The sequence below is a fragment of the Rhinoraja longicauda genome, chromosome 7, assembly GCF_053455715.1.
Source record: "Rhinoraja longicauda isolate Sanriku21f chromosome 7, sRhiLon1.1, whole genome shotgun sequence".
NCBI lineage: Eukaryota > Metazoa > Chordata > Chondrichthyes > Rajiformes > Arhynchobatidae > Rhinoraja > Rhinoraja longicauda.
The window spans coordinates 67,813,249-67,957,427 of record NC_135959.1 but is presented as its reverse complement, the minus strand read 5'-3'; the positions used below and the strand labels follow the sequence as shown (position 1 = coordinate 67,957,427).

Genomic DNA, 144,179 nt, shown 5'->3' with positions numbered 1-144,179 from the left:
TAAATACCTGAGAGGTGGGTGCCAAACCTCAGTGTTAATTGGGTCTCTGTGGGAGTTAAACTTTACTAACTGGGTAATAACTGGGTAGTGTTGTGCAATTTCCCAGGAGGAAGCTTATAGGGACAGGAAAAGATTTATTTCAATTCTATTAATTTTCAATTCTTCTATTATTTTTAAAGCTGTGACCTCCTCCACAACTCTGGGACTCCAGCTTTGAATGAACCTTCCATTTGTACTGTGATAATGATAGGGATTACCATACTGTAGTTGTAACACAAAAGCATGGAGACACAATGAGGCCAGTTGTGCACTCTTCAACTGATTAAAGCCAATTGGTAGCTGGGCTGCTCTAGAACTCGACTTTGTGACATGGGCAATAAAAGTGTCAGAACCAATCACACTGTTAAAGACTACATTTTTATATTCTCCGGCAGTATAGTGTAACTCCTAGAAGCAGGGAAGGTAGTGGTGTGAAATAGTCGATAAACAAAATGAGAGAGTGTGCTGTTGCTGACAAACATACACAGATAGATTTTACTTGATCCTTAACCCAGTCTCCAAATAACGTGTTCTTTTTAAAACTCATTGTCCACTTCACCCACTGGTTAGAGTCATTCCCACACCGAGGCTGTATGGCTAAAACCATGCCATGGATCCTAGTTGAAGAAATATTACTTAGGTGGGGCAATGGAAGAGGCCCTGCAACAGCCTGGGGCATGCCTGGATCGGGGGAGCTCCAGTACATCCAGCTTGAGGATGGACTTTGGCCGTTTTGTAAATGGTGCCAAAATATAGTGACTTGTGCATGTGTGAGCTATGCAAAAAGAATTTCACGGTTGCAGTGTTTGTGTGATAATAAAGAACAATTGGACATTGAACCATTAATTGGTTTTCCAACTTATCCATCTGTAACCACCACTACTGCCAATCTGCCTGCTGTCATGAGGATATTAAGGTGGTGGATGGTCACAGGTTAGTGTTGACCCGATGAAAATATAACCTTTGCTCCCCATTGCCATCACATTCAGATGATGCCTAATTTATTGGGTTGGACATCCAACATGATGCTCTACACCTATAAAGAATGATTTCAATATCTGTGAATGTCACAGTTATTTGGAAAAGGGCTAAAAGACCACATAGAACCTGAAGAGGATTTGTAGAGATAGTGGGATCAGGATATGCAGCAGGGATATCCACAGTTCATATAATAGATGTATCAGGACTTAGTGAACCAATAGAACAGCTGAGAGAGAAGATACAGAAGGGGCAGTAACGGGATTTAAAGATACTGAAACAACCAATTAAGGCAGGGGAGGAAGCTAGAATTTCTTAAAGAAGTTAAAATACTCAAGCTACATGAGGGTCAATAAATAGAATGATAGGAAGAGTGAGTAAGGTTTCTCAGGGAGAGCACAGGGAACAGGTGTCTGGTGTCTATTCCAATGGCCGATGTACCAGGTACAGGTGGCATTCTGCAGTTAATCAACTACCGAGTGTCCACTTGGATATCGACAAAACTGAGGCAGTGGAGTGGGAATATGCAACCTGCATCCTGTGATCGCTGACTAGATCTAGTCAAGTGGATCAGGAATTCCAGGACAATCGGGTACCATATGTTATAGGAATTGCTCTCCAAGTACCATACCAGCTGAATCATATGACTTGTTTCCTCAATATGTAAACCGGGAGCTTGGATAATGGTTCACAATGCTCTAGAGCATGTTGCAATAATTGACAGAGCCAAGAGCATCAGTTTGGATGCATATCATCAACGAGGGATTCACTGGGTCTGCCCAGAAAGATAATCAATTTGGAGACCAAAACTGCACACAATACTCCAGGTTTGGTCTCACCAGGGCCCTGTACAACTGCAGAAGGCTCTCTTTGCTCCTATACTCCTCATCTCCACCAAGTCAATCTCCACCACCACACACTCTACACTGACAAACTGCATCACTGAAATAAAATCTTGGCTTCAATCAAATTTCCTCAAACTCAACTGCAACAAATCTGAAATCAACATCATTGGTCCAAAAACGCTCACCAAATCCACCCAAAACTTCATCCTCAATATTGATGGTCTCCCAGTATCCACCTCCCCTCACATCCGGAATCTTGGAATCATCTTTGATCAAACCCTCTCCTTCGACAAACACATCAAACACATCACAAAGACAGCCTTCTTCCACCTCAAAAACATTGCCCGTCTCCGTCCATCCCTCTCCTCCACAGCTGCAGAAACCCTCATCCACGCCTTCATCACCTCCCGTCTGGACTACTGCAACAGCCTCCTCTATGGCGCACCCTCAAAAATCATCAGTAAACTTCAATACATTCAAAACTCCGCTGCCCGTCTACTCACCCACACCCCGATCCGTGACCATATCACCCCCGTCCTTTACAAACTCCACTGGCTCCCCATCCCCCAGAGAATCCAGTACAAAATCCTCCTCATGACCTACAAAGCCCTCCATAACCTGGCCCCATCCTACCTGACTGACCTCCTCCACAGGCACACTCCCACCTGCACCCTCCGCTCTGCTGCTGCCAATCTCCTATCCCCCCCATCCGGACCAAACTCAGATCCTGGGGGGACAGGGCTTTCTCCATCACTGCTCCCACCCTATGGAACTCACTACCCCAAACCGTCAGAGACTCCTCCTCATTCACCACATTCAAAACATCACTGAAGTCTCACCTGTTCAGTACTGCCTTCAACCACTGAAGGTCACCTCACCTTCTGTCTCCTTTCTCTGTTCGTTTACTTATTTATCTAATTATTCACTTCCCTATGTTCTTTAAATCCCTGTAAAGCGTCTTTGAGTGTATGAAAAGCGCTATATAAATGTAATACATTATTATTATTATTATTATTATACGCAACTCCTCTTGTTATGAAGGACAGCATGCCATTAGCTTTCTTCACTGCCTGCTGCACCTGCATGCTTACTTTCAGTGACTGATGTACAAGAACATCCAGATCTCGTTGTTCTTCCCCTTTTCCTAACTTGACACCATTCAGATAATAAGCTGCCTTGCTGTTCTTGCTACCAAAGTGGATAACCTCACATTTATCCACATTAAACTGCATCTGCCATGCATCTGCCCACTCGCCCAGCCTGTCCAATTTACCCTGCATCCTTATAGCATCCTCTTCACAGTTCACACTGCTACCCAGCTTTGTGTCATCTGCAAATTTGCTAATGTCACTTTTAACCCCTTCATCTGAATCATTAATGTATCTTGCAAATAGCTGCAGTCCCAGCACCAAGCTTTGCTGTACCCCACTAGTCACTGCCTACCATTCTGAAAGGGATTCGTTAATCCCTACTCTTTGTTTCCTATCTGCCGACCAATTTTCTATGTCAGTACCCTACCCCATTACCATGTGTTCTAATTTTGCCTACTAATCTCCTATGAGGGTCTGTCCAACACCATTTCCTGCCTAATGTGAATTTCCTTCAATTCCTCCGTCACCCTTGGTCCTCTGGCCACTAATACATCTGGGAGTTTGTTTATGTCTTCCTTAGTGAAGACCGATCCAAAGTACCTGTTCAACTCGTCTGCCCTTTCCTTGTTCCCCATAATGAATTCACCTGTTTCTGTCTGCAAGGGAGCCACATTTGTCTTAAGTAATTTTCTGCTTTTCACATACCTAAAGAAGCTTTTACTATCCTCCTTTATATTCTTGGCTAGCTTACCTTTGTACCTCAACTTTTCTCCCTTTATTTCCTTTTTAGTTATCTTTTGTTGTTCTTTAAAAGTCACCTAATCCTCTGGCTTCCCGCTCATTTTTGCTATGTTATACTTCTCTTTTATTTTTATACTCTCCTTGAATTCCCTTGTCAGCCACGGTCGCCTCTTACTCCCCTTAGAATCTTTCTTCCTCTTTGGAATGAACTGATCCTGCACCTTCTGTATTATTCCCAGAAATACCTGCCATTATTGTTCCACTGTCATCCTTGCTAGGGTCTCTTTCCAGTCAACTTTGGCCAGCTCCTCCCTTATGCCTCCACAGTTCCCTTTACTCAACAGTAATACTGACACTTCCAATTTTCCCTTCTCCCTCTCAAATTGTAGATTAAAACTTATCATACCTGCCTTGGGCAGAACTGTTCACAAACCAAGCTGTGATACAACCCGACAGTATGCTTTTTTATGGTACACTTGTAGACGTTTGTAAGAGTCATTGGAGATGTGCCAAATTTCTTGAGAAAGTAGAGATGTTGGTGTGCTTTGTAAATGTAAAAGGTTTTTGGGGAGTCATGAGGTGAGGTCTTAAGCCTTTCAAGTGACATTTCTAACTGGATTTGGCTGAAAACTGGCTTCTCTGATGTGGAGACATTTAAAAGGCACTTGGACAGGTACATGAATAGGAAAGGTTTGGAGGGATATAGGTTAGGCAAAGGCAAGTGGAACTAGCTCGTAGTAACTTAGTCGCATGGACGAGTTGTGCTAATGGCCCACTTCCGTACTGTATAGCTCAATGACAATGTCCAGGAGAAAAATTATCAAATTCAATCTGCTTAACATTTTCAAAAATAGACTTTTCTCCGTCTCATTTAATTTATTTATTCACTATCTTCACCTGAACCAACATTAAAATTAGCTCTAAGTTGCTCTCATTACTTCTTCCTCTGTTAATTTTTTCATCCAGATGTCTTGAGTTAAGATGACATGCAGGTCACAGATACACTGTTGCCCCTGTGAGCTTTTTTTTTTCAGGTTGTGCTCTCAGAGGGTACTTCTGAAATCTGAATCTGTTGAGAGTGTCCCTCTTCTGCAAAATATTCTCCGATGTGCTTCATGAACCAAAGATTAAACACAAATTCTGAGACGTAAGCCACCATTTACATTTTTGTAACAGGAAACTCAAAGGCATTCTGACCCCAGAGGTTAGCTCAGGTGAATGTGAAATTATTTAAATACCTGAGAGGTGGGCGCCAAACCTCAGTGTTAATTGGGTCTCTGTGGGAGTTAAACTTTACTAACTGGGTAATAACTGGGTAATGTTGTGCAATTTCCCAGGAGGAAGCTTATAGGGACAGGAAATGATTTATTTCAATTCTATTAGTTTTCAATTCTTCTATTATTTTTTAATGTTTTTAGATCATTATTACATCTGATAACCTAATAAAACTAAATTAAACGTCATTATAACAAGGTATCATCGCATTAATAATTTTTAAACATATCCTCTCTAATCTGTCTCGGAATCATAAAGCCATAGACATTCATAGTGTTGTATCGGACAGAAATGGGCTCTTTGGCCTAGCTCTTCCACACTGACATTGACGACTATCTACACTAATCTAGTTTCTCTAAAACTAGAGAATCATTCTGTCAGAACTAGAGAGTGGTCCTGAGATGCTTTTTGCCTCGTTGGACACCTTTGTACGATTTTTAATCAGATTTTACTAGACTTTATCTTGCAGTAAACATTATTCCCTTTATCATGCATCTGTGCACTGTGGATGTAATCACGTATTATCTTTCTGATGACTGGTTAGCACACAACAAAAGCTTTTCACTATTCCTTGGCACACGTGACAATAAATCAAACCACACTAGAGCAAACAAAAGTAAATATCACCAGCAACTTGTCCTGGACAATCTATATCAAAGCAACGGCCAAGGAAACACACCAATGACTCTACTTCGTTAGAAGGCTTCAGAAGTTCAGCATGTCCCCAAGAACTCTCACAAACTTCTGCAGATGACCCCATAGAAAGCATTTTATTGGGATGCATCGCAGCATGGTTTGGGAATAGCACTATCCAAGACTGTAAGAAATTACAGAGAATGGCGGATGCAGCCCAGACCATCACACACACCAACCTCCCTTCCATTGACTCCATCATTGACTCCATCACACTGCCTCAGTAAAGCCACTTGCATAATCAAGGATGAGTCTCACCCAAGACGCTCTCCCATCAGGCAAGAGGTACAGAAGTGTGAAAACATATTCCTGTCAACAACTAAACAGCGGTCCTGTTCTACTATCTACCCCATTGGAGACCCTCGGACGATCTTTAATTGGACCTTACTGGACTTTATCTTGCACTAAAGGTTATTCCCTTTATTACTTATCTCAACACTGTAGATGGCTCGATTGTAATCATGTGTAGCCTTTCCGTTGAATGGTTAGCATGCAATAAAACGTTTTTCACTGTAACTCCATACATGTCCATAAAGTCAACTAACTAAATGAGAGGAGAAGGATTGAAAAGGGACATGAAGGACACCATTTTCACACAAAGGGTGTTGTGCATATAGAATCTGACAGAGTAAGTGATAGAGGCAGGTATAATTACGACATTTAAAAGGCACTTGGACAGGTACATGAATAGGAAAGATTTGGAGGGATATAGGTTAGGCAAGGTAAGTGGAACTAGCTCTTAGTAAACGTCGGCATGGACGAGTTGTGCTGAAGGGCCCACTTCCATGCTGTATAGCTCAATGACAATAACTCCAGGAGAAAAATTATCAAATTCAAAATGCTTAACCTTTTCAAAAATAGACTTTTCTCCGTCTCATTTGATTTATTTATTCACTATCTTCACCTGACCCAACATTAAAATCAGCTCTAAGTTGCGCTCATTACTTCTTCCTCTGTTAATTTTTCCATCCAGATGTCTTGAGTTAAGATGACATGCAGGTCACAGATACACTGTTGCCCCTGTGAGCATTTTTTTTCAGGTTGTGCTCTCAGAGGGCACTTCTGAAACCTGAATCTGTTGAGAGTGTCCCTCTTCTGCAAAATATTCTCAGATGTGCTCCATGAACCAAAGATTAAACACAAATTCTGAGACATAAGCCACCATTTACATTTTTGAATCAGGAAACTCCAAGGCATTCTGACCCCAGAGGTTAGCTCAGGTGAATATGAAATTATTTAAATACCTGAGAGGTGGGTGTCAAACCTCAGTGTTAATTGGGTCTCTGTGGGAGTTAAACTTTACTAACTGGGTAATAACTGGTTAGTGTTGTGGAATTTCCCAGGAGGAAGCTTATAGGGACGGGAAAAGATTTATTTCAATTCTATTAGTTTTCAATTCTTCTATTATTTTTAAAGCTGTGACCTCCTCCTCAACTCTGGGACTCCAGCTTTGAATGAACCTTCCATTTGTACTGTGATAATGATAGGGATTACCATACTGTAGTTGTAACACAAAAGCATGGAGCCACAATGAGGCCAGTTGTGCACTCTTCAACTGATTAAAGCCAATTGGTAGCTGGGCTGATCTAGAACTCGACTTTGTGACATGGGCAATAAAAGTGTCAGAACCAATCACACTGTTAAAGACTACAGTTTTATATTCTCCGGCAGTATAGTGTACTCCTAGAAGCAGGGAAGGTAGTGGTGTGAAATAGTCGATAAACAAAATGAGAGAGTGTGCTGTTGCTGACAAACATACACAGATAGATTTTACTTGATCCTTAACCCAGTCTCCAAATAACGTGTTCTTTTTAATACTCATTGTCCATTTCACCCACTGGTTAGAGTCATTCCCACACCGAGGCTGTATGGCTAAAACCATGCCATGGATCCTAGTTGAAGAAATATTACTTAGGTGGGGCAATGGAGGAGGCCCTGCAACAGCCTGGGGCATGCCTGGATCGGGGGAGCTCCAGTACATCCAGCTTGAGGATGGACTTTGGCCGTTTTGTAAATGGTGCCAAAATATAGTGACTTGTGCATGTGTGAGCTATGCAAAAAGAATTTCACGGTTGCAGTGTTTGTGTGATAATAAAAAACAATTGGACATTGAACCATTAATTGGGTTTCAAACTTATCCATCTGTAACCACCACTACTGCCAATCTGCCTGCTGTCATGAGGATATTAAGGTGGTGGATGGTCACAGGTTAGTGTTGACCCGATGAAAATATAACCTTTGCTCCCCATTGCCATCACATTCAGATGATGCCTAATTTATTGGGTTGGACATCCAACATGATGCTCTACACCTATAAAGAATGATTTCAATATCTGTGAATGTCACAGTTATTTGGAAAAGGGCTAAAAGACCACATAGAACCTGAAGAGGATTTGTAGAGATAGTGGGATCAGGATATGCAGCAGGGATATCCACAGTTCATATAATAGATGTATCAGGACTTAGTGAACCAATAGAACAGCTGAGAGAGGAGATACAGAAGGGGCAGTAACGGGATTTAAAGATACTGAAACAACCAATTAAGGCAGGGGAGGAAGCTAGAATTTCTTAAAGAAGTTAAAATACTCAAGCTACCTGAGGGTCAATAAATAGAATGATAGGAAGAGTGAGTAAGGTTTCTCAGGGAGAGCATAGGGAACAGTTGTCTGGTGTCTATTCCAATGGCCGATGTACCAGGTACAGGTGGCATTCTGCAGTTAATCAACTACCGAGTATCCACTTGGATATCGACAAAACTGAGGCAGTGGAGTGGGAATATGCAACCTGCATCCTGTGATCGCTGACTAGATCTAGTCAAGTGGATCAGGAATTCCAGGACAATCGGGTACCATATGTTATAGGAATTGCTCTCCATGTACCATACCAGCTGAATCATATGACTTGTTTCCTCAATATGTAAACTGGGAGCTTGGATAATGGTTCACAATGCTCTAGAGCATGTTGCAATAATTGATAGAGCCAAGAGCATCAGTTTGGATGCATATCATCAAGGAGGGATTCACTGGGTCTGCCCAGAAAGATAATCAATTTGGAGACCAAAACTGCACACAATACTCCAGGTTTGGTCTCACCAGGGCCCTGTACAACTGCAGAAGGCTCTCTTTGCTCCTATACTCCTCATCTCCACCAAGTCAATCTCCACCACCACACACTCTACACTGACAAACTGCATCACTGAAATAAAATCTTGGCTTCAATCAAATTTCCTCAAACTCAACTGCAACAAATCTGAAATCATCATCATTGGTCCAAAAACGCTCACCAAATCCACCCACAACTTCATCCTCAATATTGATGGTCTCCCAGTATCCACCTCCCCTCACATCCGGAATCTTGGAATCATCTTTGATCAAACCCTCTCCTTCGACAAACACATCAAACACATCACAAAGACAGCCTTCTTCCACCTCAAAAACATTGCCCGTCTCCGTCCATCCCTCTCCTCCACAGCTGCAGAAACCCTCATCCACGCCTTCATCACCTCCCGTCTGGACTACTGCAACAGCCTCCTCTATGGCGCACCCTCAAAAATCATCAGTAAACTTCAATACATTCAAAACTCCGCTGCCCGTCTACTCACCCACACCCCGATCCGTGACCATATCACCCCCGTCCTTTACAAACTCCACTGGCTCCCCATCCCCCAGAGAATCCAGTACAAAATCCTCCTCATGACCTACAAAGCCCTCCATAACCTGGCCCCATCCTACCTGACTGACCTCCTCCACAGGCACACTCCCACCTGCACCCTCCGCTCTGCTGCTGCCAATCTCCTATCCCCCCCATCCGGACCAAACTCAGATCCTGGGGGGACAGGGCTTTCTCCATCGCTGCTCCCACCCTATGGAACTCACTACCCCAAACCGTCAGAGACTCCTCCTCACTCACCACATTCAAAACATCACTGAAGTCTCACCTGTTCAGTACTGCCTTCAACCACTGAAGGTCACCTCACCTTCTGTCTCCTTTCTCTGTTTGTTTACTTATTTATCTAATTATTCACTTCCCTATGTTCTTTAAATCCCTGTAAAGCGTCTTTGAGTGTATGAAAAGCGCTATATAAATGTAATACATTATTATTATTATTATACTCAACTCCTCTTGTTATGAAGGACAGCATGCCATTAGCTTTCTTCACTGCCTGCTGCACCTGCATGCTTACTTTCAGTGACTGATGTACAAGAACATCCAGATCTCGTTGTTCTTCCCCTTTTCCTAACTTGACACCATTCAGATAATAAGCTGCCTTGCTGTTCTTGCTACCAAAGTGGATAACCTCACATTTATCCACATTAAACTGCATCTCCCATGCATCTGCCCACTCGCCCAGCCTGTCCAATTTACCCTGCATCCTCATAGCATCCTCTTCACAGTTCACACTGCTACCCAGCTTTGTGTCATCTGCAAATTTGCTAATGTCACTTTTAACCCCTTCATCTGAATCATTAATGTATCTTGCAAATAGCTGCAGTCCCAGCACCAAGCTTTGCTGTACCCCACTAGTCACTGCCTACCATTCTGAAAGGGATTCGTTAATCCCTACTCTTTGTTTCCTATCTGCCAACCAATTTTCTATGTCAGTACCCTACCCCCATTACCATGTGTTCTAATTTTGCCTACTAATCGCCTATGAGGGTCTGTCCAACACCATTTCCTACCTAATGTGAATTTCCTTCAATTCCTCCGTTACCCTAGGTCCTCTGGCCACTAATACATCTGGGAGTTTGTTTATGTCTTCCTTAGTGAAGACCGATCCAAAGTACCTGTTCAACTCGTCTGCCCTTTCCTTGTTCCCCATAATGAATTCACCTGTTTCTGTCTGCAAGGGACCCACATTTGTCTTAAGTAATTTTCTGCTTTTCACATACCTAAAGAAGCTTTTACTATCCTCCTTTATATTCTTGGCTAGCTTACCTTTGTACCTCAACTTTTCTCCCTTTATTGCCTTTTTAGTTATCTTTTGTTGTTCTTTAAAAGTTACCCAATCCTCCGGCTTCCCGCCCATTTTTGCTATGTTATACTTCTCGTTTATTTTTATACTCTCCTTGAATTCCCTTGTCAGCCACGGTCGCCTCTTACTCCCCTTAGAATCTTTCTTCCTCTTTGGAATGAACTGATCCTGCACCTTCTGTATTATTCCCAGAAATACCTGCCATTATTGTTCCACTGTCATCCTTGCTAGGGTCTCTTTCCAGTCAACTTTGGCCAGCTCCTCCCTTATGCCTCCACAGTTCCCTTTACTCAACAGTAATACTGACACTTCCAATTTTCCCTTCTCCCTCTCAAATTGTAGATTAAAACTTATCATACCTGCCTTGGGCAGAACTGTTCACAAACCAAGCTGTGATACAACCCGACAGTATGCTTTTTTATGGTACACTTGTAGACGTTTGTAAGAGTCATTGGAGATGTGCCAAATTTCTTGAGAAAGTAGAGATGTTGGTGTGCTTTGTAAATGTAAAAGGTTTTTGGGGAGTCATGAGGTGAGGTCTTAAGCCTTTCAAGTGACATTTCTAACTGGATTTGGCTGAAAACTGGCTTCTCTGATGTGGAGACATTTAAAAGGCACTTGGACAGGTACATGAATAGGAAAGGTTTGGAGGGATATAGGTTAGGCAAAGGCAAGTGGAACTAGCTCGTAGTAACTTAGTCGCATGGACGAGTTGTGCTGAAGGGCCCACTTCTGTACTGTATAGCTCAATGACAGGAGAAAAATTATCAAATTCAATCTGCTTAACATTTTCAAAAATAGACTTTTCTCCGTCTCATTTAATTTATTTATTCACCTGACCCAACATTAAAATTAGCTCTAAGTTGCTCTCATTACTTCTTCCTCTGTTAATTTTTGTCATCCAGATATTTGAGTTAAGATGACATGCAGGTCACAGATACACTGTTGCCCCTGTGAGCTTTTTTTTTCAGGTTGTGCTCCCAGAGGGTACTTCTGAAATCTGAATCTGTTGAGAGAGTCCCTCTTCTGCAAAATATTCTCCGATGTGCTCCATGAACCAAAGATTAAACACAAATTCTGAGACGTAAGCCACCATTTACATTTTTGTAACAGGAAACTCAAAGGCATTCTGACCCCAGAGGTTAGCTCAGGTGAATGTGAAATTATTTAAATACCTGAGAGGTGGGTGCCAAACCTCAGTGTTAATTGGGTCTCCGTGGGAGTTAAACTTTACTAACTGGGTAATAACTAGGTAATGTTGTGCAATTTCCCAGGAGGAAGCTTATAGGGACAGGAAAAGATTTATTTCAATTCTATTAGTTTTCAATTCTTCTATTATTTTTTAAATGTTTTTAGATTATAATTACATCTGATAACCTAATAAAACTAAATTAAACGTCATTATAACAAGGTATCATCGCATTAATAATTTTTAAACATATCCTCTCTAATCTGTCTCAGAATCATAGAGCCATAGACATATTCACCACAATATTCAACCTCTCCTTGGCAAAGTCCGTGGTCCCTGCATGCTTCAAAAGATCCATCATTGTACTGGTGCCAAAGAATGCCTCTCCAGCGTGTTTAAATGACTACCGACCGGTGGCCCTCACCTCGGTTGTCATGAAATGCTTTGAGAGGCTAGTCAAGAAGCACATCTGCGCTCTCCTTCCTCGCAACATGGACCCACTACAGTTCGCATACCGTCCGAACAGGTCCACGGATGATGCGGTCTCCCAGGTTCTATACACCGCTCTCTCTCATCTGGACAGCCAGGGGGGCTATGTGAGGATGCTGTTCATTGACTTTAGTTCAGCATTCAACACAATAGTCCCCAGCAGACTGGTTGAGAAGCTGCTGGAACTGGGGCTTAGCACCCCTCTGTGTGCCTGGGTCCTGGACTTTCTCACTGCCAGGCCCCAAGTGGTCAGGATGGGGGAACACACATCTAGCTCCCTCACCCTGAACATAGGATCCCCCCAGGGCTGCGTCCTTAGCCTCCTACTGTACTCCCTGTACACACATGACTGTGGGGCCAGGTTCAGCTCAAACTCCATCATCAAGTTTGCTGATGACACTGTGGTGGTGGGCCGGATCTCCAACAACGATGAGAAGGCCTACCGGGAGGAGGTGGCTGATCTGGCACTCTGGTGTCAGGACAATAGCCTCCTCTTGAATGTCACTAAAACAAAGGAGCTGATTGTGGACTTCAGAAGGGCTAAACATCCAAGGACGTACACGCCACTGGAGATAAATGGGTCTATTGTGGATAGGGTGAGCAGTTTTAAATACTTGGGAGTCCGCATCGCAGAGGATCTGACGTGGGCAACGCACATTGCCGCACTGGTGGCTAAGCAGCGCCTTTACCACCTTAGACAACTGAGGAAATTCAGAGTGTCTCTGAGGATCCTTCATTGCTTCTACTCTGGGGCTGTAGAGAGCATCCTGTCCGGCAACATTACAGTCTGGTTTGGGAACAGCTCTGCCCAGGACAGGATGGCCCCTGCAGAACGCACCATGGGAACTACACTCGTCCCCCTGCAGGACCTATACATCAGGAGGTGCAGATCCAGAGCAAGCAAGATCATGAGGGACCCCTGCCACCCCAGTAACGGACTGTTCCAGATGCTACGATCAGGCAAACGCCTCCGCTGTCACGCTGTGAAAACGGAGAGGATGAGACGGAGCTTCTTCCCACAGGTCATCAGGACTGTCAACTTTTATAACCCCAGAGACTAAATTTTTGTCGACACTAATAGTAACTTATTAACTTTATTCATATGCTGTAACTGTAATTCTTTTTGTGCACAACCCGCAGGCATTGCCACTTTCATTTCACTGCACATCGTGTATGTGTATGTGACAAATAAATTTGACTTGACTCATAGTGTTGTATCGGACAGAAATGGGCTCTTTGGCCTAGCTCTTCCACACTGACATTGACGACTATCTACACAAATCCTAGTATGGTGGAAGAACAAAAACTGAGCTGCACCTGGATGCTTACATTCAGTGACTGATGTACAAGAGCATCCAGAGCTCGGTGTTCTTCCCCTTTTCCTAACTTGACACCATTCAGATAATAATCTGCCTTCCTGTTCTTGCCAACAAATTGGATAACCTCACATTTATCCACATTAAACTGCATCTGCCATGCATCTGCCCACTCGCCCAGCCTGTCCAAGTTACCCTGCATCCTCATAGCATCCTCTTCACAGTTCACTCTGCTACCCAGCTTTGTGTCATCTGCAAATTTGCTAATGTCACTTTTAATCCCTTCATCTGAATCATTAATGTATATTGCAAATAGCTGCGGTCCCAGCACCAAGCCTTGCTGTACCCCACTAGTCACTGCCTACCATTCTGAAAGGGACCTGTTATTCCCTACACTTTGTTCCCTGTCTGCCAACCAATTGTCTATGTCCGTATCCTACCCCCATTACCATGTGTTCTAATTTGGAGTCTGGTGTACATTTTCAAGCATCTACACCTTCTGCCAGACAGGAGCAGAAAGACGAAGGAATGACCGAGATGGGACGTCTTTGATTATGTTAGCTCCTTTTCCAAGGTGGCACGAATTGCAAATGCAGTCAGTGGTGAGGAGTCTTGTCTATGTGTTGGACTGGGCTACATCTACAACTCTCTGCATTTTTTGGGACTGACTTGGGCAGAGCAGTCCCAAAAACAAGCTGTGATGCATCCCAACAATATACTTTCTATGGTGCATCTGTTTAAGTTGTAAGAGTCACTGGAGAGGTTGAATTTCTTCAGTCTCCTCAGGAAGTAGAGGTGTGGGTGTGCTTTCTTGGCTGTCGCAACGTGGTTCATCCATGACAGATCATTTGTAATATTTACGCTAAGGAACTTGAAGCTCTCATCCATTTCCATTTCCATACTATTGATGCCGATTGAAGCATGCACTCCATCATGCTTCCTGATCAATAACTCAATCATCTTGCTGACATTGAGGGGGGAGGGTATTGTCCTGGGCATCATGCCAGTAAGTTCACTATCTCCTTCCAGCATTCTGCCTCGTTATTGTTTGTGAACCGGCCCACCAGAATGGTGTTATCTGCAAACTTGTAGATGGAATTAGAGTCGAATTTGGCCATACGGTTGTGAGTGTATGGGGAATAAAGTAGGGGACTGAGAATGCAACCTTGCGGATCACCAGTGTTGAGAATTATTGTGGATAAGTTGTTGTCACCTATCCTCACTGCTTGTGATCTGTGAGTCAGAAAGTCAAGGATCCAGTGGCAGACAGGAGTACTGATTTCTGGGTCCAGGAATTTGGAGATGTGTTTAAATGGGATGATGGCGTTGAAGGCGGATCTATAGTTGATAATTAAGAGGTCTCTGGTGCTGTGAGGCAGCAACTCTACCAGCTGCCCCAGTGTCCTTTCACTTTCCATTATCATCTACCTACGACACAGATCTCTTTCGCACCTGGAGAAGCCTGGTAGCACTGTGAGAATCATGTTCTTTGATTTCTCCAGTGCATTCAATACCATCCAGCCTGGGCTTCTGGGGGCAAGTGGGAGCATGCAGGAGTGGATCACCACCTCACATCCTGGATTCTGGATTACCTCACCAACCCACCACAGTATGTGAGGACAAAGGACTATGTTTCGGACAGGGTGGTCTGCAGCACAGGGCTTCCGCAGGGAACAGTGCTAGCTCCTGTCCTGTTCACACTGTGGACTTCAGGCACAGCTCAGCAAACTGCTATCTACAGAAGTTCTCTGACGATTCTGCCATCCTTGGCCTCATCACAGACGATGATGACAGGGCGTACAAAGAACTGACCAGGGACTTTGTGGACTGGTGCCAGCGGAACTGCCTCCAGATCAACGCGGGGAAAACCAGGGAGATGGTGGTGGATTTCCGCAGACGCAGCCATGTCCCCCCGACACCGGTGAACATCCAGGGAATGGACATCGGGAGGGTGGACTCTTATAAGTACCTGGGTGCTTACCTTAACAATAAACTTGACTGAACCGAAAATATCAATGCACTGTCCAAAAAGGGCCAGAGCAGACTTTACCTGCAGAGGAGACTCAGGTACTTTGAAGTGCAGGGGGCACTCCTAAGGACCTTCTACAACACTGTGATGGCATCGGCCATTTTCTATGGGGTGGTCTGCTGGAGCAGCAGCATCTCAGCAGCGGAGGGGAAGAGACTTGACAAGCTGGTCAGGAAGGCCAGCTCTGTCTTGGGTTGCCCCCTTGACTCAGTACAGGCAGTGGGAGAGAGGAGGATGATGGCAAAGATAACATCGCTGCTGGACAACGCCTCCCACCCCATGCAGGACACTGTCACTGCACTGAGTAGCTCCTTCAGTGACAGACTCCTTCACCCCAAGTGTGTGAAGGAGAGATATAGGAGGTCCTTCCTTTCCGCTGCTGTGAGACTGTACAACCAACGCTACTCCCCACAGACCAGTCAACAGACCAGTCAAGGGTAACAGTTATAAAAAACACTGTAAATGATGACAATTATCCTTATCTTTATTTTTATTTATAATGAATGTCTCTTGCTATCCATTTTGCTGCTGTTTACAGAAACACTGCAAGTTTCCCCGGTGTGGGACAAATAAAGGAATATATTATTATTATTATTATTATTATTAAAACCAATTTTCTTTGGTATTCGCCCACTGTGTGAACAACCATTTTCTATTGGAATGCTGCCCACAGCTAAATTGGTCTGAGCCCCTCTGGTTGTGATCCACCCAGGCTTATCTTACATTTACCGGCATCAGATGCACATCCAGTGATTTCCTGCACTGCAGTTAATGAGATCCTGATTCTCAACTGAAATCGGAAATTACAAGTGTGAGCTTCAAAATGGCTTTTTCACTCATAAGGAACAAACACACACAGCAATTGCACAGAGTGACACAATTTGGAGTGTCCCAGTGATGTTCCCTGTTACCAGAGTACACCTATGAAACATGCAGTGTTCATCTTGATGCAGTAATATTTATTTTCTTCCTTCTGACTCCCTATTCTGGTTTAACTACTGGTAAACTGGCATTAGGATAACCTGAGGAAGACTTACAAAACAAATTGCACATTTCAATATACAACATCCTTTCAACAAACTTCTCTTGACATGAGTATACAGGAAATTGAAGAAGACCAACTAAACACAATCTTCTTCCCCATTAACTCAATTGTTTTTCTGATGTGATTTTCTAGAACCCGAGATTTCTTTCAGTCCCCAACAGAGACCTTATCTTTGTATTCCCATGCCCATAGCTCAACAGGTTCCGGGCCCGCCATGCTATAGAGCTCCTCTTCCTTCGCTACCGTCTCCTGGCCATTTTCTCGGGTAAAGAGTTGTCACTTCCCAGTGACGACCACTTCTACCATCTCCAACATTCCTCCTCCTTGTTTTGCCCTTCGAGCCTGCTATGCCCTACATCAAGATCAACATCTATGTCCTTGCCATTTCTCTGCACTGTCCACACATCGATTCCCTCATGTCCAGAAATCTATCCATCTCTATTTTGAATTAACTCAACAACAGAGCCTCCACTGTTCTCTCAGAGGAAAATCCCAAAGATTCACCATATTCTCAGTCTTAAATTGTTTATTGCAAGACTATGACCTGTGGTTCTAGATTCTCAGTCAGAGGAGACAAATCTAAATTATTCTGCGATGAGAATTGATTCACTTTTACTGTGGTTCCGTGAATTCTGTGAACGGCAAATCCACCAAATTCCTTGGTGCAACCAGAGTTTTTTAAACTGTCAACCCCAAATAGTCAGGAATGCATTTGCCTTTGCTTCATCCTCAGTGTCATGGGCTAAGAACCCCAGTTCATATTTTCCACTTAAGATTGTTTCCACAAATTATGGTACCTGCCCAATTGTTGGCATTTTAATCCTCTGCTATTCTTGTAGAAGTTTAATTGAAATAATGACATAGCTACTGCTCAGGCGTTCCAAAACAGTACACAGGATATTTGCTGTAACTGGTTGATGTTATTTAACCTATCACCATTGCAACATCCTTCATGATAATAATGTGAAGAGAGATATCTTTACAGTTTGGCTGTATGCCATCATCTTTGTTTGTCCGCTGCTGAATCCCTCGGCTGGCTGTCTGCTGACAAACTAGCATGACAACAGGCAAAGAGAATGAACACAGAAATTGCACAACTCAACAAACAACAGTCCCAACTGCGCTTCCTAGTGAAAATAGTTCTAAAGTCTTTCTAATCAGGGTTTTCATGAGTTGATTGTGGTTTTTTTGTATGTCACTTAGTTTGTCTGCAGAATGACTTGAAAGGATTCCAATGAGCATCTTCAAATTTTATGCAGTTATAACGTCTGTTCCTCATGGAGATTTTTGATTATTGTCAGATATAGAAACTTAACCTGTCTTCTCTTCCATTCACAACCCCTTAAACTGAAATTATGTTTGTTACATTATGTATGTATGTATGTATGTTCAGTCTTGGAAAATTCACTTAGTTTTGATGTTTTTCAGATTATTCAGGCATCTGATGCCAATTTGCATAAACCTTTGGGTCACAGCAAAGTATAAAGGTGGAATTCGACCAAGGATTTATCACTTCATCTGCTTCATTCTATCAGTGTGTGGCAGATGATTTAAGATCAGCTTCTTGTCCTAAGTGATTCCGTTTATCAGTGACATGCTGCAATCTAGCTGGAAGTATCATATCATATCATATCATATCATATCATATCATATATATACAGCCGGAAACAGGCCTTTTCGGCCCACCAAGTCCGCGCCGCCCAGCGATCCCCGTACATTAACACTATCCTACACCCACTAGGGACAATTTTTACATTTACCCAGCCAATTAACCTACATACCTGTACGTCTTTGGAGTGTGGGAGGAAACCGAAGATCTCGGAGAAAATCCACGCAGGTCACGGGGAGAACGTACAAACTCCTTACAGTGCAGCACCCGTAGTCAGGATCGAACCTGAGTCTCCGGCGCTGCATTCGCTGTAAAGCAGCAACTCTACCGCTGCGCTACCGTGCCGCCGTAACAGCATTGCGTTTCCTTTAGGAACTTTGATGTAATTTAGAACAAACAGGTTTTAAAGTCTAGGACACTAATGCTTCGCTTAGGAAATAGTGCAATAAAATAAAACGTTTTCTGCTAAAGCACATTTATTGGAGCACACTGACAGTGTAAAATGGAAGAGCATGGAATGATAAATGAAACCTGATCAAATTTGTGCCTTAGAGTTGAGAGACTATTAGAGAGAATATCTTCACGCAGCTAGAAAGATCCTACAAGTAAATTTTTATGTCAAAAAGAATTTCATATGGAACCTTTATAGTAGCAATTAGAGTGTGAGGTGCAGGATACTGAAGATATTGAATAAACTATTCATTCATTTTGAGGTTAGTACAATTTATATCTGTAAGCACTACTGAACCACCAGTGAAAGGCCTGAGATTGTTTTCATATATAAATAAGAAATGGCTCCATAGAGGTGCAATGGCTTTGTATTCCTAAAAAGTAAACCAATCCCACCAGTTGTTCGCAGGTAGTATAAAGGTAGAACTGCGCAGAAATTGCATCAGCTTCACCTTAGCTCTTGGCTTTATCCCAGGTGGAACAAACCAACCAACAAGCCATCTGTCCAATCTGTCTGGGATCTGCCTCAGATTTTATAATCATTGGAAAATAAATGCATGGTAGCTGTTTTGATTGTTCAATAGAGTGTTGTGTAGAACTTTCCTCACTAATATAATTTGCTGTCTACTTTCTGGAAGATTGCAGTAAATAAACTGGGCTACTTTAGTTTTACTAATATAGATGACAAAGGTAAATCGGGATAGAAACTTACGATCCATTAAATAGCAATGGGTGTGCAGGTCAAATGATCTGCAATCATTACTTGGGGTGTTTCTGTTGAATGTTCAGAGGATCTGTAAGATATTTTATTCCCTGTATTGTTGCAACACAGACAAGATAATGTATCTGGAAAATTGGACTTAACAGGTCATTAGGTATTTGAAAGTCTATAACTCATGCAAGCAAAATCCCTTTAGGACTTGGAGCATGTTTTTGAGCCATATTCCTTGATTCCCTCCATACCCACATACCTGTCCTGATGCATTTAAAACACTGTACCTGCCTCTGCTAGCTCTCAGACAGGTTATAGCAGATATCCACCACTCTGCCTGATAAACACTACCCCTCAGATTTGTTTAAATATTTCCGTTCTCACTCCAAACCTACTCCCTCCAGTTTTAAACTCCGCTATCCCTGAAATGGTGGTGGTTCTATCCCAGGCAAGGAAACTCGACCGGGGAGACCGAAGTCAGGAAGAGCCATAGTAGTCGGTGACTCCATTGTCCGAGGTACGGACAGTAGATTCTGTGGCGACAGGCGGGTGTCGAGGATGGGTTGTTGCCTCCCTGGTGCCAGGGTTCAAGACATCACGGAGCGGCTTCAGAACATCCTAGCGAGGGAAGGTGATCAACCGGAAGTAGTTGTGCACGTGGGCACGAACGACGTCGGGAGAAAGAGGAAGGAGATACTGCAGCGTGAGTTTAGGGAGTTAGGAAGAAGACTGAGAAGTAGGACGTCGAGGGTGGTTATCTCTGGACTGCTGCCTGTACCTCGTGCTGGTGAGGGCAGGAACAGAGAGATCGGGAATATGAATGTATGGCTGAGGGGCTGGTGCAGGGAGCAGGGATTTAGATTTCTGGACCACTGGGATCTCTTCTGGGGTAGGGGTGACCAGTACAAAAGGGACGGGTTACACCTTTACAGCAGGGGGAACATTCTGGCAGGCAGGTTTGCTAGTGCTACAAGCGTGGCTTTAAACTAAGTAGTGGGGGGAGGGGTTGACAAATTGGGAATATGGAGATGGAGTTAAAGGGGAAGCGAATACAGGAGAAACTGTAAAGGACTCTCGTATGAATGGGAAGGGAAGTTCTAGAAGGGATATGAGAGTAAGGTCAGGGCCAATTGTGACCGGTGTGAGAGGGGAGGTAAATACCGAAGTTAAAGTGTGGTATTTAAATGCGCGAAGTATAAGAAATAAAGTGGATGAGCTTGAGGCTGTTAGACATTGGCAAGTATGATGTTGTGGGAATCACTGAGACATGGCTAGAAGAGGACCAGGGCTGGGAGCTGAATATTCAGGGGTACACGACGTACAGAAAAAACAGGCAGGTGGGGAGAGGGGGCCGGGTAGCTCTGTTGGTAAGGAATGATATTCACTCCCTTGCAAGGAGTGACATAGAATCAGGAGATGAAGAATCAGTATGGATAGAGATGAGGAATTGTAAGGGTAAAAAGACCCTAATGGGAGTCATCTACAGGCCCCCAAACAGTAGCCTCGACATAGGGTGCAAGTTGAATCAGAGCTAAAATTGGCATGTCACAAATGTAATGCTACGGTGGTCATGGGAGATTTCAACATGCAGGTAGACTGGGAAAATCAGGCTGGTAATGGACCCCAGGAAAGAGAGTTTGTGGAGTGCCTCCGAGATGGATTCTTAGAACAGCTTGTACTGGAGCCTACCAGGGAGAAGGCAATTCTGGATTTAGTGTTATGTAATGAACCTGACCTGATAAGGGGACTCGAAGTAAATGAGCCATTAGGAGGCAGTGACCACAATATGATAAGTTTTACTCTACAAATGGAGAGGGAGAAAGGAAAATCGGAGGTGTCAGTATTACACTATTGCAAAGGGGATTACAGAGGCATGAGGCAGGAGTTGGCCAAAATTGACTGGAAGGAGGCCCTAGCAGGGAAGACTGTGGAACAGCAATGGCAGGTATTCCTGGGAATAATGCAGAAGTTGCAGGATCAATTTATCCCAAAGAGGAGGAAAGATTCTAAGGGGAGTAAGAGGCACCCGTGGCTGACAAGGGAAGTCAAGGACAACATAAAAATAAAAGGGAAGAAGTATAACATAGCAAAGAAGAGTGGGAAGCCAGAGGATTGGGACTCTTTTAAAGAGCAACAGAAGATAACTAAAAAGGCAATATGGGGAGAAAAGATGAGGTACGATGGTAAACTAGCCAATAATATAAAGGAGGATAGTAAAAGCTTTTTTAGGTATGTGAAGAGGAAAAAAATAGTCAAGGCAAATGTGGGTCCCTTGAAGACAGACGCAGGGGAATTTATTATGGGGAACAAGGAAATGGCAGAAGAGTTGAACCGGTACTTTGGATCTGTCTTCACTGAGGAGGATACAAACAATCTCCCAGATGTTCTAGTGGCCAGAGATCCTAGGGTGACAGAGGAACTGGAGGAAATCTACATTAGGCAGGAAAAAGTTTTGGGTAGACTAATGGGACTCAAGGCTGATAAATCCCCATTGCCTGATGGTCTGCATCCCAGGGTGCTTAAGGAGGTGGCTCTAGAAATTGTGGACGCATTAGTAATGATTTTCCAATGTTCTATAGATTCCGGGTCAGTTCCTGTAGATTGGAGGGTAGCTAATGTTATCCCACTTTTCAAGAAAGGAGGGAGAGAGAAAACGGGAAATTATAGACCAGTTAGTCTGACATCAGTGGTGGGGAAGATGCTGGAGTCAATTATAAAAGACAAAATTGCGGATCATTTGGATCGCAGTAGCAGGATCGTTCCGAGTCAGCATGGATTTACGAAGGGGAAATCGTGCTTGACTAATCTACTGGAATTTTTTGAGGATGTAACTAGAAAAATTGACAGGGGAGAGCCGGTGGATGTGGTGTACCTCGACTTTCAGAAAGCCTTCGACAAGGTCCCACATAGGAGATTGGTGGGCAAAATTAGAGCACATGGTATTGGAGGTAGGGTACTGACATGGATAGAAAGTTGGTTGACAGACAGAAAGCAAAGAGTGGGGATAAATGGGTCCCTTTCAGAATGGCAGGCTGTGACTAGTGGGGTACCGCAAGGCTCGGTGTTGGGACCGCAGCTATTTACAATATACATCAATGACTTGGATGAAGGGATTAAAAGTACCATTAGCAAATTTGCCGATGATACAAAGCTAGGTGGCAGTGTGAACTGTGAGGAAGATGCTATGAGGTTGCAGGGTTACTTGGACAGGTTGTGCGAGTGGGCGGATGCATGGCAGATGCAGTTTAATGTGGATAAGTGTGAGGTTATCCACTTTGGTGGTAAGAATAGGAAGGCAGATTATTATTTGAATGGTGTCAAGTTAGGAAAAGGGGACGTACAATGTGATCTGGGTGTCTTAGTGCATCAGTCACTGAAAGGAAGCATGCAGGTACAGCAGGCAGTGAAGAAAGCCAATGGAATGTTGGCATTCATAACAAGAGGAGTTGAGTATAGGAGCAAAGAGGTCCTTCTGCAGTTGTACAGGGCCCTAGTGAGACCGCACCTGGAGTACTGTGTGCAGTTTTGGTCTCCAAATTTGAGGAAGGATATTCTTGCTATTGAGGGCGTGCAGCGTAGGTTTACTAGGTTAATTCCCGGAATGGCGGGACTGTCATATGTTGAAAGACTGGAGCGACTAGGTTTGTATACACTGGAATTTAGAAGGATGAGAGGGGATCTTATCGAAACGTATAAGATTATTAAGGGGTTGGACATGTTAGAGGTAGGAAACATGTTCCCAATGTTGGGGGAGTCCAGAACCAGGGGCCACAGTTTAAGAATAAGGGGTAGGCCATTTAGAACAGAGATGAGGAAAAACTTTTTTAGTCAGAGAGTTGTGAATCTGTGGAATTCTCTGCCTCAGAGGGCAGTGGAGGCCAATTCTCTGAATACATTCAAGAGAGAGCTAGATAGAGCTCTTAAGGATAGCGGAGTCAGGGGGTATGGGGAGAAAGCAGGAACGGGGTACTGATTGAGAATGATCAGCCATGATCACATTGAATGGTGGTGCGTACAGGCTCGAAGGGCCGAATGGCCTCCTCCTGCACCTATTGTCTATTGTCTAAAAAAGATTGTGACTCACTTCCCTATTTATGCCACACGTAATGAAAAAATCCTCTTTGAGGACACCCCACAACCTCCTGTACACCAATGAGAACATCCCCAGGTTATCCAACCTCCTCTTCAAATAAAGCTCTCCATTCCAGGCAACATTGTGGTGAATCTCTTTTGCACTATTTCTATCTTTACCATATTCTTTTTAAAATGAGATGACCAGAACTGTACACAATAATCCAAGTGAGGCTTAAACCAATGAATTGTACAGATGCAATATGATGTCCTAACTCTTACACTCAATACCCTTGTCTCTGAGGGTAAGCACACTAAATGCGTCCTTCACTGACCTATCCACCTGCATTGCCATTTACAGGAAGCTCTGAACTTACACCCCGAGATCCCTCTGTATATCAAAGCTTCCAAGTCCCTTACATTTGCTATATCCAGTCAATTTTAGATTATCAAAAATGCATTATCTCACCTTTGTATTTAACTCACTCACACATTTGGCTGCATTAGGCCCATATGCCTCCAACCTGGCTGAAAGTAAGGTTCCTCATTGTGGCGAGACAATCAAGCTAAAGACAAGTACAACAGGTAGAGCAAACAAAAAAATGCTGATGTACAGAATATAGTGTTGCAGCAATATAGCGTTACAATTACAGAGAAAGTGCAGACAAGAAAGTGCAATGATTACCATAAGGTAGGTTGAGAAATTGGGACTATACCCTATGTTTAAGAGAGGACCATCCAGTAGTATTGCAAGTGTGGGGAATAAGCTATTCCCGCATCTGGTGGTAAGTACTTTCAAGCTTTTGTATTTTCTGCCTAATGGGAGAGGGGAGAAGTGGGAAGGAACAGGCTGTAAAAGGTCCTTGATTATGTTGGCTGCTTTCTCAAGGCAGCATGAAATGTAGATGTGGTGAACTTTTTGTGCTGGACTGGGATACATCCACAATTCAATGCAATTTCCTGGCATCTTGGGCATCTCATGTGGGTGTCTTTGTTATCCAAATGTTCTGTCATGAGTGTAAGGCCAGAAACATGGTATCAGTTGTGGATCTGTTGCAACAGTAGGCAAGTTGCAGTGGGTCAAGGCCTTCAAGGAGGCTGGAGTTAATCATGGACGTCAGAGCCACTGGACAGAAGTCATTAAAATTATGGTTTCAGTTTCAGTTTAGTTTATTGTCACATGTACTGAGGTACCGTGAAAAGCTTTTTGTTGCGTGCTAACCAGTCAGCGGAAAGACAATACATGATTACAATCAATCCATTTACAGTGTATAGATAATAAGGAAATAACATTTAGTGCAAGGTAAAGCCAGCAGAGTCCAGTCAAGGATAGTCCGAGGAACATCAGAGGTCGATCGTAGTTCAGCACTGCTCTCTAGTTGTGGTCGGATGATTCAGTTGCCTGATAACAGCTGGGAAGAAACTGTCCCTGAATCTATTGGTGCAAGTTTTCACACTTCTCTCCCTGATGGGAGAAGGGAGAAGAGGGAGTGGCCAGAGTGCGACTCGTGCTTGATTATGCTGCTGGCCTTCCCGAGACAGCGTGAGACATAAATGGAATGGACAGAAGGGAGGTTGAAGGGTAGAAGGGAAGGGAATAGAAAGCACGCACGTTTGCTTTTAATAGACAATAGACAATAGGTGCAGGAGTAGGCCATGCAGCCCTTCGAGCCAGCACCGACATTCAATCCGATCATGGCTGATCACTCTCAATCAGTACCCCGTTCCTGCCTTCTCCCCATACCCCCTCACTCTGCTATCCTTAAGAGCTCTATCCAGCTCTCTCTCTTGAAAGCATCCAACGAACTGGCCTCCACTGCCTTCTGAAGCAGAGAATTCCACACCTTCACCACTCTCTGACTGAAAAAGTTCTTCCTCATCTCCGTTCTAAATGGCCTACCCCTTATTCTTAAACTGTGGCCCCTTGTTCTGGACTCCCCCAACATTGGGAACATGTTTCCTGCCTCTAATGTGTCCAATCCCCTAATTATCTTTTATGTTTCAATAAGATCCCCCCTCATCCTTCTAAATTCCAGTGTATGCAAGCCCAATCGCTCCAGCCTTTCAACATACGACAGTCCCGCCATTCCGGGAATTAACCTAGTGAACCTAAGCTGCACACCCTCCACAGCAAGAATATCCTTCCTCAAATTTGGAGACCAAAACTGCACACAGTACTCCAGGTGCGGTCTCACCAGGGCCCGGTACAACTGTAGAAGGACCTCTTTGCTCCTATACTCAACTCCTCTTGTTACGAAGGCCAACATTCCATTGGCTTTCTTCACTGCCTGCTGTACCTGCATGCTTCCTTTCATTGACTGATGCACTGGGACACCCAGATCTCGTTGAACTCCCCCTCCTCCTAACTTGACACAATTCAGATAATAATCTGCCTTTCTATTCTTACTTCCAAAGTGAATAACCTCACACTTATCTACATTAAACTGCATCTGCCATGTATCCGCCCACTCACACAACCTGTCCAAGTCACCCTGCAGCCTTATTGCATCTTCCTCACAATTCACACTACCCCCCAGCTTAGTATCATCTGCAAATTTGCTAATGGTACTTTTAATCCCTTCGTCTAAGTCATTAATGTATATCGTAAATAGCTGGGGTCCCAGCACCGAACCTTGCGGTACCCCACTGGTCACTGCCTGCCATTCCGAAAGGGCCCCATTTATCCCCACTCTTTGCTTTCTGTCTGTCAACCAATTTTCTATCCATGTCAGTACCCTACCCCCAATACCATGTGCCCTAATTTTGCCCACTAATCTCCTATGTGGGACCTTGTCGAAGGCTTTCTGAAAGTCAAGGTACACCACATCCACTGACTCTCCCCTGTCAATTTTCCTAGTTACATCCTCAAAAAATTCCAGTAGATTTGTCAAGCATGATTTCCCCTTCGTAAATCCATGCTGACTCGGAATGATCCCGTTACTGCTATCCAAATGCTCAGCAATTTCGTCTTTTATAATTGACTCCAGCATCTTCCCCACCACTGATGTCAGACTAACTGGTCTATAATTACCCGTTTTCTCTCTCCCTCCTTTCTTAAAAAGTGGGATAACATTTGCTATCCTCCAATCCACAGGAACTGATCCTGAATCTATAGGACATTGAAAAATGATCTCCAATGCTTCCACTATTTCTAGAGCCACCTCCTTAAGTACCCTGGGATGCAGACCATCAGGCCCTGGGGATTTATCAGCCTTCAGTCCCATCAGTCTACCCAAAACCATTTCCTGCCTAATGTGGATTCCCTTCAGTTCCTCCATCACCCTAGGTTCTCCGGCCCCTAGAACATTTGGGAGATTGTGTGTATCTTCCTCAGTGAAGACAGATCCAAAGTAATGGTTTAACTCGTCTGCCATTTCTTTGTTCCCCATAATAAATTCCCCCGTTTCTGTCTTCAAGGGACCCACATTTGCCTTGACTATTTTTTTCTTCTTCACGTACCTAAAAAACTTTTGCTATCCTCCTTTATATTATTGGCTAGTTTACCCTCGTACCTCATCTTTTCTCCCCGTATTGCCTTTTTAGTTAACTTTTGTTGCTCTTTAAAAGAGTCCCAATCCTCTGTCTTCCCACTCTTCTTTGCTTTGTTATACTTCCTCTCCTTAATTTTTATGCTGTCCCTGACTTCCCTTGTCAGCCACAGGTGTCTCTTACTCCCCTTAGAGTCTTTCCACCTCTTTGGAATAAATTGATCCTGCAACCTCTGGGTAAATAATGATCTTCTTGAAGCAGATTAGAACCTCAGAATGGAATATGGAGAGGTTAAAGACGTGCGTCAATACTCCTGCCAGTTGGTTACACAGTTCCGGAGGATGCACCCAGGGGACAATTGTTTTCGGTGGGTTCACATCTGTGATAATGGCCATTGATACCGTCCCACCCGTGACTGTCAGGGTGGATAAAGCAATCCACTGACCTTCTGTTCAAAGTGAGCATAGAATGCATTAAACTTATGAGAGAGAGATATGGTGCTGCAGAGATATTGTCCAACTTCATTTTGTAGCCTGTTTTAGCATGCAAGCCTTGCCACAATCAACGGGTGCCTGTGTGGTTCGACTGGAACTCTATCTCAGTCTGAAATATCCCTTTGGCATCCTTGATGGTCTTGCAAAGATCATAAATAGATTTCTTGTATTGCTTGGGATCGTTTGACTTACATGCTACATACTAGCACTTCACCTGGGAATGGACCTCACAGTTCATCCATGGATTCTGGTTGGGGAATGTTGATATTGTCTTCTTTGACATGAATTGCTCCACACACTTATTGAAGAAGTCTGTGATAGCAGTGGCATACTCATTTTGGGTGGCCACAGAGTCCTTGAAGATGGACGAGTCCTCCGACTCAAAGCAGTTGCAAGAGATCTCATCTGTTTCCTCAGACCAATGTAGCCAGAACTGAGGGTCAAATGACACTCATTCTTATCTGATTCTGAAGCCATGTTGCTTGCACCACAGGGATCAACAGGGATGTTGCTTGCACAAGTCTACCAAAGCAGGCACTATATTGCCTTGGCAAGATATTTTGAGGTTTTGACTTTTTAATACCTTATATGGACATGGTCTTATTTCCTTTACTACCTTGTATGGGCACGATGTGAGTTGTGTCACATCATTCACTGATAAGATTAAGATATAACTAAACCGTTTTGTCCATTGTTTTCTAGAGTGAGACACGAGATGAGCTCTGTGGGTGTCTGAAGCCAACCAGTGCTGACCTCCCCACTATTGCCTGGTGTAATAAATTTACCATTTTACCACTATCTTTGTTGCATTGTTGTCTGTCTAGAAAAAATGAACTTTAACATTGGCGTAGTCGGCAGGATATCGCTGGTACCAACTTCAACGACTGAGTAAGAGGCTGCAATTTGGCCGGGACCTGGAGTGGAGTAAAAAGTGCACTATCGGATCCATTGAGTCTGAGCTTCCGAATGAGTTCCTGGGAACACTGTGGTCCCTCGTCTGAGGTCGATCTGGTTCCTGCCGAGAACCTTTAGACAGACAACATAGGTAAGACCTTATATTTTTGTTATATAAGGCGAGACATCACATGTGTTAATGGGAGAGAGTGAAATAAGATTGGTCAGGTCGGATGTTATCCGTGAAAGATTTCTTAATAAGATTGGTCAGGTCGGATGTTATTCGTGAAAGATTTCTTAAAAATGGGACAGGCTCTGGATAAGAGCGATGGGGGAGCTCCGGTACAATACATGTGTTATCTGTATCCGGAAAAACGTAAAGATTACCGACAATTGTCTACTTCATTAACAAAAAGATTGAGAAATGAAGCCTGGCCACTAAGGCGAACATGGAATGTGAAAAACTTAAGCGCTGAAAAAGGTCATAAACGACCTGGCATAGCGACCCTGTTTACAGAGGAGGACGAGGCCGAACAAGGGTGGTGTAGACCTCCGCCCTTTGCGCCCCCACTCCAGGGAGCCCAGGGTCTCTACCCTGTCTCACCCCAGGCTGCAGCACCTCCCCCAGTTAGAGAAAGAGAAGTCGAGTCAGAAGAAGACTGAGAAAGGGCCGAGAAATGTATGGAGGAAGGAGAAGTAATTGAGTCAAATGTTGCGGAGGGAGTTAAAATACATCCTCGAAAGACAGCAAAAAGAGTAATGCCAATCAGAGCTATGGTAAACCCCTGAGCCAGAGAAAACAGACAGCCAGACACCGTAAGGATATACATGGCTTGAAAACCACGACATGTTGGTAATAAGAGATAAGTATTCTCCTTGGCTGAATCCTTACTGGACCCCACTGAAGGGGCGTGCTGGAAAAACCTAATGGGACACAGAACCTCTGAGGTGTTACATGGAGCGACAGGCTTTTGAAGGATGCTACTAGGTAGAGACAGACAGAGCGAAACGCTGGGAACAGAAGAACAAAGAAACACTGTGAAAATGGTCACATGATGGACATCTGGTGAGAACAGAGCCGCAAGTAACCATGGCTGGGCAGAATGGCCCTTGAAGATAGTGTCTGGGAACGGTTATTTATTCAGCACTTGGATGAGTGACAACTCAAAATGATTGACTTTAGAGTTGTGAGAGGCTTTTTAGGGTTGGTTAACTTCTGCAGGCAATGGATTCCGGATGTGGCCTTATACACCAAGCAACTCTCCCCCCTGGCATCTGCAAATGCACCCTGAAAGTTTGCCCTAACGCCCGTGCAAGAAGAAGCATTCACCAAACTTAAGGCTGCCCTAGCGGCCGCCCCGCTATCGGCGGCCCACTCTACAACAGGCCTTTCCAACCGTATGTCAGTATTATCCAAAATTTGCTTATCCAATATCATGGTGATGTGTGACGCCTGGTTGTTTACTTCTCGGTCCGCCTGGACGCTGTTGCCCAGGGCTACCCTCCATGCACACAGATTTTACCAGGGCTACATGCAGCTGTTGCTGTGGCTTGCAATATTACCCTGCACCAACCGGTGGCAGTATACACCACTCAATGTGTTGCAGCCCTGCTTAACACAGGACAGACGAAATATTTGACTTAAGCCTGATTAGGCCGCTATGAAGTTACCCTCCTGAGCAACCCGTACCTTACCTTCTATCATTGCACCACCATTAATCCTTCAGCATTTCTTACAGAACCACCCGAACATCACGAAGAACCACTTCATGACTGTGCATTGGCAAATGAACTGTTAACCACAGTCCGACAGGATACTCCTTACAGGATATTCCTCTCAAACAGAAAGACTGCAATTGGTTTGTGGATGCATCGTCACTGATTGCCGAAAATGGACACCGAACCTCGGACTACGCAGATAACGGGGCCATAATAGAAGAAGAATTGGATAGAATAGAATAGAAGAATAGAAGAAGGCCGGTTCCAAAACGCTCTCTCCGCCCAGCAGGCAGAACTTTATGCTCTCACCAGGGCATGCATTCTGGGCCAACAAAAGACACTTAATATCTATACCGATTCTCATTATGCCTTCGGCATTGCCCACGATTTTGGAGCCCTCTGGCAGCATAGAGGCTTTTTAATGTCTTCCGGCACTCCGATTAAAAACTCCCTTTATGTGACCAATTTGTTACAGACTCTAACTCTCCCGTATCGATTAGCCATTATTAAATGTAATACACACACGGGAGGCTCAGATGAGGTTTCTGAAGGAAATGCCCCCGTCGACGCCACTGCCCGCATTTTGGCCTCCTACTCCCTTAATATTGTCCCCTCTGAACAAAGGGTTTTGACAAACAGAACGGTTCTGCCAGACATGGGTGAAGTTAAGTTAATGCAGGGAGACGCCTCTGCCGCTCAAAAAGATCTTTGGAAACATGAGGGCTGTGCCAGTGATTGGCTCACCCCTCTTGGACAAGTTTGTGTACCTGATGCATTTTTACCTCGACTGTTAACTTGCATACTCTCCCTTACTCATGCTGGAAAGGAGGGAATGGTAAGGATGACCAAAGAAACAGGGTGGCACCCGAAAATTCGGCAAGAGGCATTCAAGCAGGCCTCTGAGTGGGATATGCCAGAGGAGCAATCCTGGTAAGGCAAGAAAAGGTCCAAAGGGAGTCACTCCAATGCCATCCCGCCCTTTTGAATGCATACAGATAGATTTTTATTGAAATGCCACGTGCACAGTGTTATAAATATTGTTTAGTAATTGTTGATTTATTTAGTAGATGGATTGAAGCCTTGTCTACTACAAATAACACAGCAGAAACAAATGTTACGTTGCTGCTAAAAGAAATTATACCCCGCTTTGGTTTGCCAATCACTATCAGCTCCGACAATGGTCCTCACTTTATAGCCACTGTTAATAAGGAAATATGCCAGCATTTTAAAATCAAGCACCAATTTCACTGTGTTCACCATCCGCAGGATTCTGGTATCGTCGAAAGGGCAAATGGGACACTCAAGACCAAATTGACTAAGTTAATGGGAGAAATGGGGCAGAGCTGGATTAAGGTTCTTCCCCTCAGTCTTTTTTTTTATACATGATAAATTCGATTATACATGTATTGTTCTGTATTATCTCCCCACCCACAACCCTCCCCCCCACCCCCCAGTTAGAAAAAAGTGGAAAAAGGAGAAGAAAAGAAAGAAAAGAAAGAAGGAAAGAAGAACTGCCTGTTGTACCTGCACGCCAACTTTCAGTGACTAGTGTACAAGGACACCAGGTCACGCTGCACTTCCCCCTTACCTAACCTGACACCATTGAGATAATAATCTGCCTCCTTGTTTTTGCCGCCAAAGTGGATAACCTCACATTTATCTATATTATACTGCATCTGCCATGCATCTGCCCACTCACTCAACCTGTCCAAGTCACCCTGCAAACTCCTAACATCCTCTTCGCAGTTCACACTGCCACCCAGCTTTGTGCCATCTGCAAACTTGCTAGTTTTACTTCTAATTCCTTCATCCAAACCATTAATATATATGGTAAATGGTTACGGCCCCAGCACCGAGCCTTGCGGCACACCATTCGCCACTGCCTGCCATTCTGAAAAGGACCCGTTTACTCCTACTCTTTGCTTCCTGTCTGTCAACCGATTCTCTATCCATGTCAACACTCTACCCCCAAAACCATGTGCTCTAATTTTGCTCAACAATCTCCCGTGTGGAACCTTACCAAAGGCTTTCTTTTTATTTCAAATTTGTAGTGTTTTTCTTTTCTTTCGTTTTAGAGTTTTATTTGGCTCACCAGTGGACCCAGATGCATGGTTCAAAACATCTTTTCACAAGTATTGAAATGGATGAAAAAATATCAGGGCCTGAATTTTCCTGCATTTACTCCATTTCTATTGAGGGAGTTCTAATTTCTGCTATATGTAGCTACACCTATCTGGCAACAAATTACTTTCAAAGCTTTTAGTTGAGGCAATTTTGATACCAAAGAACCTCGTCATTTTTAATTGACCGGCATTTTAGAGGATGGGAAGTATTATTTTGAATGAAAGGATCATTGGGCAATGTCACTACTCGAATATAAAATGGACACACATAAACTTTTGGTAGAACATGATATCTGAAAGAATGTATTCCACTTTAAAAAATAGTGCATATTCTTAAACATATTTCCAATTTGATTGAAACTGCCAACTTTCCTAAATTGCCAACTCTCTGAGATACATATTAAACTAAAAAATGAACTCTTCCCTATCTCTAAATATAATACTGCGAGTGAAGCATTCATTCCATGCTTCCCACTTCTGTTATTGGTCACACATCCCATGCCTTCAAAGTTACAACATCGAAATGAAGGTGCAGAGTTATAACGCCTCCAGCTGCAAGATAACGGGTATGTCGGTGACCAAACCACAAGCAACGAAACAAAAATATTGCTCATACCCTGCACATTGGGCAATGGTACAATAATGTAAGACACCTAATCATCCCTATAAAACTCAGTCAGGACAGAAAGACTCAGTTCATTTCAAGACTCCGAGATCCTGAAGATGAAGTGCTTCAAGATCCCCGTTGTAATTGTGTTACTTCGTCTTGCGCTTAGTTTAAGTGCACCCCCCAACTCCGATACAGAACTATTGAACGAAAACGACTGGGATCAATGCCGGGTATAATCAGAGATATATACTAAACCAATGTTTATGTTCAGTGTATAAAACCAATAATCAATTTCAAATATAAAGCAGCGCAATGACAAACGTAATTTCCTCCGGGCGTTGAAGGTACCGTCGTACAGGCAACAATATGTATACATTATAAACTTTACCTGTTGTAAGTTGTGTTTCTTTCGTTGATCCAGAATTACCTCCAACGATTTTACAACATGACCGAATCCAAATGGAGAACGCCCGATTTCGGACATCATGATAAGATTAGAGAAATGCAACATTTCTTTGGTCTGCAAGTGACTGGGAGATTGAACCGCGACACTATGGAAGAGATGAAGAAAGAACGTTGTGGGGTCTCAGACTCGAGGCAGCTCAGAGGTTCTCGGTGGTCGCAGAGGAGAATCACCTACAGGTACATGCATGCATTCGCTGAGGCGGCGGGAACATTGGTCTTTCGTTATAAAGAGGAATCCAATTAAAAGTGATCCATGTGCTCGCTTCCTTCTTGTCTGACAGAATCGTAAATTACACGCCAGATCTGAACAGACGAGAGATAGACACCGCTATTGCCCTGGCCTTTAAAGTCTGGAGCGATGTTACTCCTCTGACCTTTGTCAGACTGAACGCAGGAGAAGCTGATATCATGATATTGTTCGCTGGAGGCCGTGAGTTCAGCCATTCAACAATTCCTGGCCATTTTTGCCATGGTGGACATGTACTATGTGTGTGACTTCTGTTCCACGTTCTCTGTTCCCAGGTCACGGGGACGGTTCCCCGTTCGATGGCCGAAGTGGGACTCTGGCTCATGCGTTTTTCCCTGGATCGGGCCTCGGTGGCGACGCTCACTTTGATGAAGCTAAAAGGTGGACGTTGTCCAGAGCCGGTAAATAAGTTATAAACTCGAAAGATTTAACTAGCTTTCTAAAAAAAACCGTGACCCCATATTTCATTTAATGACATAAAAAATGAAGAGGTTGTGGAATAAATTATTTTATAATGTCAATTATGGTGAAATGTTAGAAGTTAAACCCAATTGTGTTACTCACCTTAACAGGAATCAACTTGTTCCTTGTTGCGGCTCATGAATTTGGCCATTCACTCGGACTGGAGCACTCAAACGATAGATCTGCTCTTATGTTCCCCACCTATTCGTTCGTCAATACCAATGGGTATCGCCTCCCAGCCGACGATGTCAGACGAATCCAGGCCTTGTATGGTACACTGAAAATATTTAAAAAGTTTACTGTTCGTGATCCTTAAAATGTTTCCGTGCTTCACTTATTGGGGAAGAGCACAACGTCTTCAGAAAACCAAAATCCAGATTAAAATGAATTACTTAGAGAACTTCACATGCACCTTTCTAAATGTCTTTTAAATGTTGTTATTGCATCTGCCATTTCGGATAAAATCTTGCTATCGATTGGGTTCTGGACATACGTCCTTTCCTGGTAAAATGGTAACTTGGTCCTACCATCAGTCAGATTATTAACACGTTATCATTACAGATATTTCAGACCCAGACACAAAATCCCAAAGTTGCTCAGAATTCTGAACGAACCATGTAAAATGCAGCCCTTCCTCAGTGAATGCTGGCGATTCAATTTGAACGACATATACATTTCTTTCTAAAAGTGTCAGTGTAGATTACCATTTCGAAACCATTTACTTCGATCACCAGAATTTAAACGAAGTTAAAATGTTGCCCTGAGTGATGAACTTTGCAGAATACAATCATTCATTGAATTTTACAGTATTTGTTCCCTGTCCTTTAAAATTTGCAACAATGTTTTCTGGTTACAAAACGGAGAAGTTAGCATTATATTGTTGCTTTAACCATTAAGATGACATCATTCAATTTAAGATCAATTCTTGCTGCTAATCTACCACCTTAACATGAACAATATATTTTCTGTATTTTAGGAGCTCGTGAAGAACCAATACCAACACCACCAGAGCCAAAACCGACCAAACCTTCCGATAGATGCGATCCCCAAATGTCATTTGATGCTATTACCAGTGTACGTGGTGAACTCTGGTTCTTTAAAGAGGGGTATGGACGACATTTTTGTTTCTATTTTATGCTATGTATTCCATTGCAGATATTTTCAAACGTAGCAATCCCGCCACATTAGTGGATTAGTATATTCTGAAATATTATCTCACTATATGCTAGAAGGAACGGGTAGCATTTTATATTGCATGTCTAACCTCGACTGCGACCATTGGAATTGCTGGCAAGCCAACATGAGTAACTCATGGAAGAAGGTTAGGAATACTTTTTGTTATTTCTAATTCTGGTGGCATGATCTCACAGGTTGCTGTAATGATTAGCAGGAATGAATGCAGGGAGCCACGCAATTATGAAAGCCCAAAGATCTTTCATTTATTGCAAATGTGGCGTTTGATTTTCAAAGATAGTAACAGTAAAAAAAAGTACAGAAAACATTATTTTGCATCATAGGAAGTCTAATGTACAGTATATGTTAGATTTTTTAAATCAAGATGCTATACTAGATAGAGCTCTTAAGGATAGCGGAGTTAGGGGGTATGGGGAGAAGGCAGGAACGGGGTACTGATTAAGAATGATCAGCCATGATCACATTGAATGGCGGTGCTGGCTCGAAGGGCCGAATGGCCTCCTCCTGCACCTATTGTCTATTGTCTATAATGAAAACCTACAATTGAAGACTTATATCCACATTAATACAAAAAGGATGGCACAGTGGCACGGCAGGAGTTTAATCCTAATGTCAGGGAAATAATTGGAGGGGTGGAATTATGAGTTGATGTAGATTCAGTGAATTGAACAGTTTAATTCCATCTGGTAAGGAAAGATAGGTTAATAAAATACAGCAGCCCTTTTATTCAAATATTGATGAAATTGCTTTACTTTCATGGCTGATAAAAAGTTTTGTACATTCAATTACTCTTTACTCTAGAATAAGAATAATGCCTAAATGATCAAAGCAACCTTCTCTTGTTTAGAGCTGTGTGGCGAAAACAGCCTTCGCGCCCAGATGTGACATCAAATCAAATCAAGAATATTTTTCCAAACATTCAGTCAGTTGATGCTGCGGTTGAAATAAAGGATAGAAATTTTGTCGTTCTCTTCAAAGGTGCGTGAGTTTTCGATTATTGTAAAAGGGAACGCGCATAAATACAGAAGGATGAGAGGGGATCTGATAGAGACATATAAAATTATAAAAGGACTGGACATCTAGATGCAGGAAAAATGTTCCCAATGTTGGGGGAGTCCAGAACCAAGGGACACCGTCTTAGGATAAAGGGGAGGCCATTTAAAACTGAGGTGAGAAGGAACTTTTTCACTCAGAGAATTGTGAATTTGTGCAATTCTCTGCCACAGTGGAGGCCAAATCACTGGATGAATTTAAGAGAGAGTTAGATAAAGTTCTGGGGCTAGTGGAACCAAAGGATGTGGGGGGAAGTTGGGCATAGGTTACTGATTGTGGATGATCAGCCATGATCACAATGAATGGCGGTGCTGGCTCAAAGGGCAGAATGGCCTCCTCCTGCACCTATTGTCTATGTTTCTATGAGTTGGCAACTAACGACTGCGCATGGACGATTTTCCTTTCACTTTGTATAGTGGAACACTTAATGGCTTGAAGTGCTTTTGGAAAAGGGAGAGAGGCAAGTCTGGGTTCATCTTTTGACAGTCCACTAACAATATCAGAATTTAAGAAATATAAGCAAAAGTGGGGCGTTCGTTTATATGTCTGCTCTGCCAGTCATTAAAATCATCTCTAATCTTCAATCTCAATACCACTTCCCTGCACTAAATCAATATCCCTTGACACAATTAAAAATCATATTATGAGGCATTCCTATGGCAGACCATGGTCTATACAAATTATGGACAAAATACTAACACTTTGTATTTAATCAATTGAAGTGAAGTTTGCCTCCCCTGAGTTTTTGGATAATTAAAATGAAGTTGGTAATAGAAAACTGCAAATCCACAATTCTTAATTTTTGAGCAATCTTTGACTTTAATCCCATGTCTTAACTAAACTACTGTTAATATTTAACAGGATCACAGTACTGGTTAATTAGAGGAAACAGACTTTTATCACAGTTCCCAAGGAGCATCCGACGGATTGGATTTCCAAGATCTGTTACACATCTTGATGCTGCCCTGTATATCAAGGAGAGAAATAAAGCATTATTCTTTATTGGAGATAAGTATTGGAGGTATGTAGCAGTATTATTTTACAGTGTTTCACTGTGAAATTAAAAAAAATATTTTCAGAATCCCATCAGTCTAAGAACTCTAAATTTAAAAACAAAATGCAATGGCACTATCTACATTAATAGGTCTCTCTGACTCTTTAAGAGGATGCAGAAATGTATATTGTATATATTATGTAAGTAGTGCCAATTTCTACAACATGCTTGCAAGACACCTTGACTTTGACAACCACTTGAAATAACTGCATTTATTCTCTTTTTGTTTAGTTATAATCTGAGGAGAGGACGAATGGGAAGAGGCTACCCAAGAAGAATAAATGATGACTTTCCTGGAATAGGGAATAAAGTAGATTCAGCATTTGAAAACTCTGGTATGGAATGAAAATAGTGGATGGGCGAAATATTCAAAACTTACCAACGCATTTATGTGATTTGCATTTATGTTTGATTATTTAATGCTGTATTCATTCAAAGTTTTTTCCTTTTTTGTCTAGGCTTCCTCTATTTATCAAATGGACCAATACAATATGAATATGACTACAGAAATAAACAAGTTATCCGTGTTTTGAAAACATCCAGCTGGCTAAATTGTGATTAATTAACAATAAGTATTTGCCTTAAGAACTGCCTAACATTTAACAGAGCAGTTTACTCTTTCAAACCAGGCAAACTTTAAAATTGATTTTTGTTTGTTACGGAAAAGGTAATTGGGGTTTTAATAATTCACATTTCTGGGTACATATTTTTAAACATTTTTTCAAAAAGTCAGTGATGAATAATCTCGTTTTCTGATGTGAAATATTTAAAACCATAATTTTGAATGATAATAAAAAAAATATGGATTTAAACTGCTTAGAATGTATTTCACTGCAGTATTATTGTGCCTGATTTCCATCATTTAAATAACTTAATAAAGAGCTGCTTCATATCATTTGAAGTTTATTCAATTATTTGTGCAACAATTGTTCACAACGTGTAGTTTTCACAACCAGTGATCCGGTTTGATAAGTTTTATATCTTTATTACTTAAAAGTCTACTCCTTACTTTTCTAAATCATTTACAATTAAAGCAAAATTCTTGGATCAAGGGAGAAGAGAATGGAAAATCTTGAAGATTTGTGTTCTGTGTTTTAGTTTTCACTTTTCTGTACCATCACACATCAGTTTACTCAAGGACACTTTCAGCTAATTATCCAGCCATATTAATAATTTGGGGTGGAAACAAAATGATTTCAGTAGATATATATCAGGCACAATCTGAAGAAAAGTTTTTTAACATTTTATTTATTAAATAACATACACAAAAAGATTACATTTATATACTTTATAGACATGAAGAACTTTAGAAGTGTAGTTTCAATTGATATGTAGGAAGTACAGCGGTCCACTGGAGCACACCTAGTTCACAAAAACAGCAACATGATAATAACCAGATGATGCATTTTAATAATGTTCAAGTGTAATTTGGTCAGGCGATCCTGGGCGCAGATTTCCTCTGGGCCTTTTCACTAGTCCCCGATGTCCGCGGTAACGGCCATCGAACCTCCGCCAGCAGCGATGAGTCCGCCGCTCCACTGGCCGCCACCCCGCCCAACCCGACTGTCCAGGCCGTCGTCGCGGCCCCCGACCCTTATGCTGCAGTCCTGGTGTTGCATCTCGTGCGGTTGCAGAGGAAAGTGCCCGGGGTTGGGGTGGTTTGGGTAGGAAGGGACCAGATGATGGAGAAGGTGAGAACGAGGTGGAGGTCCAGAAACGGGAGGGAGAACTCACTGACTTCATACACTTCACCTCCAATTTCCATCCTGCCCTTAAATATACCTGGACTATCTCCGACATCTCCCTTCCATTTCTGGACCTCACCATCTCCATCACAGGAGACAGACTAGTGACGGACATTTACTATAAACCCACTGACTCACACAGCTATCTGGACTACATTTCTTCCCACCCGGTCCCCTGCAAAACGTCGATCCCCTACTCCCAATTCCTCCATCTACACCGCATCTGCGCCCGGGATGAGGTGTTTCACACTAGGGCTTCCGAGATGTCCTCGTTCTTCAGGAAACGGGGCTTCCCCTCCTCCATTATAGATGAGGCTCTCACTAGGGTCTCTTCTACATCCCGCAGCTCCGCTCTTGCTCCCCCTCCCCCCACTCGCAACAAGGACAGAATCCCACTCGTTCTCACCTTCCACCCCACCAGCCAGCGGATCCAACATATCATCCACCAACATTTCTGTCACCTACAACGGGACCCCACCACTGGCCATATCTTCCCATCCCCTCCCCTCTCTGCGTTCTGCAGAGACCGTTCCCTCCGTAACTCCCTGGTCCACTCCCTGGTTCCTACCCAAACCACCCCAACCCCAGCGCAGTCACCCAGTGGCCGAGGAAGTCCATAGTGGGAACTCCAAAGTGGCACTTGTCGATGTTAATGGCGAGGCTGTGCTCACTGAGCCGTTGGCAGAGCTGGCGAAGGTGCGCATAATGTTCCCTCCACGAGCGGCTAGCCACCAAGATGTCGTCCAGATACACAAACAGGAAAGGGAGGCCGCGGCATACCCCGTCCATGAGGCGTTGGAAAGCCTGCGCGGCGTTCTTAAGTCCAAAAGGCATCCACACAAATTCAAAAAGCCCGAAGGGCGTGATGGACCGGGATCTGATTATACCCCCGCGCCCAGTCCACCTTTGAGAAAACCGTGGCGCCTGCGAGATGGGAGTTGAAATCTTGAAGGTGGGGCACGGGATACTGAACGGCCGTGGTGGCATTGTTCAACTGCCGATAATCCCCACAAGGACGCTAGCCCCCGTTGGCTTTAGGGACCATGTGGAACTCTTCGAGAGGTTCGGCCCAGGGAGTGGCCCAATCCAGAGACCTGGAAAATGGAACGTAATGTGGGAAAATGTGAGCTGTCAAATTTGGCAGGGAAAACGAAAAATGCGCATATTGTCTAAGCTTTAAGAAGCATAGGAATCGGGGTGGCCTGATGAATGATGCACAAAAGATTAGTATTCAGGTACAGCAAGTAAACGAGGAAGGCTAACAGGATGCAAAAGGAAATTGAATAAAAGTAAGTGGTAGGTATGTAGAATGAGCAGCAAGAGGAGGCAGTTGAGGCAGGTACTATAATCTATATACTAAAACCCTCATTTGTTTGTTTGTTTGTTCCTAAACTACAGCCAAAATGGTACATAATAGAGCGGCAATTTTAGGCCCACCTTACTCACCGTTGTCCCTTTGGTGCTAATGGAAGAAGTTTCATTGAAATTGGTGTTATACTTTTAAAGTTATTCACATTTTAAAGTTTAAATCTGTCTCCGAGGGATGTAGAAGGAGGGAGGATAAGGGGGGTTGAGGGGGATGGAGTGGGGGGGAGTGGGGGGGGAGATGGAGGGAGGGGAGAGGGGGAAGAGAGGGGGAGGAGAGGGGGAGGGGAGGAGGGGGAGGGGTGGGAGGAGGGGGGAGGGGGAGGGTAGTGGGGGAGGAGAGGGTGCTGCACCAATGCAGGAGAAGTTTGGGTCCAACAGGTCCACTTGGTCTACTAGCATTTAAAATACATTTGGACAGGTACATGGATAGGAAATGTTTAGATGGATACGGACCAAATGTGGACAAATGGGACCAGCTTAGATGGGCATCTTGGTCGGCTTGGAAGAGTTAGGCGAAGTACCTGTTTTCGTGCTGCACAACTCTATCACTCCAGGTAAGTAATACTTCGGTTAACAGGGCATTGATGAGACCACTTTGGAAGTACTCCGTAAAGTATTATATCTGTTATTTCTGGAAGGATGTGAATGAATGCAAAATGGTTCAGAGATTGAATGCATTGATACTTATCAATGCATTGATAAGCTGTTATTTGAGGAAAGATTGGGATTTTTAGGGTTTTGACTGGAGGTCTTTGGGTCGTGAGGGTTCTTGACAGAGTGGATAGGAAAAGGGTGAGATGGAATCTAGAAACAAGGGTCATTTAAAAAAAAAATGCAGAAACTAAACAGAATTCATTGGCTCTGTGGGTGATGACTTGAGTGTTCTTCCTCAAAAAATGGGGGAGAAGTAGAGTCTTTAAAGATTTTTAAGACAGAGGTGCATAGATTCTTAATAAACAGGAGAGTAAAAAATTGCAGTGGTGGTTGTGTTTATGATATTGAGGCTACAATTAGATTCAGATCAGTCATGAACTTGTTGACTACAACAGGAGGCTCAAGAAGTCAAGAATTCTTGCTCTTTATTCATTACACTTGAATACTTAGTTGTGATCCAGATTGTATGTATCTTAAGATACTTATTAAAATATGATTATTGAAATATGATTATTGACAAGTTTAGGAAACAAAACAACTGATCAACTTATTAAAATGTAGTTACTATATTTTGAAAATTCTAATCATTACACATGCCTTGAATAGTTAATTTTTAGATTAATAGTTAATATCTTAGATTACATTTTATTAATCTTCTCCTTGCAGTATCTTCCACAAAATAGAGCAAAACAAAATTATTTAGGCACAGTCCAGCCATCCCATCACTTCAATCTTGCATCCTGCTGTACTTGCTCACAGTAGATCCACTTATGAGGTAAACGTTACCTGTTAACAAAACAAAATATTAAAACACAGCATATACCTCTCTGTGATTTTACATGGATTTAAATTGTAATTCTGGCAGTGCAGCAGAACATCCTGATAAAAGACAGATGTCAGATTCACATTAACTTTGGTTACCATCTGCCAGTTTAATAATTTGCCTGCTTGTACCAGACCAACGATTCCAAGAGGGCTGAACTAGAACTGGGACCATTTTGGAAGTTGCTGTAACTTTGCCCAATGGGCCAGTGTAAAGTTTGAAACTGACGTGGTGAGAGAGTTGAGAACTACAGATGAAGAGAGAGGCACACATGGCTAGCAATGGTATTGTCTGGACAGGAGCACCATAAACTCTTTAATATAAAGTCAAAAGCTTTTAAAATCGGAATAGTTAAGACAAATGTGGGTCTCTTGAAGACAGAAACAGGTGAATTTATTATGGGGAACAAGGAAATGGCAGGCGAGTTGAACAGGTACTTTGGATCTGTCTTTACTAAGGAAGACACAAACAATCTCCCAGATGTACTAATGGCCAGAGGACCTAGGGTAACGGAGGAATTGAAGGAAATTCACATTAGGCAGGAAATGGTGTTGGACAGACCCTCATAGGAGATTAGTAGGCAAAATAAGAACACATGGAAATGGGGGTAGGGTACTGACATAGAAAATTGGTTGGCAGATAGGAAACAAAGAGTAGGGATTAACGAATCCCTTTCAGAATGGTAGGCAGTGACTAGTGGGGTACAGCAAAGCTTGGTGCTGGGACTGCAGCTATTTGCAAGATACATTCATGATTCAGATGAAGGGGTTAAAAGTGACAGAGGAATTGAAGGAAATTCACATTAGGCAGGAAATGCTGTCGGGTAGACTGATGGGCCTGATACATCCCCAGGGCCTGATGGACTGCATCCCAGGGTACTTAAGGAAGTGGCCCTAGAAATCGTGGACACATTGGGGATCATTTTCCAATATTCTATAGATTCAGGATCAGTTCCTGTGGATTGGAGGGTAGCTAATGTTACCCTACTTTTTAAGAAAGGAGGGAGAGAGAAAACGGGAAATTGTAGACTAGTTAGTCTGACATCAGTGGTGAGGAAGATACTGGAGTCAATTATAAAAGACGAAATTGCGAAACATTTAGCAATAACAGGATCGTTCTGAGTCAGCATGGAGTTACGAAGGAGAAATCATGCTTGACTAATCTAGAATTTTTTGAGGATGTAACTAGGAAAATGGACAAGGGAGAGCCAGTGGATGTAGTGTACCTGGAATTTCATAAAGCCTTTGAAAAGGTCCCACATAGGAGAATAATTTGATAATTTTTCTCCTGGACATTGTCATTGAGCTATACAGTACGGAAGTGGGCCCTTCAGCACAACTCGTCCATGCGACTAAGTTACTACGAGCTAGTTCCACTTGCCTTTGCCTAACCTATATCCCTCCAAACCTTTCCTATTCATGTACCTGTCCAAGTGCCTTTTAAATGTCTCCACATCAGAGAAGCCAGTTTTCAGCCAAATCCAGTATAAGCTTCCTCCTGGGAAATTGCACAACACTACCCAGTTATTACCCAGTTAGTAAAGTTTAACTCCCACAGAGACCCAATTAACACTGAGGTTTGGCACCCATCTCTCAGATATTTAAATAATTTCATATTCACCTGAGCTAACCTCTGGGGTCAGAATGCCTTGGAGTTTCCTGATTCAAAAATGTAAATGGTGGCATATGTCTCAGAATTTATGTTTAATCTTTGGTTCATGGAGCACATCTGAGAATATTTTGCAGAAGAGGGACACTCACAACAGATTCAGGTTTCAGAAGTGCCCTCTGAGAGCACAACCTGAAAAAAAAAGCTCACAGGGGCAACAGTGTATCTGTGACCTGCATGTCATCTTAACTCAAGACATCTGGATGGAAAAATTAACAGAGGAAGAAGTAATGAGCGCAACTTAGAGCTGATTTTAATGTTGGGTCAGGTGAAGATAGTGCATAAATAAATTAAATGAGACAGAGAAAAGTCTATTTTTGAAAAGGTTAAGCATTTTGAATGTAATAATTTTTCTCCTGGAGTTATTGTCATTGAGCTTTACAGCATGGAAGTGGGCCCTTCAGCACAACTCGTCCATGCCGACTAGTTTACTAAGAGCTAGTTCCATTTACCTTTGCCTAACCTATATCCCTCCAAATCTTTCCTATTCATGTACCTGTCCAAGTGCCTTTTAAATGTCGTAATTATACCTGCCTCTATCACTTATTCTGTCAGATTCTATATGCACAACACCCTTTGTGTGAAAATGGTGTCCTTCATGTCCCTTTTCAATCCTTCTCCTCTCATTTAGTTAGTTGACTTTATGGACATGTATGGAGTTAGTGAAAAACGTTTTATTGCATGTTAACCATTCAACGGAAAGGCTACACATGATTACAATCGAGCCGTCTACAGTGTTGAGATAAGTAATAAAGGGAATAACCTTTAGTGCAAGATAAAGTCCAGTAAGGTCCAATTAAAGATCGTCCGAGGGTCTCCAATCGGGTAGATAGTAGAACAGGACCGCTGTTTAGTTGTTGACAGGAATATGTTTTCACACTTCTGTACCTCTTGCCTGATGGGAGAGCGTCTTGGGTGAGACTCATCCTTGATTATGCAAGTGGCTTTACTGAGGCAGTGTGATGGAGTCAATGATGGAGTCAATGGAAGGGAGGTTGGTGTGTGTGATGGTCTGGGCTGCATCCAACATTCTCTGTAATTTCTTACAGTCTTGGATAGAGCTATTCCCAAACCATGCTGCGATGCATCCCAATAAAATGCTTTCTATGGGGTCATCTGCAGAAGTTGGTGAGAGTTCTTGGGGACATGCTGAACTTCTGAAGCCTTCTAACGAAGTAGAGGCATTGGTGTGTTTCCTTGGCCGTTGCTTTGATATAGATTGTCCAGGACAAGTTGCTGGTGATATTTACTTTTGTTTGCTCTAGTGTGGTTTGGTTTATTGTCACGTGTACCAAGGAATAATGAAAAGCTTTTGTTGTGTGCTAACCAGTCATCAGAAAGATAATACGTGATTACATCCACAGTGCACAGATGCATGATAAAGGGAATAATGTTTAATGCAAGATAAAGTCTTGTAAAATCTGATTACAAATAGTCCAAGGGTGTCCAACGAGGTAAAAAGCATCTCAGGACCACTCTCTAGTTCTGACAGAATGATTCTCTAGTTTTAGAGAAACTAGATTAGTGTAGATAGTCGTCAATGTCAGTGTGGAAGAGCTAGGCCAAAGAGCCCATTTCTGTCCGATACAACACTATGAATGTCTATGGCTCTATGATTCTGAGACAGATTAGAGAGGATATGTTTAAAAATTATTAATGCGATGATACCTTGTTATAATGACGTTTAATTTAGTTTTATTAGGTTATCAGATGTAATAATAATCTAAAAACATTAAAAAATAATAGAAGAATTGAAAACTAATAGAATTGAAATAAATCTTTTCCTGTCCCTATAAACTTTCTCCTGGGAAATTGCACAACATTACCCAGTTATTACCCAGTTAGTAAAGTTTAACTCCCACAGAGACCCAATTAACACTGAGGTTTGGCACCCACCTCTCAGGTATTTAAATAATTTCACATTCACCTGAGCTAACCTCTGGGGTCAGAATGCCTTTGAGTTTCCTGTTACAAAAATGTAAATGGTGGCTTACGTCTCAGAATTTGTGTTTAATCTTTGGTTCATGGAGCACATCGGAGAATATTTTGCAGAAGAGGGACACTCTCAACAGATTCAGATTTCAGAAGTACCCTCTGAGAGCACAACCTGAAAAAAAAAGCTCACAGGGGCAACAGTGTATCTGTGACCTGCATGTTATCTTAACTCAAGACATCTGGATGAAAAAATTAACAGAGGAAGAAGTAATGAGAGCAACTTAGAGCTAATTTTAATGTTGGGTCAGGTGAAGATAGTGAATAAATAAATTAAATGAGACGGAGAAAAGTCTATTTTTGAAAATGTTAAGCAGATTGAATTTGATAATTTTTCTCCTGGACATTGTCATTGAGCTATACAGTACGGAAGTGGGCCCTTCAGCATAACTCGTCCATGCGACTAAGTTACTACGAGCTAGTTCCACTTGCCTTTGCCTAACCTATATCCCTCCAAACCTTTCCTATTCATGTACCTGTCCAAGTGCCTTTTAAATGTCTCCACATCAGAGAAGCCAGTTTTCAGCCAAATCCAGTTAGAAATGTCACTTGAAAGGCTTAAGACCTCACCTCATGACTCCCCAAAAACCTTTTACATTTACAAAGCACACCAACATCTCTACTTTCTCAAGAAATTTGGCACATCTCCAATGACTCTTACAAACGTCTACAAGTGTACCATAAAAAAGCATACTGTCGGGTTGTATCACAGCTTGGTTTGTAAACAGTTCTGCCCAAGGCAGGTATGATAAGTTTTAATCTACAATTTGAGAGGGAGAAGGGAAAATTGGAAGTGTCAGTATTACTGTTGAGTAAAGGGAACTGTGGAGGCATGAGGGAGGAGCTGGCCAAAGTTGACTGGAAAGAGACCCTCGCAGGGATGACAGTGGAACAATAATGGCAGGTATTTCTGGGAATAATACAGAAGGTGCAGGATCAGTTCATTCCAAAGAGGAAGAAAGATTCTAAGGGGAGTAAGAGGCGACCGTGGCTGACAAGGGAATTCAAGGAGAGTATAAAAATAAAAGAGAAGTATAACATAGCAAAAATTGGGTAACTTTTAAAGAACAACAAAAGATAACTGATCCAAAAATGTAAATGGTGGCTTATGTCTCAGAATTTGTGTTTAATCTTTGGTTCATGGAGCACATCGGAGAATATTTTGCAGAAGAGGGACACTCTCAACAGATTCAGATTTCAGAAGTACCCTCTGAGAACACAACCTGAAAAAAAAAGAGGATGTAACTAAGAAAATGGACAAGGGAGAGCCAGTGGATGTAGTGTACCTGGACTTTCATAAAGCCTTTGAAAAGGTCCCACATAGGAGATTAGTGGGCAAGATTAGACCACATGGTATTGGGGTAGGTTGCTGACATGGATAGAAAATTGGTTGACAGACAGAAAACAAAGAGTAGGGATTAACGGGTTCCTTTCAGAATGGCAGGCAGTGACTAGTGGGGTACTGCAAGGCTCGGTGCTGGGACCGCAGCTATTTACAATATACATTAATGATTTAGATGAATAAGTGCTGGATGGTCATCAAAACTCTAAAAGGAACAAATTCAAGAGAATAAAAAGGAACGTACAATATAGCTGATTTTGTGAGGCTCCAATTCGAGGATGGAGTCTTGGTATAAAAAAAGCAAAAGAGTAGCAAATGCTGATTTTCCACAGATTTAAATTGAAATTCTGGCTTGAGTGCAGCAGAACATCCTGACAAATGCTGGGAGTGGCACGGTGGCGCAGCGGTAGAGTTGCTGCCTTACAGCACCAGAGACCCAGGTCGATCCTGACTACAGGTGCTGACTTTATGGAGTTTGAACATTCTCCATGTGACCTGCATAGGTTTTCTCCGGGTGCTCTGGTTTCCTCCCACACTCCAAAGACTACAGGTTTGTAAGTTAATTGGATATGATAAAATAAATAGCTGTAAATTGTCCCGAGTGTGTGTAGGATAGTGTAAGTGTGCGGGGATGGCTGGTCAGCATGGACTCGGCAGGCCGAGGGGCCCATTTCTGCACTCTCTAGACAAAACTAAACTAAACTGATTTCTGGCATGATGAACAGATCTACATTCCCAGGCCGTAGATTTTGAGTCATGTTGATTTAAAAAATATTCTACTCCAGTTATGAAACTACCAATTCTGTTTCCCTACCAAAGTATATTTACCGTTATATTTTAAAGCAGCATCGACAGGGTTATTTTCTTCAAAGGCCGTTGAGATTGGGATTGGAGATCTATTGTCCATCCCTTCTCCGATCCTGTAGCTAAAGTGGATAGTTCATAAGTTCATAAGTCATAATAGACAATAGACAATATACAATAGGTGCAGGAGTAGGCCATTCAGCCCTTCGAGCCAGCACCGCCATTCAATGCAATCATAGCTGATCACTCTCAATCAGTACCCCGTTCCTGCCTTCTCCCCATACCCCCCTCACTCCGCTATCCTTAAGAGCTCTATCCAGCTCTCTCTTGAAAGCATCCAACGAACTGGCCTCCACTGCCTTCTGAGGCAGAGAATTCCACACCTTCACCACTCTCTGACTGAAAAAGTTCTTCCTCATCTCCGTTCTAAATGGCCTACCCCTTATTCTTAAACTGTGGCCCCTTGTTCTGGACTCCCCCAACATTGGGAACATGTTTCCTGCCTCTAATGTGTCCAATCCCCTAATTATCTTATATGTTTCAATAAGATCCCCCCTCATCCTTCTAAATTCCAGTGTATACAAGCCCAATCGCTCCAGCCTTTCAACATACGACAGTCCCGCCATTCCGGGAATTAACCTAGTGAACCTACGCTGCACGCCCTCCATAGCAAGAATATCCTTCCTCAAATTTGGAGACCAAAACTGCACACAGTACTCCAGGTGCGGTCTCACCAGGGCCCGGTACAACTGTAGAAGGACATCTTTGCTCCTATACTCAACTCCTCTTGTTACGAAGGCCAACATTCCATTGGCTTTCTTCACTGCCTGCTGTACCTGCATGCTTCCTTTCATTGACTGATGCACTAGGACACCCAGATCTCGTTGAACTCCCCCTCCTCCTAACTTGACACCATTCAGATAATAATCTGCCTTTCTATTCTTACTTTCAAAGTGAATAACCTCACAGTCTACTCTGCGATTCAATCATTGTTGATCTACCTTTCCCTCTCAACCCCATTAAACCTGCTTTCTCCCCGTAACCTTTGACACCCTTAGTAATCACGAAGCTATTAAACTACACTTTAAAAATACCAAAGAATTGGGCTCCACATCCATCTGTGGCAATGATTTCCTCCAATTCACCACCATCTGGCTAAAGAAATTACTTCACATCTCCTTTCTAAAGGTAAATTCTATTATTCTAAGGCAGTGCCCTCTGGTCCTAGACTCTCCCACCATTGGAAACATCCTCTCCACATCCACTCTGTTATTGTTCTACTTATCCACTTATATTATTTGGTAGGTTTCCAAGAGAGCCCCCCTCATCCTTCTAAACTCCAGTGAGTAAAGGCCCAGAGCTGTCAAATGCTCATCATACATTAACCCAAATAAACCCTGAGAACCTTCTTGCAAGCCTCCTCTGGACACTCTCCATCCCTTACAGAAATGCATCCAAAAATGTTCGCAATACTCCAAACGCAGTCTGACCAGCACCCTATAAAGCCTCAGCAATACATCCATGCTTTTATATTCTAGTCCTCTCAAGGCATTTACTTTCCTTACCACTAATTCAACCTGCAAATTAACATATTGGGAATATTGCACCAGCATTCCCAAATCCCTTTGCACCTCCGATTTCAGAATCCTCTCCCCATTTAGAAAATAGTCATCACCTTTTTAGCTACTACCAAAGTGCATGACTGTACACTTTTCTGTGCAGCATTCCATCTGCCACTTCTTTGCCCACTCTCCCATCCTGTCCAATTTCTGCAGATTCTCTGCTTCCTCTACACTGCCTGCCCCTCCACCCATCTTTGTAATATCCGCAAACTTGGCCACAAAGCTACCATCTCCATCATCCAATTCATTAGTATACAATGTGAAAAATAACGGACCCAACATCGACACCTACAGAACACCAATAGTCATCGATAGTTAAACAGAGTCAGTGGACTTAAGGAGACCTTTCTACAAACACTAGCCCTTTATTCAACTCCAAAGCCTATTTTAGATGAGGAAAGGGAGTGGGATCCTTGGCAACGGAGGACAGTGACATCATCGGAGGACAGTGACATCAACGGAGGACAGCAGATGGCAGGATTTGTGCAACGTTTCTGTTGAGCTCGTGTTTGCATCGTTTTCACGTTACTCCTCATTCTGCAGTCCACAGAGAAAGACGATCCAGGCATTGCTGAAGAAGCCAAGAAAGAATCGTGAAATCGAAGCAGATAAAATGACCATCAAAAATGGATCCAAGTTCACAGCATTAATGCTAAAGGAAGACTCAGACCACTACATCCTTCAAATATACCGTCTCTACTGTCATTTAATCTGAAATGAGGATGCTCAAGATCACAAAGGAACCCTTTACTTGACATAAAGGTAAACACCACAATTGCAAAATGATGTTCATCATGTGAGCCAAACCCTTCCTTATATAACACATGGGAAGGTGGGTCTTGAAAGTAAATGAGTCCCTGCCCTTCAACAAGAAACTCATCATCTGACTCCCCAAAATCTTACCACCACCATCAAGAAAAAAAGTCAGGGGCAGGAAAGAATATTGTCCATTTTATGCAGTTCCTCTTGAAGCTGCACATTATGCTGAATTTGAAATACCTTGCTATCTCTTCATTGTTTCCAAACTTATGGACTGAGGAACTAAATCCTGAAACTCTAGCCATATGCTATGGCACTGTACTAGAAAAACAATCAATATGTGCTAACACCATTAAGTGTAAATTTCAATAGAAGTAATCCAGTTGTAATTAGACAATTGTCTATTGTCTATTGTCTATTGGCAGGTTTGGCAGAATCACTGGAGAACATGGATAGGTGATGTTTTGGGTCAAGACCCTCCTTCAGACGGATTCATGAGGAGCCTCAGCCCTTACCATTGCCCAACAGGCTTGAATAGGAGAAACTTAGAGGGAAATGGACTAAACGTGGGCAAACGGGACCAGTTTACATGGAGCATTTGCTTTGCACGTATGAGTTGGGCCAAAGGGTCTGTTTCCGTGCTGGATGACTGCAGCTGTTGCCTGTCTGCTGAATGTTTCCATGATTTTGTTCCAGGCATGAACTCATCAATGAATTGCAAGTCATTAAAATGAACATATTGAAATATGAAAAGCACAAGAAAGAAATGAAGGCAGTTGGAGTATTCTGCATAAGAATGTAAAACCAAGCGGCTGCTCTAGATGTCAACTTATCTATATCGGCGAAACCAAGCGCAGGCTCGGCGATCGCTTCGCTGAACACCTGCGCTCGGTCCGCATTAACGCAACTGATCTCCCGGTGGCCCAGCACTTTAACTCCCCCTCCCATTCCCAGTCTGACCTCTCTGTCATGGGCCTCCTCCAGTGCCATAGTGAGGCCCGCCGGAAATTGGAGGAGCAGCACCTCATATTTCGCCTGGGCAGTTTGCGGCCCGGTGGTATGAACGTCGACTTCTCCAACTTCAGATAGCTCCTCTGTCCCTCCTTTCCCCTCCTCCTTCCCAGATCTCCCTCTATCTTCCTGTCTCCACCTATATCCTTCCTTTGTCCCACCCCCGACATCAGTCTGAAGAAGGGTCTCGACCCGAAACGTCACCCATTCCTTCTCTCCCGAGATGCTGCCTGACCTGCTGAGTTACTCCAGCATTTTGTGAATAAATGTAACAACAAGATCTGGAAACACCAAAGATGCACAGCCCACTGGGTTAAGTGGTCACTCCTCATCCCAGTCCCGAATCGCTGATTCCTTATCTTCAGGGTGTGACTCTTTGTTCTAGACACCCCGGGGAGGGGAACATCATCCTATTGAGCCTCGTAACAATTTTGTCCATTTCGATGAAATTACCTTTCATTCTTTGAAATTCCAGAATTCCAGAATCTGAACTGGTCTTTTTTATCTTGGGGTTAATTTAAAAAATACTAAATGTAGTCTGTGTACCTTAAACATAGTAGGAGCTCTTTATAGATTTCAGAGAGCGTGTCATTAGGCATTTATACCAATACCTTTGAATTATCTAAACGTGTGAAACAGAAAAAGTGAAGTGCAGGCAGATAATGTAAAATTCACTTCAAACATGAGACGTGACAAATTGTTTTTAGCATTTAAGTCAAGAGAGTTTTATTTCAACTATCGTTACAGTTTCACAGAGCTTCAGGAACCAGTTTGAAGAGAAAATTCAGCAATATTTGTCTGGCCACATAATACTCTCAGAAGAATTGTTTCCTTGCAATGGGAACAGAGTAAGTACCTAGTATACGACTGTCAAATGCCTGGATCAAGATTAATTCTGTAAATTGTACCAAGTGTGAAGGATAGAACTAGTGTACAGATGATCGTACGGACTCATGGGCCAAAGGGCCTGTTTCCACACTATCTCCAAACTCTAAAAGGATGGCTGTCAATGGTGAAAGAAGCTAGGAATGAGGTTACCTGTGAGGATGATAATATACAGAGGTAATTACACTTTTAATTATATAAAAAATGTTAATGAGTGTGAATCATCTTCTCTTATCCAGGAAGTGAACGATTATGTTCATGGAGACTTCCATGTTGTGCACTGCTTTACAAGATACCAGGTGGAAACAAGGGGTCATGAGACAGGTCTGGCTGATAGCAGGATCCAAACAGATTCTAAAAGTATATTAAAGCTAAAAGAGTAAATAGAGATGGAAAAGAGAGCCCCTTAAAGATCAACAAGGTTGTCTATGGGTGGAGCCACAGAAGATGGGTGAGCTGTTAAATGAATATTTCTCATTTGTATTTAGTGTGGAGAAAGACTTGGATGTTAGGGAATGTGGGGAAATTCAGTGTCGTGTCTTGAAGAGAATCCATGTTCCAGAAGAGGAGAACTTACAGAGTGGTCGTGAACACATAAAGGTAGATAAATCCCCGGGACTTGATCAAGTGAATACTAAGACATTGTGGGAAGCTGGGAAAGAAAATGTGAGGTCACAGTGTAATCAGTAGCCATAGATGAGGTGCTGGAATGTGACGATAGGTGGTGTGGTGCCTCTATTTATGAAAGAATACAAGAAAAAGCCAGGGAAATGCCCACTAATGAGCCTTACTGGAATGGTGGGTAGGTTACTGGAGGGCCAGGCCCAAACTCAAAACATTGCTTATCCATTTACCCCACAAATGCTGCCTAACCTGCTGAGTTGCTCCAGCATTTGTGTTTTGCTCGGATTTTGGTGAACTTTCAGAGACATGGGGTCTGAAGGCATTTGCAAAGGCAAGGTCTGCTTAGGGATACTCAGCAGAGTTTTGTGCATGGGAAATCATGTTGCATGAAATTTAGGGGTGGCACAGTGCAATATTGGTAGAGCCGCAGCTTTACAGCGTCCAGGACCCGGGTTCGATCCCGACTATGGGTGCAGTCTGTAGAGAGTTTGTACGTTCTCCCTGTTTTTTTCATGGGTTTTCTCTGGGTACTCTGGTTTCCTCCCACACTCAAAAGACATACAGGTTTGTAGGTTAATTTTGGTAAAATTGTAAATTATCCCTAGTGTGTAGGATAGTGTTAGTGTATGGGGTGATCACTGGTTGGCGTGGACTCGGTGCGCTGAAGGACCTATTTCTGTGCTGTAACTCTAAAGTAAAGTAAAGTAAAGTTTTAAAAATGATTGAGCTTTGTGAAGAACTGACAAAGAAGATTGATGAGGGCAGTATTTGTTATTTACATGGATTTTAGTGTGGCCTATGTCAAAATACTACAGGCTGGTCTGGAAGGTTAGATTATATTGGATCCAGGGTGAGCTGGTAAATAGAGTATAAAATTGGCTTGAAGCGTGGACACGGAGAGGGTTGTTTTTCAGACTGGAATCCTATAACAATGGTATACCAATAGGATTGGTGCTGGGCACCCATAGTCAGGTTCAAACCCGGGTCTCTGGCGCTGTAAGGCAGAAACTCTACTGCTGTGCCACCATGCTGCCCTTTTAAAAAAAAAAAAAAATTTTTAATAGCTCAAATTTAATGCAGATAAAATGTGGTGTTATTTATTGGTGGGGCAAACCAGGGCAGAACTTACAAAGTAAATGGTGGGATCCTGGGGAATGTTGTGGAACAGAGAAACCTATGCAGAGGCAGGAAAATAGTTCCACAAAAGTGGTGAAGAACCTATTCAGCATGCATGCTTTCATCGTTCAGGCTATTGAATGCAGGATTTAATTGAATTGAATTGAATACATTTTATTAGCCAATTATGTATACATACAAGGAATTTGCCTTATTCACAAAATGCTGGAGTAACTCAGCAGGTCAGGCAGCATCTCGGGAGAGAAGGAATGGGTGACGTTTCGGGTCGAGACCCTTCTTCAGACTGATGTCGGGGGTGGGACAAAGGAAGGATATAGGTGGAGACAGGAAGATAGAGGGAGATCTGGGAAGGAGGAGGGGAAGGGAGGGACAGAGGAGCTATCTGAAGTTGGAGAAGTCGACGTTCATACCACCGGGCCGCTAACTGCCCAGGCGAAATATGAGGTGCTGCTCAAAGGAATTTGCCTTGGTGCTTTGCTCGCAAGTAACAACATGACATACAGTAAACGATAAAGAATAAAACATTATAGTTTACACAGGTGAAGAATAACATGTGACATTGTATTGCAAGGCATTAGGAAGGCTTCATTTGGAGTGATATGTAGGAAGGTTCTAAATTAACTGGAAATAATGTAAAAAAGATACGCATTTCAAGGGTTTCAGTTGTCAGGAAAAGATGGATAGGCTAGTTCTTTCTTCCTTGGAATGTAGGAGGCTGAGGGATAACTTTATAGATGTTTATAAAGTCATGGGAGGCATGGATAAAATGAATATCCAGAGTGTTTTTCTTCAAGTAGAGTAGTGTAAAACTAGAGAATCATTCTGTCAGAACTAGAGAGTGGTCCTGAGATGCTTTTTGCCTCGTTGGACACCCTTGGACTATTTTAAATCAGATTTTACTAGACTTTATCTTGCAAATTTGCTAATGTCACTTTTAACCCCTTCATCTGAATCATTAATCATATCATATCATATATATACAGCCGGAAACAGGCCTTTTCGGCCCTCCAAGTCCGTGCCGCCCAGCGATCCCCGTACATTAACACTATCCTACACCCACTAGGGACAATTTTTACATTTACCCAGCCAATTAACCTACATACCTGTACGTCTTTGGAGTGTGGGAGGAAACCGAAGATCTCGGAGAAAACCCACGCAGGTCACGGGGAGAACGTACAAACTCCTTACAGTGCAGCACCCGTAGTCAGGATCGAACCTGAGTCTCCGGCGCTGTTCGGTTGCTGTAAAGCAGCAACTCTACCGCTGCGCTACCGTGCCGCCCAATGTATCTTGCAAATAGATGCAGTCCCAGCACCAAGCTTTGCTGTACCCCACTAGTCACTGCCTACCATCCTGAAAGGGATTCGTTAATCCCTACTCTTTGTTTTTCCTATCTGCCAACCAATTTTCTATGTCAGTACCCTAACCCCATTACCATGTGTTCTAATTTTGCGTACTAATCTCCTATGAGGGTCTGTCCAACACCATTTCCTGCCTAATGTGAATTTCCTTCAATTCCTCCATCACCCTTGGTCCTCTGGCCACTAATACATCTGAGAGATTGTTTATGTCTTCCTTAGTGAAGACAGATCCAAAGTACCTGTTCAGAAGTTGCTCTCATTACTTCTTCCTCTGCCCTTTCCTTGTTCCCCATAATGAATTCACCTGTTTCTGTCTGCAAGGGACCCACATTTGTCTTAAGTAATTTTCTGCTTTTCACATACCTAAAGAAGCTTTTACTATCCTCCTTTATATTCTTGGCTAGCTTACCTTTGTACCTCAACTTTTCTCCCTTTATTGCCTTTTTAGTTATCTTTTGTTGTTCTTTAGAAGTTACCCAATCCTCCGGCTTCCCGCTCATTTTTGCTATGTTATACTTCTCTTTTATTTTTATACTCTCCTTGAATTCCCTTGTCAGCCACGGTCGCCTCTTACTCCCCTTAGAATCTTTCTTCCTCTTTGGAATGAACTGATCCTGCACCTTCTGTATTATTCCCAGAAATACCTGCCATTATTGTTCCACTGTCATCCCTGCTAGGGTCTCTTTCCAGTCAACTTTGGCCAGCTCCTCCCTCATGCCTCCACAGTTCCCTTTACTCAACAGTAATACTGACACTTCCAATTTTCCCTTCTCCCTCTCAAATTGTAGATTAAAACTTATCATACCTGCCTTGGGCAGAACTGTTCACAAACCAAGCTGTAATACAACCCGACAGTATGCTTTTTTATGGTACACTTGTAGACGTTTGTAAGAGTCATTGGAGATGTGCCAAATTTCTTGAGAAAGTAGAGATGTTGGTGTGCTTTGTAAATGTAAAAGGTTTTTGGGGAGTCATGAGGTGAGGTCTTAAGCCTTTCAAGTGACATTTCTAACTGGATTTGGCTGAAAACTGGCTTCTCTGATGTGGAGACATTTAAAAGGCACTTGGACAGGTACATGAATAGGAAAGGTTTGGAGGGATATAGGTTAGGCAAAGGCAAGTGGAACTAGCTCGTAGTAACTTAGTCGCATGGACGAGTTGTGCTAAGGGCCCACTTCCGTACTGTATAGCTCAATGACAATGTCCAGGAGAAAAATTATCAAATTCAATCTGCTTAACATTTTCAAAAATAGACTTTTCTCCGTCTCATTTAATTTATTTATTCACTATCTTCACCTGACCCAACATTAAAATTAGCTCTAAGTTGCTCTCATTACTTCTTCCTCTGTTAATTTTTTCATCCAGATGTCTTGAGTTAAGATGACATGCAGGTCAGAGATACACTGTTGCCCCTGTGAGCTTTTTTTTTTCAGGTTGTGCTCTCAGAGGGTACTTCTGAAATCTGAATCTGTTGAGAGTGTCCCTCTTCTGCAAAATATTCTCCGATGTGCTTCATGAACCAAAGATTAAACACAAATTCTGAGACGTAAGCCACCATTTACATTTTTGTAACAGGAAACTCAAAGGCATTCTGACCCCAGAGGTTAGCTCAGGTGAATGTGAAATTATTTAAATACCTGAGAGGTGGGCGCCAAACCTCAGTGTTAATTGGGTCTCTGTGGGAGTTAAACTTTACTAACTGGGTAATAACTGGGTAATGTTGTGCAATTTCCCAGGAGGAAACTTATAGGGACAGGAAATGATTTATTTCAATTCTACTAGTTTTCAATTCTTCTATTATTTTTTAATGTTTTTAGATCATTATTACATCTGATAACCTAATAAAACTAAATTAAACGTCATTATAACAAGGTATCATCACATTAATAATTTTTAAACATATCCTCTCTAATCTGTCTCGGAATCATAAAGCCATAGACATTCATAGTGTTGTATCGGACAGAAATGGGCTCTTTGGCCTAGCTCTTCCACACTGACATTGACGACTATCTACACTAATCTAGTTTCTCTAAAACTAGAGAATCATTCTGTCAGAACTAGAGAGTGGTCCTGAGATGCTTTTTGCCTCGTTGGACACCTTTGTACGATTTTTAATCAGATTTTACTAGACTTTATCTTGCATTAAACATTATTCCCTTTATCATACATCTGTGCACTGTGGATGTAATCACGTATTATCTTTCTGATGACTGGTTAGCACACAACAAAAGCTTTTCACGGTTCCTTGGTACACGTGACAATAAACCAAACCACACTAGAGCAAACAAAAGTAAATATCACCAACAACTTGTCCTGGACAATCCATATCAAAGCAACGGCCAAGGAAACACACCAATGACTCTACTTCGTTAGAAGGCTTCAGAAGTTCAGCATGTCCCCAAGAACTCTCACCAACTTCTGCAGATGACCCCATAGAAAGCATTTTATTAGGATGCATCGCAGCAAGGTTTGGGAATAGCTCTATCCAAGACTGTAAGAAATTACATAGAATGGTGGATGCAGCCCAGACCATCACACACACCAACCTCCCTTCCATTGACTCCATCATTGACTCCATCACACTGCCTCAGTAAAGCCACTTGCATAATCAAGGATGAGTCTCACCCAAGACGCTCTCCCATCAGGCAAGAGGTACAGAAGTGTGAAAACATATTCCTGTCAACAACTAAACAGAGGTCCTGTTCTACTATCTACCCCATTGGAGACCCTCGGACGATCTTTAATTGGACCTTACTGGACTTTATCTTGCACTAAAGGTTATTCCCTTTATTACTTATCTCAACACTGTAGACGGCTCGATTGTAATCATGTGTAGCCTTTCCGTTGAATGGTTAGCATGCAACAAAACGTTTTTCACTGTAACTTCATACATGTCCATAAAGTCAACTAACTAAATGAGAGGAGAAGGATTGAAAAGGGACATGAAGGACACCATTTTCACACAAAGGGTGTTGTGCATATAGAATCTGACAGAATAAGTGATAGAGGCAGGTATAATTACGACATTTAAAAGGCACTTGGACAGGTGCATGAATAGGAAAGATTTAGAGGGATATTGGTTAGGCAAAGGTAAGTGGAACTAGCTCTTAGTAAACTAGTCAGCATGGACGAGTTGTGCTGAAGGGCCCACTTCCATGCTGTATAGCTCAATGACAATAACTCCAGGAGAAAAATTATCAAATTCAAAATGCTTAACCTTTTCAAAAATAGACTTTTCTCCATCTCATTTAATTTATTTATTCACTATCTTCACCTGACCCAACATTAAAATCAGCTCTAAGTTGCGCTCATTACTTCTTCCTCTGTTAATTTTTCCATCCAGATGTCTTGAGTTAAGATGACATGCAGGTCACAGATACACTGTTGCCCCTGTGAGCTTTTTTTTTCAGGTTGTGCTCTCAGAGGGCACTTCTGAAACCTGAATCTGTTGTGAGTGTCCCTCTTCTGCAAAATATTCTCAGATGTGTTCCATGAACCAAAGATTAAACACAAATTCTGAGACATAAGCCACCATTTACATTTTTGAATCAGGAAACTCCAAGGCATTCTGACCCCAGAGGTTAGCTCAGGTGAATATGAAATTATTTAAATACCTGAGAGGTGGGTGCCAAACCTCAGTGTTAATTGGGTCTCTGTGGGAGTTAAACTTTACTAACTGGGTAATAACTGGGTAGTGTTGTGCAATTTCCCAGGAGGAAGCTTATAGGGACAGGAAAAGATTTATTTCAATTCTATTAATTTTCAATTCTTCTATTATTTTTAAAGCTGTGACCTCCTCCACAACTCTGGGACTCCAGCTTTGAATGAACCTTCCATTTGTACTGTGATAATGATAGGGATTACCATACTGTAGTTGTAACACAAAAGCATGGAGACACAATGAGGCCAGTTGTGCACTCTTCAACTGATTAAAGCCAATTGGTAGCTGGGCTGATCTAGAACTCGACTTTGTGACATGGGCAATAAAAGTGTCAGAACCAATCACACTGTTAAAGACTACAGTTTTATATTCTCCGGCAGTATAGTGTACTCCTAGAAGCAGGGAAGGTAGTGGTGTGAAATAGTCGATAAACAAAATGAGAGAGTGTGCTGTTGCTGACAAACATACACAGATAGATTTTACTTGATCCTTAACCCAGTCTCCAAATAACGTGTTCTTTTTAATACTCATTGTCCACTTCACCCACTGGTTAGAGTCATTCCCACACCGAGGCTGTATGGCTAAAACCATGCCATGGATCCTAGTTGATGAAATATTACTTAGGTGGGGCAATGGAGGAGGCCCTGCAACAGCCTGGGGCATGCCTGGATCGGGGGAGCTCCAGTACATCCAGCTTGAGGATGGACTTTGGCCGTTTTGTAAATGGTGCCAAAATATAGTGACTTGTGCATGTGTGAGCTATGCAAAAAGAATTTCACGGTTGCAGTGTTTGTGTGATAATAAAGAACAATTGGACATTGAACCATTAATTGGGTTTCAAACTTATCCATCTGTAACCACCACTACTGCCAATCTGCCTGCTGTCATGAGGATATTAAGGTGGTGGATGGTCACAGGTTAGTGTTGACCCGATGAAAATATAACCTTTGCTCCCCATTGCCATCACATTCAGATGATGCCTAATTTATTGGGTTGGACATCCAACATGATGCTCTACACCTATAAAGAATGATTTCAATATCTGTGAATGTCACAGTTATTTGGAAAAGGGCTAAAAAACCACATAGAACCTGAAGAGGATTTGTAGAGATAGTGGGATCAGTATATGCAGCAGGGATATCCACAGTTCATATAATAGATGTATCAGGACTTAGTGAACCAATAGAACAGCTGAGAGAGAAGATACAGAAGGGGCAGTAACGGGATTTAAAGATACTGAAACAACCAATTAAGGCAGGGGAGGAAGCTAGAATTTCTTAAAGAAGTTAAAATACTCAAGCTACCTGAGGGTCAATAAATAGAATGATAGGAAGAGTGAGTAAGGTTTCTCAGGGAGAGCATAGGGAACAGGTGTCTGGTGTCTATTCCAATGGCCGATGTACCAGGTACAGGTGGCATTCTACAGTTAATCAACTACAGAGTATCCACTTGGATATCGACAAAACTGAGGCAGTGGAGTGGGAATATGCAACCTGCATCCTGTGATCGCTGACTAGATCTAGTCAAGTGGATCAGGAATTCCAGGACAATCGGGTACCATATGTTATAGGAATTGCTCTCCATGTACCATACCAGCTGAATCATATGACTTGTTTCCTCAATATGTAAACCGGGAGCTTGGATAATGGTTCACAATGCTCTAGAGCATGTTGCAATAATTGACAGAGCCAAGAGCATCAGTTTGGATGCATATCATCAAGGAGGGATTCACTGGGTCTGCCCAGAAAGATAATCAATTTGGAGACCAAAACTGCACACAATACTCCAGGTTTGGTCTCACCAGGGCCCTGTACAACTGCAGAAGGCTCTCTTTGCTCCTATACTCCTCATCTCCACCAAGTCAATCTCCACCACCACACACTCTACACTGACAAACTGCATCACTGAAATAAAATCTTGGCTTCAATCAAATTTCCTCAAACTCAACTGCAACAAATCTGAAATCATCATCATTGGTCCAAAAACGCTCACCAAATCCACCCAAAACTTCATCCTCAATATTGATGGTCTCCCAGTATCCACCTCCCCTCACATCCGGAATCTTGGAATCATCTTTGATCAAACCCTCTCCTTCGACAAACACATCAAACACATCACAAAGACAGCCTTCTTCCACCTCAAAAACATTGCCCGTCTCCGTCCATCCCTCTCCTCCACAGCTGCAGAAACCCTCATCCACGCCTTCATCACCTCCCGTCTGGACTACTGCAACAGCCTCCTCTATGGCGCACCCTCAAAAATCATCAGTAAACTTCAATACATTCAAAACTCCGCTGCCCGTCTACTCACCCACACCCCGATCCGTGACCATATCACCCCCGTCCTTTACAAACTCCACTGGCTCCCCATCCCCCAGAGAATCCAGTACAAAATCCTCCTCATGACCTACAAAGCCCTCCATAACCTGGCCCCATCCTACCTGACTGACCTCCTCCACAGGCACACTCCCACCTGCACCCTCCGCTCTGCTGCTGCCAATCTCCTATCCCCCCCATCCAGACCAAACTCAGATCCTGGGGGGACAGGGCTTTCTCCATCACTGCTCCCACCCTATGGAACTCACTACCCCAAACCGTCAGAGACTCCTCCTCATTCACCACATTCAAAACATCACTGAAGTCTCACCTGTTCAGTACTGCCTTCAACCACTGAAGGTCACCTCACCTTCTGTCTCCTTTCTCTGTTCGTTTACTTATTTATCTAATTATTCACTTCCCTATGTTCTTTAAATCCCTGTAAAGCGTCTTTGAGTGTATGAAAAGCGCTATATAAATGTAATACATTATTATTATTATTATTATTATACGCAACTCCTCTTGTTATGAAGGACAGCATGCCATTAGCTTTCTTCACTGCCTGCTGCACCTGCATGCTTACTTTCAGTGACTGATGTACAAGAACATCCAGATCTCGTTGTTCTTCCCCTTTTCCTAACTTGACACCATTCAGATAATAAGCTGCCTTGCTGTTCTTGCTACCAAAGTGGATAACCTCACATTTATCCACATTAAACTGCATCTGCCATGCATCTGCCCACTCGCCCAGCCTGTCCAATTTACCCTGCATCCTTATAGCATCCTCTTCACAGTTCACACTGCTACCCAGCTTTGTGTCATCTGCAAATTTGCTAATGTCACTTTTAACCCCTTCATCTGAATCATTAATGTATCTTGCAAATAGCTGCAGTCCCAGCACCAAGCTTTGCTGTACCCCACTAGTCACTGCCTACCATTCTGAAAGGGATTCGTTAATCCCTACTCTTTGTTTCCTATCTGCCGACCAATTTTCTATGTCAGTACCATACCCCCATTACCATGTGTTCTAATTTTGCCTACTAATCTCCTATGAGGGTCTGTCCAACACCATTTCCTGCCTAATGTGAATTTCCTTCAATTCCTCCGTCACCCTTGGTCCTCTGGTCACTAATACATCTGGGAGATTGTTTATGTCTTCCTTAGTGAAGACAGATCCAAAGTACCTGTTCAACTCGTCTGCCCTTTCCTTGTTCCCCATAATGAATTCACCTGTTTCTGTCTGCAAGGGACCCACATTTGTCTTAAGTAATTTTCTGCTTTTCACATACCTAAAGAAGCTTTTACTATCCTCCTTTATATTCTTGGCTAGCTTACCTTTGTACCTCAACTTTTCTCCCTTTATTTCCTTTTTGTTATCTTTTGTTGTTCTTTAAAAGTCACCTAATCCTCTGGCTTCCCGCTCATTTTTGCTATGTTATACTTCTCTTTTATTTTTATACTCTCCTTGAATTCCCTTGTCAGCCACGGTCGCCTCTTACTCCCCTTAGAATCTTTCTTCCTCTTTGGAATGAACTGATCCTGCACCTTCTGTATTATTCCCAGAAATACCTGCCATTATTGTTCCACTGTCATCCCTGCTAGGGTCTCTTTCCAGTCAACTTTGGCCAGCTCCTCCCTCATGCCTCCACAGTTCCCTTTACTCAACAATAATACTGACACTTCCAATTTTCCCTTCTCCCTCTCAAATTGTAGATTAAAACTTATCATACCTGCCTTGGGCAGAACTGTTCACAAACCAAGCTGTGATACAACCCGACAGTATGCTTTTTTATGGTACACTTGTAGACGTTTGTAAGAGTCATTGGAGATGTGCCAAATTTCTTGAGAAAGTAGAGATGTTGGTGTGCTTTGTAAATGTAAAAGGTTTTTGGGGAGTCATGAGGTGAGGTCTTAAGCCTTTCAAGTGACATTTGTAACTGGATTTGGCTGAAAACTGGCTTCTCTGATGTGGAGACATTTAAAAGGCACTTGGACAGGTACATGAATAGGAAAGGTTTGGAGGGATATAGGTTAGGCAAAGGCAAGTGGAACTAGCTCGTAGTAACTTAGTCGCATGGACGAGTTGTGCTGAAGGGCCACTTCTGTACTGTATAGCTCAATGACAGGAGAAAAATTATCAAATTCAATCTGCTTAACATTTTCAAAAATAGACTTTTCTCCGTCTCATTTAATTTATTTATTCACCTGACCCAACATTAAAATGAGCTCTAAGTTGCTCTCATTACTTCTTCCTCTGTTAATTTTTGTCATCCAGATATTTGAGTTAAGATGACATGCAGGTCACAGATACACTGTTGCCCCTGTGAGCTTTTTTTTTTCAGGTTGTGCTCCCAGAGGGTACTTCTGAAATCTGAATCTGTTGAGAGAGTCCCTCTTCTGCAAAATATTCTCCGATGTGCTCCATGAACCAAAGATTAAACACAAATTCTGAGACGTAAGCCACCATATACATTTTTGTAACAGGAAACTCAAAGGCATTCTGACCCCAGAGGTTAGCTCAGGTGAATGTGAAATTATTTAAATACCTGAGAGGTGGGTGCCAAACCTCAGTGTTAATTGGGTCTCCGTGGGAGTTAAACTTTACTAACTGGGTAATAACTAGGTAATGTTGTGCAATTTCCCAGGAGGAAGCTTATAGGGACAGGAAAAGATTTATTTCAATTCTATTAGTTTTCAATTCTTCTATTATTTTTAAAATGTTTTTAGATTATTATTACATCTGATAACCTAATAAAACTAAATTAAACGTCATTATCACAAGGTATCATCGCATTAATAATTTTTAAACATATCCTCTCTAATCTGTCTCAGAATCATAGAGCCATAGACATATTCACCACAATATTCAACCTCTCCTTGGCAAAGTCCGTGGTCCCTGCATGCTTCAAAAGATCCATCATTGTACCGGTGCCAAGGAATGCCTCTCCAGCGTGTTTAAATGACTACCGACCGGTGGCCCTCACCTCGGTTGTCATGAAATGCTTTGAGAGGCTAGTCAAGAAGCACATCTGCGCTCTCCTTCCTCGCAACATGGACCCACTACAGTTCGCATTCCGTCCGAACAGGTCCACGGATGATGCGGTCTCCCAGGTTCTACACACCGCTCTCTCTCATCTGGACAGCCAGGGGGGCTATGTGAGGATGCTGTTCATTGACTTTAGTTCAGCATTCAACACAATAGTCCCCAGCAGACTGGTTGAGAAGCTGCTGGAACTGGGGCTTAGCACCCCTCTGTGTGCCTGGGTCCTGGACTTTCTCACTGCCAGGCCCCAAGTGGTCAGGATGGGGGAACACACATCTAGCTCCCTCACCCTGAACATAGGATCCCCCCAGGGCTGCGTCCTTAGCCTCCTACTGTACTCCCTGTACACACATGACTGTGGGGCCAGGTTCAGCTCAAACTCCATCATCAAGTTTGCTGATGACACTGTGGTGGTGGGCCGGATCTCCAACAACGATGAGAAGGCCTACCGGGAGGAGGTGGCTGATCTGGCACTCTGGTGTCAGGACAATAGCCTCCTCTTGAATGTCACTAAAACAAAGGAGCTGATTGTGGACTTCAGAAGGGCTAAACATCCAAGGACGTACACGCCACTGGAGATAAATGGGTCTATTGTGGATAGAGTGAGCAGTTTTAAATACTTGGGAGTCCGCATCGCAGAGGATCTGACGTGGGCAACGCACATTGCCGCACTGGTGGGTAAGGCTAAGCAGCGCCTTTACCACCTTAGACAACTGAGGAAATTCAGTGTCTCTGAGGATCCTTCATTGCTTCTACTCTGGGGCTGTAGAGAGCATCCTGTCCGGCAACATTACAGTCTGGTTGGGGAACAGCTCTGCCCAGGACAGGATGGCCCCTGCAGAACGCACCATGGGAACTACACTCGTCCCCCTGCAGGACCTATACATCAGGAGGTGCAGATCCAGAGCAAGCAAGATCATGAGGGACCCCTGCCACCCCAGTAACGGACTGTTCCAGATGCTACGATCAGGCAAACGCCTCCGCTGTCACGCTGTGAAAACGGAGAGGATGAGACGGAGCTTCTTCCCACAGGTCATCAGGACTGTCAACTTTTATAACCCCAGAGACTAAATTTTTGTCGACACTAATAGTAACTTATTAACTTTATTCATATGCTGTAACTGTAATTCTTTTTGTGCACAACCCGCAGGCATTGCCACTTTCATTTCACTGCACATCGTGTATGTGTATGTGACAAATAAATTTGACTTGACTCATAGTGTTGTATCGGACAGAAATGGGCTCTTTGGCCTAGCTCTTCCACACTGACATTGACGACTATCTACACAAATCCTAGTATGGTGGAAGAACAAAAACTGAGCTGCACCAGGATGCTTACATTCAGTGACTGATGTACAAGAGCATCCAGAGCTCGGTGTTCTTCCCCTTTTCCTAACTTGACACCATTCAGATAATAATCTGCCTTCCTGTTCTTGCCAACAAATTGGATAACCTCACATTTATCCACATTAAACTGCATCTGCCATGCATCTGCCCACTCGCCCAGCCTGTCCAAGTTACCCTGCATCCTCATAGCATCCTCTTCACAGTTCACTCTGCTACCCAGCTTTGTGTCATCTGCAAATTTGCTAATGTCACTTTTAATCCCTTCATCTGAATCATTAATGTATATTGCAAATAGCTGCGGTCCCAGCACCAAGCCTTGCTGTACCCCACTAGTCACTGCCTACCATTCTGAAAGGGACCCGTTAATCCCTACTCTTTGTTTCCTGTCTGCCAACCAATTGTCTATGTCCGTACCCTACCCCCATTACCATGTGTTCTAATTTGGAGTCTGGTGTACATTTTCAAGCGTCTACACCTTCTGCCAGACAGGAGCAGAAAGACGAAGGAATGACCGAGATGGGACGTCTTTGATTATGTTAGCTCCTTTTCCAAGGTGGCACGAATTGCAAATGCAGTCAGTGGTGAGGAGTCTTGTCTATGTGTTGGACTGGGCTACATCTACAACTCTCTGCATTTTTTGGGACTGACTTGGGCAGAGCAGTCCCAAAAACAAGCTGTGATGCATCCCAACAATATACTTTCTATGGTGCATCTGTTTAAGTTGTAAGAGTCACTGGAGAGGTTGAATTTCTTCAGTCTCCTCAGGAAGTAGAGGTGTGGGTGTGCTTTCTTGGCTGTCGCAACGTGGTTCATCCATGACAGATCATTTGTAATATTTACGCTAAGGAACTTGAAGCTCTCAACCATTTCCATTTCCATACTATTGATGCCGATTGAAGCATGCACTCCATCATGCTTCGTGATCAATAACTCAATCATCTTGCTGACATTGAGGGGGGAGGGTATTGTCCTGGGCATCATGCCAGTAAGTTCACTATCTCCTTCCAGCATTCTGCCTCGTTATTGTTTGTGAACCGGCCCACCAGAATGGTGTTATCTGCAAACTTGTAGATGGAATTAGAGTCGAATTTGGCCATACGGTTGTGAGTGTATGGGGAATAAAGTAGGGGACTGAGAATGCAACCTTGCGGATCACCAGTGTTGAGAATTATTGTGGATAAGTTGTTGTCACCTATCCTCACTGCTTGTGACCTGTGAGTCAGAAAGTCAAGGATCCAGTGGCAGACAGGAGTACTGATTTCTGGGTCCAGGAATTTGGAGATGTGTTTAAATGGGATGATGGCGTTGAAGGCGGATCTATAGTTGATAATTAAGAGGTCTCTGGTGCTGTGAGGCAGCAACTCTACCAGCTGCCCCAGTGTCCTTTCACTTTCCATTATCATCTACCTACGACACAGATCTCTTTCGCACCTGGAGAAGCCTGGTAGCACTGTGAGAATCATGTTCTTTGATTTCTCCAGTGCATTCAATACCATCCAGCCTGGGCTTCTGGGGGCAAGCGGGAGCATGCAGGAGTGGATCACCACCTCACATCCTGGATTCTGGATTACCTCACCAACCCACCACAGTATGTGAGGACAAAGGACTATGTTTCGGACAGGGTGGTCTGCAGCACAGGGCTTTCGCAGGGAACAGTGCTAGCTCCTGTCCTGTTCACCCTGTACACTGCGGACTTCAGCCACAGCTCAGCAAACTGCTATCTACAGAAGTTCTCTGACAATTCTGCCATCGTTGGCCTCATCACAGACGATGATGACAGGGCGTACAAAGAACTGACCAGGGACTTTGTGGACTGGTGCCAGCGGAACTGCCTCCGGATCAACGCGGGGAAAACCAGGGAGATGGTGGTGGATTTCCGCAGGCGCAGCCATGTCCCCCCGACACCGGTGAACATCCAGGGAATGGACATCGGGAGGGTGGACTCTTATAAGTACCTGGGTGCTTACCTTAACAATAAACTTGACTGAACCAAAAATATCAATGCACTGTACAAAAAGGGCCAGAGCAGACTTTACCTGCAGAGGAGACTCAGGTCCTTTGAAGTGCAGGGGGCACTCCTAAGGACCTTCTACAACACTGTGATGGCATCAGCCATTTTCTATGGGGTGGTCTGCTGGAGCAGCAGCATCTCAGCAGCGGTTTGGGAAGAGACTTGACAAGCTGGTCAGGAAGGCCAGCTCTGTCTTGGGTTGCCCCCTTGACTCAGTACAGGCAGTGGGAGAGAGGAGGATGATGGCAAAGATAACATCGCTGCTGGACAACGACTCCCACCCCATGCAGGACACTGTCACTGCACTGAGTAGCTCCTTCAGTGACAGACTCCTTCACCCCAAGTGTGTGAAGGAGAGATATAGGAGGTCCTTCCTTTCCGCTGCTGTGAGACCGCACACCAACGCTACTCCCCGCAGACCAGTCAACGGACCAGTCAAGGGTAACAGTAAAAAAAACCCACTGTAAATGATGACAATTATCCTTATCTTTATTTTTATTTATAATTTATTAGGGCGGCACGGTAGCGCAGCGGTAGAGTTGCTGCTTTACAGCGAATGCAGCGCCGGAGACTCAGGTTCGATCCTGACTACGGGTGCTGCACTGTAAGGAGTTTGTACGTTCTCCCCGTGACCTGCGTGGGTTTTCTCCGAGATCTTCGGTTTCCTCCCACACTCCAAAGACGTACAGGTGTGTAGGTTAATTGGCCGGGTAAATGTAAAAATTGTCCCTAGTGGGTGTAGGATAGTGTTAATCTACGGGGATCACTGGGCGGCACGGACTTGGAGGGCCGAAAAGGCCTGTTTCCGGCTGTATATATATGATATGAATGAATGTCTCTTACTATCCATTTTGCTGCTGTTTACAGAAACACTGCAAGTTTCCCCGGTGTGGGACAAATAAAGGAATATATTATTATTATTACTATTATTAAAACCAATTTTCTTTGGTATTTGCCCACTGTGTGAACAACCATTTTCTATTGGAATGCTGCTAAATTGCTAAATTGGTCGGAGCCCCTCTGGTTGTGATCCACCCAGGCTTATCTTACATTTACCGGCATCAGATGCACATCCAGTGATTTCCTGCACTATGCAGTTAATGAGATCCTGATTCTCAACTGAAATCGGAAATTACAAGTGTGAGCTTCAAAATGGCTTTTTCACTCATAAGGAACAAACACACAGCAATTGCACAGAGTGACACAATTTGGAGTGTCCCAGTGATGTTCCCTGTTACCAGAGTACACCTATGAAACATGCATTGTTCATCTTGATGCAGTAATATTTATTTTCTTCCTTCTGACTCCCTATTCTGGTTTAACTACCGGTAAACTGGCAGTAGGATAACCTGAGGAAGACTTACAAAACAAATTGCACATTTCAATATACAACATCCTTTCAACAAACTTCTCTTGACATGAGTATACAGGAAATTGAAGAAGACCAACTAAACACAATCTTCTTCCCCATTAACTCAATTGTTTTTCTGATGTGATTTTCTAGAACCCGAGATTTCTTTCAGTCCCCAACAGAGAGAGACCTTATCTTTGTATTCCCATGCCCACAGCTCAACAGGTTCCGGGCCCGCCATGCTATAGAGCTCCTCTTCCTTCGCCACCGTCTCCTGCCCATTTTCTCGGGTAAAGAGTTGTCACTTCCCAGTGACGACCACTTCTACCATCTCCAACATTCCTCCTCCTTGTTTCGCCCTTCGAGCCTGCTATGCCCTACATCAAGATCAACATCTATGTCCTTGCCATTTCTCTGCACTGTCCACACATCGATTTCCTCATGTCCAGAAATCTATCCATCTCTATTTTGAATTAACTCAACAACAGAGCCTCCACTGTTCTCTCAGAGGAAAATCCCAAAGATTCACCATATTCTCAGTCTTAAATTGTTTATTGCGAGACTATGACCTGTGGTTCTAGATTCTCAGTCAGAGGAGACAAATCTAAATTATTCTGCGATGAGAGTTGATTCACTTTTACTGTGGTTCCTTATTGCATCTTCCTCACAATTCACACTACCCCCCAGCTTAGTATCATCTGCAAATTTGCTAATGGTACTTTTAATCCCTTCGTCTAAGTCATTAATGTATATTGTAAATAGCTGGGGTCCCAGCACCGAACCTTGCGGTACCCCACTGGTCACTGCCTGCCATTCCGAAAGGGCCCCATTTATCCCCACTCTTTGCTTTCTGTCTGTCAACCAATTTTCTATCCATGTCAGTACCCTACCCCCAATACCATGTGCCCTAATTTTGCCCACTAATCTCCTATGTGGGACCTTGTCGAAGGCTTTCTGAAAGTCAAGGTACACCACATCCACTGACTCTCCCCTGTCAATTTTCCTAGTTATATCCTCAAAAAATTCCAGTAGATTTGTCAAGCATGATTTCCCCTTCGTAAATCCATGCTGACTCGGAATGATCCCATTACTGCTATCCAAATGCTCAGCAATTTCGTCTTTTATAATTGACTCCAGCATCTTCCCCACCACTGATGTCAGACTAACTGGTCTATAATTACCCGCTTTCTCTCTCCCTCCTTTCTTAAAAAGTGGGATAACATTTGCTATCCTCCAATCCACAGGAACTGATCCTGAATCTATAGAACATTGAAAAATGATCTCCAATGCTTCCACTATTTCTAGAGCCACCTCCTTAAGTACCCTGGGATGCAGACCATCAGGCCCTGGGGATTTATCAGCTTTCAGTCCCATCAGTCTACCCAAAACCATTTCCTGCCTAATGTGGATTTCCTTCAGTTCCTCCATCACCCTAGGTTCTCCGGCCCCTAGAACATTTGGGAGATTGTGTGTATCTTCCTCAGTGAAGACAGATCCAAAGTAATGGTTTAACTCGTCTGCCATTTCTTTGTTCCCCATAATAAATTCCCCCGTTTCTGTCTTCAAGGGACCCACATTTGCCTTGACTATTTTTTTCCTCTTCACGTACCTAAAAAAACTTTTGCTATCCTCCTTTATATTATTGGCTAGTTTACCCTCGTACCTCATCTTTTCTCCCCGTATTGCCTTTTTAGTTAACTTTTGTTGCTCTTTAAAAGAGTCCCAATCCTCTGTCTTCCCACTCTTCTTTGCTATGTTATACTTCCTCTCCTTAATTTTTATGCTGTCCCTGACTTCCCTTGTCAGCCACAGGTGTCTCTTACTCCCCTTAAGAGTCTTTCCACCTCTTTGGAATAAATTGATCCTGCAACCTCTGGGTAAATAATGATCTTCTTGAAGCAGATTAGAACCTCAGAATGGAATATGGAGAGGTTAAAGACGTGCGTCAATACCCCTGCCAGTTGGTTACACAGTTCCTGAGGATGCACCCAGGGGACAATTGTTTTCGGTGGGTTCACATCTGTGATAATGGCCATGGATACCGTCCCACCCGTGACTGTCAGGGTGGATAAAGCAATCCACTGACCTTCTGTTCAAAGTGAGCATAGAATGCATTAAACTTATGAGAGAGAGATATGGTGCTGCAGAGATATTGTCCAACTTCATTTTGTAGCCTGTTTTAGCATGCAAGCCTTGCCACAATCAACGGGTGCCTGTGTGGTTCGACTGGAACTCTATCTCAGTCTGAAATATCCCTTTGGCATCCTTGATGGTCTTGCAAAGATCATAAATAGATTTCTTGTATTGCTTGGGATCGTTTGACTTACATGCTACATACTAGCACTTCACCTGGGAATGGACCTCACAGTTCATCCATGGATTCTGGTTGGGGAATGTTGATATTGTCTTCTTTGACATGAATTGCTCCACACACTTATTGAAGAAGTCTGTGATAGCAGTGGCATACTCATTTTGGGTGGCCACAGAGTCCTTGAAGATGGACGAGTCCTCCGACTCAAAGCAGTTGCAAGAGATCTCATCTGTTTCCTCAGACCAATGTAGCCAGAACTGAGGGTCAAATGACACTCATTCTTATCTGATTCTGAAGCCATGTTGCTTGCACCACAGGGATCAACAGGGATGTTGCTTGCACAAGTCTACCAAAGCAGGCACTATATTGCCTTGGCAAGATATTTTGAGGTTTTGACTTTTTAATACCTTATATGGACATGGTCTTATTTCCTTTACTACCTTGTATGGGCACGATGTGAGTTGTGTCACATCATTCACTGATAAGATTAAGATATAACTAAACCGTTTTGTCCATTGTTTTCTAGAGTGAGACACGAGATGAGCTCTGTGGGTGTCTGAAGCCAACCAGTGCTGACCTCCCCACTATTGCCTGGTGTAATAAATTTACCATTTTACCACTATCTTTGTTGCATTGTTGTCTGTCTAGAAAAAATGAACTTTAACATTGGCGTAGTCGGCAGGATATCGCTGGTACCAACTTCAACGACTGAGTAAGAGGCTGCAATTTGGCCGGGACCTGGAGTGGAGTAAAAAGTGCACTATCGGATCCATTGAGTCTGAGCTTCCGAATGAGTTCCTGGGAACACTGTGGTCCCTCGTCTGAGGTCGATCTGGTTCCTGCCGAGAACCTTTAGACAGACAACATAGGTAAGACCTTATATTTTTGGTGTATAAGGCGAGACATCACATGTGTTAATGGGAGAGAGTGAAATAAGATTGGTCAGGTCGGATGTTATCCGTGAAAGATTTCTTAATAAGATTGGTCAGGTCGGATGTTATTCGTGAAAGATTTCTTAAAAATGGGACAGGCTCTGGATAAGAGCGATGGGGGAGCTCCGGTACAATACATGTGTTATCTGTATCCGGAAAAACGTAAAGATTACCGACAATTGTCTACTTCATTAACAAAAAGATTGAGAAATGAAGCCTGGCCACTAAGGCGAACATGGAATGTGAAAAACTTAAGCGCTGAAAAAGGTCATAAACGACCTGGCATAGCGACCCTGTTTACAGAGGAGGACGAGGCCGAACAAGGGTGGTGTAGACCTCCGCCCTTTGCGCCCCCACTCCAGGGAGCCCAGGGTCTCTACCCTGTCTCACCCCAGGCTGCAGCACCTCCCCCAGTTAGAGAAAGAGAAGTCGAGTCAGAAGAAGACTGAGAAAGGGCCGAGAAATGTATGGAGGAAGGAGAAGTAATTGAGTCAAATGTTGCGGAGGGAGTTAAAATACATCCTCGAAAGACAGCAAAAAGAGTAATGCCAATCAGAGCTATGGTAAACCCCTGAGCCAGAGAAAACAGACAGCCAGACACCGTAAGGATATACATGGCTTGAAAACCACGACATGTTGGTAATAAGAGATAAGTATTCTCCTTGGCTGAATCCTTACTGGACCCCACTGAAGGGGCGTGCTGGAAAAACCTAATGGGACACAGAACCTCTGAGGTGTTACATGGAGCGACAGGCTTTTGAAGGATGCTACTAGGTAGAGACAGACAGAGCGAAACGCTGGGAACAGAAGAACAAAGAAACACTGTGAAAATGGTCACATGATGGACATCTGGTGAGAACAGAGCCGCAAGTAACCATGGCTGGGCAGAATGGCCCTTGAAGATAGTGTCTGGGAACGGTTATTTATTCAGCACTTGGATGAGTGACAACTCAAAATGATTGACTTTAGAGTTGTGAGAGGCTTTTTAGGGTTGGTTAACTTCTGCAGGCAATGGATTCCGGATGTGGCCTTATACACCAAGCAACTCTCCCCCCTGGCATCTGCAAATGCACCCTGAAAGTTTGCCCTAACGCCCGTGCAAGAAGAAGCATTCACCAAACTTAAGGCTGCCCTAGCGGCCGCCCCGCTATCGGCGGCCCACTCTACAACAGGCCTTTCCAACCGTATGTCAGTATTATCCAAAATTTGCTTATCCAATATCATGGTGATGTGTGACGCCTGGTTGTTTACTTCTCGGTCCGCCTAGACGCTGTTGCCCAGGGCTACCCTCCATGCACACAGATTTTACCAGGGCTACATGCAGCTGTTGCTGTGGCTTGCAATATTACCCTGCACCAACCGGTGGCAGTATACACCACTCAATGTGTTGCAACCCTGCTTAACACAGGACAGACTAAATATTTGACTTAAGCCTGATTAGGCCGCTATGAAGTTACCCTCCTGAGCAACCCGTACCTTACCTTCTATCATTGCACCACCATTAATCCTTCAGCATTTCTTACAGAACCACCCGAACATCACGAAGAACCACTTCATGACTGTGCATTGGCAAATGAACTGTTAACCACAGTCCGACAGGATAATCCTTACAGGATATTCCTCTCAAACAGAAAGACTGCAATTGGTTTGTGGATGCATCGTCACTGATTGCCGAAAATGGACACCGAACCTCGGACTACGCAGATAACGGGGCCATAATAGAAGAAGAATTGGATAGAATAGAATAGAAGAATAGAAGAAGGCCGGTTCCAAAACGCTCTCTCCGCCCAGCAGGCAGAACTTTATGCTCTCACCAGGGCATGCATTCTGGGCCAACAAAAGACACTTAATATCTATACCGATTCTCATTATGCCTTCAGCATTGCCCACGATTTTGGAGCCCTCTGGCAGCATAGAGGCTTTTTAATGTCTTCCGGCACTCCGATTAAAAACTCCCTTTATGTGACCAATTTGTTACAGACTCTAACTCTCCCGTATCGATTAGCCATTATTAAATGTAATACACACACGGGAGGCTCAGATGAGGTTTCTAAAGGAAATGCCCCCGTCGACGCCACTGCCCGCATGTTGGCCTCCTACTCCCTTAATATTGTCCCCTCTGAACAAAGGGTTTTGACAAACAGAACGGTTCTGCCAGACATGGGTGAAGTTAAGTTAATGCAGGGAGACGCCTCTGCCGCTCAAAAAGATCTTTGGAAACAAGAGGGCTGTGCCAGTGATTGGCTCACCCCTCTTGGACAAGTTTGTGTACCTGATGCATTTTTACCTCGACTGTTAACTTGCATACTCTCCCTTACTCATGCTGGAAAGGAGGGAATGGTAAGGATGACCAAAGAAACAGGGTGGCACCCGAAAATTCGGCAAAAGGCATTCAAGCAGGCCTCTGAGTGGGATATGCCAGAGGAGCAATCCTGGTAAGGCAAGAAAAGGTCCAAAGGGAGTCACTCCAATGCCATCCCGCCCTTTTGAATGCATACAGATAGATTTTTATTGAAATGCCACGTGCACAGTGTTATAAATATTGTTTAGTAATTGTTGATTTATTTAGTAGATGGATTGAAGCCTTGTCTACTACAAATAACACAGCAGAAACAAATGTTACGTTGCTGCTAAAAGAAATTATACCCCGCTTTGGTTTGCCAATCACTATCAGCTCCGACAATGGTCCTCACTTTATAGCCACTGTTAATAAGGAAATATGCCAGCATTTTAAAATCAAGCACCAATTTCACTGTGTTCACCATCCGCAGGATTCTGGTATCGTCGAAAGGGCAAATGGGACACTCAAGACCAAATTGACTAAGTTAATGGGAGAAATGGGGCAGAGCTGGATTAAGGTTCTTCCCCTCAGTCTTTTTTTTTATACATGATAAATTCGATTATACATGTATTGTTCTGTATTATCTCCCCACCCACAACCCTCCCCCCCACCCCCCAGTTAGAAAAAAGTGGAAAAAGGAGAAGAAAAGAAAGAAAAGAAAGAAGGAAAGAAGAACTGCCTGTTGTACCTGCACGCCAACTTTCAGTGACTAGTGTACAAGGACACCAGGTCACGCTGCACTTCCCCCTTACCTAACCTGACACCATTGAGATAATAATCTGCCTCCTTGTTTTTGCCGCCAAAGTGGATAACCTCACATTTATCTATATTATACTGCATCTGCCATGCATCTGCCCACTCACTCAACCTGTCCAAGTCACCCTGCAAACTCCTAACATCCTCTTCGCAGTTCACACTGCCACCCAGCTTTGTGCCATCTGCAAACTTGCTAGTTTTACTTCTAATTCCTTCATCCAAATCATTAATATATATGGTAAATGGTTACGGCCCCAGCACCGAGCCTTGCGGCACACCATTCGCCACTGCCTGCCATTCTGAAAAGGACCCGTTTACTCCTACTCTTTGCTTCCTGTCTGTCAACCGATTCTCTATCCATGTCAACACTCTACCCCCAAAACCATGTGCTCTAATTTTGCTCAACAATCTCCCGTGTGGAACCTTACCAAAGGCTTTCTTTTTATTTCAAATTTGTAGTGTTTTTCTTTTCTTTCGTTTTAGAGTTTTATTTGGCTCACCAGTGGACCCAGATGCATGGTTCAAAACATCTTTTCACAAGTATTGAAATGGATGAAAAAATATCAGGGCCTGAATTTTCCTGCATTTACTTCATTTCTATTGAGGGAGTTCTAATTTCTGCTATATGTAGCTACACCTATCTGGCAACAAATTACTTTCAAAGCTTTTAGTTGAGGCATTTTTGATACCAAAGAACCTCGTCATTTTTAATTGACCGGCATTTTAGAGGATGGGAAGTATTATTTTGAATGAAAGGATCATTGGGCAATGTCACTACTCGAATATAAAATGGACACACATAAACTTTTGGTAGAACATGATATCTGAAAGAATGTATTCCACTTTAAAAAATAGTGCATATTCTTAAACATATTTCCAATTTGATTGAAACTGCCAACTTTCCTAAATTGCCAACTCTCTGAGATACATATTAAACTAAAAAATGAACTCTTCCCTATCTCTAAATATAATACTGCGAGTGAAGCATTCATTCCATGCTTCCCACTTCTGTTATTGGTCACACATCCCGTGCCTTCAAAGTTACAACATCGAAATGAAGGTGCAGAGTTATAACGCCTCCAGCTGCAAGATAACGGGTATGTCGGTGACCAAACCACAAGCAACGAAACAAAAATATTGCTCATACCCTGCACATTGGGCAATGGTACAATAATGTAAGACACCTAATCATCCCTATAAAACTCAGTCAGGACAGAAAGACTCAGTTCATTTCAAGACTCCGAGATCCTGAAGATGAAGTGCTTCAAGATCCCCGTTGTAATTGTGTTACTTCGTCTTGCGCTTAGTTTAAGTGCACCCCCCAACTCCGATACAGAACTATTGAACGAAAACGACTGGGATCAATGCCGGGTATAATCAGAGATATATACTAAACCAATGTTTATGTTCAGTGTATAAAACCAATAATCAATTTCAAATATAAAGCAGCGCAATGACAAACGTAATTTCCTCCGGGCGTTGAAGGTACCGTCGTACAGGCAACAATATGTATACATTATAAACTTTACCTGTTGTAAGTTGTGTTTCTTTCGTTGATCCAGAATTACCTCAAACGATTTTACAACATGACCGAATCCAGATGGAGAACGCCCGATTTCGGACTTCATTATAAGATTAGAGAAATGCAACATTTCTTTGGTCTGCAAGTGACTGGGAGATTGAACCGCGACACTATGGAAGAGATGAAGAAAGAACGTTGTGGGGTCTCAGACTCGAGGCAGCTCAGAGGTTCTCGGTGGCCGCAGAGGAGAATCACCTACAGGTACATGCATGCATTCGCTGAGGCAGCGGGAACGTTGGTCTTTCGTTATAAAGAGGAATCCAATTAAAAGTGATCCATGTGCTCGCTTCCTTCTTGTCTGACAGAATCGTAAATTACGCGCCAGATCTGAACAGACGAGAGATAGACACCGCTATTGTCCTGGCCTTTAAAGTCTGGAGCGATGTTACTCCTCTGACCTTTGTCAGACTGAACGCAGGAGAAGCTGATATCATGATATTGTTCGCAGGAGGCCGTGAGTTCAGCCATTCAACAATTCCTGGCCATTTTTGCCATGGTGGACATGTACTGTGTGTGTGTGACTTCTGTTCCACGTTCTCTGTTCCCAGGTCACGGGGACGGTTCCCTGTTCGATGGCCGAAGTGAGATTCTGGCTCATGCGTTTTTCCCTGGATCGGGCCTCGGTGGCGACGCTCACTTTAATGAAGCTAAAAGGTGGACGTTGTCCAGAGCCGGTAAATAAGTTACAAACTCGAAAGATTTAACTAGCTTTCTAAAAAAACCCGTGACCCCATATTTCATTTAATGACATAAAAAATGAAGAAGTTGTGGAATAAAATATTTTATAATGTCAATTATGGTGAAATGTTAGAAGTTAAACCCAATTGTGTTACTCACCTTAACAGGAATCAACTTGTTCCTTGTTGCGGCTCATGAATTTGGCCATTCACTCGGACTGGAGCACTCAAACGATAGATCTGCTCTTATGTTCCCCAACTATTCGTTCGTCAATAACAATGGGTATCGCCTCCCAGCCGACGATGTCAGACGAATCCAGGCCTTGTATGGTACACTGAAAATATTAAAAAAGTTTACTGTTCGTAATCCTTAAAATGTTTCCGTGCTTCACTTATTGGGGAAGAGCACAAAGTCTTCAGAAAACCAAAATCCAGATTAAAATGAATTACTTAGAGAACTTCACATGCACCTTTCTAAATGTCTTTTAAATGTTGTTATTGCATCTGCCATTTCGGATGAAATCTTGCTATCGATTGGGTTCTGGACATACGTCCTTTCCTGGTAAAATGGTAACTTGGTCCTACCATCAGTCAGATTATTAACACGTTATCATTACAGATATTTCAGACCCAGACACAAAATCCCAAAGTTGCTCAGAATTCTGAACGAACCATGTAAAATGCAGCCCTTCCTCAGTGAATGCTGGCGATTCAATTTGAACGACATATACATTTCTTTCTAAAAGTGTCAGTGTAGATTACCATTTCGAAACCATTTACTTCGATCACCAGAATTTAAACGAAGTTAAAATGTTGCCCTGAGTGATGAACTTTGCAGAATACAATCATTCATTGAATTTTACAGTATTTGGAGTCTAAACAGCCCATTGGCCTACTGCTATTTTCCCTGTCCTTTAAAATTTGCAACAATGTTTTCTGGTTACAAAATGGAGAAGTTAGCATTATATTGTTGCTTTCACCATTAAGGTGACATCATTCAATTTAAGATCAATTCTTGCTGCTAATCTACCACCTTAACATGAACAATATATTTTCTGTATTTTAGGAGCTCGTGAAGAACCAATACCAACACCACCACAGCCAAAACCGACCAAACCTTCCGATAGATGCGATCCCCAAATGTCATTTGATGCTATTACCAGTGTACGTGGTGAACTCTGGTTCTTTAAAGAGGGGTATGGACGACATTTTTGTTTCTATTTTATGCTATGTATTCCATTGCAGATATTTTCAAACGTAGCAATCCCGCCACATTAGTGGATTAGTATATTCTGAAATATTATCTCACTATATGCTAGAAGGAACGGGTAGCATTTTATATTGCATGTCTAACCTCGACTGCGACCATTGGAATTGCTGGCAAGCCAACATGAGTAACTCATGGAAGAAGATTAGGAATACTTTTTGTTATTTCTAATTCTGGTGGCATGATCTCACAGGTTGCTGTAATGATTAGCAGGGATGAATGCAGGGAGCCAAGCAACGATGAAAGCCCAAAGATCTTTCATTTATTGCAAATGTGGCGTTTGATTTTCAAAGATAGTAACAGTAAAAAAAAGTACAGAAAACGTTATTTTGCATCATAGGAAGTCTAATGTACAGTATATGTTAGATTTTTTTAATCAAGATGCTATACTAGATAGAGCTCTTAAGGATAGCGGAGTCAGGGGGTATGGGGAGAAGGCAGGAACGGGGTACTGATTAAGAATGATCAGCCATGATCACATTGAATGGCGGTGCTGGCTCGAAGGGCCGAATGGCCTCCTCCTGCACCTATTGTCTATTGTCTATAATGAAAACCTACAATTGAAGACTTATATCCACATTAATACAAAAAGGATGGCACAGTGGCACGGCAGGAGTTTAATCATAATGTCAGGGAAATAATTGGAGGGGTGGAATTATGAGTTGATGTAGATTCAGTGAATTGAACAGTTTAATTCCATCTGGTAAGGAAAGATAGGTTAATAAAATACAGCAACCCTTTTATTCAAATATTGATGAAATTGCTTTACTTTCATGGCTGATAAAAAGTTTTGTACATTCAATTACTCTTTACTCTAGAATAAGAATAATGCCTAAATGATCAAAGCAACCTTCTCTTGTTTAGAGCTGTGTGGCGAAAACAGCCTTCGCGCCCAGATGTGACATCAAATCAAATCAAGAATATTTTTCCAAACATTCAGTCAGTTGATGCTGCGGTTGAAATAAAGGATAGAAATTTTGTCGTTCTCTTCAAAGGTGCGTGAGTTTTCGATTATTGTAAAAGGGAACGCGCATAAATACAGAAGGATGAGAGGGGATCTTATAGAGACATATAAAATTATAAAAGGACTGGACAAGCTAGATACAGGAAAAATGTTCCCAATGTTGGGGGAGTCCAGAACCAAGGGACACAGTCTTAGGATAAAGGGGAGGCCATTTAAAACTGAGGTGAGAAGGAACTTTTTCACTCAGAGAATTGTGAATTTGTGCAATTCTCTGCCACAGTGGAGGCCAAATCACTGGATGAATTTAAGAGAGAGTTAGATAAAGTTCTGGGGGCTAGTGGAACCAAGGGATGTAGGGGGAAGTTGGGCATAGGTTACTGATTGTGGATGATCAGCCATGATCACAATGAATGGCGGTGCTGGCTCAAAGGGCCGAATGGCCTCCTCCTGCACCTATTGTCTATGTTTCTATGAGTTGGCAACTAACGACTGCGCATGGACGATTTTCCTTTCACTTTGTATAGTGGAACACTTAATGGTTTGAAGTGCTTTTGGAAAAGGGAGAGAGGCAAGTCTGGGGTCATCTTTTGACAGTCCACTAACAATATCAGAATTTAAGAAATATAAGCAAAAGTGGGGCGTTCGTTTATATGTCTGCTCTGCCAGTCATTAAAATCATCTCTAATCTTCAATCTCAATACCACTTCCCTGCACTAAGTCAATATCCCTTGACACAATTAAAAATCATATTATGAGGCATTCCTATGGCAGACCATGGTCTATACAAATTATGGACAAAATATTAACACTTTGTATTTAATCAATTGAAGTGAAGTTTGCCTCCCCTGAGTTTTTGGATAATTAAAATGAAGTTGGTAATAGAAAACTGCAAATCCACAATTCTTAATTTTTGAGCAATCTTTGACTTTAATCCCATGTCTTAACTAAACTACTGTTAATATTTAACAGGATCACAGTACTGGTTAATTAGAGGAAACAGACTTTTATCACAGTTCCCAAGGAGCATCCAACGGATTGGATTTCCAAGATCTGTTACACATCTTGATGCTGCCCTGTATATCAAGGAGAGAAATAAAGCATTATTCTTTATTGGAGATAAGTATTGGAGGTATGTAGCAGTATTATTTTACAGTGTTTCACTGTGAAATTAAAAAAAATATTTTCAGAATCCCATCAGTCTAAGAACTCTAAATTTTAAAACAAAATGCAATGGAACTATCTACATTAATAGGTCTCTCTGACTCTTTAAGAGGATGCAGAAATATTGTATATATTATGTAAGTAGTGCCAATTTCTACAACATGCTTGCAAGACACCTTGACTTTGACAACCACTTGAAATAACTGCATTTATTCTCTTTTTGTTTAGTTATAATCTGAGGAGAGGACGAATGGGAAGAGGCTACCCAAGAAGAATAAATGATGACTTTCCTGGAATAGGGAATAAAGTAGATTCAGCATTTGAAAACTCTGGTATGGAATGAAAATAGTGGATGGGCGAAATATTCAAAACTTACCAACGCATTTATGTGATTTGCATTTATGTTTGATTATTTAATGCTGTATTCATTCAAAGTTTTTTCCTTTTTTGTCTAGGCTTCCTCTATTTATCAAATGGACCAATACAATATGAATATGACTACAGAAATAAACAAGTTATCCGTGTTTTGAAAACATCCAGCTGGCTAAATTGTGATTAATTAACAATAAGTATTTGCCTTAAGAACTGCCTAACATTTAACAGAGCAGTTTACTCTTTCAAACCAGGCAAACTTTAAAATTGATTTTTGTTTGTTACGGAAAAGGTAATTGGGGTTTTAATAATTCACATTTCTGGGTACATATTTTTAAACATTTTTTCAAAAAGTCAGTGATGAATAATCTCGTTTTCTGATGTGAAATATTTAAAACAATAATTTTGAATGATAATTAAAAAAATATTGATTTCACTGCAGTATTATTGTGCCTGATTTCCATCATTTAAATAACTTAATAAAGAGCTGCTTCATATCATTTGAAGTTTATTCAATTATTTGTGCAACAATTGTTCACAACGTGTAGTTTTCACAACCAGTGATCCGCTTTGATAAGTTTTATATCTTTATTACTTAAAAGTCTACTCCTTACTTTTCTAAATCATTTACAATTAAAGCAAAATTCTTGGATCAAGGGAGAAGAGAATGGAAGATCTTGAAGATTTGTGTTCTGTGTTTTCGTTTTCACTTTTCTGTACCATCACACATCAGTTTACTCAAGGACACTTTCAGCTAATTATCCAGCCATATTAATAATTTGGGGTGGGAACAAAATGATTTCAGTAGATATATATCAGGCACAATCTGAAGAAAAGGTTTTTTAACATTTTATTTATTAAATAACATACCCAAAAAGATTACATTTATATACTTTATAGACATGAAGAACTTTAGAAGTGTAGTTTCAATTGATATGTAGGAAGTACAGCGGTCCACTGGAGCACACCTAGTTCACAAAAACAGCAACATGATAATAACATGATAAAAACAGCCAAATTAGACTACAGGAGGAAGATAGAGGACCACCTGGACAGTAACAACAGCAGGCAGGTGTGGCAGGGGATCCAGTATCTAACCAACTATAAGACCAACCTTGGAGCTGCTGAAGGTGACGCCTCGTTGGCAGAGGAGCTGAACCTCTTCTTTGCTCGCTTTGAAGTGGAGCCACCCGAGACAGCCATATCACACCACATGGTCCACAGCAGCCTAACCCTCAAGATAGAGGAGCATGAGGTGAGGCGCACGCTGCGGGCCATCAATCCAAGGAAGGCTACTGGACCCGACGGCGTCTCTGGACGCGTGCTGAAGGACTGCGCTGACCAGCTGGCTGGAGTCTGTACGAGGATTTTCAACCAGTCTCTGGCCCAGTCCACTGTTCCATCCTGTCTGAAGTCCGCAATCATAGTCCCCTTGCCCAAAAAACCCCACATTTCCAGCCTCAACGACTACCGGCCAGTCGCACTCACACCAGTGGTGATGAAGTGTTTTGAAAAACTGGTCCGGGGTCATATCACATCACTCCTGCCCCGAAGCTTTGACCCCCACCAGTTTGCGTACAGAGCGAATAGATCCACAGAGGACGCTATAGCCACAGCCCTCCATGCTGCACTGTTCCACCTGGAGCAGCCGGGGAGCTACGTGCGGATGCTCTTTGTGGACTACAGCTCTGCCTTTAATACCATCCTTCCCCATAAACTGGTGGACAAACTGGGGGACTTGGGACTTCCACACTCCACCTGCATGTGGATAAATAGCTTCCTGTCAGCTCGCAGCCAGAGAGTCAGAGTGGGCCATCACACATCCACGGCCCTCAGCCTCAGTACCGGCTCTCCACAGGGCTGCGTGCTGAGCCCCCTGCTCTACACCATCTATACACATGACTGCACCCCCGCCCACCACAGCAACACCATTGTCAAATTTGCGGATGACACTACGGTGGTGGGACTCATCACCGGGGGGGACGAGTACGCCTACCGGGATGAGGTGGAGCAGCTGACAGTGTGGTGTGGAGAAAATAACCTGCTCCTCAACACCTTAAAGACAAAGGAAATAATAATAGACTTCAGAAAGAATAAAACGGACATGGTACCATTAACTATCAGAGGGGACTGTGTGGAGAGGGTGGCGGATTTCCGCTTCCTGGGAATCCATATTGAGGAGGACCTGACGTGGAGCGTGAACACCTCTGCGCTGCTGAAAAAGGTCCAGCAGAGACTGCACTTCCTGAGGGTGCTCAGGAAGAATAACATCACTCAGAGACTGCTGTTGTCCTTTTATCGGTGCTACATTGAGAGCATCCTAACATACTGTGTATGCGTATGGTACACCAGCTGCACAGCGGCTCAGAGGAAAGCGCTCCAGAGGGCCATTGACAACGCCCAGAGGATTGTCGGCTGCCCTCTACTTACCTTGGAGGACTTACACAGTTCCCGCTGCATCAAAAAATCCCAGAGTATTATAAAGGACATTTCCCACCCCGGACACTCCCTGTTTGAACTGTTACCGTCAGGCAGACGGTACAGATCTACAAGGACAAGGACAAACAGACTTAAAAATAGTTTTTACCCCACTGCTATAAAGGCACTAAATGTAGCCGCCAAGGAACGCAGGGGCGATACATAATAAGAGACTGTGAAATCGACAGAAGGATGTAGGGTTGGGTGTTTATGCGTGCTATTTTCATGATATTTATTTTAGTTGTTTATCTTTTTTTAAATATTTTACCTTGTATGTATCGTTAGCTTTTAGAAATGTTTGAATGGTGCACTGACTGGCTGACATTTTACAATTTCGTTGTACATGGCTCATGTTACAATGACAATAAAGGAACTATTCTATTCTATTCTATAACCAGATGATGCATTTTAATAATGTTCAAGTGTAATTTGGCCAGCCATATGGATATGCAGGGTATGGAGGGATACAGATTATGTGCAGGCAGATAGGAGTGGGCTTGGCATCATGATCGACACAAACATTGTGGGTTAAAGGATATTTTCTTGTGGTGAACTGTTCTATGTTCTATCTATACGAGTAAATATTAATAAGGACAGCGAGGACAGACATTCAGGGTACTGCCAAACAGTCAAAGCATTGAGATAGCCAATCAGTATTTCCAAAAATAAACTTTATTCATAAAACATACATCTATATAAGCAGGACATGATTTGTTTCCATTTACTCCGTCAAGCAAATCATTATCTTTACTAACAATGTTTTCATATCTACCAGATTCAGTCTTAAGTATCCCTTCTACAGGACTGCCCAGGCAGACCCATTGCTTCAGCCTTGTCTTGTCCTGCCAAACTTATTTCTTGCTGCCTTGGCTCCATTCTCTCTCCTCCGGTCCAATCTTTTTACCCTTACATCGGATGCCCTCCCCTATTTTAAAGTTTCAAATTCCCTAGTCCCAAGTGATTCATCTTTGCCATGGACCTGCAATTCTTCTACACCTCCACTCACATCTACAGTGTTTGAGGGGCACAAAGAGCTCCCCTCGACCAGCACATTCATAGGCCTGGCAAATTCCATCCTCACATTAAACGTTTCTTTCAACTCACTTTCTTCAGATCAGAGGCATGGTTATGAGCACTTGCACGTGCTCAGGCTATGCCTATATATTATTTGTGGAATATGGAGAACAGTTTTTGCTTTGATCCTGGGTGTAGTGGATGAGTGGGTAGGGGGGGGGGTATTAGGGATAAGGGGGGGTTGATGGGGGCCAGAGTGGGTGAGGGGTGGTAAGGGAGGAGGGGGGTTGAGGGGGGAAAGAGTGGGTGAGTGGGGGGAGGAGGGGAGGAGGGGGGTTCAGGGGGGATGGAGTGGGTGAGTTAGTGGCAGCATGTCAGCCCACAGAACCCCCCCATCATTCCATCACTCTGGAGGGTTCCGCCCCGATGGTCATCGTGAAACCCCCTCCCTCATTGGCCGTCACTCGGGCAGGTCCCAATGTGATGTCATACGCTGAACATGGCAAGGCATCGGTTTAATAAGGTCATTTTTAAACTTTAAAATCTCTCTGACTTTTAAAAAAAAGACCTATTTTAATGAAACTTGGATAAATGTGTCCCTAGGACAAAGGTGAGTAAGGTGGTCCTAAAATTGTTGCGCTATCGTGTGTGTGTGGGTGGGTGAAAACCACACACATAAATAACCGCACAACTTACGGAACTTACAGTAGGCATGACCGAGCTAAGAGGCTTATGCACCTACCGGATCTCGGAGATCGGCTGCCGTCCGCCCTCATGGCTGAAATGTTGGCGCTAGCAGGTGAACACAAGGATTGCCTCATGTTCGAGCAGGCTTTCAGAGAGCAGCTTCCCGAGGATGTCAAGCTCATGCTCACGGATTGTTCTTTTAAGGACCCCATGGCATATGCAGAGAAAGCTGATGCGCTCATGGCATCCAAATCAAAAAGAAACAGTTCGATCAACAAGGTCTCGGCATCAGCGGGCGGGCCGCAGCGGCATCAAGATGGCGCCGCGTCTCCCGCCATTTCTCCAAAAGCCCGCCAAAAGGATCCGCACAAGTGCGGCTGGTGTTATTACCATCTACGATGGGTTGGAGAAGCCCGCAACTGCCGCTCACCTTGCACCTTCTCGAGAAATGCCTTGGCCGATCGTACATAGGGGTGGTTGCAATTGGCCAGAACCGACGCCTCTTCGTCCGAGATCGATTCACGGACACGGAATTTTTGGTTGACACGGGAGCCATAGTCAGCATCGTGCCGCCGACCGACCTCGAAACGTGATCGGGTAAGAAAGGGCCTACCCTCATCGCGGTTAACGGCAGCCCCATCCGCACGTACGGTACGCGGACAATGTCCCTGGCTTTCGGCACCCGCACGTACGAATAGCCATTCATCATCGCGGAAGTCGGTCAGGCGATCCTGGGCGCAGATTTCCTCTGGGCCTTTTCACTAGTCCCCGATGTCCGCGGTAACGGCCTTCGACCCTCCGCCAGCAGCAATGAGCCCGCCGCTCCACCGGCCGCCACCCCGCCCAGCCCGACTGTCCAGGCCGTCGTCGCGGCCCCCGACCCTTATGCTGCAGTCCTGGTGTTGCATCTCGTGCGGTTGCAGAGGATCTCTGCCCCTTCCAGAAACCCTGTAGCTTAAGGCCATCCCCCCCGACCTGTCCATCTGGTGCCGAGAGGTTCGACCCAGGGAGTGGCCCAATCCCCCAGGGACCGCCACGGGACCTCCCTCACCGCCCCAGAACCGGAGGCAGAAAACGGACAGGGAGACGCACGAGCCGCCCAACCCGGGTGTGCACCCCAACCTGCGGAGGAACCAACGCAGGCCCAGGTGGAGGGCGAGGATCCGGAGGCTTGCCTTAGGCCGAGGCTGAGGCTGAGCAACCCGCACTGGCTCACGCCGACCCCCCATGTCCAGCACGAAAGTGGTAGGGCTGTGCTGCAGCACCTTGAAGGGGCTCTCATAGGGCTGCTGGAGTGGAGTGCGGTGAGCATCCCTGCGTAAGAAAACGTAGGCACAGTCCTGCAGGGCAGAAGGGACTTGTGAGTGGAAGGGCCCATGGTGTGACGTCGGGACGGGAGCAAGGGTACCAACCCGGTCACAGAGGCGCCTCAGGACAGAAGATGGCAGTTCCTTCTAGCCCCGCGCCGACGTGACGAATTCCCCCAGCTCAGCGGAGGAGGTGGCCAGGTCATCCTTTGGGGCAGTGCGGATACCCAACAACACCCAGGGCAGGGCATCAAGCCAATCCGGATCCATGAGGCGGGCCTTCAGGGCGGCCTTGAGCTGGCAATGGAAGCGCTCAACGAGACCATTGGCCTGCGGGTGGTACGCGGTGGTACGGTGAAGCTGTACCCTCAACAGGTGAGCCATTGCCGACCACAGCTGCGGGCGTGAACTGGGCCCCCCGGTCGGAAGTCATGTCCAGAGATAAGCCGAAACGGGCAATCCAATGGGCCGCCAGGGCGTGGGCACAAGTGGCCGTAGATGTGTCAACAAGGGGAACAGCCTCCAGCCTCCACGTGAAGCGGTCTACGACGGTGAGGAGGTGGGTAATGCCCCGGGATGGTGGGAGGGGCACCACAATATCCACATGGATGTGATCAAAACGCTGACGGGGGATCCCAAACTCCTGCAGAGGGGCCCAGACATGTCACTGGACCTTGGAGGTCTGACACGGAATACAGGTGCGCGCTCAGTGACCAACCTCCTTACGCAACCCGTGCCACATAAACCGAGCAGCTACCATAGCCGTCGTCGCCCGGATGGAAGGGTGAACCAAACCGTGAATGACGTCGAACATCCTCCGCCGCCATCTGTCAGGGACGATGGGGCACGGCTGACCCGTGGAAACGTCACACAACAGCGCCGCCCCTCCTGGCCCAAAGGGGACGTCCTCCAGACGGAGTTCCAAAATGGCGGTCCAGTAGGCGGACATTTCCTCATCCAGGAGCTGAGCCACCGCCAGAGCGGAGTAGTCAATCCCAGGGGAAGGTTGCGAGCACAACACTGATGGTTGGGCGGGACAGCGCGTCTGCAATCCGATTGTCCTTGCCTCGACTATTCGGATGGAGGTGGTAAACTCTGAGATGAACGCCAACTGCCGTTGCTGCCGGGCGGACATTGGGTCAGAAATCTTGGCGAGAGCGAAGGTGAGAGGCCTGTGGTCCGTGTACGCTGTGAACAGCCGACTCTCCAGAAAGTAATGGAAATGGCGCACAGCCAAGCACAGGGCGAGGAGCTCACGGTTAAAGGCACTATAATTACGCTGAGCGTTGGTCAGATGACGGCTGAATAAAGCCAATGGTCGCCAGCACCCGTCCACCAGCTGCTCCAAAACCGCTCCAACCGCTGACTCGGAGGCGTCCATCGTGAGGGCAGTCGGCGCGTCCTCCCGTGGATGGACGAGCATCGTGGCGCGGGCCAGCACCTCCTTGGCCCCGTCAAACGCAGTCAACGCCTCGGCAGATCATTGCAGGTCCTTCCGTGAGCCCGACAACAGGTGAAATAGCGGGCGCAAAAGTCTGGCCGCAGAGGGAACAAAATGGTGATAAAAGGCAACTATGCCAACGTGTTCCTGCAGACCCCGCACTGTTGAGGGGCGGGTAAACCGGCGGACGGCATCGACCTTGTCCGGCAGTGGCACAGCGCCCAGCGCAGTCACCCGGTGGCCGAGGAAGTCGATAGTGGGAAGTCCAAAGCGGCACTTGTCGATGTTAATGGCGAGGCCGTGCTCACTGAGCCGTTGGCAGAGCTGGCGAAGGTGCGCACAATGTTCCCTCCACGAGCGGCTAGCCACCAAGATGTCGTCCAGATACACAAACAGGAAAGGGAGGCCGCGGCATACCCCGTCCATGAGGCGTTGGAAAGCCTGCACGGCGTTCTTAAGTCCAAAGAGCATCCACACAAATTCGAAAAGCCCGAAGGGCGTGATGATTGTGGGATGGACCGGGATCTGATTATAACCCTGCACCCAGTCCACCTTTGAGAAAACCGTGGCGCCTGCGATATGGGTGTTGAAATCTTGAAGGTGGGGCACGGGATACCGAACGGCCGTGGTGGGATTGTTCAACCGCCGATAATCCCCACAAGGACGCTAGCCCCCGTTGGCCTTAGGAACTCTTCGTGGGCGATGCGCAGCTTATCAGGCGGCAGGCGGCGGGCCGGGGCGTGGAGGGGCGGGCCGATAGTCAGAATATGGTGCACCACGCCGTGTTGCGGGTTGGCACTGCTGAATTGGGGCTGGAGGATGGCAGGGAAGTCGGCCAGCACCTGGGTGTAACAGGCCTCCACTGACGACAATGGACCAGCAGATGGCGATATCGAGTCCCCCATATCCCTTGATTCGTTTATACCAACATACCTGTCCAAATGCATTTATAACGCTGTGATTGTCCCTGCCTCTGCCAGCTCCCTCACAGGTTGTTCCAGATATCCACCACCTACTGTGTGATAAACATTACCCTCAGATCTCCAATAAATACTTCCATTCTCACCCCAAGCCGACGTCCTCCAGTTTAAGACACCCCTATCCCTGAAGAAAAGATTGTGACGCTCTCCCCTATGCCCCTCATAATTAAAAAAACTCCATAAGGACACCCTCAACCTCCTGTACACCAATGAGAACAGCCCCATCTTATACTGTCTCTCTGTGTAACTAAAGCCCTCCATTCTAGGCAACATTGTGGTGAATCTCTTTTATACCCTTTCTTGTATTACCATATCCTTTCTATAATGTCTTGACCAGAACGGTGCATAATAATCCAAGTGTGGTCTAAACCAATGTCTTATACAGATGCAATATGATGTCCTAACCCTTATTTTCATTACCCATGCCTATGAAGGTAAACAGGCGAAATGCCTCCTTCACTACCCTATACACCTGTGTTGCAATTTACAGGGAGCTATGAACATACACCCAAAGATCTTTCCACATATCAATGCTTCTAAGTCTCTTCCATTTACATTATATATCCAGCAAGTATTAGATGATCCAAAATGCATTATCTCACAATTGTATCAAACTCACTCACACATTTGTATGCATTTGGCCCATATCCCTTTAACCTGACTGAAAGTAGGTTCCTTATTATGGTGAGACAATGAACCCATACACAAGTCCAACAGGTAGCACAAAGAAAAAAATACCGGGGCTGTAACATGAACGCGATGGAGTCCAGCAAAAATCTAATCGGACACGAGTTGCATGCACTAGACGTGTTTGTTCTCTCCAGTACAGCTCCCTACTACTCCCCCTGGTCACGGGCGTTGCCCGGCCTTAAATACCAACACAGGTACCGCCCCCGTGGCTGGCACCTCCCACACCAAGACGCCGGCCTCGAGAGCCGATGGTTCGTTGTGCCCTTGGGCTGCCACCAGACGTCACCGCATGACCCCCCCCAGAACCAGAGGCACCGAACCGGACGGGACGCCGAACGAGGTGGCCCGAACGCATAGATACAATCCCACGCCCTGGGGATTTGCTCGGTTTGGAAGAATCTCCGGGAGTCCGGGACGGCGGACGCCCGCGACGGGGCGGTTGAGCCACAAGGACTGGCTCGCTCAGGTCCACGAGGAGTGACGGCGCCCGCAAGAAATCTGCGCCCAGCAGGGGCTGGGCCACGTCCGCGACAATGAATGGCCAGGTGAAATGGCACGCGCCGAAAATAACAGGAACCGTGCGGACGCCATATGTGCGGATTAAACTGCCGTTCGCAGCAGTTAACGGGGGACCCTTTTCACCAGCACGAAGGTCGCGTCCAGACGGGGGCAATACGCTGACCTCCGCCCCGGTGTCCACCAAGAACCTGAGCCACGTGCGCCAGTCCCAGACATACAGTTGATGGATCCTGCCGGGCACCTCAGTGACTAACGGCGGCCGGCACTGCCGTTTCCCGGGAACGAACATGGCTGGCGGCATTGGCGTGCTGCTGAACCCCAGCGCTGGTGGTAAAAACACCACATCCTTTTCCTTGGATCTCCTGGGTCCTGCTCAGCCATCCTCCTCTCCTGTGCCACTTGTCTGGTCTGTGGCTCTCGTGGGCGTGGCCCTCTTGTGGGCGTGGTCCTGGGCCGCTGGGCTTGCCAGGGCATGGAATCAATCAGGTCCAGCCATTCCGGGGATTCCAGCAGTTCCAGGTATTCCAGCGCACCCACCTGCTGCTGGTCGGACAGCCACAGCTCATCAGCACGGGCCGCTAGCCGGATGGGATCCTCCGCGAGCTGCCGACGGATGTCTCGAGGCAACGGCTGCAGGTAGGTAAATTCAAAGAGCGGGCAGGGCTGATGGTCACCCATGAGCGTGAGCATCTGGATACAGCTTAGTGAGGACATCCAGATGGCCGCCATAACAGGGAACATCAGGGGAATTTACGAAGGCATTAAGAAGACACTAGGACCAGTCCAGAGCAAAACAGCCCCCTTCAAATCCTCCACTGGGGAAGTAAGCACAGACAAATGCCAGCAGATGGAGAGATGGGTGGAACACTACTCTGACCTCTACTCGAGAAAGAACACTGTGTCCCCCTCAGCCCTTGACGCCATCGAGTGCCTGCCGACCATGGATGAGTTAGACAGAGAGCCGCCGGTAGAAGAGCTCAGCAAGGCCATTGACAGCCTGGCCTCAGGCAAGGCCCCAGGCAGCGACGGGACTCCCCCTGACCTGATCAGCCTTACAGCTGACCGTACAAGGTGGAGAGGTACCCTGAACCAACATGTCAAAACGGGGGAAGAGAAACTGATGATTGCAGCGGCAGACAAGCGGGCACGCAGAAAGGAGCGCAGCAACTTCAACAGACAAGAGTCCACACACAAATGTGACCTTTGCGACAGAGACTGTCACTCTCGCATTGGTCTCTTCAGCCACAAGCGACGCTGCTCTAGCCGAGGTGTGGAGCAAGCAGCCAACTAGGATGCATGGTCCTAGTCAGCCATGACCGAGGGGGCCTAAGAAAAATAAGAAATGTTGTCTATGCTGAATCCAGCTGGTTTTATATTTTCTGCAATGGTAAATAAGAAATTTCTGCATAAAAATCTAATGCATTGACAGCAAAAGATTGTAGATAAACAATTATCTGCTGGTCCAGGGTGCCTACCACATGGTGATAGCGGATCTAACGCCTAGGATGTAAAATTGGGATTCGGCCTGTCGAAACCAAACCCCCGGCTGCGAGTTCCAAAATGTAAGTAGCTTCAGCGATACCGCGTTGAGTTCGGCCTCGTCAGCCCTGTGGGCGGCAGCGGCAGAATGCATTTTATTTTCAAATTTCCCCTCCAGGATTATCCTTCCTGGGCGTCGAGGTCACCAATGTAGCAGGAACGCGATGGAGTCCAGCCAAAAACTAATCGGAAACGAGTTGCATGCACTAGACGTGTTTATTCTCTCCAGTACAGCTCCCTACTACTCCCCCTGGTCACAGGCGTTGCCCGGCCTTAAATACCAACACAGGTACCACCCCCGTGGCTGGCACCTCCCACACCATGACGCCGCCCTCTAGAGCCGATGGTTTGATGTGCCCTTGGGCTGCCACCAGGTGTCACCACAGGGCACAGAATATAGCTGGGGTACAAATACGGAAAAAAATACAGAAAAAGTGCAGATAAAATAAGTGCAATGACCACAATGAGGTAGATTGGAACTATCCCCATAGTTTAAGAGAGGACCATTCAGTAGTATGATAAGAGTGGGGAATAAGCAGTTCCTGAATCTGGAAGTATGTGCTTTCAAGCTATTGTATCATCTGCCAAATGAGAGAGGGGTGGGAATTAACAAGTTGTGAAAAGTCTTTGATCAATTTGGCTGCTTTTCCAATGCAGTATGAAATGGAGCTGTGGTGAGGCGGGTTTGTGTGATGGACTAGGTCGGGTATATCCACAACTCCTGCAATTTCTTGGGGTCTTGGGCAGAGCTGTTGCCAAACCAAGCTGTGATGCATCTCGATTCAAGGTTTCAAGGTCAGTTTATTGTCACATGTACCAATTAAGGTACAGTGAAATTAGATTGGATGTTTTCTACAGTGCAAAAGTAAAAGGTGTTAGGCGATGTTGGAGACATGCCTAACCTCCATAGTTTTCTGAGGAAAGAGGCATTGGTGTACTTTCTTGGCCAAAGCCACAATGTGGTTCGTCCATGACAGAGAGCTGGTTATAGTTACTCCAAGTAACATGAAGCTATCGACCATCTCCATTTTGACACCATTGATGCTGACTTGGGCGAGCACAGCGCCTTTTTTCCTGAAGTCAATAACAAGCACCTGTACTTTGCTGACAATGAGGGAGAGGTTGTTGTTTTCACACTACACTACTGAGTTCTCTATCTCCTTCCTGTACTCTTGTCTCATCATTGTTCGAGATCTGTTTCACTTCAGTGGTGTCATCTGCAAATGATGATATTGCAGAATTTGGCTGCGCAGTCATGTATATAATTAGGAAGTATATTAAGGTGCTGAGAATGCATCCTTGACACTGGGGTTGAGGATTATGGTGGAGGATGTTTTGGCTTCATTGTGGTCTATGTGTCAGGAAGTTGAGTTCAAAGAGTTATAGATACATTACATGAGTGGGCAGAGACCTGGAAAATGGAACGTAATGTGGGAAAATGTGTCAAATTTGGCAGGGAAAACGAAAAATACGCATATTGTCTAAGCTTTAAGAAGCATAGGAATCGGGGTGGCCTGATGAATGATGCACAAAAGATTAGTATTCAGGTACAGCAAGTAAACGAGGAAGGCTAACAGGATGCTACCTTTTCCTGCAAAAGGAAATTGAATAAAAGTAAGTGGTAGGTATGGAGAATGAGCAGCAAGAGGAGGCAGTTGAGGCAGGTACTATAATCTATATACTAAAACTCTCGTTTGTTTGTTTGTTTGTTCCTAAACTACAGCCAAAACGGTGCATAATAGAGCGGCAATTTTAGGCCCACCTTAGTCACCGTTGTCCCTTTGGTGCTAATGGAAGAAGTTTCATTGAAATTGGTGTTATACTTTTAAAGTTATTCACATTTTAAAGTTTAAATCTGTCTCCTAGGGATGTAGAAGAAGGGAGGATAAGGGGGGTTGAGGGGGATGGAGTGGGGGGGAGTGGGGGGGGAGGAGGAGGGAGATGGAGGGAGGGGAGAGGGGGAGGAGAGGGGGAGGGATGGAGGGGGAGGAGGGGGAGGGGTGGGAGGGGTGGGAGGAGGGGGGAGGGGGGAGGGTAGTGGGGAGGGAGGGTAGTGGGGGAGGAGAGGGTGCTGCACCAATGCAGGAGAAGTTTGGGTCCAACAGGTCCACTTGGTCTACTAGCATTTAAAATACACTTGGACAGGTACATGGATAGGAAATGTTTAGATGGATACGGACCAAATGTGGACAAATGGGACCAGCTTAGATGGGCATCTTGGTCGGCTTGGAAGAGTTAGGCGAAGTACCTGTTTTTGTGCTGCACAACTCTATCACTCCACGTAAGTAATACTTCGGTTAACAGGGCATTGATGAGACCACTTTGGAAGTACTCCGTAAAGTATTATATCTGTTATTTCTGGAAGGATGTGAATGAATGCAAAGTGGTTCAGAGATTGAATGCATTGATACTTATCAATGCATTGATAAGCTGTTATTTGAGGAAAGATTGGGATTTTTAGGGTTTTGACTGGAGGTCTTTGGGTCGTGAAGGTTCTTGACAGAGTGGATAGGAAAAGGGTGAGATGGAATCTAGAAACAAGGGTCATTTAAAAAAAAAATGCAGAAACTAAACAGAATTCATTGGCTCTGTGGGTGATGACTTGAGTGTTCTTCCTCAAAAAATGGGGGAGAAGTAGAGTCTTTAAAGATTTTTAAGACAGAGGTGCATAGATTCTTAATAAACAGGAGAGTGAAAAATTGCAGTGGTGGTTGTGTTTATGATATTGAGGCTACAATTAGATTCAGATCAGTCATGAACTTGTTGACTACAACAGGAGGCTCAAGAAGTCAAGGACTCTTGCTCTTTATTCATTACACTTGAATACTTAGTTGTGATCCAGATTGTATGTATCTTAAGATACTTATTAAAATATGATTATTGAAATATGATTATTGACAAGTTTAGGAAACAAAACAACTGATCAACTTATTAAAATGTAGTTACTATATTTTGAAAATTCTAATCATTACACATGCCTTGAATAGTTAATTTTTAGATTAATAGTTAATATCTTAGATTACATTTTATTAATCTTCTCCTTGCAGTATCTTCCACAAAATAGAGCAAAACAAAATTATTTAGGCACAGTCCAGCCATCCCATCACTTCAATCTTGCATCCTGCTGTACTTGCTCACAGTAGATCCACTTATGAGGTAAACGTTACCTGTTAACAAAACAAAATATTAAAACACAGCATATACCTCTCTGTGATTTTACATGGATTTAAATTGTAATTCTGGCAGTGCAGCAGAACATCCTGATAAAAGACAGATGTCAGATTCACATTAACTTTGGTTACCATCTGCCAGTTTAATAATTTGCCTGCTTGTACCAGACCAACGATTCCAAGAGGGCTGAACTAGAACTGGGACCATTTTGGAAGTTGCTGTAACTTTGCCCAATGGGCCAGTGTAAAGTTTGAAACTGACGTGGTGAGAGAGTTGAGAACAACAGATGAAGAGAGAGGCACACATGGCTAGCAATGGTATTGTCTGGACAGGAGCACCATAAACTCTTTAATATAAAGTCAAAAGCTTTTAAAATCGGAATAGTTAAGACAAATGTGGGTCTCTTGAAGACAGAAACAGGTGAATTTATTATGGGGAACAAGGAAATGGCAGGCGAGTTGAACAGGTACTTTGGATCTGTCTTCACTAAGGAAGACACCAACAATCTCCCAGATGTACTAGTGGACAGAGATCCTAGGGTAACGGAGGAACTGAAGAAAATTCACATTAGGCAGGAAATGCTGTCGGGTAGACTGATGGGGCTGATAAATCCCCAGGGCCTGATGGACTGCATCCCAGGGTACTTAAGGAAGTGGCCCTAGAAATCATGGACACATTGGGGATCATTTTCCAATATTCTATAGATTCAGGATCAGTTCCTGTGAATTGGAGGGTAGCTAATGTTACCCTACTTTTTAAGAAAGGAGGGAGAGAGAAAACGGGAAATTGTAGACTAGTTAGTCTGACATCAGTGGTGAGGAAGATACTGGAGTCAATTATAAAAGACGAAATTGCGAAACATTTAGCAATAACAGGATCGTTCTGAGTCAGCATGGAGTTACGAAGGAGAAATCATGCTTGACTAATCTAGAATTTTTTGAGGATGTAACTAGGGAAATGGACAAGTGAGAGCCAGTGGATGTAGTGTACCTGGAATTTCATAAAGCCTTTGAAAAGGTCCCACATAGGAGAATAATTTGATAATTATTCTCCTGGACATTGTCATTGAGCTATACAGTACGGAAGTGGGCCCTTCAGCACAACTCGTCCATGCGACTAAGTTACTACGAGCTAGTTCCACTTGCCTTTGCCTAACCTATATCCCTCCAAACCTTTCCTATTCATGTACCTGTCCAAGTGCCTTTTAAATGTCTCCACATCAGAGAAGCCAGTTTTCAGCCAAATCCAGTATAAGCTTCCTCCTGGGAAATTGCACACTACCCAGTTATTACCCAGTTAGTAAAGTTTAACTCCCACAGAGACCCAATTAACACTGAGGTTTGGCACCCATCTCTCAGATATTTAAATAATTTCATATTCACCTGAGCTAACCTCTGGGGTCAGAATGCCTTGGAGTTTCCTGATTCAAAAATGTAAATGGTGGCATATGTCTCAGAATTTATGTTTAATCTTTGGTTCATGGAGCACATCTGAGAATATTTTGCAGAAGAGGGACACTCACAACAGATTCAGGTTTCAGAAGTGCCCTCTGAGAGCACAACCTGAAAAGAAAAGCTCACAGGGGCAACAGTGTATCTGTGACCTGCATGTCATCTTAACTCAAGACATCTGGATGGAAAAATTAACAGAGGAAGAAGTAATGAGCGCAACTTAGAGCTGATTTTAATGTTGGGTCAGGTGAAGATAGTGAATAAATAAATAAAATGAGACAGAGAAAAGTCTATTTTTGAAAAGGTTAAGCATTTTGAATTTAATAATTTTTCTCCTGGAGTTATTGTCATTGAGCTATACAGCATGGAAGTGGGCCCTTCAGCACAACTCGTCCATGCCGACTAGTTTACTAAGAGCTAGTTCCATTTACCTTTGCCTAACCTATATCCCTCCAAATCTTTCCTATTCATGTACCTGTCCAAGTGCCTTTTAAATGTCGTAATTATACCTGCCTCTATCACTTATTCTGTCAGATTCTATATGCACAACACCCTTTGTGTGAAAATGGTGTCCTTCATGTCCCTTTTCAATCCTTCTCCTCTCATTTAGTTAGTTGACTTTATGGACATGTATGGAGTTAGTGAAAAACGTTTTATTGCATGTTAACCATTCAACGGAAAGGCTACACATGATTACAATCGAGCCGTCTACAGTGTTGAGATAAGTAATAAAGGGAATAACCTTTAGTGCAAGATAAAGTCCAGTAAGGTCCAATTAAAGATCGTCCGAGGGTCTCCAATCGGGTAGATAGTAGAACAGGACCGCTGTTTAGTTGTTGACAGGAATATGTTTTCACACTTCTGTACCTCTTGCCTGATGGGAGAGCGTCTTGGGTGAGACTCATCCTTGATTATGCAAGTGGCTTTACTGAGGCAGTGTGATGGAGTCAATGATGGAGTCAATGGAAGGGAGGTTGGTGTGTGTGATGGTCTGGGCTGCATCCACCATTCTCTGTAATTTCTTACAGTCTTGGATAGAGCTATTCCCAAACCATGCTGCGATGCATCCCAATAAAATGCTTTCTATGGGGTCATCTGCAGAAGTTGGTGAGAGTTCTTGGGGACATGCTGAACTTCTGAAGCCTTCTAACGAAGTAGAGGCATTGGTGTGTTTCCTTGGCCGTTGCTTTGATATAGATTGTCCAGGACAAGTTGCTGGTGATATTTACTTTTGTTTGCTCTAGTGTGGTTTGGTTTATTGTCACGTGTACCAAGGAATAATGAAAAGCTTTTGTTGTGTGCTAACCAGTCATCAGAAAGATAATACGTGATTACATCCACAGTGCACAGATGCATGATAAAGGGAATAATGTTTAATGCAAGATAAAGTCTAGTAAAATCTGATTACAAATAGTCCAAGGGTGTCCAACGAGGTAAAAAGCATCTCAGGACCACTCTCTAGTTCTGACAGAATGATTCTCTAGTTTTAGAGAAACTAGATTAGTGTAGATAGTCGTCAATGTCAGTGTGGAAGAGCTAGGCCAAAGAGCCCATTTCTGTCCGATACAACACTATGAATGTCTATGGCTCTATGATTCTGAGACAGATTAGAGAGGATATGTTTAAAAATTATTAATGCGATGATACCTTGTTATAATGACGTTTAATTTAGTTTTATTAGGTTATCAGATGTCATAATAATCTAAAAACATTAAAAAATAATAGAAGAATTGAAAACTAATAGAATTGAAATAAATCTTTTCCTGTCCCTATAAACTTTCTCCTGGGAAATTGCACAACATTACCCAGTTATTACCCAGTTAGTAAAGTTTAACTCCCACAGAGACCCAATTAACACTGAGGTTTGGCACCCACCTCTCAGGTATTTAAATAATTTCACATTCACCTGAGCTAACCTCTGGGGTCAGAATGCCTTTGAGTTTCCTGTTACAAAAATGTAAATGGTGGCTTACGTCTCAGAATTTGTGTTTAATCTTTGGTTCATGGAGCACATCGGAGAATATTTTGCAGAAGAGGGACACTCTCAACAGATTCAGATTTCAGAAGTACCCTCTGAGAGCACAACCTGAAAAAAAAAGCTCACAGGGGCAACAGTGTATCTGTGACCTGCATGTCATCTTAACTCAAGACATCTGGATGAAAAAATTAACAGAGGAAGAAGTAATGAGAGCAACTTAGAGCTAATTTTAATGTTGGGTCAGGTGAAGATAGTGAATAAATAAATTAAATGAGACGGAGAAAAGTCTATTTTTGAAAATGTTAAGCAGATTGAATTTGATAATTTTTCTCCTGGACATTGTCATTGAGATATACAGTACGGAAGTGGGCCCTTCAGCATAATTCGTCCATGCGACTAAGTTACTACGAGCTAGTTCCACTTGCCTTTGCCTAACCTATATCCCTCCAAACCTTTCCTATTCATGTACCTGTCCAAGTGCCTTTTAAATGTCTCCACATCAGAGAAGCCAGTTTTCAGCCAAATCCAGTTAGAAATGTCACTTGAAAGGCTTAAGACCTCACCTCATGACTCCCCAAAAACCTTTTACATTTACAAAGCACACCAACATCTCTACTTTCTCAAGAAATTTGGCACATCTCCAATGACTCTTACAAACGTCTACAAGTGTACCATAAAAAAGCATACTGTCGGGTTGTATCACAGCTTGGTTTGTAAACAGTTCTGCCCAAGGCAGGTATGATAAGTTTTAATCTACAATTTGAGAGGGAGAAGGGAAAATTGGAAGTGTCAGTATTACTGTTGAGTAAAGGGAACTGTGGAGGCATGAGGGAGGAGCTGGCCAAAGTTGACTGGAAAGAGACCCTAGCAGGGATGACAGTGGAACAATAATGGCAGGTATTTCTGGGAATAATACAGAAGGTGCAGGATCAGTTCATTCCAAAGAGGAAGAAAGATTCTAAGGGGAGTAAGAGGCGACCGTGGCTGACAAGGGAATTCAAGGAGAGTATAAAAATAAAAGAGAAGTATAACATAGCAAAAATGAGCGGGAAGCCGGAGGATTGGGTAACTTTTAAAGAACAACAAAAGATAACTAAAAAGGCAATAAAGGGAGAAAAGATGAGGTACAAAGGTAAGCTAGCCAAGAATATAAAGGAGGATAGTAAAAGCTTCTTTAGGTATGTGAAAAGCAGAAAATTACTTAAGACAAATGTGGGTCCCTTGCAGACAGAAACAGGTGAATTCATTATGGGGAACAAGGAAAGGGCAGACGAGTTGAACAGGTACTTTGGATCTGTCTTCACTAAGGAAGACACAAACAATCTCCCAGATGTACTAATGGCCAGAGGACCTAGGGTAACGGAGGAATTGAAGGAAATTCACATTAGGCAGGAAATGGTGTTGGACAGACCCTCATAGGAGATTAGTAGGCAAAATTAGAACACATGGAAATGGGGGTAGGGTACTGACATAGAAAATTGGTTGGCAGATAGGAAACAAAGAGTAGGGATTAACGAATCCCTTTCAGAATGGTAGGCAGTGACTAGTGGGGTACAGCAAAGCTTGGTGCTGGGACTGCAGCTATTTGCAAGATACATTAATGATTCAGATGAAGGGGTTAAAAGTGACAGAGGAATTGAAGGAAATTCACATTAGGCAGGAAATGCTGTCGGGTAGACTGATGGGCCTGATAAATCCCCAGGGCCTGATGGACTGCATCCCAGGGTACTTAAGGAAGTGGCTCTAGAAATCGTGGACACATTGGGGATCATTTTCCAATATTCTATAGATTCAGGATCAGTTCCTGTGGATTGGAGGGTAGCTAATGTTACCCTACTTTTTAAGAAAGGAGGGAGAGAGAAAACGGGAAATTGTAGACTAGTTAGTCTGACATCAGTGGTGAGGAAGATACTGGAGTCAATTATAAAAGACGAAATTGCGGAACATTTAGCAATAAAAGAATCGTTCTGAGTCAGCATGGATTTACGAAGGAGAAATCATGCTTGACTAATCTAGAATTTTTTGAGGATGTAACTAGGAAAATGGACAAGGGAGAGCCAGTGGATGTAGTGTATCTGGACTTTCATAAAGCCTTTGAAAAGGTCCCACATAGGAGAATAATTTGATAATTATTCTCCTGGACATTGTCATTGAGCTATACAGTACGGAAGTGGGCCCTTCAGCACAACTCGTCCATGCGACTAAGTTACTACGAGCTAGTTCCACTTGCCTTTGCCTAACCTATATCCCTCCAAACCTTTCCTATTCATGTACCTGGCCAAGTGCCTTTTAAATATCTCTACATCAGAGAAGCCAGTTTTCAGCCAAATCCAGTATAAGCTTCCTCCTGGGAAATTGCACAACACTACCCAGTTATTACCCAGTTAGTAAAGTTTAACTCCCACAGAGACCCAATTAACACTGAGGTTTGGCACCCACCTCTCAGGTATTTAAATAATTTCATTTTCACCTGAGCTAACCTCTGGGGTCAGAATGCTTTGGAGTTTCCTGATCCAAAAATGTAAATGGTGGCTTATGTCTCAGAATTTGTGTTTAATCTTTGGTTCATGGAGCACATCGGAGAATATTTTGCAGAAGAGGGACACTCTCAACAGATTCAGATTTCAGAAGTACCCTCTGAGAACACAACCTGAAAAAAAAAGAGGATGTAACTAAGAAAATGGATAAGGGAGAGCCAGTGGATGTAGTGTACCTGGACTTTCATAAAGCCTTTGAAAAGGTCCCACATAGGAGATTAGTGGGCAAGATTAGACCACATGGTATTGGGGTAGGTTGCTGACATGGATAGAAAATTGGTTGACAGACAGAAAACAAAGAGTAGGGATTAACGGGTTCCTTTCAGAATGGCAGGCAGTGACTAGTGGGGTACTGCAAGGCTCGGTGCTGGGACCGCAGCTATTTACAATATACATTAATGATTTAGATGAAGGGATTAAAAGTAACATTAGCAAATTTGCAGATGACACAAAGCTGAGTGGATTATTCTGCCAACTCTCAAAATAGTCAAAACATTGGGAATAATTTGAATTGGAGTTTCACAGTTTCGGTATTGAACACCAACCAATGGCTAAGGTTAACAATGTATCCGCTGTCTCTGGTAATTTACAAACCTGCATAAATGCATTCATGGATAAGTGCTGGATGGTCATCAAAACTCTAAAAGGAACAAATTCAAGAGAATAAAAAGGAACGTACAATATAGCTGATTTTGTGAGGCTCCACTTCGAGGATGGAGTCTTGGTATAAAAAAAGCAAAAGAGTAGCAAATGCTGATTTTCCACAGATTTAAATTGAAATTCTGGCTTGAGTGCAGCATAACATCCTGACAAATGCTGGGAGTGGCACGGTGGCGCAGCGGTAGAGTTGCTGCCTTACAGCACCAGAGACCCAGGTCGATCCTGACTACAGGTGCTGACTTTATGGAGTTTGAACATTCTCCATGTGACCTGCATAGGTTTTCTCCGGGTGCTCTGGTTTCCTCCCACACTCCAAAGACTACAGGTTTGTAAGTTAATTGGATATGATAAAATAAATAGCTGTAAATTGTCCCGAGTGTGTGTAGGATAGTGTAAGTGTGTGGGGATGGCTGGTCAGCATGGACTCGGCAGGCCGAGGGGCCCATTTCTGCACTCTCTAGACAAAACTAAACTAAACTGATTTCTGGCATGATGAACAGATCTACATTCCCAGGCCGTAGATTTTGAGTCATGTTGATTTAAAAAATATTCTACTCCAGTTATGAAACTACCAATTCTGTTTCCCTACCAAAGTATATTTACCGTTATATTTTAAAGCAGCATCGACAGGGTTATTTTCTTCAAAGGCCGTTGAGATTGGGATTGGAGATCTATTGTCCATCCCTTCTCCGATCCTGTAGCTAAAGTGGATAGTTCATAAGTTCATAAGTCATAATAGACAATAGACAATATACAATAGGTGCAGGAGTAGGCCATTCAGCCCTTCGAGCCAGCACCGCCATTCAATGCAATCATAGCTGATCACTCTCAATCAGTACCCCGTTCCTGCCTTCTCCCCATACCCCCCTCACTCCGCTATCCTTAAGAGCTCTATCCAGCTCTCTCTTGAAAGCATCCAACGAACTGGCCTCCACTGCCTTCTGAGGCAGAGAATTCCACACCTTCACCACTCTCTGACTGAAAAAGTTCTTCCTCATCTCCGTTCTAAATGGCCTACCCCTTATTCTTAAACTGTGGCCCCTTGTTCTGGACTCCCCCAACATTGGGAACATGTTTCCTGCCTCTAATGTGTCCAATCCCCTAATTATCTTATATGTTTCAATAAGATCCCCCCTCATCCTTCTAAATTCCAGTGTATACAAGCCCAATCGCTCCAGCCTTTCAACATACGACAGTCCCGCCATTCCGGGAATTAACCTAGTGAACCTACGCTGCACGCCCTCCATAGCAAGAATATCCTTCCTCAAATTTGGAGACCAAAACTGCACACAGTACTCCAGGTGCGGTCTCACCAGGGCCCGGTACAACTGTAGAAGGACATCTTTGCTCCTATACTCAACTCCTCTTGTTACGAAGGCCAACATTCCATTGGCTTTCTTCACTGCCTGCTGTACCTGCATGCTTCCTTTCATTGACTGATGCACTAGGACACCCAGATCTCGTTGAACTCCCCCTCCTCCTAACTTGACACCATTCAGATAATAATCTGCCTTTCTATTCTTACTTTCAAAGTGAATAATCTCACAGTCTACTCTGCGATTCAATCATTGTTGATCTATCTTTCCCTCTCAACCCCATTAAACCTGCTTTCTCCCCGTAACCTTTGACACCCTTAGTAATCACGAAGCTATTAAACTACACTTTAAAAATACCAAAGAATTGGGCTCCACATCCATCTGTGGCAATGATTTCCTCCGATTCACCACCATCTGGCTAAAGAAATTACTTCACATCTCCTTTCTAAAGGTAAATTCTATTATTCTAAGGCAGTGCCCTCTGGTCCTAGACTCTCCCACCATTGGAAACATCCTCTCCACATCCACTCTGTTATTGTTCTACTTATCCACTTATATTATTTGGTAGGTTTCCAAGAGAGCCCCCCTCATCCTTCTAAACTCCAGTGAGTAAAGGCCCAGAGCTGTCAAATGCTCATCATACATTAACCCAAATAAACCCTGAGAACCTTCTTGCAAGCCTCCTCTGGACACTCTCCATCCCTTACAGAAATGCATCCAAAAATGTTCGCAATACTCCAAACGCAGTCTGACCAGCACCCTATAAAGCCTCAGCAATACATCCATGCTTTTATATTCTAGTCCTCTCAAGGCATTTACTTTCCTTACCACTAATTCAACCTGCAAATTAACATATTGGGAATATTGCACCAGCATTCCCAAATCCCTTTGCACCTCCGATTTCAGAATCCTCTCCCCATTTAGAAAATAGTCATCACCTTTTTAGCTTCTACCAAAGTGCATGACTGTACACTTTTCTATGCAGCATTCCATCTGCCACTTCTTTGCCCACTCTCCCATCCTGTCCAATTTCTGCAGATTCCCTGCTTCCTCTACACTGCCTGCCCCTCCACCCATCTTTGTATTATCCGCAAACTTGGCCACAAAGCTACCATCTCCATCATCCAATTCATTAGTATACAATGTGAAAAATAACGGACCCAACATCGACACCTACAGAACACCAATAGTCATCGATAGTTAAACAGAGACAGTGGACTTAAGGAGACCTTTCTACAAACACTAGCCCTTTATTCAACTCCAAAGCCTATTTTAGATGAGGAAAGGGAGTGGGATCCTTGGCAACGGAGGACAGTGACATCTACGGAGGACAGTGACATCAACGGAGGACAGCAGATGGCAGGATTTGTGCAACGTTTCTGTTGAGCTCGTGTTTGCATCGTTTTCACGTTACTCCTCATTCTGCAGTCCACAGAGAAAGACGATCCAGGCATTGCTGAAGAAGCCAAGAAAGAATCGTGAAATCGAAGCAGATAAAATGACCATCAAAAATGGATCCAAGTTCACAGCATTAATGCTAAAGGAAGACTCAGACCACTACATCCTTCAAATATACCGTCTCTACTGTCATTTAATCTGAAATGAGGATGCTCAAGATCACAAAGGAACCCTTTACTTGACATAAAGGTAAACACCACAATTGCAAAATGATGTTCATCATGTGAGCCAAACCCTTCCTTATATAACACATGGGAAGGTGGGTCTTGAAAGTAAATGAGTCCCTGCCCTTCAACAAGAAACTCATCATCTGACTCCCCAAAATCTTACCACCACCATCAAGAAAAAAAGTCAGGGGCTGGAAAGAATATTGTCCATTTTATGCAGTTCCTCTTGAAGCTGCACATTATGCTGAATTTGAAATACCTTGCTATCTCTTCATTGTTTTCAAACTTATGGACTGAGGAACTAAATCCTGAAACTCTAGCCATATGCTATGGCACTGTACTAGAAAAACAATCAATATGTGCTAACACCATTAAGTGTAAATTTCAATAGAAGTAATCCAGTTGTAATTAGACAATTGTCTATTGTCTATTGTCTATTGGCAGGTTTGGCAGAATCACTGGAGAACATGGATAGGTGATGTTTTGGGTCAAGACCCTCCTTCAGACGGATTCATGAGGAGCCTCAGCCCTTACCATTGCCCAACAGGCTTGAATAGGAGAAACTTAGAGGGAAATGGACTAAACGTGGGCAAACGGGACCAGTTTACATGGAGCATTTGCTTTGCACGTATGAGTTGGGCCAAAGGGTCTGTTTCCGTGCTGGATGACTGCAGCTGTTGCCTGTCTGCTGAATGTTTCCATGATTTTGTTCCAGGCATGAACTCATCAATGAATTGCAAGTCATTAAAATGAACATATTGAAATATGAAAAGCACAAGAAAGAAATGAAGGCAGTTGGAGTATTCTGCATAAGAATGTAAAACCAAGCGGCTGCTCTAGATGTCAACTTATCTATATCGGCGAAACCAAGCGCAGGCTCGGCGATCGCTTCGCTGAACACCTGCGCTCGGTCCGCATTAACGCAACTGATCTCCCGGTGGCCCAGCACTTTAACTCCCCCTCCCATTCCCAGTCTGACCTCTCTGTCATGGGCCTCCTCCAGTGCCATAGTGAGGCCCGCCGGAAATTGGAGGAGCAGCACCTCATATTTCGCCTGGGCAGTTTGCGGCCCGGTGGTATGAACGTCGACTTCTCCAACTTCAGATAGCTCCTCTGTCCCTCCTTTCCCCTCCTCCTTCCCAGATCTCCCTCTATCTTCCTGTCTCCACCTATATCCTTCCTTTGTCCCACCCCCGACATCAGTCTGAAGAAGGGTCTCGACCCGAAACGTCACCCATTCCTTCTCTCCCGAGATGCTGCCTGACCTGCTGAGTTACTCCAGCATTTTGTGAATAAATGTAACAACAAGATCTGGAAACACCAAAGATGCACAGCCCACTGGGTTAAGTGGTCACTCCTCATCCCAGTCCCGAATCGCTGATTCCTTATCTTCAGGGTGTGACTCTTTGTTCTAGACACCCCGGGGAGGGGAACATCATCCTATTGAGCCTCGTAACAATTTTGTCCATTTCGATGAAATTACCTTTCATTCTTTGAAATTCCAGAATTCCAGAATCTGAACTGGTCTTTTTTATCTTGGGGTTAATTTAAAAAATACTAAATGTAGTCTGTGTACCTTAAACATAGTAGGAGCTCTTTATAGATTTCAGAGAGCGTGTCATTAGGCATTTATACCAATACCTTTGAATTATCTAAACGTGTGAAACAGAAAAAGTGAAGTGCAGGCAGATAATGTAAAATTCACTTCAAACATGAGACGTGACAAATTGTTTTTAGCATTTAAGTCAAGAGAGTTTTATTTCAACTATCGTTACAGTTTCACAGAGCTTCAGGAACCAGTTTGAAGAGAAAATTCAGCAATATTTGTCTGGCCACATAATACTCTCAGAAGAATTGTTTCCTTGCAATGGGAACAGAGTAAGTACCTAGTATACGACTGTCAAATGCCTGGATCAAGATTAATTCTGTAAATTGTACCAAGTGTGAAGGATAGAACTAGTGTACAGATGATCGTACGGACTCATGGGCCAAAGGGCCTGTTTCCACACTATCTCCAAACTCTAAAAGGATGGCTGTCAATGGTGAAAGAAGCTAGGAATGAGGTTACCTGTGAGGATGATAATATACAGAGGTAATTACACTTTTAATTATATAAAAAATGTTAATGAGTGTGAATCATCTTCTCTTATCCAGGAAGTGAACGATTATGTTCATGGAGACTTCCATGTTGTGCACTGCTTTACAAGATACCAGGTGGAAACAAGGGGTCATGAGACAGGTCTGGCTGATAGCAGGATCCAAACAGATTCTAAAAGTATATTAAAGCTAAAAGAGTAAATAGAGATGGAAAAGAGAGCCCCTTAAAGATCAACAAGGTTGTCTATGGGTGGAGCCACAGAAGATGGGTGAGCTGTTAAATGAATATTTCTCATTTGTATTTAGTGTGGAGAAAGACTTGGATGTTAGGGAATGTGGGGAAATTCAGTGTCGTGTCTTGAAGAGAATCCATGTTCCAGAAGAGGAGAACTTACAGAGTGGTCGTGAACACATAAAGGTAGATAAATCCCCGGGACTTGATCAAGTGAATACTAAGACATTGTGGGAAGCTGGGAAAGAAAATGTGAGGTCACAGTGTAATCAGTCGCCATAGATGAGGTGCTGGAATGTGACGATAGGTGGTGTGGTGCCTCTATTTATGAAAGAATACAAGAAAAAGCCAGGGAAATGCCCACTAATGAGCCTTACTGGAATGGTGGGTAGGTTACTGGAGGGCCAGGCCCAAACTCAAAACATTGCTTATCCATTTACCCCACAAATGCTGCCTAACCTGCTGAGTTGCTCCAGCATTTGTGTTTTGCTCGGATTTTGGTGAACTTTCAGAGACATGGGGTCTGAAGGCATTTGCAAAGGCAAGGTCTGCTTAGGGATACTCAGCAGAGTTTTGTGCATGGGAAATCATGTTGCATGAAATTTAGGGGTGGCACAGTGCAATATTGGTAGAGCCGCAGCTTTACAGCGTCCAGGACCCGGGTTCGATCCCGACTATGGGTGCAGTCTGTAGAGAGTTTGTACGTTCTCCCTGTTTTTTTCATGGGTTTTCTCTGGGTACTCTGGTTTCCTCCCACACTCAAAAGACATACAGGTTTGTAGGTTAATTTTGGTAAAATTGTAAATTATCCCTAGTGTGTAGGATAGTGTTAGTGTATGGGGTGATCACTGGTTGACGTGGACTCGGTGCGCTGAAGGACCTATTTCTGTGCTGTAACTCTAAAGTAAAGTAAAGTTTTAAAAATGATTGAGCTTTGTGAAGAACTGACAAAGAAGATTGATGAGGGCAGTATTTGTTATTTACATGGATTTTAGTGTGGCCTATGTCAAAATACTACAGGCTGGTCTGGAAGGTTAGATTATATTGGATCCAGGGTGAGCTGGTAAATAGAGTATAAAATTGGCTTGAAGCGTGGACACGGAGAGGGTTGTTTTTCAGACTGGAATCCTATAACAATGGTATACCAATAGGATTGGTGCTGGGCACCCATAGTCAGGTTCAAACCCGGGTCTCTGGCGCTGTAAGGCAGAAACTCTACTGCTGTGCCACCATGCTGCCCTTTTAAAAAAAAAAATTTTTTTTTAATAGCTCAAATTTAATGCAGATAAAATGTGGTGTTATTTATTGGTGGGGCAAACCAGGGCAGAACTTACAAAGTAAATGGTGGGATCCTGGGGAATGTTGTGGAACAGAGAAACCTATGCAGAGGCAGGAAAATAGTTCCACAAAAGTGGTGAAGAACCTGTTCAGCATGCATGCTTTCATCGTTCAGGCTATTGAATGCAGGATTTAATTGAATTGAATTGAATACATTTTATTAGCCAATTATGTATACATACAAGGAATTTGCCTTATTCACAAAATGCTGGAGTAACTCAGCAGGTCAGGCAGCATCTCGGGAGAGAAGGAATGGGTGACGTTTCGGGTCGAGACCCTTCTTCAGACTGATGTCGGGGGTGGGACAAAGGAAGGATATAGGTGGAGACAGGAAGATAGAGGGAGATCTGGGAAGGAGGAGGGGAAGGGAGGGACAGAGGAGCTATCTGAAGTTGGAGAAGTCGACGTTCATACCACCGGGCCGCTAACTGCCCAGGCGAAATATGAGGTGCTGCTCAAAGGAATTTGCCTTGGTGCTTTGCTCGCAAGTAACAACATGACATACAGTAAACGATAAAGAATAAAACATTATAGTTTACACAGGTGAAGAATAACATGTGACATTGTATTGCAAGGCATTAGGAAGGCTTCATTTGGAGTGATATGTAGGAAGGTTCTAAATTAACTGGAAATAATGTAAAAAAGATACGCATTTCAAGGGTTTCAGTTGTCAGGAAAAGATGGATAGGCTAGTTCTTTCTTCCTTGGAATGTAGGAGGCTGAGGGATAACTTTATAGATGTTTATAAAGTCATGGGAGGCATGGATAAAATGAATATCCAGAGTGTTTTTCTTCAAGTAGAGCAGTCTAAAACTAGAGAATCATTCTGTCAGAACTAGAGAGTGGTCCTGAGATGCTTTTTGCCTCGTTGGACACCCTTGGACTATTTTAAATCAGATTTTACTAGACTTTATCTTGCAAATTTGCTAATGTCACTTTTAACCCCTTCATCTGAATCATTAATCATATCATATCATATATATACAGCCGGAAACAGGCCTTTTCGGCCCTCCAAGTCCGTGCCGCCCAGCGATCCCCGTACATTAACACTATCCTACACCCACTAGGGACAATTTTTACATTTACCCAGCCAATTAACCTACATACCTGTACGTCTTTGGAGTGTGGGAGGAAACCGAAGATCTCGGAGAAAACCCACGCAGGTCACGGGGAGAACGTACAAACTCCTTACAGTGCAGCACCCGTAGTCAGGATCGAACCTGAGTCTCCGGCGCTGTTCGGTTGCTGTAAAGCAGCAACTCTACCGCTGCGCTACCGTGCCGCCCAATGTATCTTGCAAATAGATGCAGTCCCAGCACCAAGCTTTGCTGTACCCCACTAGTCACTGCCTACCATCCTGAAAGGGATTCGTTAATCCCTACTCTTTGTTTTTCCTATCTGCCAACCAATTTTCTATGTCAGTACCCTAACCCCATTACCATGTGTTCTAATTTTGCCTACTAATCTCCTATGAGGGTCTGTCCAACACCATTTCCTGCCTAATGTGAATTTCCTTCAATTCCTCCATCACCCTTGGTCCTCTGGCCACTAATACATCTGAGAGATTGTTTATGTCTTCCTTAGTGAAGACAGATCCAAAGTACCTGTTCAACTCGTCTGCCCTTTCCTTGTTCCCCATAATGAATTCACCTGTTTCTGTCTGCAAGGGACCCACATTTGTCTTAAGTAATTTTCTGCTTTTCACATACCTAAAGAAGCTTTTACTATCCTCCTTTATATTCTTGGCTAGCTTACCTTTGTACCTCAACTTTTCTCCCTTTATTGCCTTTTTAGTTATCTTTTGTTGTTCTTTAGAAGTTACCCAATCCTCCGGCTTCCCGCTCATTTTTGCTATGTTATACTTCTCTTTTATTTTTATACTCTCCTTGAATTCCCTTGTCAGCCACGGTCGCCTCTTACTCCCCTTAGAATCTTTCTTCCTCTTTGGAATGAACTGATCCTGCACCTTCTGTATTATTCCCAGAAATACCTGCCATTATTGTTCCACTGTCATCCCTGCTAGGGTCTCTTTCCAGTCAACTTTGGCCAGCTCCTCCCTCATGCCTCCACAGTTCCCTTTACTCAACAGTATTACTGACACTTCCAATTTTCCCTTCTCCCTCTCAAATTGTAGATTAAAACTTATCATACCTGCCTTGGGCAGAACTGTTCACAAACCAAGCTGTGATACAACCCGACAGTATGCTTTTTTATGGTACACTTGTAGACGTTTGTAAGAGTCATTGGAGATGTGCCAAATTTCTTGAGAAAGTAGAGATGTTGGTGTGCTTTGTAAATGTAAAAGGTTTTTGGGGAGTCATGAGGTGAGGTCTTAAGCCTTTCAAGTGACATTTCTAACTGGATTTGGCTGAAAACTGGCTTCTCTGATGTGGAGACATTTAAAAGGCACTTGGACAGGTACATGAATAGGAAAGGTTTGGAGGGATATAGGTTAGGCAAAGGCAAGTGGAACTAGCTCGTAGTAACTTAGTCGCATGGACGAGTTGTGCTAAGGGCCCACTTCCGTACTGTATAGCTCAATGACAATGTCCAGGAGAAAAATTATCAAATTCAATCTGCTTAACATTTTCAAAAATAGACTTTTCTCCGTCTCATTTAATTTATTTATTCACTATCTTCACCTGACCCAACATTAAAATTAGCTCTAAGTTGCTCTCATTACTTCTTCCTCTGTTAATTTTTTCATCCAGATGTCTTGAGTTAAGATGACATGCAGGTCACAGATACACTGTTGCCCCTGTGAGCTTTTTTTTTTCAGGTTGTGCTCTCAGAGGGTACTTCTGAAATCTGAATCTGTTGAGATTGTCCCTCTTCTGCAAAATATTCTCCGATGTGCTTCATGAACCAAAGATTAAACACAAATTCTGAGACGTAAGCCACCATTTACATTTTTGTAACAGGAAACTCAAAGGCATTCTGACCCCAGAGGTTAGCTCAGGTGAATGTGAAATTATTTAAATACCTGAGAGGTGGGCGCCAAACCTCAGTGTTAATTGGGTCTCTGTGGGAGTTAAACTTTACTAACTGGGTAATAACTGGGTAATGTTGTGCAATTTCCCAGGAGGAAACTTATAGGGACAGGAAATGATTTATTTCAATTCTACTAGTTTTCAATTCTTCTATTATTTTTTAATGTTTTTAGATCATTATTACATCTGATAACCTAATAAAACTAAATTAAACGTCATTATAACAAGGTATCATCGCATTAATAATTTTTAAACATATCCTCTCTAATCTGTCTCGGAATCATAAAGCCATAGACATTCATAGTGTTGTATCGGACAGAAATGGGCTCTTTGGCCTAGCTCTTCCACACTGACATTGACGACTATCTACACTAATCTAGTTTCTCTAAAACTAGAGAATCATTCTGTCAGAACTAGAGAGTGGTCCTGAGATGCTTTTTGCCTCGTTGGACACCTTTGTACGATTTTTAATCAGATTTTACTAGACTTTATCTTGCATTAAACATTATTCCCTTTATCATACATCTGTGCACTGTGGATATAATCACGTATTATCTTTCTGATGACTGGTTAGCACACAACAAAAGCTTTTCACTGTTCCTTGGTACACGTGACAATAAACCAAACCACACTAGAGCAAACAAAAGTAAATATCACCAACAACTTGTCCTGGACAATCCATATCAAAGCAACGGCCAAGGAAACACACCAATGACTCTACTTCGTTAGAAGGCTTCAGAAGTTCAGCATGTCCCCAAGAACTCTCACCAACTTCTGCAGATGACCCCATAGAAAGCATTTTATTAGGATGCATCGCAGCAAGGTTTGGGAATAGCTCTATCCAAGACTGTAAGAAATTACATAGAATGGTGGATGCAGCCCAGACCATCACACACACCAACCTCCCTTCCATTGACTCCATCATTGACTCCATCACACTGCCTCAGTAAAGCCACTTGCATAATCAAGGATGAGTCTCACCCAAGACGCTCTCCCATCAGGCAAGAGGTACAGAAGTGTGAAAACATATTCCTGTCAACAACTAAACAGAGGTCCTGTTCTACTATCTACCCCGTTGGAGACCCTCGGACGATCTTTAATTGGACCTTACTGGACTTTATCTTGCACTAAAGGTTATTCCCTTTATTACTTATCTCAACACTGTAGACGGCTCGATTGTAATCATGTGTAGCCTTTCCGTTGAATGGTTAGCATGCAACAAAACGTTTTTCACTGTAACTTCATACATGTCCATAAAGTCAACTAACTAAATGAGAGGAGAAGGATTGAAAAGGGACATGAAGGACACCATTTTCACACAAAGGGTGTTGTGCATATAGAATCTGACAGAATAAGTGATAGAGGCAGGTATAATTACGACATTTAAAAGGCACTTGGACAGGTGCATGAATAGGAAAGATTTGGAGGGATATTGGTTAGGCAAAGGTAAGTGGAACTAGCTCTTAGTAAACTAGTCAGCATGGACGAGTTGTGCTGAAGGGCCCACTTCCATGCTGTATAGCTCAATGACAATAACTCCAGGAGAAAAATTATCAAATTCAAAATGCTTAACCTTTTCAAAAATAGACTTTTCTCCATCTCATTTAATTTATTTATTCACTATCTTCACCTGACCCAACATTAAAATCAGCTCTAAGTTGCGCTCATTACTTCTTCCTCTGTTAATTTTTCCATCCAGATGTCTTGAGTTAAGATGACATGCAGGTCACAGATACACTGTTGCCCCTGTGAGCTTTTTTTTTCAGGTTGTGCTCTCAGAGGGCACTTCTGAAACCTGAATCTGTTGTGAGTGTCCCTCTTCTGCAAAATATTCTCAGATGTGTTCCATGAACCAAAGATTAAACACAAATTCTGAGACATAAGCCACCATTTACATTTTTGAATCAGGAAACTCCAAGGCATTCTGACCCCAGAGGTTAGCTCAGGTGAATATGAAATTATTTAAATACCTGAGAGGTGGGTGCCAAACCTCAGTGTTAATTGGGTCTCTGTGGGAGTTAAACTTTACTAACTGGGTAATAACTGGGTAGTGTTGTGCAATTTCCCAGGAGGAAGCTTATAGGGACAGGAAAAGATTTATTTCAATTCTATTAATTTTCAATTCTTCTATTATTTTTAAAGCTGTGACCTCCTCCACAACTCTGGGACTCCAGCTTTGAATGAACCTTCCATTTGTACTGTGATAATGATAGGGATTACCATACTGTAGTTGTAACACAAAAGCATGGAGACACAATGAGGCCAGTTGTGCACTCTTCAACTGATTAAAGCCAATTGGTAGCTGGGCTGATCTAGAACTCGACTTTGTGACATGGGCAATAAAAGTGTCAGAACCAATCACACTGTTAAAGACTACAGTTTTATATTCTCCGGCAGTATAGTGTACTCCTAGAAGCAGGGAAGGTAGTGGTGTGAAATAGTCGATAAACAAAATGAGAGAGTGTGCTGTTGCTGACAAACATACACAGATAGATTTTACTTGATCCTTAACCCAGTCTCCAAATAACGTGTTCTTTTTAATACTCATTGTCCACTTCACCCACTGGTTAGAGTCATTCCCACACCGAGGCTGTATGGCTAAAACCATGCCATGGATCCTAGTTGAAGAAATATTACTTAGGTGGGGCAATGGAGGAGGCCCTGCAACAGCCTGGGGCATGCCTGGATCGGGGGAGCTCCAGTACATCCAGCTTGAGGATGGACTTTGGCCGTTTTGTAAATGGTGCCAAAATATAGTGACTTGTGCATGTGTGAGCTATGCAAAAAGAATTTCACGGTTGCAGTGTTTGTGTGATAATAAAGAACAATTGGACATTGAACCATTAATTGGGTTTCAAACTTATCCATCTGTAACCACCACTACTGCCAATCTGCCTGCTGTCATGAGGATATTAAGGTGGTGGATGGTCACAGGTTAGTGTTGACCCGATGAAAATATAACCTTTGCTCCCCATTGCCATCACATTCAGATGATGCCTAATTTATTGGGTTGGACATCCAACATGATGCTCTACACCTATAAAGAATGATTTCAATATCTGTGAATGTCACAGTTATTTGGAAAAGGGCTAAAAAACCACATAGAACCTGAAGAGGATTTGTAGAGATAGTGGGATCAGGATATGCAGCAGGGATATCCACAGTTCATATAATAGATGTATCAGGACTTAGTGAACCAATAGAACAGCTGAGAGAGAAGATACAGAAGGGGCAGTAACGGGATTTAAAGATACTGAAACAACCAATTAAGGCAGGGGAGGAAGCTAGAATTTCTTAAAGAAGTTAAAATACTCAAGCTACCTGAGGGTCAATAAATAGAATGATAGGAAGAGTGAGTAAGGTTTCTCAGGGAGAGCATAGGGAACAGGTGTCTGGTGTCTATTCCAATGGCCGATGTACCAGGTACAGGTGGCATTCTGCAGTTAATCAACTACAGAGTATCCACTTGGATATCGACAAAACTGAGGCAGCGGAGTGGGAATATGCAACCTGCATCCTGTGATCGCTGACTAGATCTAGTCAAATGGATCAGGAATTCCAGGACAATCGGGTACCATATGTTATAGGAATTGCTCTCCATGTACCATACCAGCTGAATCATATGACTTGTTTCCTCAATATGTAAACCGGGAGCTTGGATAATGGTTCACAATGCTCTAGAGCATGTTGCAATAATTGACAGAGCCAAGAGCATCAGTTTGGATGCATATCATCAAGGAGGGATTCACTGGGTCTGCCCAGAAAGATAATCAATTTGGAGACCAAAACTGCACACAATACTCCAGGTTTGGTCTCACCAGGGCCCTGTACAACTGCAGAAGGCTCTCTTTGCTCCTATACTCCTCATCTCCACCAAGTCAATCTCCACCACCACACACTCTACACTGACAAACTGCATCACTGAAATAAAATCTTGGCTTCAATCAAATTTCCTCAAACTCAACTGCAACAAATCTGAAATCATCATCATTGGTCCAAAAACGCTCACCAAATCCACCCAAAACTTCATCCTCAATATTGATGGTCTCCCAGTATCCACCTCCCCTCACATCCGGAATCTTGGAATCATCTTTGATCAAACCCTCTCCTTCGACAAACACATCAAACACATCACAAAGACAGCCTTCTTCCACCTCAAAAACATTGCCCGTCTCCGTCCATCCCTCTCCTCCACAGCTGCAGAAACCCTCATCCACGCCTTCATCACCTCCCGTCTGGACTACTGCAACAGCCTCCTCTATGGCGCACCCTCAAAAATCATCAGTAAACTTCAATACATTCAAAACTCCGCTGCCCGTCTACTCACCCACACCCCGATCCGTGACCATATCACCCCCGTCCTTTACAAACTCCACTGGCTCCCCATCCCCCAGAGAATCCAGTACAAAATCCTCCTCATGACCTACAAAGCCCTCCATAACCTGGCCCCATCCTACCTGACTGACCTCCTCCACAGGCACACTCCCACCTGCACCCTCCGCTCTGCTGCTGCCAATCTCCTATCCCCCCCATCCAGACCAAACTCAGATCCTGGGGGGACAGGGCTTTCTCCATCACTGCTCCCACCCTATGGAACTCACTACCCCAAACCGTCAGAGACTCCTCCTCATTCACCACATTCAAAACATCACTGAAGTCTCACCTGTTCAGTACTGCCTTCAACCACTGAAGGTCACCTCACCTTCTGTCTCCTTTCTCTGTTCGTTTACTTATTTATCTAATTATTCACTTCCCTATGTTCTTTAAATCCCTGTAAAGCGTCTTTGAGTGTATGAAAAGCGCTATATAAATGTAATACATTATTATTATTATTATTATTATACGCAACTCCTCTTGTTATGAAGGACAGCATGCCATTAGCTTTCTTCACTGCCTGCTGCACCTGCATGCTTACTTTCAGTGACTGATGTACAAGAACATCCAGATCTCGTTGTTCTTCCCCTTTTCCTAACTTGACACCATTCAGATAATAAGCTGCCTTGCTGTTCTTGCTACCAAAGTGGATAACCTCACATTTATCCACATTAAACTGCATCTGCCATGCATCTGCCCACTCGCCCAGCCTGTCCAATTTACCCTGCATCCTTATAGCATCCTCTTCACAGTTCACACTGCTACCCAGCTTTGTGTCATCTGCAAATTTGCTAATGTCACTTTTAACCCCTTCATCTGAATCATTAATGTATCTTGCAAATAGCTGCAGTCCCAGCACCAAGCTTTGCTGTACCCCACTAGTCACTGCCTACCATTCTGAAAGGGATTCGTTAATCCCTACTCTTTGTTTCCTATCTGCCGACCAATTTTCTATGTCAGTACCATACCCCCATTACCATGTGTTCTAATTTTGCCTACTAATCTCCTATGAGGGTCTGTCCAACACCATTTCCTGCCTAATGTGAATTTCCTTCAATTCCTCCGTCACCCTTGGTCCTCTGGTCACTAATACATCTGGGAGATTGTTTATGTCTTCCTTAGTGAAGACAGATCCAAAGTACCTGTTCAACTCGTCTGCCCTTTCTTTGTTCCCCATAATGAATTCACCTGTTTCTGTCTGCAAGGGACCCACATTTGTCTTAAGTAATTTTCTGCTTTTCACATACCTAAAGAAGCTTTTACTATCCTCCTTTATATTCTTGGCTAGCTTACCTTTGTACCTCAACTTTTCTCCCTTTATTTCCTTTTTAGTTATCTTTTGTTGTTCTTTAAAAGTCACCTAATCCTCTGGCTTCCCGCTCATTTTTGCTATGTTATACTTCTCTTTTATTTTTATACTCTCCTTGAATTCCCTTGTCAGCCACGGTCGCCTCTTACTCCCCTTAGAATCTTTCTTCCTCTTTGGAATGAACTGATCCTGCACCTTCTGTATTATTCCCAGAAATACCTGCCATTATTGTTCCACTGTCATCCCTGCTAGGGTCTCTTTCCAGTCAACTTTGGCCAGCTCCTCCCTCATGCCTCCACAGTTCCCTTTACTCAACAATAATACTGACACTTCCAATTTTCCCTTCTCCCTCTCAAATTGTAGATTAAAACTTATCATACCTGCCTTGGGCAGAACTGTTCACAAACCAAGCTGTGATACAACCCGACAGTATGCTTTTTTATGGTACACTTGTAGACGTTTGTAAGAGTCATTGGAGATGTGCCAAATTTCTTGAGAAAGTAGAGATGTTGGTGTGCTTTGTAAATGTAAAAGGTTTTTGGGGAGTCATGAGGTGAGGTCTTAAGCCTTTCAAGTGACATTTGTAACTGGATTTGGCTGAAAACTGGCTTCTCTGATGTGGAGACATTTAAAAGGCACTTGGACAGGTACATGAATAGGAAAGGTTTGGAGGGATATAGGTTAGGCAAAGGCAAGTGGAACTAGCTCGTAGTAACTTAGTCGCATGGACGAGTTGTGCTGAAGGGCCACTTCTGTACTGTATAGCTCAATGACAGGAGAAAAATTATCAAATTCAATCTGCTTAACATTTTCAAAAATAGACTTTTCTCCGTCTCATTTAATTTATTTATTCACCTGACCCAACATTAAAATTAGCTCTAAGTTGCTCTCATTACTTCTTCCTCTGTTAATTTTTGTCATCCAGATATTTGAGTTAAGATGACATGCAGGTCACAGATACACTGTTGCCCCTGTGAGCTTTTTTTTTCAGGTTGTGCTCCCAGAGGGTACTTCTGAAATCTGAATCTGTTGAGAGAGTCCCTCTTCTGCAAAATATTCTCCGATGTGCTCCATGAACCAAAGATTAAACACAAATTCTGAGACGTAAGCCACCATATACATTTTTGTAACAGGAAACTCAAAGGCATTCTGACCCCAGAGGTTAGCTCAGGTGAATGTGAAATTATTTAAATACCTGAGAGGTGGGTGCCAAACCTCAGTGTTAATTGGGTCTCCGTGGGAGTTAAACTTTACTAACTGGGTAATAACTAGGTAATGTTGTGCAATTTCCCAGGAGGAAGCTTATAGGGACAGGAAAAGATTTATTTCAATTCTATTAGTTTTCAATTCTTCTATTATTTTTTAAATGTTTTTAGATTATTATTACATCTGATAACCTAATAAAACTAAATTAAACGTCATTATAACAAGGTATCATCGCATTAATAATTTTTAAACATATCCTCTCTAATCTGTCTCAGAATCATAGAGCCATAGACATATTCACGACAATATTCAACCTCTCCTTGGCAAAGTCCGTGGTCCCTGCATGCTTCAAAAGATCCATCATTGTACCGGTGCCAAAGAATGCCTCTCCAGCGTGTTTAAATGACTACCGACCGGTGGCCCTCACCTCGGTTGTCATGAAATGCTTTGAGAGGCTAGTCAAGAAGCACATCTGCGCTCTCCTTCCTCGCAACATGGACCCACTACAGTTCGCATACCGTCCGAACAGGTCCACGGATGATGCGGTCTCCCAGGTTCTACACACCGCTCTCTCTCATCTGGACAGCCAGGGGGGCTATGTGAGGATGCTGTTTATTGACTTTAGTTCAGCATTCAACACAATAGTCCCCAGCAGACTGGTTGAGAAGCTGCTGGAACTGGGGCTTAGCACCCCTCTGTGTGCCTGGGTCCTGGACTTTCTCACTGCCAGGCCCCAAGTGGTCAGGATGGGGGAACACACATCTAGCTCCCTCACCCTGAACATAGGATCCCCCCAGGGCTGCGTCCTTAGCCTCCTACTGTACTCCCTGTACACACATGACTGTGGGGCCAGGTTCAGCTCAAACTCCATCATCAAGTTTGCTGATGACACTGTGGTGGTGGGCCGGATCTCCAACAACGATGAGAAGGCCTACCGGGAGGAGGTGGCTGATCTGGCACTCTGGTGTCAGGACAATAGCCTCCTCTTGAATGTCACTAAAACAAAGGAGCTGATTGTGGACTTCAGAAGGGCTAAACATCCAAGGACGTACACGCCACTGGAGATAAATGGGTCTATTGTGGATAGGGTGAGCAGTTTTAAATACTTGGGAGTCCGCATCGCAGAGGATCTGACGTGGGCAACGCACATTGCCGCACTGGTGGGTAAGGCTAAGCAGCGCCTTTACCACCTTAGACAACTGAGGAAATTCAGAGTGTCTCTGAGGATCCTTCATTGCTTCTACTCTGGGGCTGTAGAGAGCATCCTGTCCGGCAACATTACAGTCTGGTTGGGGAACAGCTCTGCCCAGGACAGGATGGCCCCTGCAGAACGCACCATGGGAACTATACTCGTCCCCCTGCAGGACCTATACATCAGGAGGTGCAGATCCAGAGCAAGCAAGATCATGAGGGACCCCTGCCACCCCAGTAACGGACTGTTCCAGATGCTACGATCAGGCAAACGCCTCCGCTGTCACGCTGTGAAAACGGAGAGGATGAGACGGAGCTTCTTCCCACAGGTCATCAGGACTGTCAACTTTTATAACCCCAGAGACTAAATTTTTGTCGACACTAATAGTAACTTATTAACTTTATTCATATGCTGTAACTGTAATTCTTTTTGTGCACAACCCGCAGGCATTCCCACTTTCATTTCACTGCACATCGTGTATGTGTATGTAACAAATAAATTTGACTTGACTCATAGTGTTGTATCGGACAGAAATGGGCTCTTTGGCCTAGCTCTTCCACACTGACATTGACGACTATCTACACAAATCCTAGTATGGTGGAAGAACAAAAACTGAGCTGCACCAGGATGCTTACATTCAGTGACTGATGTACAAGAGCATCCAGAGCTCGGTGTTCTTCCCCTTTTCCTAACTTGACACCATTCAGATAATAATCTGCCTTCCTGTTCTTGCCAACAAATTGGATAACCTCACATTTATCCACATTAAACTGCATCTGCCATGCATCTGCCCACTCGCCCAGCCTGTCCAAGTTACCCTGCATCCTCATAGCATCCTCTTCACAGTTCACTCTGCTACCCAGCTTTGTGTCATCTGCAAATTTGCTAATGTCACTTTTAATCCCTTCATCTGAATCATTAATGTATATTGCAAATAGCTGCGGTCCCAGCACCAAGCCTTGCTGTACCCCACTAGTCACTGCCTACCATTCTGAAAGGGACCCGTTAATCCCTACTCTTTGTTTCCTGTCTGCCAACCAATTGTCTATGTCCGTACCCTACCCCCATTACCATGTGTTCTAATTTGGAGTCTGGTGTACATTTTCAAGCGTCTACACCTTCTGCCAGACAGGAGCAGAAAGACGAAGGAATGACCGAGATGGGACGTCTTTGATTATGTTAGCTCCTTTTCCAAGGTGGCACGAATTGCAAATGCAGTCAGTGGTGAGGAGTCTTGTCTATGTGTTGGACTGGGCTACATCAACAACTCTCTGCATTTTTTGGGACTGACTTGGGCAGAGCAGTCCCAAAAACAAGCTGTGATGCATCCCAACAATATACTTTCTATGGTGCATCTGTTTAAGTTGTAAGAGTCACTGGAGAGGTTGAATTTCTTCAGTCTCCTCAGGAAGTAGAGGTGTGGGTGTGCTTTCTTGGCTGTCGCAACGTGGTTCATCCATGACAGATCATTTGTAATATTTACGCTAAGGAACTTGAAGCTCTCAACCATTTCCATTTCCATACTATTGATGCCGATTGAAGCATGCACTCCATCATGCTTCCTGATCAATAACTCAATCATCTTGCTGACATTGAGGGGGGAGGGTATTGTCCTGGGCATCATGCCAGTAAGTTCTCTATCTCCTTCCAGCATTCTGCCTCGTTATTGTTTGTGAACCGGCCCACCAGAATGGTGTTATCTGCAAACTTGTAGATGGAATTAGAGTCGAATTTGGCCATACGGTTGTGAGTGTATGGGGAATAAAGTAGGGGACTGAGAATGCAACCTTGCGGATCACCAGTGTTGAGAATTATTGTGGATAAGTTGTTGTCACCTATCCTCACTGCTTGTGATCTGTGAGTCAGAAAGTCAAGGATCCAGTGGCAGACAGGAGTACTGATTTCTGGGTCCAGGAATTTGGAGATGTGTTTAAATGGGATGATGGCGTTGAAGGCGGATCTATAGTTGATAATTAAGAGGTCTCTGGTGCTGTGAGGCAGCAACTCTACCAGCTGCCCCAGTGTCCTTTCACTTTCCATCATCATCTACCTACGACACAGATCTCTTTCGCACCTGGAGAAGCCTGGTAGCACTGTGAGAATCATGTTCTTTGATTTCTCCAGTGCATTCAATACCATCCAGCCTGGGCTTCTGGGGGCAAGCGGGAGCATGCAGGAGTGGATCACCACCTCACATCCTGGATTCTGGATTACCTCACCAACCCACCACAGTATGTGAGGACAAAGGACTATGTTTCGGACAGGGTGGTCTGCAGCACAGGGCTTCCGCAGGGAACAGTGCTAGCTCCTGTCCTGTTCACCCTGTACACTGCGGACTTCAGCCACAGCTCAGCAAACTGCTATCTACAGAAGTTCTCTGACAATTCTGCCATCGTTGGCCTCATCACAGACGATGATGACAGGGCGTACAAAGAACTGACCAGGGACTTTGTGGACTGGTGCCAGCGGAACTGCCTCCGGATCAACGCGGGGAAAACCAGGGAGATGGTGGTGGATTTCCGCAGGCGCAGCCATGTCCCCCCGACACCGGTGAACATCCAGGGAATGGACATCGGGAGGGTGGACTCTTATAAGTACCTGGGTGCTTACCTTAACAATAAACTTGACTGAACCGAAAATATCAATGCACTGTACAAAAAGGGCCAGAGCAGACTTTACCTGCAGAGGAGACTCAGGTCCTTTGAAGTGCAGGGGGCACTCCTAAGGACCTTCTACAACACTGTGATGGCATCAGCCATTTTCTATGGGGTGGTCTGCTGGAGCAGCAGCATCTCAGCAGCGGTTTGGGAAGAGACTTGACAAGCTGGTCAGGAAGGCCAGCTCTGTCTTGGGTTGCCCCCTTGACTCAGTACAGGCAGTGGGAGAGAGGAGGATGATGGCAAAGATAACATCGCTGCTGGACAACGACTCCCACCCCATGCAGGACACTGTCACTGCACTGAGTAGCTCCTTCAGTGACAGACTCCTTCACCCCAAGTGTGTGAAGGAGAGATATAGGAGGTCCTTCCTTTCCGCTGCTGTGAGACCGCACACCAACGCTACTCCCCGCAGACCAGTCAACGGACCAGTCAAGGGTAACAGTAAAAAAAAACCACTGTAAATGATGACAATTATCCTTATCTTTATTTTTATTTATAATTTATTAGGGCGGCACGGTAGCGCAGCGGTAGAGTTGCTGCTTTACAGCGAATGCAGCGCCGGAGACTCAGGTTCGATCCTGACTACGGGTGCTGCACTGTAAGGAGTTTGTACGTTCTCCCCGTGACCTGCGTGGGTTTTCTCCGAGATCTTCGGTTTCCTCCCACACTCCAAAGACGTACAGGTGTGTAGGTTAATTGGCCGGGTAAATGTAAAAATTGTCCCTAGTGGGTGTGGGATAGTGTTAATCTACGGGGATCACTGGGCGGCACGGACTTGGAGGGCCGAAAAGGCCTGTTTCCGGCTGTATATATATGATATGAATGAATGTCTCTTGCTATCCATTTTGCTGCTGTTTACAGAAACACTGCAAGTTTCCCCGGTGTGGGACAAATAAAGGAATATATTATTATTATTACTATTATTAAAACCAATTTTCTTTGGTATTTGCCCACTGTGTGAACAACCATTTTCTATTGGAATGCTGCTAAATTGCTAAATTGGTCGGAGCCCCTCTGGTTGTGATCCACCCAGGCTTATCTTACATTTACCGGCATCAGATGCACATCCAGTGATTTCCTGCACTATGCAGTTAATGAGATCCTGATTCTCAACTGAAATCGGAAATTACAAGTGTGAGCTTCAAAATGGCTTTTTCACTCATAAGGAACAAACACACAGCAATTGCACAGAGTGACACAATTTGGAGTGTCCCAGTGATGTTCCCTGTTACCAGAGTACACCTATGAAACATGCATTGTTCATCTTGATGCAGTAATATTTATTTTCTTCCTTCTGACTCCCTATTCTGGTTTAACTACCGGTAAACTGGCAGTAGGATAACCTGAGGAAGACTTACAAAACAAATTGCACATTTCAATATACAACATCCTTTCAACAAACTTCTCTTGACATGAGTATACAGGAAATTGAAGAAGACCAACTAAACACAATCTTCTTCCCCATTAACTCAATTGTTTTTCTGATGTGATTTTCTAGAACCCGAGATTTCTTTCAGTCCCCAACAGAGACCTTATCTTTGTATTCCCATGCCCACAGCTCAACAGGTTCCGGGCCCGCCATGCTATAGAGCTCCTCTTCCTTCGCCACCGTCTCCTGCCCATTTTCTCGGGTAAAGAGTTGTCACTTCCCAGTGACGACCACTTCTACCATCTCCAACATTCCTCCTCCTTGTTTCGCCCTTCGAGCCTGCTATGCCCTACATCAAGATCAACATCTATGTCTTTGCCATTTCTCTGCACTGTCCACACATCGATTTCCTCATGTCCAGAAATCTATCCATCTCTATTTTGAATTAACTCAACAACAGAGCCTCCACTGTTCTCTCAGAGGAAAATCCCAAAGATTCACCATATTCTCAGTCTTAAATTGTTTATTGCGAGACTATGACCTGTGGTTCTAGATTCTCAGTCAGAGGAGACAAATCTAAATTATTCTGCGATGAGAGTTGATTCACTTTTACTGTGGTTCCTTATTGCATCTTCCTCACAATTCACACTACCCCCCAGCTTAGTATCATCTGCAAATTTGCTAATGGTACTTTTAATCCCTTCGTCTAAGTCATTAATGTATATTGTAAATAGCTGGGGTCCCAGCACCGAACCTTGCGGTACCCCACTGGTCACTGCCTGCCATTCCGAAAGGGCCCCATTTATCCCCACTCTTTGCTTTCTGTCTGTCAACCAATTTTCTATCCATGTCAGTACCCTACCCCCAATACCATGTGCCCTAATTTTGCCCACTAATCTCCTATGTGGGACCTTGTCGAAGGCTTTCTGAAAGTCAAGGTACACCACATCCACTGACTCTCCCCTGTCAATTTTCCTAGTTATATCCTCAAAAAATTCCAGTAGATTTGTCAAGCATGATTTCCCCTTCGTAAATCCATGCTGACTCGGAATGATCCCGTTACTGCTATCCAAATGCTCAGCAATTTCGTCTTTTATAATTGACTCCAGCATCTTCCCCACCACTGATGTCAGACTAACTGGTCTATAATTACCCGTTTTCTCTCTCCCTCCTTTCTTAAAAAGTGGGATAACATTTGCTATCCTCCAATCCACAGGAACTGATCCTGAATCTATAGAACATTGAAAAATGATCTCCAATGCTTCCACTATTTCTAGAGCCACCTCCTTAAGTACCCTGGGATGCAGACCATCAGGCCCTGGGGATTTATCAGCCTTCAGTCCCATCAGTCTACCCAAAACCATTTCCTGCCTAATGTGGATTTCCTTCAGTTCCTCCATCACCCTAGGTTCTCCGGCCCCTAGAACATTTGGGAGATTGTGTGTATCTTCCTCAGTGAAGACAGATCCAAAGTAATGGTTTAACTCGTCTGCCATTTCTTTGTTCCCCATAATAAATTCCCCCGTTTCTGTCTTCAAGGGACCCACATTTGCCTTGACTATTTTTTTCCTCTTCACGTACCTAAAAAAACTTTTGCTATCCTCCTTTATATTATTGGCTAGTTTACCCTCGTACCTCATCTTTTCTCCCCGTATTGCCTTTTTAGTTAACTTTTGTTGCTCTTTAAAAGAGTCCCAATCCTCTGTCTTCCCACTCTTCTTTGCTATGTTATACTTCCTCTCCTTAATTTTTATGCTGTCCCTGACTTCCCTTGTCAGCCACAGGTGTCTCTTACTCCCCTTAAGAGTCTTTCCACCTCTTTGGAATAAATTGATCCTGCAACCTCTGGGTAAATAATGATCTTCTTGAAGCAGATTAGAACCTCAGAATGGAATATGGAGAGGTTAAAGACGTGCGTCAATACCCCTGCCAGTTGGTTACACAGTTCCTGAGGATGCACCCAGGGGACAATTGTTTTCGGTGGGTTCACATCTGTGATAATGGCCATGGATACCGTCCCACCCGTGACTGTCAGGGTGGATAAAGCAATCCACTGACCTTCTGTTCAAAGTGAGCATAGAATGCATTAAACTTATGAGAGAGAGATATGGTGCTGCAGAGATATTGTCCAACTTCATTTTGTAGCCTGTTTTAGCATGCAAGCCTTGCCATAATCAACGGGTGCCTGTGTGGTTCGACTGGAACTCTATCTCAGTCTGAAATATCCCTTTGGCATCCTTGATGGTCTTGCAAAGATCATAAATAGATTTCTTGTATTGCTTGGGATCGTTTGACTTACATGCTACATACTAGCACTTCACCTGGGAATGGACCTCACAGTTCATCCATGGATTCTGGTTGGGGAATGTTGATATTGTCTTCTTTGACATGAATTGCTCCACACACTTATTGAAGAAGTCTGTGATAGCAGTGGCATACTCATTTTGGGTGGCCACAGAGTCCTTGAAGATGGACGAGTCCTCCGACTCAAAGCAGTTGCAAGAGATCTCATCTGTTTCCTCAGACCAATGTAGCCAGAACTGAGGGTCAAATGACACTCATTCTTATCTGATTCTGAAGCCATGTTGCTTGCACCACAGGGATCAACAGGGATGTTGCTTGCACAAGTCTACCAAAGCAGGCACTATATTGCCTTGGCAAGATATTTTGAGGTTTTGACTTTTTAATACCTTATATGGACATGGTCTTATTTCCTTTACTACCTTGTATGGGCACGATGTGAGTTGTGTCACATCATTCACTGATAAGATTAAGATATAACTAAACCGTTTTGTCCATTGTTTTCTAGAGTGAGACACGAGATGAGCTCTGTGGGTGTCTGAAGCCAACCAGTGCTGACCTCCCCACTATTGCCTGGTGTAATAAATTTACCATTTTACCACTATCTTTGTTGCATTGTTGTCTGTCTAGAAAAAATGAACTTTAACATTGGCGTAGTCGGCAGGATATCGCTGGTACCAACTTCAACGACTGAGTAAGAGGCTGCAATTTGGCCGGGACCTGGAGTGGAGTAAAAAGTGCACTATCGGATCCATTGAGTCTGAGCTTCCGAATGAGTTCCTGGGAACACTGTGGTCCCTCGTCTGAGGTCGATCTGGTTCCTGCCGAGAACCTTTAGACAGACAACATAGGTAAGACCTTATATTTTTGGTGTATAAGGCGAGACATCACATGTGTTAATGGGAGAGAGTGAAATAAGATTGGTCAGGTCGGATGTTATCCGTGAAAGATTTCTTAATAAGATTGGTCAGGTCGGATGTTATTCGTGAAAGATTTCTTAAAAATGGGACAGGCTCTGGATAAGAGCGATGGGGGAGCTCCGGTACAATACATGTGTTATCTGTATCCGGAAAAACGTAAAGATTACCGACAATTGTCTACTTCATTAACAAAAAGATTGAGAAATGAAGCCTGGCCACTAAGGCGAACATGGAATGTGAAAAACTTAAGCGCTGAAAAAGGTCATAAACGACCTGGCATAGCGACCCTGTTTACAGAGGAGGACGAGGCCGAACAAGGGTGGTGTAGACCTCCGCCCTTTGCGCCCCCACTCCAGGGAGCCCAGGGTCTCTACCCTGTCTCACCCCAGGCTGCAGCACCTCCCCCAGTTAGAGAAAGAGAAGTCGAGTCAGAAGAAGACTGAGAAAGGGCCGAGAAATGTATGGAGGAAGGAGAAGTAATTGAGTCAAATGTTGCGGAGGGAGTTAAAATACATCCTCGAAAGACAGCAAAAAGAGTAATGCCAATCAGAGCTATGGTAATCCCCTGAGCCAGAGAAAACAGACAGCCAGACACCGTAAGGATATACATGGCTTGAAAACCACGACATGTTGGTAATAAGAGATAAGTATTCTCCTTGGCTGAATCCTTACTGGACCCCACTGAAGGGGCGTGCTGGAAAAACCTAATGGGACACAGAACCTCTGAGGTGTTACATGGAGCGACAGGCTTTTGAAGGATGCTACTAGGTAGAGACAGACAGAGCGAAACGCTGGGAACAGAAGAACAAAGAAACACTGTGAAAATGGTCACATGATGGACATCTGGTGAGAACAGAGCCGCAAGTAACCATGGCTGGGCAGAATGGCCCTTGAAGATAGTGTCTGGGAACGGTTATTTATTCAGCACTTGGATGAGTGACAACTCAAAATGATTGACTTTAGAGTTGTGAGAGGCTTTTTAGGGTTGGTTAACTTCTGCAGGCAATGGATTCCGGATGTGGCCTTATACACCAAGCAACTCTCCCCCCTGGCATCTGCAAATGCACCCTGAAAGTTTGCCCTAACGCCCGTGCAAGAAGAAGCATTCACCAAACTTAAGGCTGCCCTAGCGGCCGCCCCGCTATCGGCGGCCCACTCTACAACAGGCCTTTCCAACCGTATGTCAGTATTATCCAAAATTTGCTTATCCAATATCATGGTGATGTGTGACGCCTGGTTGTTTACTTCTCGGTCCGCCTAGACGCTGTTGCCCAGGGCTACCCTCCATGCACACAGATTTTACCAGGGCTACATGCAGCTGTTGCTGTGGCTTGCAATATTACCCTGCACCAACCGGTGGCAGTATACACCACTCAATGTGTTGCAACCCTGCTTAACACAGGACAGACTAAATATTTGACTTAAGCCTGATTAGGCCGCTATGAAGTTACCCTCCTGAGCAACCCGTACCTTACCTTCTATCATTGCACCACCATTAATCCTTCAGCATTTCTTACAGAACCACCCGAACATCACGAAGAACCACTTCATGACTGTGCATTGGCAAATGAACTGTTAACCACAGTCCGACAGGATAATCCTTACAGGATATTCCTCTCAAACAGAAAGACTGCAATTGGTTTGTGGATGCATCGTCACTGATTGCCGAAAATGGACACCGAACCTCGGACTACGCAGATAACGGGGCCATAATAGAAGAAGAATTGGATAGAATAGAATAGAAGAATAAAAGAAGGCCGGTTCCAAAACGCTCTCTCCGCCCAGCAGGCAGAACTTTATGCTCTCACCAGGGCATGCATTCTGGGCCAACAAAAGACACTTAATATCTATACCGATTCTCATTATGCCTTCAGCATTGCCCACGATTTTGGAGCCCTCTGGCAGCATAGAGGCTTTTTAATGTCTTCCGGCACTCCGATTAAAAACTCCCTTTATGTGACCAATTTGTTACAGACTCTAACTCTCCCGTATCGATTAGCCATTATTAAATGTAATACACACACGGGAGGCTCAGATGAGGTTTCTAAAGGAAATGCCCCCGTCGACGCCACTGCCCGCATGTTGGCCTCCTACTCCCTTAATATTGTCCCCTCTGAACAAAGGGTTTTGACAAACAGAACGGTTCTGCCAGACATGGGTGAAGTTAAGTTAATGCAGGGAGACGCCTCTGCCGCTCAAAAAGATCTTTGGAAACAAGAGGGCTGTGCCAGTGATTGGCTCACCCCTCTTGGACAAGTTTGTGTACCTGATGCATTTTTACCTCGACTGTTAACTTGCATACTCTCCCTTACTCATGCTGGAAAGGAGGGAATGGTAAGGATGACCAAAGAAACAGGGTGGCACCCGAAAATTCGGCAAAAGGCATTCAAGCAGGCCTCTGAGTGGGATATGCCAGAGGAGCAATCCTGGTAAGGCAAGAAAAGGTCCAAAGGGAGTCACTCCAATGCCATCCCGCCCTTTTGAATGCATACAGATAGATTTTTATTGAAATGCCACGTGCACAGTGTTATAAATATTGTTTAGTAATTGTTGATTTATTTAGTAGATGGATTGAAGCCTTGTCTACTACAAATAACACAGCAGAAACAAATGTTACGTTGCTGCTAAAAGAAATTATACCCCGCTTTGGTTTGCCAATCACTATCAGCTCCGACAATGGTCCTCACTTTATAGCCACTGTTAATAAGGAAATATGCCAGCATTTTAAAATCAAGCACCAATTTCACTGTGTTCACCATCCGCAGGATTCTGGTATCGTCGAAAGGGCAAATGGGACACTCAAGACCAAATTGACTAAGTTAATGGGAGAAATGGGGCAGAGCTGGATTAAGGTTCTTCCCCTCAGTCTTTTTTTTTATACATGATAAATTCGATTATACATGTATTGTTCTGTATTATCTCCCCACCCACAACCCTCCCCCCCACCCCCCAGTTAGAAAAAAGTGGAAAAAGGAGAAGAAAAGAAAGAAAAGAAAGAAGGAAAGAAGAACTGCCTGTTGTACCTGCACGCCAACTTTCAGTGACTAGTGTACAAGGACACCAGGTCACGCTGCACTTCCCCCTTACCTAACCTGACACCATTGAGATAATAATCTGCCTCCTTGTTTTTGCCGCCAAAGTGGATAACCTCACATTTATCTATATTATACTGCATCTGCCATGCATCTGCCCACTCACTCAACCTGTCCAAGTCACCCTGCAAACTCCTAACATCCTCTTCGCAGTTCACACTGCCACCCAGCTTTGTGCCATCTGCAAACTTGCTAGTTTTACTTCTAATTCCTTCATCCAAATCATTAATATATATGGTAAATGGTTACGGCCCCAGCACCGAGCCTTGCGGCACACCATTCGCCACTGCCTGCCATTCTGAAAAGGACCCGTTTACTCCTACTCTTTGCTTCCTGTCTGTCAACCGATTCTCTATCCATGTCAACACTCTACCCCCAAAACCATGTGCTCTAATTTTGCTCAACAATCTCCCGTGTGGAACCTTACCAAAGGCTTTCTTTTTATTTCAAATTTGTAGTGTTTTTCTTTTCTTTCGTTTTAGAGTTTTATTTGGCTCACCAGTGGACCCAGATGCATGGTTCAAAACATCTTTTCACAAGTATTGAAATGGATGAAAAAATATCAGGGCCTGAATTTTCCTGCATTTACTTCATTTCTATTGAGGGAGTTCTAATTTCTGCTATATGTAGCTACACCTATCTGGCAACAAATTACTTTCAAAGCTTTTAGTTGAGGCATTTTTGATACCAAAGAACCTCGTCATTTTTAATTGACCGGCATTTTAGAGGATGGGAAGTATTATTTTGAATGAAAGGATCATTGGGCAATGTCACTACTCGAATATAAAATGGACACACATAAACTTTTGGTAGAACATGATATCTGAAAGAATGTATTCCACTTTAAAAAATAGTGCATATTCTTAAACATATTTCCAATTTGATTGAAACTGCCAACTTTCCTAAATTGCCAACTCTCTGAGATACATATTAAACTAAAAAATGAACTCTTCCCTATCTCTAAATATAATACTGCGAGTGAAGCATTCATTCCATGCTTCCCACTTCTGTTATTGGTCACACATCCCGTGCCTTCAAAGTTACAACATCGAAATGAAGGTGCAGAGTTATAACGCCTCCAGCTGCAAGATAACGGGTATGTCGGTGACCAAACCACAAGCAACGAAACAAAAATATTGCTCATACCCTGCACATTGGGCAATGGTACAATAATGTAAGACACCTAATCATCCCTATAAAACTCAGTCAGGACAGAAAGACTCAGTTCATTTCAAGACTCCGAGATCCTGAAGATGAAGTGCTTCAAGATCCCCGTTGTAATTGTGTTACTTCGTCTTGCGCTTAGTTTAAGTGCACCCCCCAACTCCGATACAGAACTATTGAACGAAAACGACTGGGATCAATGCCGGGTATAATCAGAGATATATACTAAACCAATGTTTATGTTCAGTGTATAAAACCAATAATCAATTTCAAATATAAAGCAGCGCAATGACAAACGTAATTTCCTCCGGGCGTTGAAGGTACCGTCGTACAGGCAACAATATGTATACATTATAAACTTTACCTGTTGTAAGTTGTGTTTCTTTCGTTGATCCAGAATTACCTCAAACGATTTTACAACATGACCGAATCCAGATGGAGAACGCCCGATTTCGGACTTCATTATAAGATTAGAGAAATGCAACATTTCTTTGGTCTGCAAGTGACTGGGAGATTGAACCGCGACACTATGGAAGAGATGAAGAAAGAACGTTGTGGGGTCTCAGACTCGAGGCAGCTCAGAGGTTCTCGGTGGCCGCAGAGGAGAATCACCTACAGGTACATGCATGCATTCGCTGAGGCGGCGGGAACGTTGGTCTTTCGTTATAAAGAGGAATCCAATTAAAAGTGATCCATGTGCTCGCTTCCTTCTTGTCTGACAGAATCGTAAATTACGCGCCAGATCTGAACAGACGAGAGATAGACACCGCTATTGCCCTGGCCTTTAAAGTCTGGAGCGATGTTACTCCTCTGACCTTTGTCAGACTGAACGCAGGAGAAGCTGATATCATGATATTGTTCGCAGGAGGCCGTGAGTTCAGCCATTCAACAATTCCTGGCCATTTTTGCCATGGTGGACATGTACTGTGTGTGTGTGACTTCTGTTCCACGTTCTCTGTTCCCAGGTCACGGGGACGGTTCCCTGTTCGATGGCCGAAGTGAGATTCTGGCTCATGCGTTTTTCCCTGGATCGGGCCTCGGTGGCGACGCTCACTTTAATGAAGCTAAAAGGTGGACGTTGTCCAGAGCCGGTAAATAAGTTACAAACTCGAAAGATTTAACTAGCTTTCTAAAAAAAACCGTGACCCCATATTTCATTTAATGACATAAAAAATGAAGAAGTTGTGGAATAAAATATTTTATAATGTCAATTATGGTGAAATGTTAGAAGTTAAACCCAATTGTGTTACTCACCTTAACAGGAATCAACTTGTTCCTTGTTGCGGCTCATGAATTTGGCCATTCACTCGGACTGGAGCACTCAAACGATAGATCTGCTCTTATGTTCCCCAACTATTCGTTCGTCAATAACAATGGGTATCGCCTCCCAGCCGACGATGTCAGACGAATCCAGGCCTTGTATGGTACACTGAAAATATTAAAAAAGTTTACTGTTCGTAATCCTTAAAATGTTTCCGTGCTTCACTTATTGGGGAAGAGCACAAAGTCTTCAGAAAACCAAAATCCAGATTAAAATGAATTACTTAGAGAACTTCACATGCACCTTTCTAAATGTCTTTTAAATGTTGTTATTGCATCTGCCATTTCGGATGAAATCTTGCTATCGATTGGGTTCTGGACATACGTCCTTTCCTGGTAAAATGGTAACTTGGTCCTACCATCAGTCAGATTATTAACACGTTATCATTACAGATATTTCAGACCCAGACACAAAATCCCAAAGTTGCTCAGAATTCTGAACGAACCATGTAAAATGCAGCCCTTCCTCAGTGAATGCTGGCGATTCAATTTGAACGACATATACATTTCTTTCTAAAAGTGTCAGTGTAGATTACCATTTCGAAACCATTTACTTCGATCACCAGAATTTAAACGAAGTTAAAATGTTGCCCTGAGTGATGAACTTTGCAGAATACAATCATTCATTGAATTTTACAGTATTTGGAGTCTAAACAGCCCATTGGCCTACTGCTATTTTCCCTGTCCTTTAAAATTTGCAACAATGTTTTCTGGTTACAAAATGGAGAAGTTAGCATTATATTGTTGCTTTCACCATTAAGGTGACATCATTCAATTTAAGATCAATTCTTGCTGCTAATCTACCACCTTAACATGAACAATATATTTTCTGTATTTTAGGAGCTCGTGAAGAACCAATACCAACACCACCACAGCCAAAACCGACCAAACCTTCCGATAGATGCGATCCCCAAATGTCATTTGATGCTATTACCAGTGTACGTGGTGAACTCTGGTTCTTTAAAGAGGGGTATGGACGACATTTTTGTTTCTATTTTATGCTATGTATTCCATTGCAGATATTTTCAAACGTAGCAATCCCGCCACATTAGTGGATTAGTATATTCTGAAATATTATCTCACTATATGCTAGAAGGAACGGGTAGCATTTTATATTGCATGTCTAACCTCGACTGCGACCATTGGAATTGCTGGCAAGCCAACATGAGTAACTCATGGAAGAAGATTAGGAATACTTTTTGTTATTTCTAATTCTGGTGGCATGATCTCACAGGTTGCTGTAATGATTAGCAGGGATGAATGCAGGGAGCCAAGCAACGATGAAAGCCCAAAGATCTTTCATTTATTGCAAATGTGGCGTTTGATTTTCAAAGATAGTAACAGTAAAAAAAAGTACAGAAAACGTTATTTTGCATCATAGGAAGTCTAATGTACAGTATATGTTAGATTTTTTTAATCAAGATGCTATACTAGATAGAGCTCTTAAGGATAGCGGAGTCAGGGGGTATGGGGAGAAGGCAGGAACGGGGTACTGATTAAGAATGATCAGCCATGATCACATTGAATGGCGGTGCTGGCTCGAAGGGCCGAATGGCCTCCTCCTGCACCTATTGTCTATTGTCTATAATGAAAACCTACAATTGAAGACTTATATCCACATTAATACAAAAAGGATGGCACAGTGGCACGGCAGGAGTTTAATCATAATGTCAGGGAAATAATTGGAGGGGTGGAATTATGAGTTGATGTAGATTCAGTGAATTGAACAGTTTAATTCCATCTGGTAAGGAAAGATAGGTTAATAAAATACAGCAACCCTTTTATTCAAATATTGATGAAATTGCTTTACTTTCATGGCTGATAAAAAGTTTTGTACATTCAATTACTCTTTACTCTAGAATAAGAATAATGCCTAAATGATCAAAGCAACCTTCTCTTGTTTAGAGCTGTGTGGCGAAAACAGCCTTCGCGCCCAGATGTGACATCAAATCAAATCAAGAATATTTTTCCAAACATTCAGTCAGTTGATGCTGCGGTTGAAATAAAGGATAGAAATTTTGTCGTTCTCTTCAAAGGTGCGTGAGTTTTCGATTATTGTAAAAGGGAACGCGCATAAATACAGAAGGATGAGAGGGGATCTTATAGAGACATATAAAATTATAAAAGGACTGGACAAGCTAGATACAGGAAAAATGTTCCCAATGTTGGGGGAGTCCAGAACCAAGGGACACAGTCTTAGGATAAAGGGGAGGCCATTTAAAACTGAGGTGAGAAGGAACTTTTTCACTCAGAGAATTGTGAATTTGTGCAATTCTCTGCCACAGTGGAGGCCAAATCACTGGATGAATTTAAGAGAGAGTTAGATAAAGTTCTGGGGGCTAGTGGAACCAAGGGATGTAGGGGGAAGTTGGGCATAGGTTACTGATTGTGGATGATCAGCCATGATCACAATGAATGGCGGTGCTGGCTCAAAGGGCCGAATGGCCTCCTCCTGCACCTATTGTCTATGTTTCTATGAGTTGGCAACTAACGACTGCGCATGGACGATTTTCCTTTCACTTTGTATAGTGGAACACTTAATGGTTTGAAGTGCTTTTGGAAAAGGGAGAGAGGCAAGTCTGGGGTCATCTTTTGACAGTCCACTAACAATATCAGAATTTAAGAAATATAAGCAAAAGTGGGGCGTTCGTTTATATGTCTGCTCTGCCAGTCATTAAAATCATCTCTAATCTTCAATCTCAATACCACTTCCCTGCACTAAGTCAATATCCCTTGACACAATTAAAAATCATATTATGAGGCATTCCTATGGCAGACCATGGTCTATACAAATTATGGACAAAATATTAACACTTTGTATTTAATCAATTGAAGTGAAGTTTGCCTCCCCTGAGTTTTTGGATAATTAAAATGAAGTTGGTAATAGAAAACTGCAAATCCACAATTCTTAATTTTTGAGCAATCTTTGACTTTAATCCCATGTCTTAACTAAACTACTGTTAATATTTAACAGGATCACAGTACTGGTTAATTAGAGGAAACAGACTTTTATCACAGTTCCCAAGGAGCATCCAACGGATTGGATTTCCAAGATCTGTTACACATCTTGATGCTGCCCTGTATATCAAGGAGAGAAATAAAGCATTATTCTTTATTGGAGATAAGTATTGGAGGTATGTAGCAGTATTATTTTACAGTGTTTCACTGTGAAATTAAAAAAAATATTTTCAGAATCCCATCAGTCTAAGAACTCTAAATTTTAAAACAAAATGCAATGGAACTATCTACATTAATAGGTCTCTCTGACTCTTTAAGAGGATGCAGAAATGTATATTGTATATATTATGTAAGTAGTGCCAATTTCTACAACATGCTTGCAAGACACCTTGACTTTGACAACCACTTGAAATAACTGCATTTATTCTCTTTTTGTTTAGTTATAATCTGAGGAGAGGACGAATGGGAAGAGGCTACCCAAGAAGAATAAATGATGACTTTCCTGGAATAGGGAATAAAGTAGATTCAGCATTTGAAAACTCTGGTATGGAATGAAAATAGTGGATGGGCGAAATATTCAAAACTTACCAACGCATTTATGTGATTTGCATTTATGTTTGATTATTTAATGCTGTATTCATTCAAAGTTTTTTCCTTTTTTGTCTAGGCTTCCTCTATTTATCAAATGGACCAATACAATATGAATATGACTACAGAAATAAACAAGTTATCCGTGTTTTGAAAACATCCAGCTGGCTAAATTGTGATTAATTAACAATAAGTATTTGCCTTAAGAACTGCCTAACATTTAACAGAGCAGTTTACTCTTTCAAACCAGGCAAACTTTAAAATTGATTTTTGTTTGTTACGGAAAAGGTAATTGGGGTTTTAATAATTCACATTTCTGGGTACATATTTTTAAACATTTTTTCAAAAAGTCAGTGATGAATAATCTCGTTTTCTGATGTGAAATATTTAAAACAATAATTTTGAATGATAATTAAAAAAATATTGATTTCACTGCAGTATTATTGTGCCTGATTTCCATCATTTAAATAACTTAATAAAGAGCTGCTTCATATCATTTGAAGTTTATTCAATTATTTGTGCAACAATTGTTCACAACGTGTAGTTTTCACAACCAGTGATCCGCTTTGATAAGTTTTATATCTTTATTACTTAAAAGTCTACTCCTTACTTTTCTAAATCATTTACAATTAAAGCAAAATTCTTGGATCAAGGGAGAAGAGAATGGAAGATCTTGAAGATTTGTGTTCTGTGTTTTCGTTTTCACTTTTCTGTACCATCACACATCAGTTTACTCAAGGACACTTTCAGCTAATTATCCAGCCATATTAATAATTTGGGGTGGGAACAAAATGATTTCAGTAGATATATATCAGGCACAATCTGAAGAAAAGGTTTTTTAACATTTTATTTATTAAATAACATACCCAAAAAGATTACATTTATATACTTTATAGACATGAAGAACTTTAGAAGTGTAGTTTCAATTGATATGTAGGAAGTACAGCGGTCCACTGGAGCACACCTAGTTCACAAAAACAGCAACATGATAATAACCAGATGATGCATTTTAATAATGTTCAAGTGTAATTTGGCCAGCCATATGGATATGCAGGGTATGGAGGGATACAGATTATGTGCAGGCAGATAGGAGTGGGCTTGGCATCATGATCGACATAAACATTGTGGGTTAAAGGATATTTTCTTGTGGTGAACTGTTCTATGTTCTATCTATACGAGTAAATATTAATAAGGACAGCGAGGACAGACATTCAGGGTACTGCCAAACAGTCAAAGCATTGAGATAGCCAATCAGTATTTCCAAAAATAAACTTTATTCATAAAACATACATCTATATAAGCAGGACATGATTTGTTTCCATTTACTCCGTCAAGCAAATCATTATCTTTACTAACAATGTTTTCATATCTACCAGATTCAGTCTTAAGTATCCCTTCTACAGGACTGCCCAGGCAGACCCATTGCTTCAGCCTTGTCTTGTCCTGCCAAACTTATTTCTTGCTGCCTTGGCTCCATTCTCTCTCCTCCGGTCCAATCTTTTTACCCTTACATCGGATGCCCTCCCCTATTTTAAAGTTTCAAATTCCCTAGTCCCAAGTGATTCATCTTTGCCATGGACCTGCAATTCTTCTACACCTCCACTCACATCTACAGTGTTTGAGGGGCACAAAGAGCTCCCCTCGACCAGCACATTCATAGGCCTGGCAAATTCCATCCTCACATTAAACGTTTCTTTCAACTCACTTTCTTCAGATCAGAGGCATGGTTATGAGCACTTGCACGTGCTCAGGCTATGCCTATATATTATTTGTGGAATATGGAGAACAGTTTTTGCTTTGATCCTGGGTGTAGTGGATGAGTGGGTAGGGGGGGGGGGTATTAGGGATAAGGGGGGGTTGATGGGGGCCAGAGTGGGTGAGGGGTGGTAAGGGAGGAGGGGGGTTGAGGGGGGAAAGAGTGGGTGAGTGGGGGGAGGAGGGGAGGAGGGGGGTTCAGGGGGGATGGAGTGGGTGAGTTAGTGGCAGCATGTCAGCCCACAGAACCCCCCCATCATTCCATCACTCTGGAGGGTTCCGCCCCGATGGTCATCGTGAAACCCCCTCCCTCATTGGCCGTCACTCGGGCAGGTCCCAATGTGATGTCATACGCTGAACATGGCAAGGCATCGGTTTAATAAGGTCATTTTTAAACTTTAAAATCTCTCTGACTTTTAAAAAAAAGACCTATTTTAATGAAACTTGGATAAATGTGTCCCTAGGACAAAGGTGAGTAAGGTGGTCCTAAAATTGTTGCGCTATCGTGTGTGTGTGGGTGGGTGAAAACCACACACATAAATAACCGCACAACTTACGGAACTTACAGTAGGCATGACCGAGCTAAGAGGCTTATGCACCTACCGGATCTCGGAGATCGGCTGCCGTCCGCCCTCATGGCTGAAATGTTGGCGCTAGCAGGTGAACACAAGGATTGCCTCATGTTCGAGCAGGCTTTCAGAGAGCAGCTTCCCGAGGATGTCAAGCTCATGCTCACGGATTGTTCTTTTAAGGACCCCATGGCATATGCAGAGAAAGCTGATGCGCTCATGGCATCCAAATCAAAAAGAAACAGTTCGATCAACAAGGTCTCGGCATCAGCGGGCGGGCCGCAGCGGCATCAAGATGGCGCCGCGTCTCCCGCCATTTCTCCAAAAGCCCGCCAAAAGGATCCGCACAAGTGCGGCTGGTGTTATTACCATCTACGATGGGTTGGAGAAGCCCGCAACTGCCGCTCACCTTGCACCTTCTCGAGAAATGCCTTGGCCGATCGTACATAGGGGTGGTTGCAATTGGCCAGAACCGACGCCTCTTCGTCCGAGATCGATTCACGGACACGGAATTTTTGGTTGACACGGGAGCCATAGTCAGCATCGTGCCGCCGACCGACCTCGAAACGTGATCGGGTAAGAAAGGGCCTACCCTCATCGCGGTTAACGGCAGCCCCATCCGCACGTACGGTACGCGGACAATGTCCCTGGCTTTCGGCACCCGCACGTACGAATAGCCATTCATCATCGCGGAAGTCGGTCAGGCGATCCTGGGCGCAGATTTCCTCTGGGCCTTTTCACTAGTCCCCGATGTCCGCGGTAACGGCCTTCGACCCTCCGCCAGCAGCAATGAGCCCGCCGCTCCACCGGCCGCCACCCCGCCCAGCCCGACTGTCCAGGCCGTCGTCGCGGCCCCCGACCCTTATGCTGCAGTCCTGGTGTTGCATCTCGTGCGGTTGCAGAGGATCTCTGCCCCTTCCAGAAACCCTGTAGCTTAAGGCCATCCCCCCCGACCTGTCCATCTGGTGCCGAGAGGTTCGACCCAGGGAGTGGCCCAATCCCCCAGGGACCGCCACGGGACCTCCCTCACCGCCCCAGAACCGGAGGCAGAAAACGGACAGGGAGACGCACGAGCCGCCCAACCCGGGTGTGCACCCCAACCTGCGGAGGAACCAACGCAGGCCCAGGTGGAGGGCGAGGATCCGGAGGCTTGCCTTAGGCCGAGGCTGAGGCTGAGCAACCCGCACTGGCTCACGCCGACCCCCCATGTCCAGCACGAAAGTGGTAGGGCTGTGCTGCAGCACCTTGAAGGGGCTCTCATAGGGCTGCTGGAGTGGAGTGCGGTGAGCATCCCTGCGTAAGAAAACGTAGGCACAGTCCTGCAGGGCAGAAGGGACTTGTGAGTGGAAGGGCCCATGGTGTGACGTCGGGACGGGAGCAAGGGTACCAACCCGGTCACAGAGGCGCCTCAGGACAGAAGATGGCAGTTCCTTCTAGCCCCGCGCCGACGTGACGAATTCCCCCAGCTCAGCGGAGGAGGTGGCCAGGTCATCCTTTGGGGCAGTGCGGATACCCAACAACACCCAGGGCAGGGCATCAAGCCAATCCGGATCCATGAGGCGGGCCTTCAGGGCGGCCTTGAGCTGGCAATGGAAGCGCTCAACGAGACCATTGGCCTGCGGGTGGTACGCGGTGGTACGGTGAAGCTGTACCCTCAACAGGTGAGCCATTGCCGACCACAGCTGCGGGCGTGAACTGGGCCCCCCGGTCGGAAGTCATGTCCAGAGATAAGCCGAAACGGGCAATCCAATGGGCCGCCAGGGCGTGGGCACAAGTGGCCGTAGATGTGTCAACAAGGGGAACAGCCTCCAGCCTCCACGTGAAGCGGTCTACGACGGTGAGGAGGTGGGTAATGCCCCGGGATGGTGGGAGGGGCACCACAATATCCACATGGATGTGATCAAAACGCTGACGGGGGATCCCAAACTCCTGCAGAGGGGCCCAGACATGTCACTGGACCTTGGAGGTCTGACACGGAATACAGGTGCGCGCTCAGTGACCAACCTCCTTACGCAACCCGTGCCACATAAACCGAGCAGCTACCATAGCCGTCGTCGCCCGGATGGAAGGGTGAACCAAACCGTGAATGACGTCGAACATCCTCCGCCGCCATCTGTCAGGGACGATGGGGCACGGCTGACCCGTGGAAACGTCACACAACAGCGCCGCCCCTCCTGGCCCAAAGGGGACGTCCTCCAGACGGAGTTCCAAAATGGCGGTCCAGTAGGCGGACATTTCCTCATCCAGGAGCTGAGCCACCGCCAGAGCGGAGTAGTCAATCCCAGGGGAAGGTTGCGAGCACAACACTGATGGTTGGGCGGGACAGCGCGTCTGCAATCCGATTGTCCTTGCCTCGACTATTCGGATGGAGGTGGTAAACTCTGAGATGAACGCCAACTGCCGTTGCTGCCGGGCGGACATTGGGTCAGAAATCTTGGCGAGAGCGAAGGTGAGAGGCCTGTGGTCCGTGTACGCTGTGAACAGCCGACTCTCCAGAAAGTAATGGAAATGGCGCACAGCCAAGCACAGGGCGAGGAGCTCACGGTTAAAGGCACTATAATTACGCTGAGCGTTGGTCAGATGACGGCTGAATAAAGCCAATGGTCGCCAGCACCCGTCCACCAGCTGCTCCAAAACCGCTCCAACCGCTGACTCGGAGGCGTCCATCGTGAGGGCAGTCGGCGCGTCCTCCCGTGGATGGACGAGCATCGTGGCGCGGGCCAGCACCTCCTTGGCCCCGTCAAACGCAGTCAACGCCTCGGCAGATCATTGCAGGTCCTTCCGTGAGCCCGACAACAGGTGAAATAGCGGGCGCAAAAGTCTGGCCGCAGAGGGAACAAAATGGTGATAAAAGGCAACTATGCCAACGTGTTCCTGCAGACCCCGCACTGTTGAGGGGCGGGTAAACCGGCGGACGGCATCGACCTTGTCCGGCAGTGGCACAGCGCCCAGCGCAGTCACCCGGTGGCCGAGGAAGTCGATAGTGGGAAGTCCAAAGCGGCACTTGTCGATGTTAATGGCGAGGCCGTGCTCACTGAGCCGTTGGCAGAGCTGGCGAAGGTGCGCACAATGTTCCCTCCACGAGCGGCTAGCCACCAAGATGTCGTCCAGATACACAAACAGGAAAGGGAGGCCGCGGCATACCCCGTCCATGAGGCGTTGGAAAGCCTGCACGGCGTTCTTAAGTCCAAAGAGCATCCACACAAATTCGAAAAGCCCGAAGGGCGTGATGATTGTGGGATGGACCGGGATCTGATTATAACCCTGCACCCAGTCCACCTTTGAGAAAACCGTGGCGCCTGCGATATGGGTGTTGAAATCTTGAAGGTGGGGCACGGGATACCGAACGGCCGTGGTGGGATTGTTCAACCGCCGATAATCCCCACAAGGACGCTAGCCCCCGTTGGCCTTAGGAACTCTTCGTGGGCGATGCGCAGCTTATCAGGCGGCAGGCGGCGGGCCGGGGCGTGGAGGGGCGGGCCGATAGTCAGAATATGGTGCACCACGCCGTGTTGCGGGTTGGCACTGCTGAATTGGGGCTGGAGGATGGCAGGGAAGTCGGCCAGCACCTGGGTGTAACAGGCCTCCACTGACGACAATGGACCAGCAGATGGCGATATCGAGTCCCCCATATCCCTTGATTCGTTTATACCAACATACCTGTCCAAATGCATTTATAACGCTGTGATTGTCCCTGCCTCTGCCAGCTCCCTCACAGGTTGTTCCAGATATCCACCACCTACTGTGTGATAAACATTACCCTCAGATCTCCAATAAATACTTCCATTCTCACCCCAAGCCGACGTCCTCCAGTTTAAGACACCCCTATCCCTGAAGAAAAGATTGTGACGCTCTCCCCTATGCCCCTCATAATTAAAAAAACTCCATAAGGACACCCTCAACCTCCTGTACACCAATGAGAACAGCCCCATCTTATACTGTCTCTCTGTGTAACTAAAGCCCTCCATTCTAGGCAACATTGTGGTGAATCTCTTTTATACCCTTTCTTGTATTACCATATCCTTTCTATAATGTCTTGACCAGAACGGTGCATAATAATCCAAGTGTGGTCTAAACCAATGTCTTATACAGATGCAATATGATGTCCTAACCCTTATTTTCATTACCCATGCCTATGAAGGTAAACAGGCGAAATGCCTCCTTCACTACCCTATACACCTGTGTTGCAATTTACAGGGAGCTATGAACATACACCCAAAGATCTTTCCACATATCAATGCTTCTAAGTCTCTTCCATTTACATTATATATCCAGCAAGTATTAGATGATCCAAAATGCATTATCTCACAATTGTATCAAACTCACTCACACATTTGTATGCATTTGGCCCATATCCCTTTAACCTGACTGAAAGTAGGTTCCTTATTATGGTGAGACAATGAACCCATACACAAGTCCAACAGGTAGCACAAAGAAAAAAATACCGGGGCTGTAACATGAACGCGATGGAGTCCAGCAAAAATCTAATCGGACACGAGTTGCATGCACTAGACGTGTTTGTTCTCTCCAGTACAGCTCCCTACTACTCCCCCTGGTCACGGGCGTTGCCCGGCCTTAAATACCAACACAGGTACCGCCCCCATGGCTGGCACCTCCCACACCAAGACGCCGGCCTCGAGAGCCGATGGTTCGTTGTGCCCTTGGGCTGCCACCAGACGTCACCGCATGACCCCCCCCAGAACCAGAGGCACCGAACCGGACGGGACGCCGAACGAGGTGGCCCGAACGCATAGATACAATCCCACGCCCTGGGGATTTGCTCGGTTTGGAAGAATCTCCGGGAGTCCGGGACGGCGGACGCCCGCGACGGGGCGGTTGAGCCACAAGGACTGGCTCGCTCAGGTCCACGAGGAGTGACGGCGCCCGCAAGAAATCTGCGCCCAGCAGGGGCTGGGCCACGTCCGCGACAATGAATGGCCAGGTGAAATGGCACGCGCCGAAAATAACAGGAACCGTGCGGACGCCATATGTGCGGATTAAACTGCCGTTCGCAGCAGTTAACGGGGGACCCTTTTCACCAGCACGAAGGTCGCGTCCAGACGGGGGCAATACGCTGACCTCCGCCCCGGTGTCCACCAAGAACCTGAGCCACGTGCGCCAGTCCCAGACATACAGTTGATGGATCCTGCCGGGCACCTCAGTGACTAACGGCGGCCGGCACTGCCGTTTCCCGGGAACGAACATGGCTGGCGGCATTGGCGTGCTGCTGAACCCCAGCGCTGGTGGTAAAAACACCACATCCTTTTCCTTGGATCTCCTGGGTCCTGCTCAGCCATCCTCCTCTCCTGTGCCACTTGTCTGGTCTGTGGCTCTCGTGGGCGTGGCCCTCTTGTGGGCGTGGTCCTGGGCCGCTGGGCTTGCCAGGGCATGGAATCAATCAGGTCCAGCCATTCCGGGGATTCCAGCAGTTCCAGGTATTCCAGCGCACCCACCTGCTGCTGGTCGGACAGCCACAGCTCATCAGCACGGGCCGCTAGCCGGATGGGATCCTCCGCGAGCTGCCGACGGATGTCTCGAGGCAACGGCTGCAGGTAGGTAAATTCAAAGAGCGGGCAGGGCTGATGGTCACCCATGAGCGTGAGCATCTGGATACAGCTTAGTGAGGACATCCAGATGGCCGCCATAACAGGGAACATCAGGGGAATTTACGAAGGCATTAAGAAGACACTAGGACCAGTCCAGAGCAAAACAGCCCCCTTCAAATCCTCCACTGGGGAAGTAAGCACAGACAAATGCCAGCAGATGGAGAGATGGGTGGAACACTACTCTGACCTCTACTCGAGAAAGAACACTGTGTCCCCCTCAGCCCTTGACGCCATCGAGTGCCTGCCGACCATGGATGAGTTAGACAGAGAGCCGCCGGTAGAAGAGCTCAGCAAGGCCATTGACAGCCTGGCCTCAGGCAAGGCCCCAGGCAGCGACGGGACTCCCCCTGACCTGATCAGCCTTACAGCTGACCGTACAAGGTGGAGAGGTACCCTGAACCAACATGTCAAAACGGGGGAAGAGAAACTGATGATTGCAGCGGCAGACAAGCGGGCACGCAGAAAGGAGCGCAGCAACTTCAACAGACAAGAGTCCACACACAAATGTGACC

At 44.0% G+C, this 144,179-nt stretch overlaps 2 protein-coding genes across 2 annotated transcripts; both read left to right on the top strand.

The window, feature by feature from the left end:
* The first annotated feature begins 33,294 nt into the window (after positions 1–33,294).
* Positions 33,295–86,735, top strand: LOC144595643 (uncharacterized). The gene is made up of 19 exons (XM_078403220.1): positions 33,295–33,515; positions 33,620–33,768; positions 33,861–33,986; positions 34,158–34,319; positions 35,024–35,153; positions 36,089–36,219; positions 37,156–37,315; positions 37,580–37,683; positions 37,807–37,902; positions 51,884–51,984; positions 52,261–52,400; positions 52,510–52,621; positions 76,774–76,994; positions 77,099–77,247; positions 77,342–77,467; positions 77,639–77,800; positions 78,537–78,666; positions 81,091–81,194; positions 86,473–86,735. Exons 1-19 carry the CDS (start codon positions 33,319–33,321, stop codon positions 86,733–86,735), a joined length of 2,763 nt encoding a protein of 920 aa, XP_078259346.1. The 5' UTR covers positions 33,295–33,318.
* Positions 86,736–130,960: 44,225 nt separating this feature from the next.
* LOC144595359 (collagenase 3-like) lies at positions 130,961–136,029 on the top strand. The gene is made up of 10 exons (XM_078402785.1): positions 130,961–131,077; positions 131,269–131,489; positions 131,594–131,742; positions 131,837–131,962; positions 132,134–132,295; positions 133,032–133,161; positions 134,097–134,227; positions 135,166–135,325; positions 135,590–135,693; positions 135,817–136,029. The coding sequence occupies exons 1-10, from the start codon at positions 130,961–130,963 to the stop codon at positions 135,918–135,920; spliced, it is 1,404 nt and encodes a 467-aa protein (XP_078258911.1). The 3' UTR covers positions 135,921–136,029.
* The last annotated feature ends 8,150 nt before the right edge of the window (positions 136,030–144,179 follow it).

Excerpts from the sequence above, each read along its gene's own strand:
- LOC144595359 (XM_078402785.1), top strand. The coding sequence starts at position 130,961 with ATGAAGTGCTTCAAGATCCCCGTTGTAATTGTGTTACTTCGTCTTGCG. Across the intron at positions 131,743-131,836 it reads GATATTGTTCGCAGGAGGCC|GTCACGGGGACGGTTCCCTG; the intron begins GTGAGTTCAGCC and ends CTCTGTTCCCAG. Across the intron at positions 131,963-132,133 it reads GTGGACGTTGTCCAGAGCCG|GAATCAACTTGTTCCTTGTT; the intron begins GTAAATAAGTTA and ends TCACCTTAACAG.
- LOC144595643 (XM_078403220.1), top strand. The coding sequence starts at position 33,319 with ATGACCGAATCCAAATGGAGAACGCCCGATTTCGGACATCATGATAAG. Across the intron at positions 37,903-51,883 it reads AACATCCAGCTGGCTAAATT|TTTCACAGAGCTTCAGGAAC; the intron begins GTGATTAATTAA and ends CTATCGTTACAG. Across the intron at positions 76,995-77,098 it reads CAGAGGAGAATCACCTACAG|AATCGTAAATTACGCGCCAG; the intron begins GTACATGCATGC and ends CTTGTCTGACAG.